This window comes from Nilaparvata lugens, chromosome 2, assembly GCF_014356525.2.
Source record: "Nilaparvata lugens isolate BPH chromosome 2, ASM1435652v1, whole genome shotgun sequence".
In the NCBI taxonomy this organism is placed as follows: Eukaryota; Metazoa; Arthropoda; class Insecta; order Hemiptera; family Delphacidae; genus Nilaparvata; species Nilaparvata lugens.
In genome coordinates, this window is record NC_052505.1 from 63,523,280 (window position 1) to 63,655,008 (window position 131,729).

The window sequence follows — 131,729 nt, forward strand, 5'->3', positions numbered from 1 at the left end:
TGAAGTTCCTGGCTCGTAGCTACTATAGTTGCTAGAATTTGTGACAATGATGATAATCTGTGCATTTCAATGAACGAATCCACTAAAAGCTCCCAATCAATCAAGGATTCAAATACCAGTAGATGGATTGATAGCAGTAAAATTTAGCAAATATCATAGAAGAAAAAAACAACCCCCCTCCATTCACAAACCAGTGAGAGATCAGATAATAACGGGTATCCTAGCTACAATTCAAACAGCTTAATAGAAAAGGATTCTATTGCTATTTATTTAATTATATAAAATAAGGAATTTTTGAGGTTAGGCTCTATAATACTTACTGGTCGGCAACCTAAATAATCAGTCAAGCCGTATAATTTGAAATTTAGCCAGACACCTGTGGCAAATTTTAGTTGTAAACAAATAGCATTTGACCAGAGGATTTGGTAACCACATGGCATGTAATTGTAAAAGGAAAAACAACTTAATAATCCTAAAAATATTTATTGTGTCAAATGAGCATGTACAAAATATGTAAAATAAATAAAAATATTAAGGAAGTATGTATATTCTGTCAGGCGCATGGATACATTCGTAATTTTTGGATGAGCCAATCAAAATGCAATAACTGACTGGTGGTAAAAGCGAGTCGATTCAAAAATAAACCTCATTATTCATATGAATGATAAGAATTTGTAAGTTATCACTACTCAGTTCATGTACCAGATGTAATCTGAGTGATTATAAAATATAACACATAATATTTATGTAATAGCCAAGCAGATTGACACAGACTATTTGATTATATAATGGTGTAGTAGTTGAATATTTAAATAATATGCAAATTTGGAATATGGAAGTATGATCGTAGAGAATAGGGGAGATCAGAGCCCACTTGCTTGCCAGATGTCACCAGGAACGGCTACCAATTTTATAGAGCACAAGTCCCCTTTTTGTTAATAATTGTACATTTGAAAGATTCAAGTTTAAATTCAATAATTTATTTTCATAAGACTTAGTGAGGCCGTATTAAGGCGTGAGTCATACAGATATTTATTTATTCCGTTGGAGAGGATGACTTCAGCCACCAGAAAACCCAAGACAACAGAAGAATTCGGATCGCCATCATCATCTTGTGAATTTTGGCACGTGAGTTATAGTGTTAAGTGTTAAGTTATAGTGTTTTATATTTATGAGTTATGGTTATATAACAAGGAATATATCTAGGGCGCCCTCAGTGCTTCGAGTGAAACAAGATCTATGGAGCTAGCTCGTCAAAAGGTTGTTCAAATATTGAAATTAATATCTAACTTTCGCAAGTCTTGAAACGTACAGAAGAGATTTTATTAATTAAGAACTATATATCAGATTTACATGTCTAAGTATATATATATATATATATATCGTATGGTTATGTCAGCATATCATCCAAACAAAGATATAGAGTACCGGTACTATTTACTCACGTCAATAAATACAAATGTAAAAAGGTGGATAAAATACCCAAGATAAAAGGGCTTTGTGCTTAGTAGCATGCATCTAATGGATTTGAATTATTACAGAGCTAGATCCAACCCTTTAAGCCATTCCACAGACTCATCACTGACATTATGTATACCCTCAACGCCATCGGGGGAAGATCGCAAGGGGCACTCTTCGGCAATGTGCCTCATGGTTTGTACTGCCGCCCCACAATCACATGTTTGGTCATCTGTCATGCTCCATTTTGACCGCCAATAATTACATCTACCCACTCCTGTGCGGAAACGATTGATGAGAGACCATTGTTTCCGAGGGAGAGACATACCATTCACCTGTGTTGTTGGGTCTCTTATAAGAGAGGAGTTCTGCCCAATGAAGTTATCCCAAGATGCATTCCACCCTTTATCCACTGTATAATCTTCAGCAATCAACATGTCTAAGTATGCACAGATGAAATATTGAAGTTTTGATATTGTAATTTATATGCTCACTCAATCATTCTTTTATTAGTAGGCTAAATCATAAAGAGATAAATGAAGCTCATGTTCACTGGATAAATTGATTCATCTAATTTCCACCAGAGGCCAAATCTTCAGCCCTGAGAAATATATATTAATATATTTAAGAATTATAATTTATTAATTGCTTATTTATCATAATTTGGAAAGAAGGTATATGAGATTTTATTCAACAAGCAACAGCAAGTCGATAACTGAGCTGCATAATCTAAATGCATATGATTGATGATTAAAGAAGCACATGATAATTTTTTGTGCTAAAAAAGCAAAACCTAATAAGTGAGCTAATGTGTGATATTTTTTTGATATAAATTTATTTGTTCTTATTTTATTTTTTATACTTGTTGCTCTATATATTTATTTTTTCGTTGATATTTTTTGTAATATATTTGTGTCAAATTTGATGGTGTATCCTTTATTTATTCCCCTATCTCCATGCATGACCAATCTCGTTATAATCTATTTAGTTACCAGTATTGAAAATTCATTAAGATTACCAGCCAACTATATTCTTCACCGAATAAGTTGGGGAAAACAGCGATATACAGTATTGATTATCAAATCTTTGGAAATAATACGTTCCAGAGATTTATATAAATTATCCAGTAATAGCAAATCTGTTTTAAAGAATCTCAAAGTCATAGTATTAAGTTGCAGCAGCGTAAATTCTCGCATCTGTATTTGCGGAATTCGACAAATCAGTCACAGAAATTGTGGACTGTTGGAGCAGCCAACATCAGTAACCAGCAAGAGCAGAGAACTGCGGGAGCTCCTGGGCGAGCCATTAAGATATTGGTATTATTATTCTAAGAACCCCAATAAGGATTATATATCTTGTTATTCATGCTCTACCGACTGCAGCCAAGCAGGGCAACTCGTTATTGAAAAAAAATAACGTGACAACATGTTCAATTTTCTCAACATTAAAATTAGATAATAAAACCATTATTTTAACAACGTTCTGAACTATGTTATGAACATGAGGCGCAATGTATTGAATCCTGAGGTCTCCATAAGAGTGACAAATAAGAAGAAAATGCAGAATTGTTTCTAAGTGTGATTCACAAGCGGGCCATATCCTCTGTGGTTCAACTTGATACCTGTTACCATTAATTTGAATAAATGTACTTTTTGCCGATAATCTCAATTGTGTTACGCATCTAATCATTCGAATTGGCAGCTGAAAAGTAAGCTGTTCTCTCAGTACCGAATCAGGATTGAACATTCTATACAAAGGAGACTCTTGAGAATTGTCAGACCTACATCTATCCTCCTCTATCATCCTCCCCGAATACGCTCCCAGTATTCTATTTCTGTTGTTAAGCAGATCCACTGCATCGAATCCATATTCCGTCCATAAATAATCCCGAAACTGAACAGTTTCCAACTCCCTCCTCATATAAGACGTCCAATTACCTTCGAAGTTTGTTTTCAATAGAAGTCGATAACACACATGAGGGTACCTAGACTCTGCCATGTTTACAACTTTGATCAACCATGACAGGCATCTTTCAAAGACATGAAGCTTGAGTTTCGGCCTACCAGTCTCCAATCTTACACTCCAACTCCGCGTCGACCGGATCAGCAGTAAAAGACGTTTCAACAAGAATAACTGTGCTTTCTCTATTGCTTCTTCATAACCCAAACCCCAAACCTCTGAACCATATAGGCAGGATGGAATGACAACGGTATCAAACAACTTCATCTTTTCTATCCATTTCTCTGATCTGACTCTAGACAAAACATTAATCGCCACTGTTGATTCCGCTTTAGCCCTACTTATTGATCGTCTTAACATCTCTATATATCTTCCTGAAGATTGAAATATAACTCCTAAATAGTTATACTGGCTACACATTCCTATTTTTTCCTCCCCAAGCTTGAAAATGGATTTATGACATTTGCTTAATCGACCTCTATGGAAAGTCAGTATTTTGGTTTTGTTAGCATTCACCTTGAGACCTACTACTGCACTGTATTGGTCCAAATATTTCAATTTATTTCGCACGTCTGAAATGCTATCAGCCAGAATGACTATGTCATCGGCGTATTGCAGCATTAACACATCATTGTCGCCGTCAAGATTCAAGCAATGCAATCCTCTCTCTCTAAAAAACGACTCTATACCTGATGTGTAGACGGCGAAGAGGAGGGGGCTGGCAAGGTCTCCCTGCAACACGCCTTTAGTCATTGCTATTGGCTCAGAATAAACCCCTTTGGACCTATTTTCAACTACTAAAGTCAAGTTACAATACAGGTTTTGAAAGATGTTAATAATTCTCCTACTTATGCCAAGTGCTCTCAATTTTTGCCAAAGGCGATCATAAGGGACGGAGTCGAACGCCGATTCATAATCAATGAAAATTGCGTATACTTTCCTTTTTTTAAATTGCATATAATATTTAACTATTGTGTCCAGTACAAAAATATTGTCAACGCATGAACGGCCTTTACGAAATCCCGACTGACTCTCCTCCATCATTCCGCACTCATCCGCCCACAGTGCCAACCTGTCTGTTATTATGCCGGTGAAAAGTTTGAGGATATAATTCGCAATAGTTTTTGGTATCCAGTTTGATAAGCTAGTATAAACGACTACGATCTAGGAAGAATCAATCTACATGTTATGACGTCATTAATTAGTTGTGGGGCCTGAAGTAATATTAGGTATTGGTTGTACACATGTCTATTAAATTCAACCGCGGTTAAATGACGTCATTTGATGAAACATATGACACCAACTAACTTTTCTGACGACAATGCATGACACATCATTCATCACCCTCCCACCACGTGTAAATTCAATCGATGTAGATGCTATCATGCATTTAGAGTTTGAATCAAAAAGCACTTCGATATTCAGACAACTTCACGTCAAGAAAAAGTTATTATTTATTCTATCCAATAATTTCATACAGACCCTCAGTAACACAGTCACAGTTATTCCAAGTTTCCTAAATTTCTATCTATAAATAGAATAATAAAATGTTGGTTATCAGCATTTGATCAATATTTTCAGTAGAATAGAGCTGAAACACCTGAGCTGATTGATGTGCAACAATCTTCCTATTGCGCAGTCTATCATTCCTAGCAGGACATCAATGAAATCAAGTTATGTGTTATCTGCACCAGAACATTACAGAAGTCGAGTTGTCAGAGCCAGAGACAAATATTATCCACTCATCACCGTCAGTGTAGTGTTTTCCACTTGATCGATTCTATTAGTGAGAAAGCCACTCACTGGAGTTTTCAAAAAATCAACAACCAGGTATGTAATCTACAACCATCATATTATCATCATCACCATCACGATGCCGCTCTTCAGTGTTGGTAGCCACCACAAAGTGGTCCACGGTCCACATTCAACCACAAATGTGGATTGTGGGCCACGATTTGAGGACTAGTCCCGGAAAATGAGATTACTGTTGGCTTAGCGTGGAAAGAGCGCTCATATGCTTAATTGAAAATCAATAGACTGGCTGGACATTGCCTTGCAGTCAACACTCATTCACGTTGGATAGCTTTTCGATTTTTTTCCAGTTACCATGACCTGCCAGTCTGTCTATACGATTCCTCGTCGAGCAAAAACTTCGTGCCTATTCAGATGAATAAAGCATAAATTTGCATAAGAATGGAATATTAATAATGATAGATACTCTAAAATATTGTCACAATCCTTAAAGAGAACTGAGTAAAATTTCCAAATGGAGCTCATGAATATGAAAGTTTTTCGCCACATTGAAAATATTTTACTGTCCCAATTACAAAATCCACAATTCTTTTTTCGAATCTCCTACTAGTTTAAGCCTAACCATTTTTCATGAGCTTCACTCTAAGCCTATAGGTTGTGTGCCTAGAACAATATTTAATCAACCTTCCTCCAAGTGAATTTAACATTATAGGAATAGCTGGCTCCATAATAGAATTTTCAATATTATGTAATAGGTAGCTACTATCATAAGCGAGTTGCCAAAACCGTTTCCTATCTCTATTTCAGTTGAACGGCCATGACAATTAGACCCAAGCAGTAGATACCGGGCTTGATATTTGAAAATTCCGCTGGCTCCTGGCCGTCAGCAAATGTAGATTATAGAATTATCTCGCCAAATTAACTTTCTTTGCGCGACATAGAGTGTGTGATGAACCTTAGAATTACTAAATATTGGGTTTCAACGAAATGAGGATAATGCATTCACACGCATGTCTCAATGTACAAACGCAATGGTCAGCCATATATGTTTTCCACATTTTTAATTGACCAATAGGAGACCAGAATCAGAAGATGTTAGTGGTGCGATCCCCCAACCGAGAGATCAGACTAGTTTGGGGGACACTTTGCTAGGAGCAGTAAGAGAGTAAAGTAGTTTCAATTTCTCAATCGCCTTCTTGCGAGTTAATTAGTTGTTAAAGAAGTATGTGAGTTTTCTTTTTCTATGTTTCGAATTGTTTGATTTTTGGTGTAATTGATGTTTGTAATTTGATTATTTGAAATTCTGTAGTGTTAGATTAGTGAAGACTCATTGAATCAGGCATGACCGAAATCAAAAGAAGTTTTATTGACTCTAGCCTGTCCACCTTCATGAATTAAGTATTGACTTAGGTATCTTCCGTTGTGTCGGTCAATTCCAAAATTCTAAATCTATTAGCTTATTTCTTTTAAAAGTCGGACACACTATGAAATTGGAACTCACTAACTGAACTATAACGACTGAAATTTTGTCAATGTGAATTCATATAGAGGATAATTATTGTCTCCAGTGATAATTATTGAACGGAAATTCAAATTGAATGCTTTTAACCACCCTGAAACTGAAAATATTGACCAGAGAGTGGAAAGATACAAGAAAATTCTACTGGTTAAAGATAGAAGAGCTACTATCCAATGATTATTCGCCAGCCCTCTGTTTCCAAAATGTATCCACTCAATTGTCAAAGCTCGTATTAGCAGCAGTCTGGGGGCTGGTTGACAGAATTCAATCTGGATTTTCGTTTATAAGTAATATTATTATACATACTACTGAAAGCTGGAAAAAAAAAATTTGGAAGTTCCAATTCAGTAGTTTCAATTCCATGGTTCCAATGAAGAGCTCACAAAAATGCACGAGAAATTTGGCCAACCCGTTATAATAAATTTGAGAAAGTTGTATTTTCGAATTGAGGTGGAATTTATTTCCTCCAACTCTCTTAGAATCATCTCCCTTCCTCGGTAGAGGAGGAATGTAATGGAGGGGTGAAGGGGTGAAGGAATTCTGTTGAAATTGAAAGAGCGTGGCTTACATCGAACATCGAAAATTTATTGCCAGGCATTCTCAATTATAAAATTGAGAATGTTAACAGACGTTCACTTGCCTCAGAGAATTTGAGTGAAACTCAAGCTCTGTCAGATGAATATTTCCATGTCTGTTTCGAGCAGTCCATTATTATTAGAGCATTATTTGCTCGTATTAGGCAAGACCTACATACCACGCTGGTAAGCGTAGGCTGCATAACGAATTCACATATCCAAGTATTGGAGTACATATCCAATATCATATCGCTTAATCGAAGCTGAATTCTTGTTATCACTGTGAAAATAATTCTCTCTTTTTATCAGTCATATCGTGATATTATATCAGTTGAATTCGTGGAGCAGTCAATCATATTACTTCCATTTTGAGGCACTCTTCATATCAAATTCTGTTATTTTGAAATGATAAGTCGTCTTTTTTATCAATTATAACAATAGGATTTCCACCGCACTTTATCATTGTTCGTCTAGATTTCTGGAAATTCTTGTTCAGATGCAAAATTATTAACTGAGAGACTTGTGAAAATGATAACATCTACTTCTATTGAGGCTGTTATCAGCTTTCAATTCAATTTATGTGTTTTGATACAAAGCAAAGGTTTGTTGCGCAATATGTGATTGCACATTATACTCGTACTGCTACTTTATTTCGAAAAAATGTCAGTTACGAATACAAATTTCTCTAGATTCGCTTCAATGAATTCCCAGCAAAGTGCTTTGCAATTTTGAAAATTTCCAGGTTTCTGATTGCTTGAAGTGGTAGCTGTAATTTGGGATATTGTAACATTCTAATCAAACTTTAGTTGTAGGTTCTAATTTATTTTAAATCGTGTCTTCTTTCGGCTCGGACAAAAAATGGTGGGTTCATGTGCATGCTAAACGAACATTAAGGGCTATTCGGTATTTTTTAGTTTGTAAACTTGTACAAAATCGTCTCAAGTTTCTAGGTAAATTTATTACCTTTCCATGAAGTCATTTGTTTTTAGTTAAACAATCATTATAGCTGGCTACTCATTCTTCCTGATGATAAATAACAAAACAAAACGTCAACATAAGTGGCGCTATATCAACGACACGGTTTTTAACAATAGGTTAGGCAATAGCGAAGGAGACGGTTAATGGAGGTTCATCAATCCGAACATGTTCGGTTATTGACAGTGTTGAATGCTCAAAAATGTTTGACGTAAAGTCGAACACCGCTCAATCGTACAGCATTTGTATTCTGACAGATGACCTGCATCTAGATTCAGAGTACTCATTTCAATTTATATCATTTGATAACAGAACATTATCAACAAATATAATATGGCATATATTGGCTGTATTCTAATCGATTCACATCTCATTACCGAGCCATAATGAATAACACAAATTACTGCAACGATAATAATTATCGTGATATTGGAAATGCTGCAATTCAGATTCACAATCCACCAATGGGTATGTGGTGGACTTACTGTTGTGTCGTGGTCTATCTAATTTTGGTAGGATACCAGTATGCACCACCTGAAACTGACTGGAAATTTGAATTGGCAAACTAATTCGTAATAGTTCATTTTAGATAGAGAACATCATAATATTAAATTATCAAATAAATAGATATACTCAAGAAAACTGATTTTCAATTATATAATTCTCTTACTCTTAATCATCATTCTCTTACTTCAATAATTATAACCATGATGATAATGGGGAGAAATCGCAATTTGAAGAATAAATCATAATAATACTCCTTGCTAATGTTCAGAAGATGATTTATGCAGTCATCAGAGTTTGCTAGAGGCGCGTGACATTGAATTAATTATATTTATTTTTATGAAGCCGCTGAGTTGATTTCTGTTGGGAAAGATTGATTATCCTCTAGTGAAAGTTCACCAGAAGTAATGAAAATCTTCCATGAACGACCATACCTTTATTAATAAATTCACTGTTTATTGATAAATATGTCATTATCATACTGTATTCTATGAGGTAGTCTGCAGCAACTGTATTTTTCGACTCTGAGCTCTTTCACGAAATTAAATAGGAATTGGAATCAATAAATTTATGTTTCAACCACCAATCGGTATGCTTAATAAAAACGAATTGAACTCAATTATCGAACAGCTTTATTGAAGCACATTATTATGAGTTTGCTGACCTCATAATCCAATCAGAATTCAGTAACCAAACAAAGGCCTCAGTTTGAAAACCAGACAAGCGCCATTTTTTTTTTTTGAGAGAATAGGGTTTTGTCTGATTCTTATACTACAGAAGCTGCCAAATCAATTGGTGTAAAAATCATACATGTAAAGTGCCTTGTTCTGCCGCTAGATCGCGTTTAGACTTGTCTATCATATCAAGATCTATAATCACAGGTCATGACACTCATTTTCCTTATGGAGCGGCCATTATGTGGGGTCTTTATGGCGGTACATTTGAAATTCCAATCTGCTCTTAACAAAATCATGCATCATGCATTTTAAAACAATATTTTGGTTCAGATAATATGTAAATTTAGGGTGAAAGAAAGGAGACGGAGCCGCCGAAAGCAATAGATGAACAGGTAGAAGTTCTAGTGACCCTTCAGTGGTCGCCTAATTTTAATGATTTTCGACATTTTCGTGGTCTATTGTTAAGGATTTCACTTCAAGGAATAAATTGGTGGCTCAGTCTGATGACTTGAAGGCATTTTCAGCTGTAAACCAGTGGTAGCCTACATTGATTGGGGAAACACACACATTACTCTCGATTATAAGTACAAATCTACTCAAACTAAGAACGTATATTATTCTTTATAAAGAGTTTTTAAGAAGACTTGTGCCACAAACACACGCCGTACGCTTCCTATAGCTGATGCTATAATTATCATACTATACATTATATTGAATTATTTGATAATTACTATATTCATACAAATAAATAATAAAATATACATATCTTCAGCTGATGAATAGCGCACGTGGTGTGTAACCACGAATTGTATGTAACTCAAGTTAGTCTGTATACAGCTTGTGAGCAAGTTGAGTTTCATCAGAATGAACCATTAGAAATAATTGAATAACAAGTACTTGAACACTGATCTAGATTCAATAATAAAGTAAGAATACGAGTAATAGGTAAGGTGGGGAGTAATAGACGAAAACTGCCTTATTAGTGGCCACTCCGGCTACTAATAAGGGTAATGAAGTGGATTCAGAGGACAACAGAGTGTGATAGTTGAGAGTTGCAGGATGAACCTTTTTGGAACAATAGCCCAGTGTACAGGTAGCGCAACCCTGTCTCCTTTCCTCAACCCTAAATACATGTTTTATATTTTTTTCTGAGAAATATTATTATTCTGTTCTGTCAGAGGAATTTATTTTGCAATTTATAGCCAAGCAATATTCCTTGAACAATAGAAGTAAATAACACATCATGTTGTTCAATCTATAATGATGTGTGTGTGTGTGTGGTGTGTGTGTGTGTGTGTGTGTGTGTGTGTGTGTGTGTGTGTGTGTGTGTGTGGTGTGTGTGTGTGTGTGTGTATGTTTTTGTTTGTAAGAGGGGTATTATGGGGTGAATTGTGCTCAAGCACCCGTTTTGCATCTAGAGTTCACATACTTACGCTCACAGAAAACTCCACCAAATCCGCGCCACATTCGTCATACACACATTCATCATACACTCTTTCCGGTTGGACCTACTAAACGGGACTCCGAAGTGAGTATGCTCAATGAGTAAGTAGCCTACGAAATGAGGTGATATGTATATGCTTTTTGAGTTTATATCCTACTAAATGGGGTACATAAATGGTATTTATCATCACATAGGCATCTATTATGTTTTGAAACTAGAAGTCTACAGGTTTCTCCTTTCAAATGGAGACACTTAAACTTGGCAACACTGTCTATAGTCAAGTATATGAGTACATTCAGTGATAACTTCTACTGCGAGTTCTATATGGATTGAATAGTTCTTTGGACTCTCCACACCACGTGAAAAATTGCTAATTATTATTCTTAAACGTAATTATTATTCAAAAACCTCGTACCTCTCCCTTGATGTCCACAGCAAAACTAAGGGAGGAAAGCTGAAATTATCTACAAATTGAAGCAAAATGACTATTCTACATTGTGCTTTGAATTTGAGAGAGAATTTTGGTATCGTTCACTGTACATTTCAATATAAGAGTTTTCAAATTATTAAAACACTGACACTATATTGTTGTATAAGCTGTAAGGAATGAGTATGGAAATTTCACAGTTTCAGATCAAATCAAATCAAATCAAATTGAGTTTATTCACAAATCATTACAATTAATATAGTACACATGTATAAATATACAAAACACTTGTGAATTTTCCCCACATAGACAAGTCTGTGTGTGGGGAAAGAGTTCTACTTAATAAAAAACAACTTGGTACTAGAAAGAAAATGATAAATATCTACATTATAACTTGAAAAATAAAAGTTGATTAAATTTAGTGGAGAAATTATATTATATTTTTGAATTGAAGTAGTACAATATAACTATTGCGGTATACAGCTTTAACATGGCACACAAATAAAGTTTAGAACTTGAACAATGATAAATTATGAGCAATATATTGATGATGAATACAAGGAAAATATATACATAGTACCTATCAAAATCGGTAAGAGGAGTAGATGAGCTGATCAGCGACATCCCTGCCGGTTTCAAATAACCACATATTTAAAAATCGTTTGTATATGTTAAGGCTAAGTTAAGGGGTTCTATTTGCTTTATGTAGGCGGGTATATTTCTATAAAGATGTTTCACTTGATTTTTATGAATTTTTATTACTGAGAGTATACAGTTAAAATGGATGATAATAATAATTATGTATAAGAGGAAAAACATAGGGAAGAGTTGACAAGAGAGGAGCCCTCAGTATCAATAGATCATAGTACTATGTGAAATTATGAATATAACATTCAACAGTAATTAAAATAATAAATATGAGGCTCTTCAATAATTCTCGAGGAACATGAAAACTTCACTCTCTATCATAACATATTGTTGAACTTAATGAAATAATCGTGTGATGTATTATGACTCTATAATGGAGTTGTCTATTGAAGTAAGATATCATTACTTGGGTATCTATTATTCAATCTCCCTTCTTATTCGGATTAGTTGTAGGCTATGTTCAAGTTGAGAAGTTTTTTGATATTCATAGAATTGACGAAATTTCTTCCATGATGAAATCTCAAGTGAACTCTTAATAATTATTATTCAGTAATCGATGAGGATTATTCAAAACTTCCTTGAATTCTAAAATTTCTGAAAGTGATTTCAATAATTTCCGATAGTTGATTGAAGCAGTTGAAGATTGATATGATGTATAAAACAATAATATTGAACTTGTGAGAGGTAGAATTGTGTACATTTCAAGTCGGATTAAAAGCTTTTAATTTGAAATAATTCTCTATTTAGATGGTATTATCTAAATGAAATGAAATTATTCGAGCTCAGGAGAGTTTTCTGAGATTAGGAGAATTCACCCTTCACAAAAGAAATTGAGAAATCTCTGAGAAATTGAATTTATCTATATTACATGCATTGATCAAAAAATCTGTACTTGAGAATATTTTGAAACTTTTGTTACATGGAAGGAATTATACGTGAACACTTAAAAAATATGTGAACTTCAACTGGGAGTAATTCTCATTTAAAAAAATACGGAATATGAAAGTCTCAAATCTCATTCAAATTGCGCTGGAGTTCTGCCCTCTTTTCGAATCATGATGAACGCTCTCTGACTAGCTATTGAAGAGTATTGAAAAGCTATTGGAGACATTACTTATTTATCGCGAGTTAGTTCCCTATTGACGGATCTGTATAAGTATGGATAATTACTCTTATGTTTCAGATGTTGATTATTTTTCAAAATAGCTCTGTATATTGATAATGGAAATCATATTGCATACTCACCATTATACAGTGATTGGGTCAAGTCGCTTATTTCTTGAGTTCAATGTACCTTCAAAATCGATCGAGAACAATATTAACGCAACATCAAGCTGAAGAGAATTCAATGATACGATGGTTATATACTAGGATTCTTGCAATTTCTTGTAGACGTATCATGGGATTATTATCAAGGAGAGATCATCTCAGAAAATTATCGTTTTTCACAGTTTACTTTTCATAAATACGTTGATTTTCCTTCATCATTTCACCATTATTATATTCATCTCACAGTTCCATTGGCCTCTCCAATGGATCAATAGATTTTTGTCGGAGAGTTGTGTGGAGATGCTATTTCAGAAAATTATCGTTTTCAGTATGACATTCTTCAAAGAATGTTGAACTCTTGGGGATACGATAAACTAGAAAGCTCTAGAGAATCATTCACCATCCTTCAGAGTGACTGTTTCATGATATTTGTCTTCAATAACTCTTTTTAATTGAAAACCCACTCGAAGCATTTAAACATGAGGAAATCTATCAACTCATCTATTGATTCAAGCAAACAAATATAACTAGAAGAGCTCAATGTATTCAATTATTGATATAATTCAAATGAGAAAAAATGATTTTGCTATCCCTTGAGAACATCTTCTATTCAAGTAAATCGAAAGGAGATCTGCTTATATTACTCAGGCTCATTACTATAACTCGATCATTCACATACTAAACCTCTACTCATTTCTCTCCACCACTTCTCGAAAACTCTCATCAAGCTCTCTAATCCATCACATTTCTTATTTGATCTATCTACAATCATTATATATACAATGAAAATATTTTCTGCTGAATAACTTCGTTAGAAATTTCTAAATGATACATGAATTTTACAATAAATTACTGGAAAATTAGAAGAGAGTAGAAAATTCTCCACTTTGAAGAACTTTTTTGTACCTCAAAAACGTTTTTCCCAACAGGTGACGTCTCCCTTATCGTTTATCGGAATGAGCTCGATTTGATGTTTCATTGTAGATAATTGATGAGTGGAAGTTTTTATATTAAATGAATCCATTTTTTTTCATCAGTGGATTTCATAGGAGAGCATTATTGTTGTCATTTCCCACCACCTTCTAAAATGAATAATAAATAACTTGTGATTCAAGTTATGCCGGTATAAGTATAGAGGAAAATATATCTCTTCTTTTGAGAATATTTTTAAACTTGTTTTACCGGTACATGAAAGAAATCAACATACGTGAACTTGATCTGGGAGTATTTTTCATTTAAAACATACGGAATGTGAAAGACTCAAATCTCATTCAAATTGCACTGGAGTTTTGCCCTCTTCTCGAATCATAATAAGCGTTCTCAATTATTGACCAGCTATTGAAGAGGATGAGAAAGCTATTGAAGAAATTACTCATTTATCCCAAGTTAGTTTCCTATTGACGAGTCTCCAAATATAGGTGATTATTCTTATGTTTCAATAGTAATTATTCTTCAAAATAGATCCGTATACTGATCATGGAAATCTATGAATTACATACTCACCATTGTACAATAATTGTGTCAAGTCGCTTATTTCTTGAATTTAATGTACCTTCAAAATCGATCAAGAACAATCAACGTAACATTAAGCTGAAGAAAATCCAATGATACAATGATGATATACTAGATTTTTATGCAATTTGCTGTAGATTTTTTGTGAGATTATTATCAAAGAGAGAACATCTCAGGAAATTATCGTTTCTAACCAGTGTACTTTTCATAAATACATCTATTTTCCTTGATAATTTTTCCATTATTATATTTCCCTCACATTTCCATTGGCGAGGGATCAATAGATTTTTATCGGAGAGTTGTGTGGAGATGCTATTTCAGAAAGTTATCATTTTGCAGCATGATATTCTTTAAACAATGTTGAAGTCTTATCTCTATGATAAAGTGAATCGAGAGTTTGGACCGCCATCTGAGCTAACAAGTTTCTGTAAAGAAAACAGTATTTGTCGAATTAGATATTCCATACTTCATTAACTATTTGCTTTCCTAATTCAATTCCGACGTGTTCTTTCGTTGCCGTATTATCATTCTTATTATTATGAGTGCATGTGGAAAATGTGGACAGTCAGTGAGCCGTGCGCCTACTACTCCAAAACTCCTCTGTGGAATCTGCAAGTCATATTATCACCCAGCATGTGTGAACGTTAAGGAAACGGATCTATCTTTCTCGAAGGATAAGCCGTGGAATTGCCAACCTTTCTTTGCTAATCAGCGATCATCGAGAATGTCGGACGACTCTACACCAGTCAAAAACAACAAACCTTCGAGCAACGACACTCTAACCCCAAATGAACTGATTGAACGACTTCAGAAGGGACTGAGATAGTAAACAGGAAAAGCTCGACAGCTGTTTGAAGGAAATGAAGAGTATGATGAGCTCCGGAAAACAAAAGCAGGTAGAGTTGAGCAATATTGTCTCAAAACAAAATGAAATCATCGACCGTCAACAACGCATCATCGACTCACTCAAGGCAGAACTTAAGCTCGCTCGGAGCCGTCTCCAGACAGCCGAGGAAAGAATGGACGAATTGGAGCAGTATTTGCGACGAATACTATCGAAATCCACGGAATACCTGAAATGCAGAACGAGGATATAATGGCAGCAGTAGCGGAGGTGGGGAAAGCGATTGGCTTCGATATATCTTCGGACATGATAGACGCCTGTCACCGTCTGAAGCCATTCAGGGATCGAACTGGAAATAAACCGACACCCTCCTCTATTGTGGTGAAATTCGTGAGGCGTCGTGACGCTCATAGCATGATGGAGCAGATTAAGAAACATGGTATGATAAGGAGACACATGATTCGAGGATTGGAGGGACAGGACCCTGTTTTTATCAACCGTAGTCTTACCGCGGAGAGAAGAAAGCTGATGGACTGGCCCGCCAACTGAAGAGGGACGGCAAGATAAAGGATGTGCTTAGGTGGATCATATGTGCCGGATTCGAATTCCCAAGGAGGGTGATGGAAGGACTTTCGTGATCAGGAATACTAAGGACTTAAAATTTCCATCACTCTAGGAGTTTGGCTGATTATCGTTTTTCTAGTGTTCTGTCTGTCTTGAGGAATTGTGTAAGTTTATACAATGATTTATTTTATCTACTTCACGAGTTAATCATTTAATGCTTTATTCTTTCTTGTAAAATTATGACAGTATTAATTATTATTATATTTTTTTATTTTTTAATCAAGTTTCTGGAGTCGAGATGACTAGTGTATTAATAGTTGATTTCCTTGTGAGTAAAGCACAAATTTTATTTCTGTTTGACTGAATGTCCATCTTATAGCGTTTCTTCTTTCTAAGGATTCTCATTCTTTTAATTTTATCTTTTTTACCGGCTTACAAGTTAGTTAATTAATTATTTTTTTATCCTTCTGTTAATATGATTGTTATTTTTACTATTATTTTCATTGTTGGCCAAGGCGGTCTAAATATCGCTTTCATTAATATAATTATTTATATTTTCTCTCTATTTTCTCTTCAATCAAAATAGAAATATCTATTTGATTTTCTCTTTTTTATTTTTTTTTAATTTAATGAACAATTTTCATAAATTTATTAATAATTTGTATTAGGTTTATACTTTTTTTCTCTATTTAACTTCAAATTTCTATTCTCTTTCTCTTGTTTAGGTTTTATATTCATTCTATTCTTATTAATTCTTATTCTTGTATCTTATGTCATTGAATTTTAATTTATCCATTTATTATCAGAATGTTAGAGGACTTCGTACTAAAACTTCAAGTCTGTACGCATCGTTATTATGCAGCAACTATGATTTGATAATTTTGACTGAAACATGGTTACATGATAAAAAGTGGCATAAAAAGTTCTGAAATATTTGATGAACGATATGCTGTTTATCGAAGTGATAGGGGTAGTGGTGATGGTCTTCGGAGGGGAGGAGGAGTACTTGTCGCCGTTCAGAGAGCGTTGCAATCTGAGCTCTGTGAGGAGCTCACAATAAGCGACATTAATAATATATATGATTCCGTCGGAATTAAAATAATATCCAATTCCACTCACTTCTTTATTAATGCTGTTTATTTATCGTCGAAAATTTCAACAAATGTCTTTCTCAATTATTGTGACTACCTTGAATCACTCAATGGCCTAATCAACGGTAATTTCTTGGTTATCAGTGACTTGAATCTGCCTGAAATCTGCTCCAATGACTATGATCTTTCTGTGGGGACAATTAAGGCAAGAATGCTTCACAATTTTATGTCATTCTATGATCTTATTTCTCTAAATCCAGTAAGAAACGAACTGGGTAGGACTTTGGACCTGGTCCTTTGTAACTTTCCTGCCAAAGTCTTTCAAAGCGATGATCCCTTGCTTCCTGAAGACGGCCATCACCCGGCATTGTGTGTTGATGCTTCGTATTCTGTTCCGGAGGCAAATGAATCTCCGGATGATCCAGTTGAATCCCGGTATAATTATTCTAAAGGGGATTACTTTCAACTTTATTGTAATCTGCGGGACTGTTGTTGGGACTCTGTGTTTGGCTGTACTGATGTCGACTCTGCAGTGGACGAGTTCTATAGTCTACTCTACAAATATCTGGATTCCAAGGATTGTATTGAAGAAAAGAAATAATTAATACCCACCTTGGTTTACTCCTGATATAATTTCTGATCTGAAGATCAAGAATAGATGTGCACGAAAAAGAAGAGTGTCCCCTTACCATGATAACCTTTTCAGAAGTTTACGAACATCCTTGAAGGCTATAATATCTGAGTCTCATGGAAACTATTCGACATCAATTCAGTCAGGCTTAAATGGAAGTATAAAAATTTTTGGAATTATGTAAATTCCAAAAGAAAAACGTCGTTTGTGGAGTCGACGATGTTGCTGAATGGGGTGTCCTATTGCGGTTCTGCGGTTTTAGATGGGTTCGCGAAATATTTAGAGTCAGTTTATGAGGTTGATACACACGCCGCCCTTGATATGCATGAGAATGAGCTGGAGATGTCTGGGAGCTTGGGATTAGGTGTTGGTATTGATTCTGTCTCCTCTGACGAGATCCTGTCTGCTATTAACAGCCTTAGATCTAGCTGTTCTGAGGGCCCTGACTTGATACCTACTCTTATTGTGAAGTCTTTTTGTGTAGTTGAGTTCATGCGTTCATGCCCTCGACCAATAGCAGTACTTGCCTACTAGTATAAATTCTGCTGCTCTTGTATTTAGTTTCAGTTTATCAGAGATTGACAATGGTGTAATAACCGAAACCGGTCTTATTATCAATAAATCAGTGTTTTTTTTTTACAATTTCTCAGTCTTTTCAATTCAATTTATTGTGAAGGGTTGTGCAGAGGTACTCCTTAGTCCATTACAATTAATTTTCAATTTATTGATTAGGACTGGCCAATTTCCTTCTAAATGGAAGGTTGCTAGGATTACTCCTATCTTCAAGTCAGGTAAAAGAACTGGTATAAGTAATTATAGGCCCATATCAATTTAAAATTTTTTTTCCAAAGTTTTTGAAAGAATTTTGCATGCGGTTATATACAGGCAGGTGAAGGGAGTCATCGCGGACGAGCAACATGGATTTCTGTCAGGCCGTTCTACGGTGACTAATCTAATGGAGTTCAGCAATGAGGTATCCAGAATTATTGACGGTGGGGGGCGGGTTGATGTTATTTATACGGATCTCTCAAAGGCATTCGATTCAATCAATCACAGAATATTAGTTAAAAAAGTAAAGTCGATTGGTTTCTGTACAAGCCTGGCAAATCTTGTTGAGAGCTATCTGCATTCAAGAGTGCAGTATGTTAAAGTACATAATTTCAAGTCTAGAACTTTCAACTGTACATCTGGGGTGCCTCAGGGTTCTAACCTTAGACCACTTCTCTTCCTTCTATTTATTAACGATCTCCCTGCTGTCTTTGATGGCTCATCCTGTCTGATGTATGCAAATGATGTGAAGTTGTACAAAGCTATTTTGAGCCCTGATGACTGCCTTAGCCTTCAAATGGATGTTGATAAACTAAGTGTATGGTGTATGAATAATGGCCTTAGAATAAATATAGCTAAATGCAAAACTTTATCATTTTCCCGGCAGGTAACTTCACACAGATGCATCTATAGTATTGATGGTGTACCGTTGGAGAAGGTAGAATCTTTTAAGGACCTGGGTGTGATTTAAAGCTCTGATTCTACATTAAATAAACATATAGACCTTTTGTGTAGTAGAGCCAATCAGCAGATGGTGTTTATCATGAGAACATGTTCACCTTTCAATAATGTCTCATCCATAATATTTCTGTATAAATCTCTTGTCAGAAGTATTTTTGAGTATGTGTCTGAAATTTGGAACCCTTATTGTAATGATCAAGTACTACTTTTGGAGCGTTTAGAAAATAAATTTTTAAGGTACATGTACTTCAGGAAATTTAATTTCAATTGTCCGTTTGACTTTCCCTCTGACACTCTGAGAAATATTTTCCAATTGCAATCATTAAAAACAAGACGAGATGTTAAGTCTTTAATTTTCCTTCATAGCTTATTTAATAATAAAATAGATTCCCCATATTTGCTTTCATATGTCAATATTTATATATCTACCATATCACGTCGCTCCACTCTCTCTTTTTTGTGCCCCGTTCCAGAACTGTGAGTCACTATAATTCTCCGGTCAACACAATTCAAAGATTTTTCAACTGTTTCTCTGGGCAACTGGACATCTTCTGGTTCTCTCGTGAAAAATGTTATAGAATATTGAACAGTCCATTGTGAGATGTCCTTGCTCAGTCGTGTTGTCGATTATTTGTTGCTGTTTATGGGTATGTATCTATTGCACTGTGTACTTCTTACTCATTTTGTTGCTTCATTGGCAGGTATCAGTCCTCTGACATTCATTTGTTAGTTTTATCCATTCTTTGTAACATTTTGATTTTAATTTTAGTATCTTTTCATTTCTATATTCCATTTTATGATAATTTTCTTGTATACATCTATTTTTTTCCTTTTCTTGTATTTCTATAGTTTTTTTTTCTTTTAACTTTATTGCAATTGTAAGTTACATTGCTCATTGTATAATAATATTGTATTGTTGTATTTGTGAAGGAGACACATTAGGGGTAACCTGTTGTCTCCATAAATAAATAAACTAATCAAAAACCAATTAAAACTCACGGAGATACGATAAACTAGAAAGCTATAGAAAATCATTCACTATCCTTCAGCTTGACTGTTCCATGTATTTGTCTACATAACTCTTTTCAATTTTAAAATCTCTCGAAACATTGAAACATGAGAAAATCTGTCAATTCATCTATTGATTCAAGCAGACAAATATAATTACAAGAGCTCAATGTATTCGATTATATCATCATTCGAATGAGAAAACAGATTTCTCTACCTGGTCGTCATCATCATCATCATCATCATTACGGCTACCAAACAATGTTAACCTTGAACTAGTCAAGTCACAATAAGGATATGTATAATGGGCTATTATGAATTGATTTGATTTCCCATTTTCAACGTCATAAGCATAAAAGAATTTCTCTATTATATTTCTAATCTAGTATAGTATTGATTGATAATACTTTTGGACTACTTCAGTTTCCCATTATTGTGGTGGTGCGGTATTGATTGAGAACTCGTTCTACAAGCCAGCGCGCTCATAGCTTGCAATCATATTATTATAAAACGTGCTGAGAATTTTGTATTGGAGCGTTTACCGGCTGCACTTGCAAAAGTCGCATACCAAAGGTCACGGTTGGAAGTAAATTTTTGCAGTCAAAGTGCTGCCGAGCGTAGTAATGCACGTGATAAGGCATAGAAATGAAGAGCGGATACGCGATTGAATGTGTCAAGATGAATAGCAATTGAACACGTTTTTGGGAGAGAGAAAAGTTCGGCGGTGTGGCTTCAGAAACGAGTTTAGGGACTAAGTTGAATTGACGGCGCAACTGAAAAACTGCGAACTGCAAACGTGACTGCGGCGGCCTTCCAACTTGCTAATCAATTGCTGGTTACTCTGGCTGGGGACCTTCTGCCACAAGCCACTCAATCAAAATAGGCCTCAACTTGCTGAAAAGTCGGCTCTTGCATCAATCAACAACAGCCTATCGACGCCAGTCACGGAATGCGTCACTGCGTTTCGCCAATTGCATGAGTGGAACACTAGTGAAGCACAAAAATTGAGACAAGAGTAAGCCTGTGGAGCTACTATTTATTAAGAAATTCATTCATCTCTGCATTACAAGTTCGCTTAGGGTAGGTACTGGAGTGTGATGAATTATTAAATGTTCTTGGGTTTCAATTTCAAGCTTTCAGTGACATAATTATTATGGAGAATGATTCTTAGAATTTCTACAAGGTTCATCCTCTTATCATTAAAATACTCAAATCAAATCAAGAGAATCGTATTCATTTCACGAATATGATATAGCGTCATACATTTCATTGATCCATGTTTCATTTTTATGAATTGGAATTTGAGTCGTGGAATCTCCACGTAATAAAGCGATAGCCTATTACAACGTATTATATACGTGTGTTTGACACGTTCATCAACTGAGTATCAAAGGCAATATTATGATTTCACTTCATGCATCATAATGAACGTATGAGTATATGAACGTATACTATATAATCATTCTATGAGTTGACTTTTGGTCTGCAAATCAGGGTTTTGTTTGGAATCAAATAACTACTTGAGTTTTCATCTCAAGTCACCTGTACCATTTTGTCGTTAACAATTAATTGTTCGAGGCAATACTTACCTGAAAGGATCTTTGTCTTGGGATTCAATTATAGTCTCAGTCTGGGGAGTTTAAACTCTACATAATTGTAAATTGGGAGTGAAATTATCCCTTATACAACGCAATATTCTCATTGAGAATCTGTTCCTATATTGAAATACTACTAATTATTTTCCCAAAACTGCAATGATGGATAGATCAATGATGTTCCCAACCAATGAAATAATGTAGAGAAAATGGAGAAAATTCCTACTAAATGAGATTCGGTGTCTGCATTGCAATTCAAATCAAATTGAGTAGCAACCACTCGAATGAGATTAGAATGAGGCAGCGAGTCGAAGAGTCCAAGTCCGGAAAACTTGTTAGCAGCCGGCGAACGAAAGATGGCTGGCAAAAGTTGAAGGGTTCAACCGACTCAAATCGCAATGCAACTCACAAACTGGAGTTTGGAGACCTTCGCACTGGATGGAAATTCAGTTTGTCGAGGATTTATAGAGAATTTAATCGGCTGAGGACAGAGAATAGCGACTGGCAGTGTAGTGAACAGAGAGCGTGACGATTTATTCAAATTTCTTGAGTAGCTTTCAACCTAATAGCACTGAGAACTTGATTGGTTTGCCGTCTTCAAGCTGAGAAAATATGTGTGTTGAGAGTCGCTGAATATTGTGTAGCAGAATTCTACTGTTCTTGAAGACAATCCGATGAAGCTCGTTGGTGTTCTTGCTTCAAGAATGAAAGCTGATCTTCATTGAAACCTTGCTTTGACTATATGAGATTACAAATTGACCAATCCGGTCCAATTTGTTGTATTCTGCAAAATGTACTGCATTATAAGTTGTAAAATACTTTATCAATGTACTGTTCGGTAAAGAAACCTTCCCATTGCCCTGAAAATTATGTAACCATGACCCACTTGAAAAAAACCCGACAAGCAGCTACAGAAACTTTTCAAAACTGAATCATCACCAATAAAGAAATTACCAACATAATTATAGTTTGAAAAGATACTGAAGTGAATGTGAAGACGGAATCTTTGCATTCGGAATTTTTACAGCTATGATTGATTCATAATTAAATGAATATTTATCTCATGAATTCATCAGAAAATACCATTCTTTCATCAAAAGCTTTCATACATTGTTCATGGAAACAGACCTGCAGTCATCTGACATTGACTAGTGACCATTGACACTGACTTTGGACAATGTTACAAAGTTTCAGTGACAATGTTTCAGTGACTATAGTCCAGTCAAATGGTCGTTTTTCAGGAAACAGCCCCGAAATAATTTTTCTCGACGGTTCTATATGTATTTTGGGGCGCTGAATTCGAATCCGAAAATTTTTGACACGCCAGAGGGCGGCTTCACCCCCAAAACCCCCAAAATTTCGGACTTTTTTCGAATTTCTCGTTCAATCTCGAAAACCTTGAGTTTCTCAAGAAAAATTATTCTAGACAAAATTGAAGAGAATTAAATTTATAATCATTTTAGTGGTCGCGCAGGACTTTACCGTTTTTGGTTCCGGAACTACAAGTTTTCAAAAATGGGTATTTTTTAAGGGTTTTTCAAAATTATTCAAACTCACCACTTTCACCCTATACAACTTGTATATTTTACTAGTAATAATAAAAAACCACACATCACGTGAAAGAGCAATTGATTCTGAATAGGATTACTTAAGAATTCCCAAATTTGATACAGGGGGAGGGGGGACACCCAGTAATAGAAAACAAATCATTCAGTAAAAATACAAATTTTTCATTATAATACCTTTTCAAGGCCTTCCTAACAAAAAAAACATATTTCGGCTGAAATCTTCAGAAGAGGGTTATTTTCTATGAGAATCACCCGTTAGATACACTTTATTCCATTATTTTTGGGTGGGGGGGGGGGTTCGGCACCCATAAGGATACGTCAAGGATCAAAACTTAAAAAAACTTATAACTTTTGACATAATGGTCAGATCTCCTTGTTCCACAGCTCATCCTTCTCAGCTCGTCAAGGCGGTTCGCAATCATGTATAATAACTTAAATTTGATGAAAAAATGAAAAATTGTCTTTCATCCCATATTTTTATAAACAGAAAAATGCCCAATTTCTATATTCAAAACTGTGTATCTCGGTAACCCGAAATGATAAAAAATCATTTTTTCAATCGGTTGTAACTTTTGAACGGTATTACAATCAGAAAAACGATTCATTGTAGCAAATAGAGGAATAATTCTCTACAAACTTGTGCTGAGCACTATATTTAATTCAGGCCTTTTTCCAAGTTATAATAGTGTCACGTTATTTTTTATAATTAAATAACGATTAGCCTCCTGCTTGGCATCGATCGGTAGAGCATGAAAATATTTTAATAATTATAAATAAATCAGGTCGTGGTTTTTAATAGGATACAGTCTCATAAAAATCTTTATAGGCTCAGATATGAGCTTCCACAATAATATTGATAATTTATTAAAAAATATATATATAAAACTTATCCTATAGTATTGAGGAATAAAAATAAATCGTACACCATAAACAATTTGATACATATATTAACAAATATCTCAAAAAATATCAGAGCAAAAATATATAGAGCGACAGAAATATATAATATAAGACAAAACAATAATCGAAATCAATAAAATATCACAGGCTGATACTATTCTTTAAATTTTATAGCACGAAACGCTACCATGTACTTTCATTTTTATGATCATATGCATTTATTTGCATGTAGCTGCGATATCAGCTGGCTAATACTTGTCGACTTGGACAATTCTATTTCGAATAAATTTTTAAGTCAGCATGATAAATTGACAAACTAGTAATCCAAATATATATATATATATATATATAATTCTATAGTTTCTAATAGATTTCTTTGTAATAAATATATTTTTTATCTCAGGGTGTGAGATTCGGCACCTGAAGGAATAAATAGAGCAATTCATCTAGTGAATCAGAGCTACATTAAATTAACGCAAATTATATTGTTGAAATTAATGATCATATAAATAATGTATTAACAGCCTGGATCTTAGTATTCTTTGATTGATGGATCATTTGATATATGGACTGATTCGTTACTATCTAATAAAATACCTTTTATACTATCTTTACTTGTGCAAGTTTTTTTACCAAATTCTTAATTTATAAGAAAACCTTTCGACGAGCTAGCTTTGATTCTTATTTAATTTCGATGCACTGAGGGCGCCCTATCACTATTTCAATATTTTTCACTCATGTGCCGGAATTTTCTATAAGCTGCTGATGTCGATCCAACTCCTGGTGGTCCTGGATTATTGTAGCTGGAGTCGTCTCTTCCAAGGGGTTATAAAGTTATTCAAAAATGACTTTTGCTTTATATTAGCATCACAAAGACTTATGAAAAAATTTAGTAATTCAATTTAACTTTAATTTATTGAAAGATACAGTAAGGTATTGCGCTCTATAATTTTTGGTGACCTCTCATGGTGGTATTTGGCAGGCGAGTGAGGTTCTCGTTTCTCATTTTTACAATTTTCATTTCCGATTTCTAAATTCACATAAAATTTGAATATTTTGTTCCTCTGCCATTCAAGGCTCGAATAGACCGTACCAAAATATTAAATTATTACTTGTGTTACATCTTTAATAATTTCTTTGCCTTCGGGCCGTATACAAAATATAAACTATACAACAATAATTTACAAATTCTTATCATTTGTAGAAATATATACAAATATATTTGAACGCGCTCACTATTGCCGCCTATCAATTGCCACTATTTGATTGGTGCATGCAAATTATTACAGTATTCATGCGCCTAGTAACCTCCTACTTCCTTAATACATTTAATTATTTTTGTTGGGGTTTTTAAATATGCTTTTCACACGCAAAGTAATTTTTTACAGATTATTAGTTGTTTCGTATATTACAATAATTAGCCACGTAAGACGTTTAGTTCCTCAAGTTGCATACTGTTTTACCACAATAAATTTCTGCCAAGGTGTTTGGTCAGATTCTACGTTGTGTGACTCGGTCGATCATTAGGTCGCTGATCAGTAAATGTTTTATGCCTAACCTCAAATTTTCAATATTTTATATAATATTATATAGTAGCAAAAATTATTTCCATTCCTCTTAGGCTGTTGTACAATTTAGCCAGGATGTCTGATATTATCTAATCTTTAACGTTATCATCTTTGGCGATATTAGCCTATTATTTCACTTGGACCTATAAATATTTCAACTAGGGATTTTTATTTATCAATCCAAATTTAAATATGTTACAATAGTAAATTTAATACACAATAGACCAGAGCCATTATTGTGAGTTAGCGAAATAAATTATTTTCTCTCTTTATTATGAACAGCCATGACTTCGAGTTTCCCAGGATAGATATTTAAAAATTGTGGCTCCGAGTCGTCGAGGAATGTAGATTATGGAATTATCTCTAAAACTTAGCCTTCCTGTCGCGACATACAGTGCGATAAGTTAGAAAACAGCAAGTATTACCATTATAACAAACTAATGATATTGCAGTTACTATTTTTTCCTTAGGCTCTAGAAGCCACGCGACGATTGGTCAAATTGGTACCCCACCATTCATATCGCCCCAATAGAAGAACAGATTTTAAATCGTTAGAGGAGTGAAGCCTCAAACCAGGCCTGGCATTGTTCGGAAAGCATCAGTTCGCGAGTTACAGTTTGAGAGGGAATATGTATTCGGAAAGTTTATTAAATATACTATCATTTAATTTCAATTAGTTAAATGTAGTCGCACAAAGGTCCTTCTTCGTCACCGTAATTAATGGATTAGATTGCTTAAATATTGCCAGGCCTTGATTTAATTGTACTTCACGATGTGTGGATAGATAGCATCGCCTAATAACTGCTAAGGTATGTAAAATGTTGAAATACAATTAGGAATCCGAGTTTTGTTAATTCTAACTGTTGTTATTCTAATGTGTAGTCCCAGTTGACTTTGAGACATTTTATAATTTTATATTTTGCAGACTCTGTTTTCTTATGGCATTAAGGCTTTCGAATGATTTAGTAAATTTTTATGATAGAAATCTTAATGGATGAAGAAGAAAGTTTCTTTTCCATGAAATTAATATATTAATGAGTGTTACCATACATGGATTAATTCCTGATATTGAGCCTGATAAAATTTAAATTATTTTCTATGTGTCTGCTAATTTTATTTAATTATAGGTAAAAACTATCTACAAGATGAATCTTATAGGGTAAACATTATTTCTACCTTAAATTGAAATTTTCAATATTTTTTCTTTTATTGTGTTATAAGTTTCTTGTTTTGTTTCGTGATAAATTCATTATTCTAGTTGATACACGTTTTTGGACTTGAATTTGTAGGTGAATCAAATCATAAACTCTGGACTGTTCATTTTAAATTAAGGCTCTCAGCAGTTTTGGGCGAATGCCCGTTGTTTACACTTGTATTCTGTCCTATAGTTCATGAATAAATAAAATAAATGTTGGCTAGCACACAAGTTTCCAACAGTACTAGTAGAGCCACTATATGAAAAATTATATTTGATTTCGCAAACCAAACGAGAAATATCATATAAGTTAGCATCATTTCAATCTGAATTATAGTCCTTTTCTAAGAGTATTATATTAATTTATATAAAAGTTAAAATCATAATAATTAATGAAGTATTCATTTTCTAAAAGCATTATATTAATTTATTACGGCTGTTTTCATAAATGTTGCATTGTATATTAATGACACTCTGGCCAGTAAATTCGTTTTAATTCAATCTGTTAAATTTTGAGAATAAAATCAGAACGTCAAGATAAAATCTAAATTAGACAGATAAAAATTGAGAATATTGAGAATAAACTCCTGTTTTATGAATGTTTTACGAGCTATGAATAGTAGGAGTTCGAAATTAATGCCGTAAAAACATTCAATTACAGCGGTTCATGTTTCACCCCTTCAAAATCCAGCTTTAAGACACAACTTCATAGCATCATGGACTCCACGAGCAAAGTAAGAGGTCCCGAGGATGATACCTGACCAGAATTGACGTAAGGCTGTTTCGTGAGACGGAGGTTCCGCATCGCAAGATGACTTCCCGACATCATCAACTCAACTCTTAGAAGAAAACGCCGAAATAAGAAAATAACATCGAAAGGAAACACGACGGAAACCATCAACAAAGTGCAGTTCAGAGAAACAAAGGGTCATACGGAACTGTCAATCAAAGAGCGGATTTGAAATTGGTGTATGGGGTTAAATTTGGATTCTTTGGGTTTTTCTGTTCTGAGTTTTGTTCTGGAATAATTATTAATATTAATTATTAATATTTGCAACTGATATTATTTGGTTTGGTGACGTATTAATATCTAACGTGAGGATAGTAATGCGCCACCAGATCAGAGGATAAAGGTAATGTAACGTGTTAAATTTAATATGATTCCTATTCTCTTTCGTGTCAGTATTGTTGATATTTTGTTTGTTTTAAAATATTGTAATGTTAAAATAGTGAACGGCGATTAAATCAGGCATGGCAAAAACTTATTGTACAGATGGAATTAAATAGAGAATGCATTTATTCAAATGCTAATTAATATATAATTATTATTAATAAGCATTTATTTGGGAATTTCGTTAAATAATAATTATATATTAATTAGCGTTTGAATAAATGCATTCTCCATTTAATTCCATCTGTAAACTGGTTGGCCGCTATGGCTTCGTATAAAATGAGCGCTGCTATCCAGAGATTGTCAGTTTGGTCAGTTTGATTGTTCAGTCGTCAGCCGAACGCGGTAGAGTAGACATCGCAGTGCCAGCGTAGTCTATATTGTAGAATTAGCTAACAGTATTCTAGCCGTCAGCAATAATAAAATTATTGTCTTCAAACTATAATAGTTGAAAGTATTCGAGTGTTATGAAGTGTATTTCCATAAAAAACTTCAATTATGGATAGTTCGGGATCTCAATTCCGTACACCGGTGAAATTGCCACCTCTTCTAGCTCCAGAGTTTGAGGAGGAAGATGAATATTCGGAGAGATACAGCTTCATCAACTTGGAGGATCAGAATGTGAGTAAAATCATGGACCAGACCAGAGTCTACTGGAAGACGTGGGAACTCTTCACGATCTTTACTCCGATCTCATTGAATGGGGCAGTGAGACATTTGAAAAAAAAGCTATCTCGAGCGGATTTCGATCGATACAGTGCTCTGTGCAACAAGCTGGCATTGATCATAACCAGAGTTGAAACGAGGAAAAAAACTCATGAGAAAGAAAAGAACGAAGTTCTATGCAGACTGGATAAATTGGAAAAAAACATAAACCAGCTCAAATCGGACTTCAAGAGAGGACAGCCACCCACTACTACTGCTACAAGATCATTTGCAGAAGTAGTGCAAGTACAAATTAAAATAAATAAACAGCAACAGCAACAGCAGTAACAAGTGACTGGAAAAAAATAGTGCGCAAGATCACCGAGAAGAAGAACATCGTGATAGTGAAGCCTGCAGTGGTAACAGGAAGTGATAGTGAAAGCAGTGCAAAAGTCAGAGAAACTTAAAAAAAAACAATTGCGAAAGAAAAATCACTGAAAATAAAAAAGCGGTAAACGTACGTGGAGGTGGAGTGTTATTGGTGATGGACCCATCCGAGGACAAGGTAAAAGTTCTTGGAAACGAACTAATTAATGATAAAGATTTAGAAATTAGTACACCTTCGTTGAAAAAACCTAGAGTAATTATATATAATGTATCTAAAGAATTGAGCCAGAGTGATTTAAGTATGATAGAGCGCTCTACCTGATCTCAGATTGTAGAGCACAAAAATACGCCTAGAGGGATTTTGAATTATACATCTAAATAGTAACAATAGGAAGATATTGTTGATCAGAATCTAAAATTCATCAAAAATTGATTTTCTTGACGGTTTTGGCAATTCTATGTAAGGGAAAAGTGATTCAAGATGTATTTTTGGCAACTGACCTCGTGGAGGATGAATTTATCTAAAATTTGGAATCAATCGTGAGTTTCTATGATGTATCAGACTCGTTTTAGAAACTCTTGATCAACAGTAAAATCACGAAAAAAATGTAAAAACTGGAATCGCCATTTTTAAAATCTTCTGTAACTTTCGAATTGTATTGAAATCGAAAGTATTATTCATTGGAGTGGGTAGAGGGGGACAATTTTCACATCCTCACTAAATTTGGAAAAATTTTATCAGAAGTATTTCACAAGACATGCAGCTTTGAATATAGAAATTGGCCATTTTTTGTATATTGGAATATGGGATTTAGTACACTCAACAATAAATTTTTCACTCTGCGAACGAATTTGACTTATGATGCATGATTTTTGACCGCCTTGACGAGCCGTGAAGAATGAAGTGTAGTATATGAAATCTGAGCATTGTGTCAGAAGTTATAAGTGTTTGAAATTTTGATCCTTGAGGTGTCCTTAAGCGTGCCTCTTCACTAGGGAATACTGAAATGAAGTGCATCTAACGGGTGATTCTCATAGAACATAATCTTATGAACTCATGTCATTGTGCGAAATATCAATGTGAAGACTATGTAGTTGTGATGGTTGAAGCTGAAAATTAGGTGTTTTTCACAATACAAGGAGCATTGTTGTCAGGTGTTCCTGGAAATCTATATGAGATAGAGCGCTCTACCTGATCTCAGATTGTAGAGCACAAAAATACGCCCAGAGGGATTTTGAATTATACATCTAACAGTCGTAACAATCGGAAGATATTGTTGATCAAAAACTAAAATTCATCAAAATTGATTGTTTTCTTCAAATTTCACTCATTTTTGAAAAATCATAACTCAGTACTGATTGGAGATAGAGAGTTCCGAATGATCTCAATTCATTCAGAATTTTATTATCTTAAAAAAAGGCGGAAGCAAATTTTTCTTTCCAATTACGATATGTGGCAAAATTAGCATGGAAACTGAAAAATGAGCCGAAAATATGAGGTTTTTGGTCCATCCTGTATCCAGCACAATGAAATTTCCCATGAAGAAATGTTCTGGACTTCTCTTATGTACCCGAATAATATATTAAAAATTACAACTACAATATAAATTGCAAGCACACCCCCTTTTTTATGTCTATATTGACTGGACTACCTGGATGCAATTATTTTGCTAGCGAGTATCTGATTAAATTTTAGATTAATTGTAGGTGTTGAGATTGTGAACCGCCTTGACGAGCTGAGGAGAATGAGCTGTGGAACAAGGAGTTCTGACCATTATGTCAAAAGTTATAAGTTTTGATCGTATTGTCAAGTTATAAGTCTTGACGTATCCTTATGGGTGCCCCCCCCCCCACCCGTAAATAATGGAATTAAGTGTATCTAACGGGTGATTCTCATAGAAAATAACCCTCTCCTGATGATTTCAGCCGAAAAATGTTTTTTTTTTTTTGTTAGGAAGGCCTTGAAAAGTTATTATAATGAAAAAATTGTATTTTTACTGAATGATTTGTTTTCTATTTCTGGGTGTCCCCAATCCCCCTCTACCAAATTTGAAAATTCCTAAGTAATCCTGTTCAGAATCAATTGCTCTTCCACGTGATGTGTGGTTTTTCATCATTACTAGTGAAATATCCAAGTTGTATAAGGAAAGTTTTATGAAAGTGGTGAGTTTGCACAATTTTGAAAAACCCTTAAAAAATACCCCTTTTTTTGAGAATTTGTAGCTCCGGAACCAAAAACGGTAGAGTCCTGCGCGACCACTAAATTCATCGGAAATTCTATTTTCTTTAATTTTGTCTAGAATGATTTTTCTTGAGAAACTCAAGGTTTTCGAGATTGAATGAGAAACTTGAAAAAAGTCCGAAATTTTGGGTCAAGCCGCCCTCTGGCTTGTCAGCAAATTTCGGATTCGAATTCAGCGCCCCAAAATACATATAGAACCGTCGAGAAAAATTCTTTCGGGGCTGTTTCCTGAAAAACGACCATTTGACTGGACTACTATGGAAGAAATCCAACAACGGACTTTCGAATTCAGAATTAGAACAAACAGTAGATAAGCTTGTGATGATAAATACCGGTTACTCCATCAGTACTCCATATGTACCTCATTTAGTAGGATATGAACTCACGAAGTATACACAAATCACCCCATTACGTAGGCTACAAACTCATGGAGCATACACCTTTTAGAGTCTTGTTTGGTCAGTCCAATCAGAAAAGAGTGAGAATACACTCCCTATTCAAAAGTGGCGTGGATCTGGTGAATTTCTTCCCAAGCTTAACTATGTGAACTGTACATTCGAAACGGGTTGAATTTTAAAAACGTTTGTATAGATTCACGTTTTGAGTGGATGCGAACTGGGTTACGAAACGGGCGTACCCCGTTTGGTAACAGCTCCCATTTTCGTGTTGTGCTTACGTACAATTCACCCAATATGTCACTATTTACAAACACACACATACTCACACATACAAACACATCAATACACACAAACTTAAGTTACAAATCAGGGAGCATTTCAGCCGAGTCCACCAACCCTGATCCACCTCTGATTAAGACAGAGAAAGTAAGTGAGTGAGCAGGGAGCAGCAAAAATCACATCATCTAATGGGTCTAATCATCCTCGTTGAACTGGAAGAGGTATATTATGCATGTGGGCCTACAACCAAAATTTCAGCATATTCAATAAAAGTTTGATGAAAAATCTGGTGTGGCGCACTCACACAACTTTCCTTGCCGTTATGAAAATTGATCACAAGACGCTAGTGTTCCCGCGCATCTAAAGTCTACTATTCAAAGATTTGAGCCAGCTGGTGACTGGGCAATAACTCTGGAGACACACGAGGTCTGCTATCTTTTCATAGTGAATCTATATAATTATATACTAGCCGTCAGGCTCGCTTCGCCCGCCATATCCGTCTAACCAGGGGGCTCCGCCCCCTGGACCCCTGACTGGATCGTCCAAGAATGAGATCTGCATTTTTCATTTGAGCATTTTTATCATATGTTAGGACAATTCAGTCGGGGGTCCAGACTAAACGTCTGGCTAAACGGATATGGCGTGCGAAGCGAGCCTGACGGCTAGTAATATGATAAATATTCCCAGGGTTGAAGTAGCAGTGCCCAATCAATTTTTCCGCGATAAATGCATTTTAATCTTCTACTTGGTGCCAACCTAACAAAGTCAACTCAACTTAATGTCAACCTGACAAAATTATTAATTTAGTTGCCAGTTAACAACTGTTTCGAAGATGTACTCTATCTAGATTATAGTTCTATAGTAACATATGATATGGCAATTTCAATTATAATTAGGAGATTGGGAGAAGAAGAATATACATGCTAAAAGACGAATTTAAGCCCTTAAGAACAACCCTTAGAGTTAAAATATTGCCAAAAAATTTCTTAGTGCGCCTCTAAAGGGCCAACTGAACATACCTACCAAATTTGAACGTTTTTGGTCCGGTTAATTTTTAGTTCTGCGAGTGAGTGAGTGAGTCAGTCAGCCAGTGAGTGAGTGAGTGAGTGCCATTTCGCTTTTATATATATATATATATATATATATAATATATATATATATATATATATATATTATATATATATATATATATATATATATATATACTCACCAATCTGAATGTCAATGGAAGTTTAGGTTAGAAGTTATATCCTACTCTGAAAATCGAATTATTTGAATAGTTTATTATAATATATATCTTATCTGTATTTTATTCATCCAAATAGAATCTATATATATAAAAGTGACTGACTCACTCACTCACTCACTCGCATAACTAAAAATCTACCGGACCAAAAACGTTCAAATTTGGTAGGTATGTTCAGTTGGCCCTTTAGAGGCGCACTAGGAAATCTTTTGGCAATATTTTAACTCTAATGGTGGTTTTTAAGGGTTTAAAGTTCGTTTTTAGCATGTATATATTCTTCTTATTCTCTTAATTATAGTTGAAAAATGTCCATACCATATGTCAATATAGAACTATAATCTAGAGAGAGTACCCCTTCGAAACAGTTGTTAACTGGTAACCAAATTAATAATTTTGTCAGGTTGGCATTAAGTTGAGTTGACTTTGTTAGGTTGGCACCAAGGTGAAGATTGAAATGCATTTATCGCGGAAAAATTGATTGGACACTGCTACTTCAATCCTGGGAATATTATAATTACTAGCCGTCAGGCTCGCTGCGCTTGCCATATCCGTTTAGCCAGACGTTTAGTCTGGACCCCCGACTGGATCGTCCTAACACATGATAAAAATGCTCAAATGAAAAATGCAGGCAAGCGAAGCGAGCCTGCTGATCTCATTCTTGGACGATCCAGTCGGGGGTCCAGGGTCCGCCCCCTGGCTAGACGGATATGGCGAGCGAAGCGAGCCTGACGGCTAGTCATAAGAATCAACAGTTGCCAACAGTATGCAATTGGATAATCAAATTTTATCGAATTTCGAGCTTATTTTTAACTAGTAGTTCTGTGAACAGTAGACCTCGCGCAGTTATAAACAGCAGCCTCATATTATACTGTCCATCAGAGTAAATCCTGTCTGTATGTCGTGTCGGCGAGATATCGGTGTGAAAACGGCTAATGGCTGTTGGGGTTGGTGTATCAGAAATTATAACATCGAAAGCTAATAGGCTATCCTTCAAGACATACTGTCAACAGGACAGCCTGAGTTCAAAGCAGAGAAAGTTCGAGAGACAATGCTATGTTATTTTAGTTATTAATTGCATGCGCTATTGCACGCAATCAATAGTTAATTAATTTATTTATTCACAATGGAGACAACGGGTTTCTCCAAATATGTCTCCTTAACAATGAAAATTGTACAGATACAGAAGAAAAAAGAAAAATACTACGAATATATGCAATAATAAATAATACAAACAACGAAAATACCACCTAATTCAAAAATGAAAAATACTAAGATTTCAAATACTTATGAAAAAAGTAAAAAAAAAACAAATTGAGAATTCAAAACTTATAAAAATTAAAGAATATAATAACAAACAATTAACAGAAATGTTATCGATAGAATAAGAAGCATTTCTAACTGAACGACGTCCCAATCCATATGCACATCCACACTGATACACCAACTATTTATTCGATTAGATCATGCTTACACAAGATTTAATTATTATCATAATAACGCTTTCCGGAATTTAGCGCGAGAAAACCAGAAAACATCTAGGCGCCCAGACAAGCTGTTATAAGTTCTTTGCATCCTATTTGATAGTGCATAAAAATTGTATTCAATGAGGCATGCAATATATTTATAGTCCACACAGCTGGGGATTTTTCATCAAGTTACATTGAGATATTGAATTGCATGCGTCATGGCATGCGATTTATAATCAACTCGACAGCTGATTTATACTGATGAAGAGCATATCAATGCAGTGCTTGAGAGAAGCACATTGACTATTGAAGACTGGTGTGCTTCCAATAATCTGAGTCTCAACTCGTTAAAAACCAGTGACCTCCAATTTAGTTTCAATACGAGGTTTACTTGCTTGGGTTCTCTGAAATTCTTTTTTTTTTTTTTTTTTTTTTTTAAGATTACGTCCTAAAGACTCCAGTCATGGAGTATAAGACAAGTCATGTTATTACATAATAATTCTAACACTAAGTAGTTCAACCTAGTTTAGGTTTGAAAGGAATTCTTGTACACTATAAAAAGCTCTATCAACTAAATATTTTTTAATTTGTTTTTTGAAAATCTTCAAATCATCATTACTTTTCAAGATTTGAGGTAGCTTGTTATAAAATTTCCTACCAATATAATCTGGTTTTTGTTCAAATAACCTACTATTGTGACCCATTATATGATAATCTGCTCTGTTTCGCGTATTATACTCATGAACATCTGAATTCTGGATCACACCACTCGTTTTCACATGCATTACAACTTCATATACATACAAAGATGGCACAGTTAATAGACCAAGCTTTTTAAATAAAGGCCTACAAGAGTCTAACCTATTCACTTTCTCTATACATCTGAGTGCCTTCTTTTGAATCTTAAACACCCTGTCCATATTTTGTTGAGATGAATTACCCCATACTAAAATAGCATACCTAATATGAGATAGTATAAGTCCATGGTAAGCAGTTAACAGTAGTTTTTTATCATTCAGCCTAGCAAGCTGCCGCAGGACAAATACCCCAGATGATATCTTATTACATATCCTCTCAATGTAAGGATGCCATGTTAATTTCCTGTCCAATAAAATTCCCAAGAATGCTACTTTCTCTTCTTGGTCTAATTCATTTTCCTCTACAAACACATTTATTTCTCTATCCTCTACTGAATTATATTTACTTTTGAATTGTAGGAATTGACATTTCTTACTATTTATTGTTAATTGCCTTTGCTTCAAGAATTGGACAATTGACTGTACTCCAGTAAAAGCATTTATTTCTAGACTATCTAATAAATAATTGTTAAAGATAAGCGATGTGTCATCAGCAAACAACAGAGCTCTGTGATCTTTTAACTCTTTTGGTAATTGGTTCACATACAACAGAAACAGTAAGGGACCCAGAATTGAGCCTTGAGGTACTCCAGCCTGGACCTCCAGTTTTTGAGATTTAATTTTTACTATTTCATTCCCATCCACCTTGGTAAGCTCAACACACTGGTTTCTACCTATGAGATATGATTCAAACCATTTTAGTTCTATACCATTCACACCTACAGTTTTTAGTATTTCCAATAATATTCTATGGTTCACACAATCAAAAGCTTTGGATAAATCAAGAAAAATTGCGGCTGCCTTCTCACCTGAATCTATTATATCTATTAGTCTTTCAACAAGGGATACTATTGCAGTCTTAGTAGATTTCCCTTTCTGGAACCCATGCTGTTCATCACATATGAAATTAATTTCTTCCAGGTGCATCAATAGCCTATTTAAAACTACTCTTTCAAAAATTTTACTTATTACATTTAGAATACTAATGGGTCTATAATTTTCAACTCTTTCAGAATCACCGCTCTTGAAAATTGGCAAAATTTTTCCTTGTTTCAGATCATCAGGGAAAATACCCTGCTCTAGTGAAGTATTAAGGAGATGCAATAAAGGGTCCAGTAATTCATTTTCACATTCTTTTAAAATTTTGCTTGAGACCCCATCCAATCCTACTGTTTTTTTGTTATTCAAATTTTTATTATTCTTGACAACTCATCTCTTGATAATGGATGAAATTTAAATACCTTTTCAATTGGCTCAGCATTTAATGTAGTTGTATTACAAGTATTAGTGTTCAGTGACTTTTGGAGATTATATGCAACCTGTTGATAATACTTATTGAAAAAGTTACAAATGTCTATACTATCATCCATATAATTTCCATGTTCATCGATTATCCTAGGGACATTAGTAACTGTATCTTTTTGAGCTGCTCTCCTATTTCTATTAATTACCTCCCAAACAGCAGAGTTAAAATTGGTACTAGTTGTTAATATTTCAGCTGTTTTCTTACACTTAGCTTTCCTCACTTCTTTTGCATAGTTTTTCTTTAGACATTTGTATTTGACTTCACTCGGAACATCCCTCACTAATTTAAATTCCTCATAGGCTTCCCTAACAATATTTCTTTGAGTAAGAATATCTTCAGTTATCCATTCATCTACTTTGTCCAATTTACTTTTTACTTTGACTTTTTTTATTGGACAGCATACACTAATGTGAAATCTTAGAGTATCAATGAATTGCTTATATTTGTAATTTAGGTTACAACTGTTATAAACACTACTCCAATTTTCTTGAAGCAGTTCCTGCTTCAAACAATTTATATTTCCTAGCTCATATTGCTGAATTTCTTTCACAAAAGTTTTTTTTCTGCTTGGATTCTGGCCCTGCAACTTAACATCTAAAATTTGATAGTTATGATCTGATAGATCTGAGCTACCTAACCTGACATTACAACCTTCTATATTTGTGAGGATATTATCAATAATTGTCTGTGAAGTTCGAGTTACTCTTGTATATTCGTGGACCTTAATTTCTAAATTATTCATATTAATAATATCTCTAATATCCTCTGTCATTTTATCCTGCCTGGCAAAATCGGTATTGAAATCTCCTACTACTATAACATTTGTGAAACGAGCGGTTGTAATTTCCAAAAGTGTGTGGAGCAGCTCACAAAATTTTTGCCAGTCTCCATTTGGTGACCTATAGATACCTAACACTGCTACCTCAAATCGATCATCAATTTTTAACCTTAGTCCCGTCACCTCTAAATCCATCTCAACAGAAAATCTCTTAACAAAATCTAGTTCATAAGTTTGGGTTTGTTTAGCATTGCTAGTGAATATACATACACCACCACTTCTATGAGCTATTCTACAAAATTCTGATCTCAGTGAATAGCCTGGAATCCTAACTTGATTTATTTCCTTTATTTTTAAGCCATGCTCTGTGAAAATAACAATGTCAGGATCCTCCTGTTTAAGAAATACTTCTAATCTGTCAATTTTGTTGCGAAGATACTGAATATTTTGATGATAAATACTAAAAACCTTACCATCTTGTGCTACTCTATCTCTAGCATTTGTAGCTATTTCCCTTTCCCTGTTTTGAGCCAATTTACTAAAAAATCGTTATTTGTTTTTTTGACTGTTTTTAAACCAGAGGATTGCAAACGGCTTTCAATCAGCTCTGCCAATCTATTACAAAATATTACTTTGCCAGATCGATTTAGATGCAACCCATGATTAGTGAAGTTATGTCTTTTCAGCCTTTCATTTAGAAAACAAATCCCCAGTTGTTTAGAATTCTTATTTTTTAGGCTGTTGATTGTATTATGGATTGATTTGTTTGTCGAATTGATTGCTTCATTTAACTCTGGCCTATCAAACCTATTAGGAATAGTACTTATTATTAAGTTTGTTTTTTTGCTGAGTGGCACAATTTCCTTGATTTTTTCTGTTACTTGAGGAAGATGATTCAAGTTAGGTTCATTTATATTATTTGAGCCACCCAGTACAATTAGATAGTCATTTTCATCAAAGTCTTTAGTTTGTTCCCTAGCTGACTCTACAACTGCATTAATTGATGCACTTGGCTTGAAAAAACATTGGACATCAAATTTTCTTTTCAATCTTTTATCAAGGAGATCACTGCAATCACGTCCATGACTGGACGTCAGTAGCAGAACTCTCCCTTTCCTATCTTTATTTCCCTCAGCTATATTTTTGGTTGCTGTCTTCAAAACCTCACTGTACGTTTTATTTCGACCATTTTCAGAGCATTTCCCATCATTTAGGTTAGATTCTATTTTTTTGCATTTGGACGGAGGTTCTATCATACATTTAGTATTATCAAATTTAGATTTTAGTTTCTTTATTTCCTCCGACATTAGACTACATTGATTTTTTAGATTTAGTATTTCTTTTTTATGGTCTTCATCTTGTAATTTTATAATCAGTTCCAAAGATTTAATTTCTTCTACCATCCCTAACCTTTCTTCCTCAGACGTTTTTAGAGTTACTTCTAATTGGTTTTTTAAATTAGTGTGGCTACTTTGTAGTTGAGCAACTTTTTCGGCTAAAGTAGTTTGAGGAACTGGGGTTTTTGGTTTTGGCGTTTTTGAATTTTGGTTTTGGGAACGCGTAAGTACTCCCGCAATGTTTACATTTCTATTAATAACCTTCGGTGTTCTATTTGAGCTCATCTTCCTATCTAAGAAATTATATTACTTGCAATAATAATAATTGATTTATAAATGATAGGATTTTAATTAGGTTATAATTTTAGTCAAGTAAACTATTTATGTTTATTTTTAAATCTCGAAAACCTAACCTCAAAATAACCTCTAAACGATGTTTGGCTTATAAAATAGAATTAAGAATTAAAATCTAAAACAAAATGATAAAACGTGATCAAGAAACAATTAATAATGAAATTAATACAAAATTTGTACTTATCCGTGACTATTTATAACACAAATGACAAGTCTGAATGACACGAAGTCACGAATGACAAGTCTGAACTACTGAACAGATTAACTTTGCAAATAGATTCTTCTCAGGTCTTATGCTGGACACAAACTTGAACTGGAAATGTCACATAGATTATACATCTGGTAAGCTCAGTAAAGGGATATTTCTTTTGCGTAGACTAAGCAATATTGTCGAGCATGATGTCTTAATGAGTGTCTATTATGCGCACATATATAGTCACTTAGCTTATGGTGTCCAGCTATGGGGAAATTGCTCTACGGCTGTTACACTTTTTAAATTACAAAAAAAGCTCTTAGAATTATTTGCCATGCACCACCGCTTGCAAGTTGTAAACCTCTCTTTCAAGGATTAGGTGTGTTGACTCTTCCATCACTATATGTGTATGTGTGTTTGATTTACATGAGGAAGAATGTGGGAAAATATGTTATAAATAGTGATATACATAATTATTCTACTAGACACAGGGAGGACGTGAGAGTAGATTCACACCGTTATACTGGCACTCAGAGAAACTGGCAATTTACTTCTATAAAACTGTTCAATAAACTTCCTCTAGAGACTAGGCATCTAGAAATCGAAGAATTTAAAAGATCTGTCAAAGCTATTCTTCTACAAAAATGCCTCGAAATGCATTTAAACATTTAAACATTTAAACATTTAAACATTTAAACATTTAAACATTCAAACATTTAAACATTTAAACATTTAAACATTTAAACATTAAACATTTAACATTTAAACATTTAAACATTTAACATTTAAACATTTAAACATTTAAACATTTAAACATTTAACATTTAAACATTAAACATTTAACATTTAAACATTTAAACATTTAAACATTTAAACATTTAAACATTTAAACATTTAAACATTTAAACATTTAAACATTTAAACATTTAAACATTTAAACATTTAAACATTTAAACATTTAAACATTAAACATTTAAACATTTAAACATTTAAACATTTAAACATTTAAACACACACACACACCACACCACACACACACCACACACACACACACACACACACACACACCACACACACACACACACACAACACACACACACACCACACACACACACACACACACACCACACCACACACACACACACACACACACAACACACACACACACCACACACCACACACACACACACACCACACACACACACACACACACACACACACACACACCACACACACACACACACACACCACACACACACACACACACACACACACGCAAGGAAAGTAAAAAAGTATATAACTACAGAAATACTGAAAAAAAGTTACGAGTCGGAATAACTTTCATGCATATGCTCTCATGCAGGCAGACTGAGATACATAATAAATTTAGAACCACATAATAATGTATTCACTTTTAAAAAATGGGAATATCAACTGCAGTATAAATCGAATGTTTAATGGAAGCGATATGAAGCTCACAACAAACTCTCTATGATTTAAAAATTCTGTAGCTTTTTAATGCAACCTACTTGAAAAGAAAGAGCTTCATGAATTAACGAAGCATCACAGCTTTTTCCAAGTGCTTTTAATCAATTAGCATCACTCGGATCTTTTTCATGCATTCTTTTACATATTTTAATCGATTAGACATAATAAAGGGGGTGTGCTTGCAATTTATATTGTAGTTCTGATTTTTTATTATATTATTTGGGTACATAAGAGAAGTCCAGAACCAATTTCTTCATGCAAAATTTCCTTGTGCTAGATACAGAGTGGCCCAAAAACCTCGTATTTTCGGCTCATTTTCCAGTTTTCAGTTATTTCTACCAAATCTCGTAATCGGACAGAAAAATTTGCTCTCGCGTTTTTTTCTAGAATATAAAATTTTGAATAAAATGAGATCATTCAAAACTCTCTATCTCCAATGAGTACTGAGTTATGATTTTTCAAAAATGAGTGAAATTTGAAGAGAAAATCTATTTTTGATGAATATTAGATTTTGATCAACAATATCTTCCGATTGATATCATTTAGATGTATAATTCAAAATCCCTCTGGGCGTAGTTTTGTGCTCTACAATCTGAGATCTGGTAGAGCGCTCTATCTCATACAAATTTCCAGGTACACCTGACAACAATGCTCCTTGTATTGTGAAAAACACCTAATTTTCAGCTTCAACCATCATCACCAACTACTGTACATAGTCTTCACATTGATATTTCTGCGCGTCGATGTATACACAAGGTTTTTTGCATTCTAAGGATAATATGAAAAGAGAAGGAATTTCTCCATACTCTGATTTCACTATATTATATATCTACTTTGAAGATAGGATTAATCAGACCATGGAATTATTCATAATCAATCAGCTGACAAGTGGATTATTCATTGCATGCATTACACAGATGTCTGGCCGTGTCTATTCCTATTAGGTAGGGTTTCAATATTTTTTATAATGAGAGCCCATCAGTATCAATAATCTCACATTTGAAAAAAAAATTTAATAGGTGAGTATTGCTCTTAGACCAGTTATAGAATAGACACGCTGGGAAGTCCAGCCTCTGAAGCCAACATCTACTGCCAAATCCACCCATCTTGACGTCACAACCAAGCTTACAACAATGCATTGAATAACAACAATGTAAGTTAAACACCACAAACACTTACACAACAAACTCAAAAAAGTTTTCTATAATTTCTTTACGATGCGTGACGTCACTGTTGTGACGTCAAGATGGGTGGATTTGGCAGTAGATGTTGGCTTCATCGACTTTCATTATGAATATACAATGAGCCGTGTCTATTCTATAACTGGTCTAAGGTATTGCTAAAGATTGCTTAGTTCCGACAATGGATCAACTGATCTTGATCTTGAAAAATCAGACGTGAGATGTTTTCAGAATCATCAGCACACTTCATTGACAATTTTTGGCTGATCTCCATCTATAAAATAAGAGATTTGATTTCCCCACTTGACATTCGTAGGATTCTCAAAGAATGTTTCAACTTCAAGACCATTGATCTTGAAAAATCAGAATTAATTGATTATGATTCCTCAGTAAAGAGTATTATAAAAATGGTATATCTTCGGCAAACCTCGATTTTCAAAATCAGACATCTAATTTTCGACTGAAGGATCAGTGGAATGTACCAATTTCAAGATTTTTGATGAGCACTCTCATAGCTGCGGACTGTGCTTTTCGGGCAGATTACAGCCGCAGAACTGCGGTGAATCGTCCGTCCGGGTCAAAATGGGAGCAGCACAGGTGACATCTTGCCTCTATTGACAGCTGCTGGCAACAATGGCACGTGAAATAGAGCAGATTAGTAGCTGTGTGGTGGATTTCGACGCAGTGCGACTCAACCAATCGTGAAATATGGCCAGCTGTCAGTGGCTGCTTTTCCACTCACTTTCCGGTGTTTGATTCCTCCCTAACCCCTCCCCCCTTCACATCAGACATATCCCCTAATCAGCCACAGTCAACGAGTCAGTCAGCGAACATGTGCGTGAGTCGGTCGCATACTTATCCACTCTATTATCAGCAGCAGCAGCAACTGTGAATGGAATAATCTGAGCCAGATTCCAATTGCATTGTTCCAGAGCGATGTGATCTCCAGTGCGCCAAAGGTCTCAATCAGGAATTGAACGTTTGGTCCTCAATACTCATACCTGTTGTCCACGTCTGTGTCAGACACTTGTCGTTCAAATCGATGAAAAAACTCGAACATTTCAGACTTGAGCACAGCCCCAAACTAGAAATAGAAGGATGATGTTGAAATGAGGACGTACCAGTCATTCAGAAAGCACCTACCGTCAACCGGGGTGATTTTGTCTACCACAAGGTGACTTTGTTCAACCTGCGGAAAAGATTCAAATCCGTTTATCTCCGTTCACTCTTATCCGAAATCGATGTTCAAAATCGATAGCCATAGCCCTAATCATCATCAAGGTTCTACAGTCGATATCTTGTCGACTCTCGATATATTTACTAGTTGAACTATCGACATAAAGCCCAATTTACCTGTTGAATCCTGTGATTTCGTTGGGGGATAAAATCACCCCAGCCCGTGAATAACATTGAATGTTATAAATTTTATAGTCTGTTATAGTCTTTTATAGTCTGTATATATTTTATTAAAAATATATATACATCTCTATTAAATTGAAGAGAAATTTTTAATTTTTCTGATGAATAATACTCTTCAAACATTGCTGAATACAATAAAAAATATTGCAGTTTCAACATGAGTATTGCCAGCTATTTGAAATTTCAACTCATCAATATTGGAATAATGTGGTATATGTCACCCCGGTTTACGGTATGATAACTAATCAATGAACTGTGATGCTGAATTCCCTTGATCATGGAGGGGATCAACCAACACTTATCTTGAACTAACACTAGTTGCAAGCTCTATTTTGTCAATTGATAAATCAAGGCAACACAGTTAGAATTATTCAAATTTCTATATAGATAAGTGAGAAGTATATAGTGATCGACACATCTATTTGAAAATCATTATGGAATGAATTACTTCCCTATCTTATGAGAATGTACATCTTTCTCTTGCCTTCAAGCTCTCAGCAAAAATACTTTTCGATCATTTTCATTCGAAAAGGTTTATGGGAAGGTCAAAATATAACTCAGCTTGGAAGTATTTTTCATCAATATTAAACCCATTTGAAGCATATAATTTTTATTGTTGGTTATCCATCTTGTTTTCACTATTATTATTACTATTGTATTTTAATATAACTTTAAAGTGAAAAAACACGAACATTCTTTAGTGTGTCACTTTAATATAATTTTTAAAGTGATTTGAATGAGTTCACATTACATATAACTTGATTATTATAATTATAGCAACTACAATTTATCCGTTAATTTGAAATTAAAATTTATCACAGGATCTTTTCAACACCTGAGTACATTTACTTCAGATGAACGTCATTTGAATATGAGTCCTTAGATGATTCATAATATCTCGAGAACGGAATCTTTTATGCACTACTAAAAATGCATGCATACCTATACACCTTATAGTAGTAGTTTTTCAAGTGTATATCCAGTGTCATCGCTCATGGTAAGGAGAGATGTTTGCTGCTTGTAGCTGACCCAGTGACAGAGGTTTTCCGCGTTGAAGTGTTTCTGCGCTCATGCATAATTCATGCACCTGTCATGTTCAACTCCCAACAGCCAACAGTGAGAGGTGGCTAGGTTGGCGACAGACACTGAGACAAGCAGAAGAGAGAGAAAAGAGAAGCATGATTCAAGTCGGTGAGTTATGAGTGAGCAGATTCAACTTCGGTGTGGTGGGGTAAATATGTTTTGCAATCTGGATTACAGTAAACTCCTGATTGAGCTACTCTTTAAGCTCCTGATTGAGCTATTTATTCAGGAATGGGTTGATATAAAACTAGTAGTTCTGCGAACAGTAGACCTCGCTCATGAATACACCTTTAAATGTAATCAGAGAGGCCAGTACAGTAAGTACAGTATAGTGTGAAGATTTAGCCATGTCAACTATTATTATTCCTCCATTGAAAGTGCTAGAGCCACTGTTTCCAGGAACACCGGACTTATCAAGGACGTATATCGTATAAGGTAATTTTATATCGTCTACATGTTTACAATATTAACATATATTTCAACTTTTCTTATAATTAATTATAAGAAATCAGTCAACTGACGGAAAAATAGAATATGCAATAGACAATTTAGACGATGAATCGTCTCACAGACGATGGTCAAGTCAAGTCAAAAATAAGTTTATTTCCAAATCTTTTTAAGATTATAAATGTTACATACAGAGCTTAAAATTAAACAATATACAAATCAAAAATGAAACAACACGTGTTTATTATACTATCATACCTAATGATTTACAATGTAACAGATATAATTATATTATAATTTCAGTTATTTCAATTTTATACAAGTGAAATAAATGCAAGTGAGGCGGAGCCAGATATTCAAATAAGCAGTGAGCCATCTTCCGATGTTACAGCTTTACAAACTGAAAATCTCAATGAGGCAGCGCAGCACGAGATGAGCTCTGAGACTAGTTCAATAGTAAGAGCACAGGCGATGGTTCACGCAGCAGCCAATCATACTACCGAGGAGAGACGAGGACAACATAGCAGAGGCCAGAATATGACATACAACATGAGGGCGAGGAGCGTCTCGGATTCCTGCTCCAGAATACTACGATCCAACAAAGCAGCAGTTGGAAATAATTCTCAATCGAAGGCGAAATCAACAAATACTCCAGCGAGAAAGCCATCTACAATGACAACTCGGCTGAATTGCGGTAAGACACCTTCGCGGGCAAAGGCTGCACAAGGCAGCCAACCACATTCGGAATAGCAGTTGGGGAGAGCTGGAGAGCGCGGCCGGTCTACATCGTTCGGAGTCTTGAGTGGGGAATCGGCTCAAATCAAGAATAGAGAAGAGGTTGGAAACACGCGAAACGAAGAGTCGGCACGGAGAACGAAGGAAGATAAGGAATCCAAACGATTGGAGATATTCGTGATGGGACCCTCACCTTCCCAGCAGCAGAGAGAGGTAGAATCATACACTTATCCATTCGACAATTCTAATAATTTAGTCGTTCAAAACAATATGAAATAGACTGAAAACTTGCAAAACCTCCCATTTAGAGTAGTATTTTGGAATTGTCATGGTCTTAATAATTCATATGCATTGAGTTTATCCCGGCAAGAAGATCTGATCGGCTACGACATGATAGGGTTATGTGAAACTTGGATCCCACACAAATTAGAACTTCTAGGAACCTTTTCTAATACATATAACATAGTTCAAAAAGAGGCAGAAAAAATAATAGTAAAGGTAGAGCGATTGGAGGATTAATAATGCTTATAAATAAAAGATTGAAGTTCCAAGTTGTAGAATTGAATAATGTATTCCTGATAGTTGAAATTTTTGTAAATAAGAATAAAATTTTGATAGGATTAGTTTATATCCGTTCAGGCTATGAACTGGAAGTTTTGAACAAGTTAGACTCCTTTTTAACGCGATGTTCAGCGCGCTTGGATAAGATTGCTATGATACTCGGGGGTGATTTTAATAGTAGAATAGGGGGTATGAATTCAATTTATGAAGAAGGCCTATTCCAACACACTGATCTGCAATCGAATGATAAGATATTGGATCGTAGAGGTAAAATATCAATAGAAATGATGGAGGACAAATCATTTGTAGTATTAAATGGTAGAAGTAGGGGGGATAGCACTGACCTCTTTACTTTTTTTAATGAGAATGGTTGTAGTACAATTGATTATGTTTGGATTGATATTGGATTCCTGGATATAGTGAACGATTTTCTTGTCGCAGATTTCTCTTAAGAAAAGAGAAATTCGAAGACTGTTTAGAGTGACGAAGCGTGGAATTTTCAATGAACAAGACTTATCACTATACCTATCCAAAAAGAAATGTTACAAACAATTGTTGAAATTGAAGAAATTAGAATATTTCGAAAGAATAAGAGCCAACCTTTCCAATATTAGGAGCAGTAAAGATTTTTGGAAAGCAGTTAACTTGTTTAAAAATAAAGAATACAGAACTGATAACATTTCTTTGGAGGCTTGGGAGGTATTTTTGAAAGATAAATACGGTTGCGCAGAAAATGACTGAATTCATATTGAGACTAGATTTGTAGATGCTCGTCACCCATACTTGGATCAAGAGTTCTGTTCAGATGAATATTGTCACATGTACTTCCACTTATGAAAAAGAAAAAGGCACCGGGTAGTGAAGGAATTGGAAATGACTTTTATAAAGCACTACCAGAAAGGTGGAAAGACTACTGGTTATTTCAATAAACTATTTTTGAAAGGAGAGTTTCCCGAGGCTTGGTTGAAAACAAAGATGTTTTCCACATTCAGAAAAGGTGATGGATTGGATCCAAAAAACTATCGCGGAATCACCCTGATCAATGATATTGTTTAAATTTTCACTTGACTACTCGAGATCATACTCTCAAACTGGGCAGATCGCTGCAACGTACTCCCCGAGTGCCGAAGTGGTTTTAGAAGAGGGCGCAGTTGTATCGATAACATTTTTGTACTACAAACTTTGATCTTCAATCAGATCTCAGTAAGAAAACGCAAATTATTTGCTCGTGGACTATGAATCCTCGTTCGACTCGATGCCGTATGAACTTCTATGGCATGAGCTAGGTATGTGCGGAGTAAGAAGCAGAAATCTGTGACAAGAAAATCGTTCACTATATCCAGGAATCCAATATTAATCCAAACATAATCAATTGTTTTGTGAGTGATAAGGACGATGAGAGCGCTGTATGGCTTTGCCACACTCATAGTCGACAAGGGTCGTCGGGATGGAATTTCACAGCCTATAAAGGTGTCATAAGGCGTTGATCCTTTCCTATAAGGAAATTCGTTGAGTCCTTTACTTTTTACATGCTATTTAAGGAAATAGAGCATCATTTTAGAGAGAGAGAAGTCTACATGGTATCCCTTCAAATAGAAATGTGGACGTCATGATGCTAATGCTCGCGGATGACATTGTTATTCTGGCAGACAATGACTCAGATCTAAGAAAAAAGTTGAAGTGCCTGGCCGAGTATTGTGGAAAATTGAAGTTGTCAGTAAACATGGATAAAACAAAGGTAGTTGCGTTTCATAAAAAAGGCCTCAGACGTAATGCAGCTTTCTATTACAGAGATAAGAAACTGGATATTGTAAATAGCTATTAGTACCTTGGGGTTGGATTCCGCTCATCGGGAAAATTCAATAAATTCGCAGAGTTTCAAGTTAGTAGATCTAAATACATTGGAGAAACAACCATAAATATTCTAAGAAAGGCGAAGTCGGATGTTTGGGCGAGCAAAATGAAGCTCTATGATTCAATTCCCATGCCCACAGTGCTATATGGATCGGAGATATGGGGTCTAAGCTGTATGAATATAGTGGAGAAGGCACAGGTTTATTTTCTAAAGCGTTTACTACTGTTGAATAGGAGCACTCCCAGCTGGTCATTGAGATTGGAGACTGGAAGACTACGGTTGAGTAGTTTTATATTCGTCAAGTCAATTGAATACATTTGTAGAGTTATGTCAATGGCTAACGGGATATACCCTAGAGAATGCATTGATAGATTATACGAGTTGGCGCAGCAAGATCAAGATATCCAAGGTAACTGGGTGTGTTCGTTGAAGAATCAGTTGCATTTGGCGGGTTGCAATCTGGTTGGAGATTGGCAGGACAGAGAAAAGTTTTCTAAAGTCTTACAAGTTGAAAAAGGAAAACTAGTACAAAACTATTTTGACAGACTCTACGGACAAGACATAGAAGCAGCTCTGAACTCGACAAGCAGCCTACATTATAATAGTATATTTCGCACCTAGGGCCGAAAATGAGACTTTTCTGGCTCGAAATCGGTTTTCAAGTCCGAGGCCGTAGGCCGAGGACTAGAAAAGATTGAGAGCCGGAAAAACACTTTTGCCCATGATGCATGATGAGAACGTTATTTTTCGCCACACAGAAAAATAAACAATATATATATGAAAATAATTTATTGTCTATTATAAGCACTTCCGAAAGCAAAAGTGGAAGGTCATAGCTCTAGCAAATCTGAGGTAATCTGAATATCAGGAAATTGTCCAAGTATTTTTATTTTTTATTCTGATTTGTCTAAATAACCTAAAAGATTATGTTCAATTATGTAAGAGGTTGAGTTTAAACTTTTTATTCTTCCAAATGACAATAAGATGATATTATTATACATGTTTTCATTATTGAATGATAAACACAAATAATGAAAAGTTTTTGATCAGCTGTTTTAGCACACTTGAAATTTGGCCAATCTGAATGTCAATGGAAGTTTAGGTTAGAAGTTATATCCTACTCTGAAAATCGAATTATTTGAATAGTTTATAATAATATATATCTTATCTGTATTTTTTTCATCCAAATAAAATCTATATATATATATAAACGTGAAATGGCACTCACTCACTGACTGACTGACTCACTCACTCACTCACTCACTCACTCACTCACTCACTCACTCACTCGCATAACTAAAAATCTACCGGACCAAAAACGTTCAAATTTGGTAGGTATGTTCAGTTGGCCCTTTAGAGGCGCACTAAGAAATCTTTTGGCGATATTTTAACTCTAAGGGTGGTTTTTAAGGGTTTAAAGTTCGTCTTTTAGCATGTATATTCTTCTTCTCCCAATCTCTTAATTATAATTGAAATTTCCATATCATATGTTACTATAGAACTATAATCTAGATAGAGTACCTCTTCGAAACAGTTGTTAACTGGCAACTAAATTAATAATTTTGTCAGGTTGGCATTAAGTTGAGTTGACTTTGTTAGGTTGGCACCAAGTTGAAGATTTAAATGCATTTATCGCGGAAAAATTGATTGGGCACTGCTACTTCAATCCTGGGAATATTATATTACTAGCCGTCAGGCTCGCTTCGCTCGCCATATCCGTTTAGCCAGACGTTTAGTCTGGACCCCCGACTAAATTGTCATAACATAATTATGATAAAAATGCCCAAATGAAAAATGCAGGCGAGCGAAGCGAGCCTGCTGATCTCATTCTTGGACGATCCAGTCGGGGGTCCAGGGGGCGGAGCCCCCTGGCTAGACAGATATGGCGAGCGAAGCGATCCTGACGGCTAGTGATAGTATATTATTGCAGAATACTTTATTGAATTCTAGAAGCATAAAATGATTCCGTTTATCCACTATGTTCCGTGATAAACGCAGTACTAGGAGGTTTGAGGTTAGATTCTATTATACTCTGAAAATTGAATTCGAATAGTTTATAATATCTCATTTGTATTTCATTCATCCAAATAAAATGATAGTATCTTATTGCAAAATACTTTATTCAATTCTAGAAGCATAAACTTATTCCGTTTCATAAACTATTTTGTAAACACGTTCAAATCAGAATCAACTGACTTCAAGGTTATTTTACAGCCCTAGGGCCGTAAAAATTTTACCGGCCTGGCCAGAAAACAATCACTTTCGGCCTCCATATGACGCACGTAAACCAGCTCATTACATCCAAGTGGGACGAAAAAGATTGAACCCTCTTTTCATGATTGGTGAACAGCTACTGTATAAAATGCCTGCGTCGCACAACTGCGCTCAGCCACTAGAGACTCTTTCTATTTATATAATAATAGAGACCTGGGAATATGGATTAACAGCTCATTAGAATGCCCTATTTGTAATATGAAAGAGAAGGAATATTTGGAGCATTTTCTGTTGAGATATGCATCGAGATACACCAATACATCGGGCACATGTATGGTGAAATAAGAAGACACTATTTAGAAAAATTCACTGTAAATGTAGTTACTGACGATGACAAACTAATGGTATTACTTTCGAACTTTACGGAGCAGAAAATCAACCGTTTGTATAAAATTAAAGCAATCGAAATCAGATCTATGATAATAAACACTTGAATAATGTCCGATAATTATAGTCAGGAAACAGAGGTTATCATTTGAAATAATAAAAGTATCCGATGCTCATTTTAGACGGTGTGGAATGCAGTGAGCTGAATAAAGTAAGTTTGATGAGGATAGATTGAGCTCTAAAAATAAGATAGTTGGAAGAGATTATTGTATGTGTGACGGATTATTATAAAAAAATGTATTATTGGATATATTTGTCTGGAGTTTATTACTGTTGAAGTTGATACTGTTATTACTCATTTCATTTATAAAATACGAATAGGTAGATATTTAAAACTAGAATGTTATTATTGTTGATTACTATAATGGTATTATTTATTTATTTATTTATTTATTTATTTATTTATTTATTTATTTATTTATTTATTTATTAATATATTTATTTATTTATTTTTATTTATTCATTCATTTATTTATTATTTATTTATTTATTTATTTATTTATTTATTTATTTATTTTTATTTATTTATTTATTTATTTATTCATTTATTTATTTATTCATTATTTATTTATTTATTTATTTATTATTTATTTATTTATTTATTTATTTATTTATTTATTTATTTATTTATTATTTATTTATTATTTATTTATTTATTTATTTATTTATTTATTTATTTATTTATTATTTATTTATTTATTCATTCATTCATTCATTTATTTATTCATTCATTCATTCATTCATTCATTTATTTATTCATTCATTTATTATTTATTCATTTATTTATTTATTTATTATTTATTTATTTATTTATTTATTATTTATTTATTTATTTATTTATTTATTTATTTATTTATTTATTTATTTATTTATTTATTTATTTATTTATTTATTTATTTATTTATTTATTTATTTATTATTTATTTATTTATTTATTTATTTATTTATTTATTTATTTCAATAAATTCGCAGAGTTTCAAGTTAGTAGATCTAAATACATTGGAGAAACAACCATAAATATTCTAAGAAAGGCGAAGTCGGATGTTTGGGCGAGCAAAATGAAGCTCTATGATTCAATTCCCATGCCCACAGTGCTATATGGATCGGAGATATGGGGTCTAAGCTGTATGAATATAGTGGAGAAGGCACAGGTTTATTTTCTAAAGCGTTTACTACTGTTGAATAGGAGCACTCCCAGCTGGTCATTGAGATTGGAGACTGGAAGACTACGGTTGAGTAGTTTTATATTCGTCAAGTCAATTGAATACATTTGTAGAGTTATGTCAATGGCTAACGGGATATACCCTAGAGAATGCATTGATAGATTATACGAGTTGGCGCAGCAAGATCAAGATATCCAAGGTAACTGGGTGTGTTCGTTGAAGAATCAGTTGCATTTGGCGGGTTGCAATCTGGTTGGAGATTGGCAGGACAGAGAAAAGTTTTCTAAAGTCTTACAAGTTGAAAAAGGAAACTAGTACAAAACTATTTTGACAGACTCTACGGACAAGACATAGAAGCAGCTCTGAACTCGACAAGCAGCCTACATTATAATAGTATATTTCGCACCTAGGGCCGAAAATGAGACTTTTCTGGCTCGAAATCGGTTTTCAAGTCCGAGGCCGTAGGCCGAGGACTAGAAAAGATTGAGAGCCGGAAAAACACTTTTGCCCATGATGCATGATGAGAACGTTATTTTTCGCCACACAGAAAAATAAACAATATATATATGAAAATAATTTATTGTCTATTATAAGCACTTCCGAAAGCAAAAGTGGAAGGTCATAGCTCTAGCAAATCTGAGGTAATCTGAATATCAGGAAATTGTCCAAGTATTTTTATTTTTTATTCTGATTTGTCTAAATAACCTAAAGATTATGTTCAATTATGTAAGAGGTTGAGTTTAAACTTTTTATTCTTCCAAATGACAATAAGATGATATTATTATACATGTTTTCATTATTGAATGATAAACACAAATAATGAAAAGTTTTGATCAGCTGTTTTAGCACACTTGAAATTTGGCCAATCTGAATGTCAATGGAAGTTTAGGTTAGAAGTTATATCCTACTCTGAAAATCGAATTATTTGAATAGTTTATAATAATATATATCTTATCTGTATTTTTTTCATCCAAATAAAATCTATATATATATAAACGTGAAATGGCACTCACTCACTGACTGACTGACTCACTCACTCACTCACTCACTCACTCACTCACTCATTCACTCACTCGCATAACTAAAAATCTACCGGACCAAAAACGTTCAAATTTGGTAGGTATGTTCAGTTGGCCCTTTAGAGGCGCACTAAGAAATCTTTTGGCGATATTTTAACTCTAAGGGTGGTTTTAAGGGTTTAAAGTTCGTCTTTTAGCATGTATATTCTTCTTCTCCCAATCTCTTAATTATAATTGAAATTTCCATATCATATGTTACTATAGAACTATAATCTAGATAGAGTACCTCTTCGAAACAGTTGTTAACTGGCAACTAAATTAATAATTTTGTCAGGTTGGCATTAAGTTGAGTTGACTTTGTTAGGTTGGCACCAAGTTGAAGATTTAAATGCATTTATCGCGGAAAAATTGATTGGCACTGCTACTTCAATCCTGGGAATATTATATTACTAGCCGTCAGGCTCGCTTCGCTCGCCATATCCGTTTAGCCAGACGTTTAGTCTGGACCCCGACTAAATTGTCATAACATAATTATGATAAAAATGCCCAAATGAAAAATGCAGGCGAGCGAAGCGAGCCTGCTGATCTCATTCTTGGACGATCCAGTCGGGGTCCAGGGGGCGGAGCCCCCTGGCTAGACAGATATGGCGAGCGAAGCGATCCTGACGGCTAGTGATAGTATATTATTGCAGAATACTTTATTGAATTCTAGAAGCATAAAATGATTCCGTTTATCCACTATGTTCCGTGATAAACGCAGTACTAGGAGGTTTGAGGTTAGATTCTATTATACTCTGAAAATTGAATTCGAATAGTTTATAATATCTCATTTGTATTTCATTCATCCAAATAAAATGATAGTATCTTATTGCAAAATACTTTATTCAATTCTAGAAGCATAAACTTATTCCGTTTCATAAACTATTTTGTAAACACGTTCAAATCAGAATCAACTGACTTCAAGGTTATTTTACAGCCCTAGGGCCGTAAAAATTTTACCGGCCTGGCCAGAAAACATCACTTTCGGCCTCCATATGACGCACGTAAACCAGCTCATTACATCCAAGTGGGACGAAAAAGATTGAACCCTCTTTTCATGATTGGTGAACAGCTACTGTATAAAATGCCTGCGTCGCACAACTGCGCTCAGCCACTATTTATTTATTATTTATTATTATTATTATTTATTATTTATTTATTATTATTATTATTATTATTTATTATTTATTTATTATTTATTATTTATTATTTATTATTATTTATTATTTATTTATTTATTATTTATTATTATTATTATTTATTATTTATTTTTATTTATTATTTATTATTATTTATTATTTATTATTTATTATTTATTATTATTATTATTATTATTTATTTATATTTATTATTATTATTTATTATTATTATTTATTATTTATTATTTATTATTTATTTTATTTAGTTATTTATTATTTATTATTTATTTATTATTTATTATTTATTATTTATTTTATTTATTATTTATTTATTATTATTTATTATTTATTATTTATATTTATTTATTATTATTATTTATTATTATTATTATTTATTATTTATTATTATTATTATTATTATTATTATTATTTATTATTATTATTTATTATTTATTCATTTATAATTTCAGTTGTAATTTCACATCGAAATGTGCCTACATAGGTGTAAAACCTGTGCGTAGACATGAGTTGCTGTTTCAAGCAAAATATAGAATTAATAAAGAGTGAATCATCCAAAATAATTCGGCTAACTTAATACACAAGATAATAATAATTAAAAAGAAACTAAATATGATAAAGAAAATGATACAGCGTGGAAAGATTATACAAATTAATCATGCAATGGAAAAAAATTTCAAAGGTAACATATAATGTACAATATTCAAACGGCTATGACTTCAGATCCACAGTATCGTGATAGACAGAGCAGCAGCACTACAGTGAGTACGGTATTATTAGTATTATTAGTAATAGTCAGTCAGTCCATAGTTAAATTTAGTCAGAAAAGTTGTTTATAGTATTTAGGTGTTTTCATCTATAATCAGATGTTATGATCGCCTCTGACATGTCTCTTTCGAGATATACCAACCACTCGGAAACCTTTCTCTTGAGTAGCTTTGTATGTTTTTCAAGTAAGGAGGAATATTTCTGTAGAGGAATTTGATATGTACGATGAATTTGTGACTTTAAAGGTTCTTACGAGTCTGTCTGTTAATATTCTTGATGTATTTCAACTGCAGGTATCATAATAAATCATGAATGTGATGCACAAAATTGTTTACTGAATCAAGAGAGTAGATCAATAATGTTTTCACATAGAGTTGTCTTAAGTTGAATACATTGAATTCATTGAAAAGCGCGTGTGTTGGATATCTACGACCCTTACCTAGAGCTGCTTTGATGATGGAATTCTGGATTACATTGAGTGGTTCCAAAACAGATCTATAACCTCCACCCCAAGCTATTATACCTCCCATAAGCAATGATTGGCAGTATGCAAAGTAACAGAGCCTCAATTCAGCAGGGAATAGAATGTCCTGGAGTTGCCTGAAAACAAATATGAATTTCCTTAATTTATGTTTTATGTAATCCACATGAGCAGCCCAGTTCATAGAGCTATTGAAAACGATTCTCAAGTATTTGTGTGAGCCGACTTTCGAAATACTCTCACATTGACAGTCATTTGCATTGAGACTCCCGCAAGCATGCAGGATTAATATGTCTAAGAATATCATCTTCGTCTACTCTACTAAGAAGAAATGTTGTATCTGCTGCATAATCTCGATCATCTTCTAATAATGATCCACTAGGGGCAATACTTCATGACGTTATATTTGACGTAGCATGTGCCCTGCTTGGTTGCAGTCGGTAGAGCAAGGATTTTCAAATAAATTTAATATTTTTGTGACTTCTGTAAGAAAAATACCACCAGTTTCTTACCAGCTCTTCTAGGAGCTCAAATAATTCTTTGCTTTCAAAGACTGCAAACGTCAGCTGCTTTAGCAATTTACAGTTCTCTTAACTGATCTGGTCGACTCTACAATTATAGATGCAGAAGTAGTAGATAGATATAAGGGCTCTGATTTTTGTGCTAGACAATATGGTATCATCACCAATGCCACTCGCCACCATCTGACAAAGGGGTCAGCAGTGTAAGATGATACCGAGTGGAATCAAAGGCGATAATCTATCAGAATACCTTATGAATTCTATTAATTTAAATTGCTGCTGCAACTTAATACTATGACCCTTTAGTTCTACCAAATCGGATGTGATGGTTCTGAATAATTTAAGTGAATCTTGAGAATGTGATATTTCTAAAGATTTGATAATCAATGCTGTATATCGCCGATTCATCCAACTTATTCAGTGAAGAATATAGTTGGTTGATAATTTGAATAATATGTCAATACTGGTAATAGAATAGACTATAACAAGATTGGTCATGCATGAAGATAGGATCATAAATAGAGGGTACACCATTGAACAAATAAAAATATATAATTACATGAAAATATCAACGAGCAATAATAAAAAAAATAGAGCAACAAATATAAAAATAATATGAGAAAATATATATAGTAGAAATTATCACAGATAGCTCACTAAAAGATTTTACTTCACTTATTAGCATCCATTAATGTGCTTCCTTAATCCATTGTGCTTCTTTAATCAGCATATATTCTTTCAACTTATGTGGCTCAGTTGTCGACTTGCTGTTGCTTGTCAAATAAAATTTATAAATCTTACTTCCAATCAATATGGAAAATAAAATATTAAAAATATCTCAGGGCTTGGGTTCGGCCTCTGGTGGAAATCAGATAAATCAATTCATCTCATGAACATGTGCTTCATAAAAATTCCAATAAATTACTGATAAAAAGATAAATGAGTGAGCATATATAATAAATCAAATATTAATAAATATTTCATCTGTGCATACTTAAATATTTAAATCTCATAAATTGTTCTTAATAATATTCCCTTTACATTTTGAATATTTGAGCAAATTTCAATATTAATTTTAATCTTTAAATAACACTTTGACTTGCTAGCTCTATTTAATTGTGATTATTTCATAGCACTGAGGATCCTCATAAGGTTGATACATTTAATACATTTAATTATATAAACTCACATGTAGATTTTTTATAATTCTTGATGGCGGTTTGGGTTCGTTTCGATGTCCTAAACCTGGTGGGCTGCTGTCGTCTTCTCCAATGGGAATATTTAAATTTAACAACTCATGTCATACTACAAGCTCACTGAGTATTATGAAATTTATTTTCAATTACTCGAACTTTAACTTTAATGCAAAATTATTTATAAAGGGATCTAGTCTTGTGCTCTCAAAATTGGTGGGTGTCCCTTGTGACCTCAGGCAAGCAAGTGGGCATGGATCTTCCCCTATTCTTTTACAACCATACTTCCATCTTTTCAATTTACATAAAATTTAAATATCCACTCTCATTGGTGGATTTAAATACTTTGCTATGATGTAATTTAGTACTGTCAAATAGTCCAGACAATAACATCATATTACTATCTATTGAGTGAATATTTTAGTCTCAAACTCTTATTTTACATTGGTTACATAAGTCTATACATTCTATAATGATTACAAATTCTTATGATTTTCATAAATAGCACGTGTAGGTTTTAAATTAAATCGTTTTGACCGCTGGTCAAATACTGCATTGTGATTGGTACATCCTGGAACTGTATCTTGTATTATTGTGCTGAATAAAGTTAAATCCCATTTCCTTTATCTTTTTGTTTTGTTTTTTATATTTTATTCATGCTCATTTGATATAATAACATATTTTTGTGCTTTCTCAATCGCTTTTTGTTTACATTCATTTGGCATGCTTGCTTACTAAACCCTCTGATCCTTGTCTAAGCGAATGCTATTTATATGCAACTAATTTGCCACAAGGTGTCTGGCTAATTCTCAAATATACGGCTCGACCGATTACTAAGGTCGCCGACTAGTTAATGTCAAAGAACCTAACCTCAAATATTATATATATTATATTATTAAATAAGTTGCAACAATACTTTTATTTTCATTTGGCTTTTCCTAATCATAGCCTTGAGAGCCGCTATAGTAGTATCATCGCAGTGCCAAGTCTCCACCAGCACAACTGTATCAAACTTTATATCCATCGCCTCTATGTTAATCAAGAAATCATCGAAATTTGTTGTGTAACTTGTAATATTTTGCTGTGAAATATTTATGTTATTCATTTGAGATGAAAAAACGTTAATCAGTTCAGTATTGTATGGAACTTCATTACAATAAACATATTGGAATCTGTCAATATTATCAGTAACCATTAAAGTAGAAAGCTATTATTATGAAAAAAGAGAAAAAAAAGAAGAGACTTAAAAAAGAAAGAACAAAACAATTTGAGGCTCCACGCCATGCCTCCCTTGAAAGTAAAAGTTGAAAATAAGTTTTTTTGCCATATTCTAATAAGAATAATAATTATTGTAAGAAATGTTTCAGGTGAATTATGTTTATTATTCTAGTACGCCAAATGTGCTGTATAGGCTACATATAAAAACAATCTTGTTATCAATAATCGCTCAACTCTATAGTAGGCCGAGCAATCAAACCCCTCATAATATTCTGTTATGAGAAAAACTTGATAAAGATTATCAGTTGGGAATTGCAATCACAGTAAAGGAAATACTTTATTGATAAGTTGCATTCATTCCGTAAGCGAATTTATCTAATCATACAACCGATTCACTGTTGGAATTGAAACTAAATTTAGAACAATCTGCTGGGAAAAAGAACAGATTCAACAAGCCGCTTGAATAGCAATTTATATTCACTAGAATGAATGATAATATCATAGAATCTTTGAATTTACGAGTGAATAATATTGAAACCAATTGAAAATATTCGTTCCACAATTAAATTCAACTGTCTCTAGAAAAAATTAATGAATAGATCAAAATTTGATAATAGACAAAAGTGAATCAGTCAATCTACCAACTAATCAATTGATTGATCTCTTCACTCAACATTATAAGGAATAATTAAATGAATTTAACCGCATAAAATAGAATAGAGGAGATTTCCAGATTAGTATAGCTAGTAGCCATAATAATTTATAATCCATAATCTTGGTTATAGTGGGCCAACCATTTTCAATATCCACTAGAGGTGAATGATATAATTGAGTATCAAAGAAAAATAGAGTAAGTCAAGTCATATACCTACATAGGAGTTTTTTAAAAGTTTAGTTACGCTAAAGTAGCAATGAATCAGAATCAATCACTGTGACTACCCTTATCAACTGGTTTCACCTTTATATTGCCCGCTTTGTCCACCCACACATACTTGAATCCGTGATCCTTTTGTAGCTTCTTTACCTGAGATAATATCTTCCTCCGTACCGCAGTCAGTGACAAGTTGATGAAAACGGAGTGTTCCTCACCCTGAACACCAACGGCACGCGAAGAAAGATTCCTCATTTGTTTTTTCTTGTCGAGGACCATGTGTGCGACATCGCGTCGGAAGATCTTGGCTATGATGCCCGGCGAGCGTTGATTTACTCCCTTGGAAGGCGGTGACAGCAGTCAATCGCCTCCGGACGCAGCTCGACTCCGACCGCTTTACAGGCAGCCAGCACCAAGTCTCTGGTATTCTCTTCACGCGCAGCAGGAATCCCGTGTATTTCAAGGGTGTTTCTTCGCCCATATTGTTCAAGAGCATCCACCCTTTCATTTAGCATATCCACATTTTTTTTCTGTTGAGTACTTTCGAATTGCAAGTTCGATATTGTAGCCTGTCGGGTTTTGATTATTTCCTCAAGCCTGACCAAAGTTTCAGAAATGGAGCCAAGCTTCACCAGACAAGATTGAAGGGATATTTCTAGCCTTGACTGTCCCTCACTGAGATCACACTTTAAATCCGCTATAGTTGTCTTGAAAAGGTCCATGGAAATCGGAACCTGCGCGCCGTAGATGGATGAGGACTTTCACAGGTGTCGAGTCTATATTTTCATTACGTTGGTTCTTCAACTTAGCCACGCAATGTTTACAAGACCAGGAATTGGCCAATAAAATATCCAATTCGGCTTCACTTATTTTTTCACACATTGTCCGTGAAACAACGATTTACAGCCGGAACACACTAACTTGTCTTTAGCTTGGCGATTAACTGAGAGTTTACATTCAGCACATACACTCATTTTACTTGATTTAATGGAAACTTGAAAATTAAATGATAGTTCGAAACCAAACAGAAATCAAAAGAAGCACGGGGAGGAACAGGTGAAGACTATCGCATTGGAAGATAAGATAGAGAGCAACAAACTGAACGTCCGCTCACGGCAAGATCCAATCGACAACTGATTTGACATGCTATTTTAAAATATAATAGCATTTGTTATGGATTGTTCACATACTGGCAGATTGCGAAACAATGTGGCATTCTATGCCTGCGCATCTGAACAATTGATTGAAAAGTAGGGCTTGAAAAGTTTCAAATTAATGGCATGTTTGCGTTATTTTGGTTCCCACGTTGGAGGGGTGTCTCAAGAACAGCTCTGCTGGAAAATACCAATTTCAAGGTTCAAGCTAAAAAATCAAAGCATCACAATATATAGAGATATATATAACTCTTATTATCGAAATCGGCATTTAAGTGGTCTAATCTTCATTCAATTCAGAATAATCAAATAATCTTTATTTTGATTCTCGCTTCCAAAGCTAAAATGAGTGAATTCTGAATTATTGTCAAATAGTAGTTGAGCTGAATATTATATGACTACTATCCAGCAGGCTCGCTTCGTTCGCCTTATCCGTCTATTCGGCTCTGCCCCCTGGATCACCCGGCTGGATCATCCAGATATACAGGATCAGCAGGCATTTTCCATATGAGCTCACTTCCTTCCGTGAGAAGTCAAAAGAGAATTTCAGGCTTGATTCAATCACCAATTTCTTTGAATTATGTTGCGCAGGGTCGCATAAATCTTTATATTTTTATCAGAATCAATAACTATGGTATTCATCTATTTCTATAAAAAAAATAAACTTTATTAGCAGAATAAAGAATTAACTTTATTAAAAGAATTAAGAATAAATAATTTCTTTTAAGAATAACTTTTATTCATATTAAAACTTTTCAATAAATATTCAGTTATTTATCAGACACTTGATGACGATATTATAAGAATTATGGTACCTATTTTAGTCTAAAATAGTTCTTTGAAACTTGAAACAGGAATGTTATCAAGAACTAAACAACCACCTATATCTAACCCTCTCGAGTATAAATTGGCTTGCGAAAGGTATAAGAATGCATTGAAAAATAAATGGAAAACTTGAGAAAAAAAACCTTTAAAAAACGCTGGGAAACGCTTGAAAAACGCAGTAATAGCGCCTATATTGGGCATATCTTTTTTAAAGTCATCTCAAGAAGAAATTGATTTCTAGACCAAGTTTGAAAATTTTCTCTCATTTTATCCCTTAAAAATCTGAGAAAACGCACAATGAACGCTAGGGAACGCAAGGAAAAAGCAGCAAAACTGCCCATCTTCGATGAAATTCAGAAGTCCTCTCAAGACAATAGTTCTAAACCCTTGCTGAACTAAATTTAAACATGATCTGTCAACTAGTTCTTGAGAAGGCGTACAAAACGCTCATAAAACCACGGAACTTGGACGTTATTCCAAGACCCTCCCAATACTGTACAACATTTTTATACCTCAGCTGAACATGTGAACTAAATTTTAACATTTTTTGTGTAGTTGAGAAGTTGATATTGTGGTAATTATTCATATTGAATGAAAAATACTAAGAAATTGTCAAAAAACCACAGATTTATTGATACTTAGAAGGACCGGTTTCGGTTAGTCTTAGTCTTTTCCATTCAATAAATTTAAACTTATTTCTCTCAATTTCCTCTCAATATGAGAGAACGATGGGGGAACGCAATAAAACCGCCTATCTTAAGCGAATTTTTGGCGTAATTATAACTCTTAAGAATGAATTTCTTGACCCTTGCTTAACTTCTGTACAACATTTGAACATGATCTGTCAATTAGTTCCTGAGAAGGCCTAGAAAACGCAGGAGAAACGCTCAGAAACCGCTGATCTTGGGCGGAACTTAGGCGTCTCAACTTTAGGCGGAACTTGACTTCCAATTAAAAATTTTCATACCTCAGCTGAGACTAGGCATATGTATCAAGTTTGAAAATGTTTTGCCAATTAGTTTTCGAAAAGCTAAGGAAACGCAGAAAAACGCAGATTTTTGGCGTGTCTTTGAATTTTTTCAAATTTTCTTAGTGCGCCTCCAGATGGACAATTGAACAAACCTGCCAAATTTTAACGTATTTGGTCTAGTAGATTTTTAGTTCTGATGATTAGGAATGAATGAGTGAGTGAGTGAGTGAATGAATGAATCAATGTCATTCCGCTTTTATATAAATATATAGATTTTGTATTCATTCAAGGTTCTATTATACCTGATAAAAATTTCAATTGAATTCTGATGAAAGAGAAAAAAATCATTTTGCGCTTGGTTTGTGTTTTCCTGTTCGGGTTAAGGAATAAATAATTGATAATAATTTTTATTATACAGTATTGAATACATAACATATTAAGACAGTCAATAAATATTCAATTAGGCTACATTACAGATAAGTTGGATGTGAAGAGTGAAATTATTCTTAACTTCAAGTTGATATCTCTTGATTTTTTCAAAATTACCAGTCTTGATTATATGGAAAGTGAGTCTCATTATTCCATCCATACAATTTTTATTTTCTGAGATGTTAAGAATAGAATAGAAAAATCTTTACATAAGTTAAGTAATTCTCAACAAATAATAAACTTTTTTAATTTCACACATTCTATACATCCTAAACATTCTGAAATATTATACATTGTAGTCAATATACATTATTTACTAATTACATGGAATCTTAAACAATTCATTATCAAAAATAATAGTCTAGACAATTTATCTTAAACTTTAAAAATGTAATCATCGTCACTCGTGGAGTCCACTTTAATAAATCTTTGTTATAGGATTCATTGAATGTGTGCCAAGAACTATTTTTAATTCAGGCCTTTTCCCAAGTTATAATAGTAAATTTAATACGCAATAGACTAGAGCTATTATTGTAATTGAGTTAGCGAAATAAATTATTTTCTCTCTCTATTATGAACGGCCATGACTTCGAGTTTCCCAAGATAGATATTTAGAAATTGTGGCTCCGAGTCATCGAGGAATGTAGATTATATGGAATCATATCTAAAACTTAGCCTTCCTGTCGCAACATAGAGGGCGATAAGTTGGAAAAAAGCAGGGATTACAATTATTATAACAAACTACCGATTTTGCAGTTCCTATTTGGTCCTAAGGCTCTAGAAGCCACGCGACGATTGGTCAAATTGATTCCCTCGCCCAATAGGAGACCTGTTTCTAAATACAGTAGTGGGGCGATTCCCCAGCCGAGAGACCAGATTACGTTTCGGAGGACACTTTGCTAGGAGCACTACTAGAGTAAAGATGTGGTCATTATGTTTTGCCCTTTTTGGGCAAGTTTACAAGTTTATATTAATAGTTAATGTAGGAGTTGGTTTTATTTTTATTAAAGTTTAAATTTTCTAGTAGTGCCCTGTCCTGAAAAGTTTGATTGTGTTTCTTCATCATGTAGGAATGATTGTTTCTTCAAATAACCGCTAAGGTATGTAAAATAAGGTTAAAATATAATTTAGGAAACTTAATTAATTGAAACTTCCATCAGAGTATTGTATCAACAAAGCCTGTTATTGTTCAAGTTAATAATATTGATTGAGAATAGTACTTTTGATTTCATATTAGTGATGGAAGATAATTATAATTTTCTCTAAAGAAGTACAGAAAGTAGAGAAGAAAGTTTTCAGTTATGTTACATTTGAGTTATTGTTTCTGTAGATATATTATTGTAGAGAATTGCTGAAAGTCAGGAAGATAGTCTTTTAATAGGAATGTATTTTTGAATATTATGTTGAGTTTAAGACTTGCTAGAGTTTTATATTTTTCTGACTGTGTTTTCTCATGTCGTTAAGGCTTTTAACTGGACGCTAAATTATTAAATTATACCAGAACTTTTGAATAATCTGTGAAGGGAGATCCATTAATTCTGATACAAAGAATCAGTAGTTTAAAGATAAAAATCTATATAAAATGAGGATTTAAATAGAATGAGAGGATTTAAATAATTTGTAATCAATAGATAACTCCTGTTTTAGCTTTGAATGACTTGTAGGAAGAGTTAGAAATTAATGCTGTAATACATTTATTCACAGCGGTTCATGTGTGACCCCAAACTAACTTCATGTACCACCCCTTTGGTTCCGCAACTTTATGTAACACCGCTTCAAGACACCCGTTCAGATGACAGGTGTAGGGACGTAAGATGACGTCGCCGTCAAGCCAAATTCAACCGGTAAAAGTTCACCGCCAAAAACGGTGACCTCGACGTACTGTAACCTCGACGATAAAGCAACGTACAGACCAACGAAAGTACAGTGTAGTGAAACAAAGGTTCATTCAAGAATGTCAATCAAAAGTGGGGATTAATTCATGAAATGGGTTATATGGGTTATTATCGACGAAATTTGGGTTCAACAGGCTTTTATTTCTTGAGTAATTTCATGTTGAAATTGATTTGTTATTTTATGACTGATATTGTTTGGTTTTGTGACGTATTGCTATCTGAACGAGGGATAGTAATGCGCCCCCAAATCAGATGAAGAATGTCAACAAAGTAACATGAAATTGCTGTTGTTTCCTTTGTATGATTTTCGTTGCCAATGTTTATTGTAGTTGTTTGTATTTTTCAAAGATTTCAAAGTGTAGTGTTAGTTTATAGTATAAACCTATTAAATCAGGCATGGCAAGATTAATTGAAGTTTTCTTGACTCTAGCCCGTTCACCTGCATGGATTAAGTATAAATTGAAGTAGGCTATATTTTCTAGATGTGTCGGCCTATTTCCGAATTCTAAATTTTATTCCAAATTATCTTTTTTATTATCTTTAGAAAGGTCAGGCACAAATGCATAATGATGAAATTTCATTCAATAGAGAATCTATCGTCAAACCACGGCCAGACTATGTTCTCAATCCATTCTACAAAGTTGGATACGTCAGTGTACATTGTAACGTCCTGGCTGCATACTTCGCCATGCGTCATCAGTCCAACAACTTTATACGTACAATTCGACTCCATAGGAGTAACAATGGGTATCCCAGATTCGGCCTGGAAATAATGAAATTTATTTAAATCGAATTAATTCTCCACTGATAGAGTAGTGAATGACTGCTTTCTAAGATTGTTTATGTTAGGTCTTGCAGAGCAAGTTTGTTAATTGAACAATAATAATTAACTGCAGTTGTTCGAAAGTGAAAAGGTATTCTTCCAAATATTCTTCAAGTATCATTAATAAATACGAAAGTATTTTTCTTCTGTAATGTTATAGAACAGATCACAAATTGAAGAAGTACATTAACATAATTCACCCTCAAATGAATTGGAAATGTAGGCTACAATACATTAACTTGAAAAGAAGAAAAATTGTGCCTCATATACTCGAGTAAGAGAAATATGCCAAGTCCTTTCATCTGCTGTAAATGTGTTGGGTCACTGACTGCCATGATTTACTCACATTTTTCAGTATAGTTTTACGTGTTTTGAATTTTACTTGTCACCGTCCTATTTACCATTCATGGTTTTTTAAATGGGATTATCATTAATCCGGAAAAAGCTTGATGAACTGTCTATCTACACTTCTGAACCTCTTATTAAAACACTGTTCACTAAAAAAATTCGCTCTGTATAATTCTTGTAGTTCAATGTAATGCTTTATTTGATTCAGGAGAGGTGATGAAGATAAAATTGATGGTCTGCATGAATGCCAGGCATTACTACAAAGGAGAGAGGAAAAATTGTAATAATGGAATAATATCAATGATTATTGATGACTGATGGAATAATCCCGTTTGAGAAATTTCCTTGTACGAATCATCCTTCAGGGATTGAAAATCTGTGGAGACATAAGCAATTATCTTTCTCATTCGTAGGCAATCGCAGTCAGTAGCCTCCGGAAACAAATCATTTCTATAGATATCCATATTATATATTTGCTTTACTCTGATGAGTAGCCCACAACAAAATTCAGAAAAGCAGAATTCTTAGGGATTCAGTGGACTGTCAAAAAAATCACAGTTAAACGTGAATCTGTGGAGTGTGAAATGAACTCTTCAGAGCTGTGAGCTGGACACTACCTATCCCCCAGAGGATAATGGATGTTCCATAGAGAATGGATGTTATATGGTAAAACCAGTTATGTTGAAAATGTGGTATTTCCATGAACTCATATTCATCATTTATATTGTTATACATACAATCCACATATTCATTCCCAACAAAGAATCATGATAATGTATATCAGGTAAAGTTACAAAAAAACAGTACTGAGTAAGTAAGTTATAGAGATTGCTGGATTGAGGAAGTGAGTGAGTGTGACTCACCTGACAAGAATCATTTGTTCCCCGCCAAGTAAGAAGTCTGCGAGGATTTCGTGCTGCCACACCCATTGATCCATCGCCACTCAGTTGTTTCGAAATAGTTTTTCCCTCTAGGAAGATGTTCATCAATGTTTTCAAGCTCAGTTTGCTCATCGACATTCCTTCACCTGTTGAAACAGCAATATTAGTTGCTTCGATAATCAACATGCTAATTGTGAAAATTCTATTAAGAATTATTTCGAATCGCAACTTTTTCTGACATTGACAGATGAAGATATCCATAGTCTTTGATAAGCATTATATTTCTTCCTGTTTTATAATGCTTTATAACGCATGTAGCCTATACATAGTGTAGAAAATACTCTTGCTTGGAACAAAATTCTTAACCATGATCAGAAACCACTCTCAAAACTGAAAAATCTCCAATTTATAAAAAATTAACATTTTTCGGGAATGCCAACACATCATATTTTCAGAGTTCAATTCTTATTGCTCAATTTGTTTTGGAATCCATAGGGAAATACACACTCGAGCATGCAATTTTATTATTGAATTCCTCTATCCATTATGAACTGCTATATGTTCCATCAAGTTTTGACTCTAAAATTACAATTTTTTAGACTATATTGGATGTGAAAAATATAAATACAAGCTGGCCGGCGAACTTCATACCACCAAAAAGTCAATGTCATGACACACTTGACTTCATTCGGTGAATCATGAAATTTATGTGACAACCAATATTTTCATTTACATCTCAATACGGGCGACTTCCTATGTGCTCAGTCATGCAGCATTTATTATTCCGAAAACATTTTTTTCTCAATCAATTGGTAGTAATATCTATCAGTAAATAGACTTTGTTGAATTGAAAAAAATAGATAGGTCAAATCAGTGTTTCAAAGAAGAATTTCATGTGTTCATAGTTGTTAATTGTCAATAGATGGTCCAAGAAATATGCGATATACGATGAATCACACAGAATTCCATATTCTCACCATCTTCCATTTCAGGATGAATAACAGCTAAATTTAAAAAAAATGTAAATAATTCTAAGATTATGAATGCAATATGAACAACTCTCTTTCATTAGGTGTATAATTATTTATTACCAACATTTTTCAGTTTCTCAAAAAGTTTAGGTCTTCTAAAGAGACATTATCTACAGCTGGTAGTGCTGGTACCAATCAACTACACTTCATTTCCAAACTACCGTAAGCACGGGTGACCTGTTTATTACAGCTGGTAACTTTAGATGCTGAATCATGCTTATCGCAACATGATCATCTTTCCGTTTTTTGGTAGCCGCTCGGCCAGCAAGTACGAAAACATAGGTCTGTTAAAATGGATTTTTAAACAATTATTATTAGCTCCCCCGGGATTGTTCGGGATTGAGGATATTAAGGAAATAAGAAGAGTAGTAGAATAAGACTGTATTAAAATGGTGGACCAGAAAAAGGGGTGAGGATACCACAAAACGAGGTGTGAGGAGAAATAGTAATGAAATTGATAAATTAATCTAAATACCTTGATATTGCTCCTTTTTACCATATTTAATTGAAGCGTTGACTCGCTGGTGTGGCCACACGTCGCGTCGATGATGAATGTCTTGTAGCACTTTTAGGTATTTCACCATTTTGAGGTAAAGGGTTGGAAATGAGGTGGAACAATAATCGCGGTAAGGAGTTGAGGTTTGAATTACGGCTTTCACGGCCGGTACAATTTTTTTTCTTCTATTGGTCAATACTATAGCCATCTAGTCTGAAGACTAATGAGCTAATTTTTTCTATCCTAAATTACTACTTGAAAAATTTAACAGTGAATTTCTCATTAGGAACTCTAACTGTTATTGTTTGATTAATATGTACACTTATTGACTGCACTATAGAAGCTAGATTCACTCAATCACTGCTCTGCTCTTTCACTGGACACTACTTGAACAAGCACTACACTAGTTCAAACGGTTTCTCCCTTTTGAGCCTCCGCACCAACCCTCCATTGTCTAGCAGCTGGATCGCCTCGACGTTGTCATGTTGGTGCAGTCGCCCCTCGTGCCTCTCCGCATGCCTCTGGATCTCGGTGGACACCAGGTCGACGTGCAGGTCTCTATGAAGATCGCTGTTCCTGACATACCAAGGAGCATTCACAATGTTCCTTAGCACTTTGTTTTGAAAACGTTGTATAATATTGATGTTGCTGTCTTTGGTACACCCCCAAAGTTGTATACCATACGTCCATACTGGCTTTAATATCTGTTTGTACAGAAGTACTTTGTTTCGGATTGAAAGGATGGAGTTTCTTCCGATCAGCCAATACAGCTTCTTATATTTGATTCCAAGCTCTTCTCTCTTCTTCTTGACATGGGTCTTCCAGCAAAGCTTTGCGTCTAAGGTCATACCTAGATACTTGGCATCATTAGCATATGGTACAACTTGGTTGTTGATAGTTATTGGTATGGGCAGGTCCTTCTTATTGGTGAAATTGATGTGAATCGATTTTGTTTCATTCAATTTCATTCTCCACTTTCTAGTCCAATCTTGAATTTTGTTGATGGATCTCTGTAGTTTCTCTGTTGCAATATGAATATTACTGTCTACTGATAATATGGCTGTGTCGTCTGCAAATGTTGCTGTAGTATTCTCATCAAGGCTGGGAATATCGCTGGTATGGAGTAAGTAAAGAACTGGTCCCAGAACACTGCCTTGAGGAACTCCTGCTTTAATTTCCTTCAAATCAGAATATGAACTTTCATGCCTGACCCTAAAGTATCTGTCAGTGAGATAGGATTGTAATATATCTGTATATTGCTTTGGTAGCACTTTTTTGAGCTTGAAAATGAGACCTTAATGCCATACTTTATCAAAAGCTTGCCCTATATCAAGGAAAGCTGCTGAACAAACTTTTTTCTCTTCTAAGCACTTCTCTATTACATTTATAATCCAATGCACTTGATCTATTGTTGAGTGTTTCACTCTGAAGCCAAATTGGTGATTTGGAATTATGTGCTGTCTCTCAATTATTGGTTTTAGCCTACTAAGTAAAATCCTTTCAAACAACTTGGATAGGACCGGTAACAATGATATTGGCCTATCTACCATATTGGCCATATATACTTCATGTGGCTCTTTACCTGGCTTCAGTAGCATTATAACCTCTGCTACTTAATTATGTATCATAAGAAAAATGAGAATTAAATGAGGTGTTCCACAAAACTGGTTATAATAAGAAAAGAATATTGTGGGGTGGTTTCAACAAGAGCGGTTCATACGACAGAGGAGTAGAAACTCCTCGTAGCGATCACTTCATACAAATGGGAGCTGGGGTGACACTTCCACTGAACGTGTCAGATGATATTTGTCTCACAAGCGATGCCTTCAGGTTTGAAGATGAATAATATTATCTTCAGACTCAGGGTACAGCCATGGGCACCAGGATGGCACCATCCTATGCAAACCTGTTCATGGGCCTCCTTGAACAGGATTTCCTTTCTAAACAAACCAATCCCCCTGATATGGCTCCGTTTCATTGACGACATATTCCTCATATGGCCTCATGGACCTGATACCCTCCCACTTCCTCAATCAACTCAACTCCAAACTACTCTGTCTCCTTCACCTGGAATATCTCTGAGTCCTCCATCAACTCCCTAGAAGTCAACGTAATCCTTCTCAACTCCAATGCCTTATCCACCAATACTTTCACCAAATCCACCCACACTCAACAGTTCCTACACCTTGAGAGTTGCCATCCCTACCACATCAAAAGATCCCTCTCACGTTCCCTCTCAATCCGAGGCCAAACAATTTGCAGTGATCCCAACCACCTTGACCAGTACCTCAAAAAACTCCACTAATCCCTCCTGAAATGTAACTATCCTGAAAGGTTGTTACAGAAACAAATCTGCTCCAAAACAGACACTATTCCAACCACAAAAAAATCCCAAATCCCACAAACTCCAAAGCTCTGTACCACTCACTTCCCTGAAATCGAAAACCTCAAACCTGTCCTTAAAGATCTGGTCCATGTTGTCTCCTCCAATCCCTCTACCAAAGACCTTTTCCAGCAACCACCCACCCTCATTTACAAGCAGCCTCCCAACCTCAAAAGAATTTTTAATAAAAACCAATCACTCACCTCTGATGAAATCCCAACTCCACCTGGTACCCTACCCTGCAAATGCCCCAGCTGTGAAACCTGCCCTATCACTGATCCTTCCATTTCATTTACCAGTCCCATCACCAACTACACCCATCAAATCCATCACTCCAGTTAATTGCATCTCCAAAAATTGCATCTACCTCCTTTCCTGCAATTTCTGTCCTGCTTTCTACATAGGTGAAACCACCACTGCCCTAAACCTCCAGATCAACAATCACAGGGCTTCCTTAAAAATAATACTTCCCTACCCATCCCCACCCATGGCTCTGAGCACAACAAGAACTTTGACCAATGCTTCAAAGTCAAAGTCCTTGCCACCCTCCCTCCCACAGCCCCCTCCATAGATGTCAAGATGAAAGAATTGGCTTTTATTTGGGTGCTTGGAGCTGCTACCAGTCCTGGTCTCAACAGACAGCAATAGTACCATACCTATCAACTGTACACCAACTGTTCAATTAAATTGGAATAAATTTCATCACATATAAAAAATTCCACAGCTATCAAATATATAATAAATTTTCAATAAAAATTAAAATAAATTTCATTCCAATTCAATTCTATGATTCCATTTTCTAATTTTATTCTACTCCATTTCGGATTTCTAATTTTAAATCTCCTCTTTTCTATCAATTCATAATCTACACCTTTCCTTATCCATAACCCACTCAAATTTGAAATCTCCCGCTTGTAACCCATAATGGCCCACCAAATAATCCCATTATGCTCCTTCAATCAGTGCGCCTCCGTTCGTCTGTGCTCTATGGTCTACACAACATCTCTACCGCGTCTCTGTGACCGTTGGAATGTTCAAATCTGCACCACTTCACTTCCTGTTTGATTGACAAAGGGGTCCCAGCTCCCAAAAATTTTCGTTTAAATGTAAGTTTTTAAGTGATTTTTATCTATCCGTGTCGTGTGTATCCTGTTTCAATTTATATATATAGGTATTGTGATGAATTTTTCGAATAGACCTCATGAGAAGAGAGAAAAATTGTGATTAACCTTCTAAAAAGGAAAGAATTTGCTAAAGGAGTAGTTAGCGACCGAGCGATAAAACTTACTTATCAGTAACTGTATATTAGATAAGAGTACCGTTCTGTACTGAATATTTTCTAGAAAATTATTTAATAAAATTATAATTATTCTGCAAATAAAGCACGAATTATTTATGAATTGCTCATTGAATTTTGAGGTTACACTTTGTTTACTACCGATCAGATGTTTAAAGCAGCTCGAACACAGCTGACTGATTCAAAGTATTGTCAAATGTCATGCCGGTTTCATGCAAGGTATAATATCATTTCTAAAAATTAAAAAACTATCAATAAAGGACCAAGAATTTCGAATAAAAAATAAAATGTTATATTATTGTTGAAATTATTTATTACTTAAGAAATTATATTATAATGTCAGGTCTTATTGTAACTAACTAGGTCATAGCATGAACTTATATTATTGATAAAAGAAATTAATTATAATAGTCTCAAACATAATAAGAATTGTATAAGAATATTAATTATTAATTATTATTTCAACTGAACCACATGGTGATCGAATCTCTTTGGCAAGCCTAAGCCAATCACAGTGCATAGAAATAGCACCAAAAAGGTGATCGTTTGAAAACAACATATGTTAATCTACTATCAGACAACAAACCTGCCTTATCATATACGCTAGCACATGTACATTGTATAAGAGGAACTATGTCTAGAAGATTAAGCAGTTTTAAGAATTATATAAACTGAGTTATTATTGTAATTAAAGGAATTATATTCTACTGCCTGCCACTGACGTCACATCTACGTCATAATCGTTCTACCAATGGCAAATTTTTATGCAAATTTATTACACCGAGATTCTCAGAAGAAAGGTTCTAGCCAAGAAGCCTAGAGAAAAGACAGCACTTCCCTTTTGAAATCCTCACCGTTCAGATCTCTTTATAGTTACCAAGACCTATTCGTAAAAAATTCTCGTTCGATTTTATATGTTTTATTTGTGAGCCAATATTTTAGGCTATTCTATTTGTTATTCGTAAATCTATGTTCATCAATCGATAAATTAAAAGTTTAAAGTTAAATTATCCCTTAATTAATTTGGTGAAGGAGATATTTCAATTAAAATTCCCCACGTGCTGAGACCGAAGCCTGGATTGCTGCCGACTAAACGATTTTGATAAAGAAGAAAACCACGACCGTCAAGGAATTTCACGTGAGTTATAAGTTTAAAGGGGCCCCAATCTACGCTTCGAAAAATATTACAGTGCAGAAAACATAAATTTTTTCTTCGTTAAATTATTGGCCATGCCGACAAGCGCTTATTAGTTATTAAGAGCCTAGAATTTATTCATATAGAATTTCTAAGAATTTGTAGTTGATTAACTATCCTCCGCTGCCAGAACCACGACCCCGAGCAAACTTTTTAAAATATTTTATAATTTATTTTCACCATTTTTTCACAAACTGTTAAATTTTATCAATTGTAAAATTCTGTCGAATCATGCATGGTGTCATGCAAGCACAAGAAAATTTTTAACTCTTTTGTTAATGCTAAATTATTATCGACCTGTAAATCAAATTCTGAATCTGCACTGTATGATCATATATTTTATTATAATATATTTCAATTTTGTTAATTCGTTTTCTGAGTTCGATTATTTCTTAAGCCTGTCAATTATTGTGTCTGATACGTTCTATCTTATCCAGAACCGATCGAATACGGTCATTGAAATAATTGAATTAAGCTGGATATTGGAACAGGTCTAAGTGGATGTAGTGAGTGGGGTCAGATCGAGATATTTGTTCTTTGTCCTTACCTGCTCATATATCAGCTTTTATCTGTTACCAACCTCGACTTAGGAGCGAATACATCAACAGTACAGCAGATGCAGCCAGAGATCATATAATCTCCTACAATAGACAAGACTCTGTTCTCGAAATATATTCTGAACGATATTTGGTCCAAGTACCGTATTTTAATCCTTCAGAACTTATTAGAGACGCAGTCCCGTAAACCCGACAAGACTCTGTTCTCGAAATATATTCTGAACGATATTTGGTCCAAGTACCGTATTTTAATCCTTCAGAACTTATTAGAGACGCAGTCCCGTAAATTATCTACATCGGGATTTTTGCTCGACCTGTATGATTTTATATGCTCATTCTTCACAGGTAATAATTTTAAGGTATCCGTATTCAGTGTTTAGCGTCCGCTACACTACTTATAAAAAATTTCATCACCATACAATCTGTCATAAGAAGAATCAAGGGTGAGCGAGCGTTTAGGCCACCTGCGATTCCGACAATTGTATTGAATCTTGTAGTGAGTCAATCAGTCTGGTGTACACTCAGCGTCCACGCACGCAGTTACAAAATTTATAACCTCAACACCGTTGAATTAGTACAAGATTCACTCTACAGGTGTGAAGTCGTTCAAAAAACGCTTCACAGTATATATAAATTTATCAACTGACTGGAGCATGCTTTCGAACCACATCACATCTGATTGATTGTCAAAAGTCGTGATTTTTTAGTCAATTCTATTCATATAAATTTACTAGCTCACCCACCTTATCCATCTAGATAGCCTATACATAGGCCTGACCCTAGACTCCTAGCTGGATCATTCAGGAATGAGACCAGCAGTCTCACTTCGCATGTCTGCAGTTTTCATTTGGGCTTGCATTTTTCGAAAAAGCTGTGAAAACACAGAAAAACGTAGATTTTGGGCGTGTCTAGGGTTATATTTTTAAAGCCTTTTCAATAGAAAAATGATACACCTCAGATGAAACCATTCAACAAATTTGAACATTATTCACTGTCAATTACTTCTTGGAAAATCTGACGATTCCCAGATGCTGGAAAACATGGAAAACCACTGATTTTGGCGTTTCTCTGGCGTTATTCCATAGCCCTTCTGATACAAAATTTTCACTTGTAAACTGAAAACTTCTGTATTGAATTTGAACATTTTCAATTCATTTTTTCTCGAACAAGCTTGGAGAACGCAGGAAATGCACAAGAAACGCCGAAAAAGCCCTACTAGTAAAAAATGTTCACTTCTAAAGGTGCAATTCCTTATAAGTAACTTTTGACTTTGAATGGATATGCGCAGCAGAGAAGGCATACAGCGGCAGGGATACAACGGCGGCTATGTTGCCGTTCTGAACCGACCAGCATTCTCTAATTGACTACTAACTTGACTACTAACTTTTTTGCTTTTACGATTCAAATCCAATAAATCATTGAATCTAATGGATTTGTAGGTCATGTTTTCTAACCGTGATTGCTATAACGACACGTCTTGAGCTGCCTGCTTATAGCTGCGCGCGTCTCGACACGTCTTCTTATAGCCACGCGTCTCAAGCAGCGCGTTTCGACAAGCTTCTAAGGAATTGAACCTCTAGCTGAACTTACGTTAAATATGAACTATAAAATATAAAACTAAAAAATAAAAAAAAAACTATAAAATATGGAATATTGAATATCAACTTGTATTTATTTTAACTATGTATCAAATTTGAATATTTTATCACAATTTAGTTTCTGAAAAGACTTAGGAAACGTGAAAGGCTTATTGAAAACGCTAAAAAACCGCCGATTTTAGGTGTATCTTTAGCGTCACTTCAAAACTCATTAACTTACTCTTTTACACCTTAGATGAGCCTGTGTACGAAATTAAAACTTTTTGTCTATTAGTTCTTGAAAGAGCTGAGAAAACTCAGTAAAAGACAGATTTTGGGCGTATCTTTGAATTTTCCCAGGCCAACTGAACCTACCTGCTGATTTTAAACTTATTTGTTCCATTAAATCTTTAGTTGTGTTCATGGTGAATGAATGGATGAGTGAGAGAGTATTAGTGTCATTCCGCTTCTATAGTATAATATAGATAATATATATAGATGAGATTGGAAGCAAAACTTACCAGTATTGACATTGATACCCCATCCAGAAATGCTCGACCCATTAACTTCTTTCTTTGTACTAACGCAGGCAGGTCTAATTCGTTCATCGAATTCAATTTCATCTTCCAGTTCAACTAGACTTATATCATTTGCTACAGGATTCGAGGTGTAATTGGGATGAATGTAGATTTTCTCGACTAAATATGCTTTTGTTCCAGAAGTATTTGTTACGGATTTGATGTCGTTATCTCCAACTACAGCCCACATCTTAGTAACTTCAGCACCAACGGTAGTCGCCCTGGAAAGTGAGTTTCTAGTTGGTCTCATTTTTTTTATTGAATCTTGTGTATCTGTAGTCTACAAACTACAAAAAGTTATTCATTATAGATTAGATAGATATACTATTTGAACACATGCTTCAAAATACAGAAAAAAGCACTTCGGGTTCTTGAGGGAGTGAGTCCTTCTTCTTCTTCTTGTAAACCTATACTCAGGAGACTCCAGCTTCTTTCTGTTCCAGCTATATATTTCTTGGAAGTGGTTTATTTTGTGTTCAAAAATTCAGAAATTTTCAATGTCGACCGAATTAATCATGCATACAGAACTCGAGGTAGAAATGCATGTTTGTTCCAGCTCCCAATTCATAGACTCTCTCTGCTTGAAAAAGGACCGTATTATTCAGGATTGAAGTTTTATAATTGCATTCCAGAGGATATTAGGTTGTGTGGTGGTTATAAAGTGTTTTTATCAAAGATGACCAGGACAATGGTAGAGAGGGGCATGTCCCTATACAATAGAGGAGTGCTGCAACGCATTCTCAGGATCCCGATCCTGAACTTGACATGTTGCATGCCACTTGAGCCTTGCTCAAAAATGTGTGGCTTTACGCAACTAAATTGTAATAATAATAATAGTAAAAATTACAGATCCGCCAATATATGTGATGATTATTACATCTTGTGAGATGTAGCTGCTATGTAAGGATACCATGAGAAGTCGAATGTGAAGTCGATCATAAATTTGTAGTAAAATCTAGTATCGTATTATAATCAGTATCGAATCAATTATTTACTTGGATAATTTCTGAAAATGTAATAATAAATCATGCTTTGCGATCAATATTTCATGAAAAATTTACAAAAGTCAACTTTACTCGAAAATTGGCTAGGTACAGCCTTTGAATCATTAATTGATAACTGAAATATTCTTTTAAAAAGAAATTCACCACTTTAAACATTTACAAAAATAGTAAAATAATAATCATAATAATATTTTTCTAACAAAGCATAACCTCCACACTATTCAATGATTGAAGCCACTCTTTCACTTTTCTCTGCAATATGTATAATGAGTGGGATAAAAGACAATAAGGTGGTAACAAATTGAACAGTTTTGGTGCCAAATATGGAAAAGATCTACGGAAGGACTCCTTGTAAGGTCTTGGTACTTTAAATCGGTTCGTTGTTCTCAGGGATTGGCTATAGATATTCGCTTCCACACCAATATTACCACTTCTCATATAAAATATTCGGAGAACTCTAAAAACATATAAATGTCCTAATGGCATAATTTTCAAAGTCAAGAATAGTGTTCGAGATGGAAATCTTCTCCCTTTATGCATTATCACTCTTAAAAGCTTTTTCTGTGATATTATAAACGGTTTCACTGTAGTTATATAGGTACCTCCCCAGCATACCAGCCCGTATTGAAGTCTGGACTCCACCAGAGAAAAATACAGCATTCTTAAGACGTAAAATGGGCACATATAGCATAGAAAATAGAATTTTCTCAGGGTAGATATTAGTTCACCTTTTATTTTTTTAATATGTCCTTTCCAATTCAAATTTTTATCAATAACAACGCCAAGTTACTTAATAGAATCACACTGTTCAATTTGCATGCACCTGTTACATGACTGCTGAATGGGTTAGGCTACACATTCATTACACTTATATAATATATCAAGAATTGCCTGATCTCCTCCTCTCGAATTGAACGATATGAATTTTGTTTTGTTGCTGATAGTCATGTCATTTAATTCAAACCAATACTTCAATTTTATCAGATCATCGCAAATGCACTGACTAATGTCAATCTCTCTGGGCAAGTTATATGTGAGGGCAGTATCGTCCGCAAATGCTGTTAGTTTTCCAATGAATTTTCCATTACAGAGGTCGTTCACATATACCAAAAAAAGAATAGAACCCAGAACAGAGCCTTGTGGGACTCCACAAGATAAAACCAAAGGCTCACTTATTTTATCAGCTATTCTAACCCTCTGACTCCTGTTTGATAAGTAACTCTGGAACTATTTATGTGTGACACCTCTCACTCCTGATAACCACAACTTATTCAGAATTTATCTCGTGAGAAACACAGTCAAATGCCTTACAAATATCTATAAATAATCCAGCAACACCATTGCTAGTGTTAGTTCCCTCATGTAATGCATTGCAAACCGCCAAAAGCGCGTCTTCAGTGCTCTTACCTTCCAAAAAGCCATATTGGTTAGAACTAAAATAAGAAGTGAACTTATAATACAAAATCAGTCTGCTTTTGTAAATTTTTTCAATGAGTTTAGCAAAAATAGGCAATAAAGATATTGGCCTAAAATTACCCATTTGTTTGCTATCTCCCCTGTTAAATATCGGGACGACCACTGCCTGTTTTAATTGTTCAGGGACAACACCCAACTCAAAACTAAGATTTATTATATATGCTAAAACGGGAGCTATTAATAAGCTGACCAATTTTATTGCTTTCACCGAAATTCCATCAATTCCAGACGACTTACAATCATCAAAACTTTTCAGAACTCTAACTATTTTATCTGTACAAACAGGGTTTAAAAATAAAGAATTTAAATAATTTCCTTCTGGAAACCAATTTTTATATTCATTCCGTTCTGTTATACAGTTTGCGGAATTATTTTTCAATTTATCTACTATATTATTCACAAAATAATTATTAAATTTATCAGCAACTATACAAGGATATTGGATGGTCATGTCCATTAGCTGGATGCACACCTGATGAGGCGCGATGCGACATTTTGCATCCAGGTGCTTCTTGCTTATTGGTTTGAATGGAAGAACTCACACACACTGAATCGGGCATAGCGTGGAACGGTGTGATAAGGCAATCTCCATAAGAACAACGCTTTGTGTAATAGTACCCCAGTCAATGAAGACAAGAGAACAGGGTTTTGTACAACAAATTAGGGGAAAGCTGAATTTTTGCAAGATGTTAGAATACATAGTAAGTAGCCTCCCCATAGTAAAGCGACTGCACCCTGTGGGTTGTGGGAGCTTTGAGTCGATCATCGTACTCAAAAATGTGTTGAAAACAAAAATTCATCCGCAGTATCCATGCTTGTCGTAGAAGGTGACTTAAATGGACCTCAAGGCAACTCCAGAAGTTACCTTGCCTTCAAACCCACGGGATCTGCCCCATCAGGGCAGTTTTCCCATCAGGGAAAAAGGGAAACCCAAGAGACCAGAGATGGGCGAATCTCCAGGCACAAATGTGGGTCAAGAGGTTAAGTCAAGGGTGGCCGGGCGCCGGGCGCCCTAGAGCAAGTTTGGCGTCCCCTCTCTCAGCGGAAGGACCTACAAAAAGGCCAGGATTGGAACTCACGTAGGTTACGAGTTTGTGGGTGGAGAGGCCAAAACTCACCACTGCTCAAAGAAAGACGTCCATTCAGGCAAAACTTCTTGGGAGAGGTGAAGCTTCTGACCCTGCAAAGTTTCGGTGGGGCGAAAAGGAAACACTCAAGAGACCAGTGATGGGTGAAACTCCAGGCACAAATATGGGTTAAGAAGGCTGAGTCAAGAGTAGCCGGGCGCCCTAGATAGAACTTGGCCGCCCCTTCCTCGACGGAAGGACCTACAAAGAAGGCCAGGAGTGGAACTCACGTAGGTCACGAGGACTAATCAATCTGAAAGAGACTGCCAAGCATATCACACTGAATTGCGACAAGGATAGCAACCAGGTGATGATTAGTATAGGTACGGAAAAACTCCTGGTTCTTGTAAAGGACATAGGTATTGGTTTGCATAACTAACATACTACTTGGGGACACAATAAGCTTCAGTTGACGTGTGGTGTTCTTTGAACCTTTAGATCCTTGAATCCATCCCTTCAGAAACAATAAACAATCTTTCTTCTATATAAATAAAACTCGAGCCTCAGATTTTGACATTCAATAACTTTTTTATGTGTGCACCGAATTTGATGATTTTTCTTTAGTTGTGTTCGTTATGTTCAGGACCAGGTTTATGAACTAATTCATCTAATTCATGATCCGACTTCAGGTCTCTTTCCTACGGTCCTTCAGAGTTTACATGTAATCCTCACGGGAGTAGATTTGTGAGCTGGCCACACACAGTAATAAAAATCAGATGTTATAATAATTGAGTCATCCAACAGCCGTCGGTAGACTCTGTTTTTCAATATTCTTTCTACTGATTCACAAAATTTCAATTCCAATGCCGCGGTACAAACGACGTCCAAACTTGGCTCGTAGAACTCGAGATGATGTAAATTTAGAATATGCATGGGAAAATCAGCAGCAAGGAGATACCTTCCAATTCCCAGCAAGCTGCATTCAACAACTAAAAAAAAAAACTCTTACACAGTTAGTTGTGCACACCTATGTACTTGTGGAAGTCCATATTGAGATATAAATGTGAATACTGATTATTGGATAATTTTCATAAAAATATAGTGCATTAGATTAAGCTAAGGCTGAGCACACCTGAGGAGGCGCAGCTTGGTTATATTATGGATATTAACCTTCTAGTCGTGACCCTATTTTTTCTGACCTTAATCGTGACCCTGAGTCCCAGGGACCCGCTTCTTTCATATTGAATATCTCAAAATATTTCAAGATATAATGCTATTCTATGATTCTAATATGTCCAAGGGTTAATGATGAATGCAACGAGAACTAATGTAAAGCAGAAATCGATCTTTATTATAATTTTAAAAATGAATTTATAAAACCTTGCATTTTTAAGGTAGTGGAAAGGAACGTTTGGTTATTATTCAATATAAAGTGAACAAAGAATGATAGTGATGAATACAATCAAGGATCTGACATGCAACACTACAAGAAAGATGGGAAAGAGTTGGAAGGTCATAGTCTTCTCTTAGGGTAGTTATTACCCTAATGTGCCAAGTTCATGTTGCATAATCTTTGAAAAACTTCTGAAATTATAGTGATGAATAGTATTACTAGTAGTTCTGTGAACAATAGACCTCACGCAGTATTCTCATCCACAAGTACCTGATTGAAACTTTATAGACCTTATGGAAATACTGCAATAGACTGGCTTCTCCACACATCTGTGTAATCAGTAGGTATAAACAGCTGATTTATGATGAATAACTCTATAGTATGATTTTTACTCCTAATATTGGCGTATGAAGGAGGCTCCTTTTTCCTTTTACATTATCCTTGAAATGCAAAATTTCCAAAAACCTTTTACATAGGTCGACGCGCAATTAAAAAAGGAAAATACCTGTCAAATTTCATGAAAATCTATTACCGCGTTTCGCCGTGAATTCACAACATTTGAACATTCAAACATTCAAACATTTAAACATTAAAACATTTAAACATTTAACATTTAAACATTTAAACATTTAAACATTTAACATTTAAACATTTAAACATTTAAACATTTAAACATTTAAACATTTAAACATTTAAACATTTAAAATTTAAACATTTAAAATTTAAACATTTAAACTTTAAACATTTAAACATTTAACATTTAAACATTTAAACATTTAAACATTTAAACATTTAACATTTAAACATTAAACATTTAACATTTAAACATTTAAACATTTAAACTTTAAACATTTAAACATTTAAACATTTAAACATTTAACATTAAACATTTAAACATTTAAACATTTAAACATTTAAACATTTAAACATTTAAACATTTAAACATTAAACATTTAAACATTTAAACATTTAAACATTTAAACATTTAAACATTTAAACATTTAAACATCCAATCACTATTGCATAAAAATTGTGAAAATGAAAAAAGTTACGTTAGTCGTGACCCTTGGGTCCCAGGGACCCAAAAGCGTCATTTCACGAAAACAAGTCACAGAGAGCACTAACACTCTACATCAAGTTTAAGTGTCTACTGACATGAATTTACATGGATCACAATAGACAGTAAAGTGAGCGGAAGCAAAATTATAACTAAAACAAAAATTGCCCTGGGACCCAGGGTCACGACTAGTGTGATCTTATGGGTGATATTAAGTAGTTCTTATGGAGATTACCTTATCACACCGTTCCCGCCATGCCCGATTCAGTGTGTGTGAGTTCTTCCATTCAAACCAATAAGCAAGAAGCACCTGGATGCAAAATGTCGCATCGCGCCTCCTCAGGTGTACATCCAGCTAAAGTTTGTCATGAGATGTTAACTATTTGGCGGTACGAAGATCGCCGGACCAGCTAGTGAACAATAAATATCCTGGAGCCGAAGAATCCCCATCGTTACACCGCTTGCTTTCCCCACAGGATCCCTCCCCCTCCCCCAAAGTTTAAAACTTCAATGGTCTCTTCAACAAGTATATTTAGACTCAAAATAAAATATTATTATGCTATAGTAATATAGCATAACTCTTTTTTGATAGTTATATTATTATATTATGCTATAATAATATAGCAAGCGGTGTAACGATGTGGACTCTTCGGTCTTTATTGACTGGTCTATAGGTGCCACTTTCTATTATTATTCTATTCTTTAACGCACGCATATGGTTCAAAAATACTACTTGTGTCACAATGAAATTTGGTTAGATTTGGTTATCAACTTTGAGGATTTTTCTCCTGTCATTATTTCTTAGAAAAACTAATATGAATGAAGTTTCTACTCACAAGAGACGTTTCGTACAGTGCGCAACAGAGAGAACAAAAGTCTCACTTAATAAAGCCCCACGGCAAGTGAACTTGAATCCATTATTGCCAACCGTTACCTGAAACCAAAATGTATTACTTCCATCATATACAATACGGCAATATCTGTGTAATTCATGTTTTCGAGGGTCCATTTTTCATATTACGTGTTAAATGTTACCTACGTGTTACTTTTATTCTTGGCACATAGTATTACAATATTAGGCTACACGTTATATTTAAATTACATGTTTCATGGATGTGATATGCTATTGAATGATAACTTTAGAGCTTTTTGTGATTTCATTTACTTTTTCAAAGAATGAGTCACTGTATAGAGTGCTCTTTTCAGAAAACTCTAAAATATTAACAAAAAAAATATTCAAGTAAGTGAGTTAAGTAACCTACTGTGATGTAAGTAAAACTCTTCTAAGTCAAAATTCATTATGTTTCTGTGTTCGAATTTATGCTTTTGTCAATGAATGATGTTTTGATATTTATGAAAAATTGAATATCAAACTTTTGAAGTTGACTATTAAAGCTTACCAAATGAGGGAATTGGCGATGCGTAGCCGTGTATTCTCCTTGTTCATCGCGATGCAATGATTTGAAAAAGCTGTTATGGCACTCATCCTTATCATTCTTCCCAAATTTAGAATACTCTTCACACTCTGTGAAATGATTAGAGAAATTCTCAGAAGAGAGCAATAAACGGATAATTTATTATTATAGTAGATACAGTATAGGGTATTCCATTATAATAATATTTATGTTCAATATCATCCATACAATCGAATAAAGAATGCTTACAAATAACAGATAGGCACATACTCAATTTTGAAATAGTTTTCATCGCCGCGTATTCAAAAATATACATGACATAATACAATATCATATTATTATTATGAATAAAATGATCGAAAAATGATGATACAGGCCCTTCCAGAAAATCTTAAAGCTGAACTCAGGAAGGGAGTTCAAATAGTAGTACAAATATAATTAAGACGTATCTGACTATCTGTATGACAAGAGAACGGGTCTCAAAGAAAACAGAACACCAGTTGATACAAGTATGTAAAGAGATCAAAACAATAATAATTGTAGCTCAAAATCCACTGATGAGAATAATGACGGATCTAATAAACAATTTGTAACAATAAGCTGTTAAATTCAGGATTGGAAAATATATTGAGTAATAATCTCAACAGTGTAAATTGCTACAATTCAGCACTTAGCATTAATTTAATTACAATGTAGTGTTATGGATGAAGCCATTAGATGAATGGCAGGAGACGAGGGGTCTCTAGTAGACAACACAGATGAGACAGGGGGGCTTCTGGATCATTCTAGTTCATTCTCGTGAGTTGATCTTGTTGCAGGGAGACGTCGACCAATGACAAACACGTTCCAGAACCTTCGAATCGCTGTGATTGGTCGGGACTGTTCGACACCTCCAGATCCTTCCCCAAAGTTATGTTGCCTATATTAATGGCGCGTGTTGCAGTCAGCGAGTTAAGTTAAGAAACTAGAGTGGAGTGTTCGCTTCTTCTCTTCGTGACAGACTAGTGTGATAATAATCGTGTAGAAACCCGTAACATTGGTGTAAGAAGTGGTATACTATTCTTCAGCTGATCTTATAAACTGTTATCTTCGTGTGTGAACTTCTATTTTCAAGTATTATAATATCTGAGTAAACTTTTATTTTCGAGTGAGTGTGAACTTTCATCTCTGATTGATTAGACTTTTATCTTTATGTGTGAATTTCAATCTTTAAGTGAGTGAATCTTTGAGTAAGTCTTTTATCTTGAAGTTATTAGAATCACTATTGATCTGTGAATATTAGTGAACTTTGTAATATTTTCTCTTGAACTTAATCTAAAATGGTTGGGAAAGGTGTGCCACTTACAAGTTTGAAAGTGAGACAATTGAAAGCAGAACTTGATGAGCGTGATTTGGATGCATATGGCTCAAAATCTGTTCTACAAAATCGTCTTCATGAAGCATTACTGACTCAAGGTGAGGACCCACTACCCAGATACATTCCTATTCGAAATAGATTCCGGAGCCCTGATGGTGAGTGAATTTGAATCATTGGAGAGTAAATTGGAGGAGAATGAATTGTCATTGGAAAGTAAATTGGAGAGTAAATTAGAAGAAAATGAATCAACATTTGCATCATTAGAAAGTAATTTTGAAGAAAATAGATTATCTTTGGGAGGTAAATTTGGATCTCTGGAAAGTAAATTTGATGAGAAATTACAAAAAAGCAATACAATTTTGGAAGATAAATTTGAAGGTAAACTTAAGGAAAACAAAGAGATCTTGGAAACTGAACTCAAAAATAAGTGATAATAATCGTGATAGACTATTGGTAAAGTTATAATAATCGTGATAGATATTAAAATGAAAATATAATTTTTCAGTTGTTCTAACAGTTATTATTCTTGGTGACAGTTATTCTTATACAGTTCTTATAGTGGTAATGTAAGTTCTTATACTGTTTGTCACTGCTTGTGATAAATTCTGTGTAATTTATTAGGACGGTAGTGATCAGTTCATATAGCTGTTTCTAGTTTACCTCCATGTGTTATAGTGTTGTAAGTAATTGTAATCACTATAAATCGCCTCAAGTGTTTTATCAGTGTAGAAACCCATAACAGTATTCAATCTACTTTCATGATAGGCCTACTATATCCTGGATAAATCATTTAACAGTCTGATAATATGAAACAGTTATCAAACCCAACCATTCTGAATGTGAATTCATCTCTCTAATAAATAGAAGTTTGTCTGTTATTGAATTTTAAGAAAAAATGGATGGGGGTTAAAGAAAGGAGACGGGGCCGCGCTACCTGTACACTGGGCTATTGTTCCAAAAAGGTTCATCCTCCAACTCTCGACTATCACACTCTATATTGTCTTCTGAATCCGCTTCATTACCCTCATTAGTGGCCGGAGTGGCCCCGTCTGCTTTCTTGAAGGCAGTTTTAGCTGGTAGGGACTCATCTATTACTTTCAATCTTACCTGTTACTTGTATTCTCACTTTATTATTGCATCTAGATCAGTGTTCAAGTACTTGTTATTCAATTATTCCTAATGGTTCATTTTGATGAAACTCAACTTGCTCACAAGCTGTATACATAATAACTTGAGTTACATACAATTCATGGTTACACACCACGTGCGCTATTCATCAGCTGATGATATGCGTATTATATTAAATTTGTATGAATATAATTATCATCAAATAATCCAATAGCCTATATGTATAGTATGATAATTACAGCATCAGCTTATGGAAAGCTTACGGTGTGTGTTTGTGGCACAAGTCTGTACACAGCTTGATAAATATTATAACACATTGCAAAATTTAAAAAAAATTAATAAACAAAAACTGTAAATTATATTTCATTATGTACCAAAAATTTATTAATTACTTAATTTTATTTTATTTATTTTATTTTCTCCTTATTTGGACATAACTTTGAATATCCATTTATTAAAATTTCTAGTTAATAATTTTGATCTGTTGGATTGGTACAACTGGACGAAGCTTTGTCGGTTGGCCAGCCAGGGATTTCTTTTTTCTTGTTCTAAAAGGCCTAGCTGTGGCATCTCAAAATGTAGGATGTAATTTGAATAATGAAATATCTAAATTTTACTACAAAATTTTTCTTTTAAATTATGCTAAAGTAGCATAAATGTAAATCTACAATGCCTGATTGAATTTTATATTTGAATAACCCCAGTTGGGTTTTTTTATTTTACCATTAATTTTGAATGACCGGACAAATATAATACCAGGATAAATACAGGATGAAGGAGACTAAACATTTTCCATAAACTCAAGCAAATTCAACCAAATTTTGGAATTCAAGTACAGTATGAAAGTTAAATTTCCATTTACAATTCGAAGTGGGGTAAGCAGAACACTTGTTTTACAATTCAGCTTCTAATTCAACCAAGTCCATCGAATTTTATGAGTTTCAAACTTCGATAATCGTCGCTTATCTACGATTCCACATTACACTGAAGCTTCAGTTGTAGGCCTACCGGGTTACTAACATAGATTTAATAATCAAAACTTGTAAACTTGTTATTTTGTAACTTCAGAAATGAAATTGATTTTAATTTTGAAAATATAAGATTCAATCGGACTTGGCTTAAATTTTATTTCAACCAGGATTGCCAAAATATTCACTGGCCCTCATGACCAGCATTGCTTCCTACTTGTTAGGCAGTCTTATTTGAGATTACTCAAATAGGGTTGGTTACAATTGGTAGCAGAGCGTGGTCAATTTATATGGAAATCTTGGTTGAAATTGAAGTATAATTTATTTAGTATGGTTACTGAGAGAGAGCTTAGTACTGAGCAATTATTTTCATGATTTGTATTTTGTACCGTATTGAATTGTTTCACTTGCTATAACCATCGATTTTGTAATCATGGAAAAACTAAATCAGACTATTTCTGATGAAATTGATCTGAGTAAATTTTTAACTCAGAGAATTATTCCTGATTATCTTGTGAAACCTAACCTTGTTTTTGAACTCATGACCTTGGGAGAAGACTTTTCAAGTCTTGAGTCATGCAATGCGAGTAATCTTAGATCTAGCTATCGTTCATTAGCAGGTAATAGTACCAATCAAATTATTCATAATTTGTCAAGTTATAATGAGTCAGTCAATTGTCTTAGAGAAAAACTTCCAAAAGTAATGGAACTTATTGACACTGTACAAAATGGTGTGCAAACTGGATATTACAGAACTGTAATCAGAGCTAAATGTAGTAAAAATTGAGTCAATATTTATGCATTATTTAAATAGGATGAAACAAATTATTGTATTCTTACAAACTGAGAGTGAAGAAACTCTTGTCTTGACTGAAAATTTGGATGAGCTTTCGAATTTTGCAAAACATTTTATTGATTGTTATAATAGAATTATTGAACTACAAAGCTTGATTGCTCCATCTAGACCACCATCACCGAATCCAGCTGCTTTACTGGAACCTTTTCCTAGTCAATCTAAAGTTGTAATTAATGAAAATTTAGGAACTAGTTCAAAGGATACTTGTGCTGTTACATTAACAAGGTGTGAACCTGGTACAAGTGGTGAGTCTACAACTGAATTTGAAAATATTGGTCCATCAAAACTCAATCATGGTTATCAAGTTAATAATTTGATCCCTAGACCAACTTTGGAAATTGATTCAAGTTTCTACAATAAATTGAGAAATCCTGTAGAAAGCTTCTTGAAAAATCTTCAGCCTTGTGATGGATTAAATATTGATAGCTTATTGAAATTCTTGGAAGCTGCTATAAAAATTCATGATTTATCAGTTATGTCTGACACAAGCCTATTGCAAATTCTTGTTCCTTATACAACTGGACCTCTAGGTGATAAAATATTGTACCCTTTGAATTCTAATGCTAGCTTCAAACAATTTCACCTTGACTTGTTGAAATATTTTATCCCTCAGCGTCTTCTCTCAACAATTAAGAGAGATAAATTTGATAGATTGCAAGGACCTTGTGAAGCCCTATCATCATACGTGACAACCCAAGCAGCAAGGAAATGATTTGAAAGTGCTTGAAACTAATTGCCAGTGATTTAAAATTTGTCACCTCTTTTTAGGGCAAGTTAAATCATTTTAAAGTACTTTCAAATTACTTTTAATTCTCCATGAAATGTCATTGAAGACCAATGATTGAAAATGATTTATAAATTACCTCAAATGATTTAGTAAAGTACTTTAAAGTACTTTTCAATCATTTGAAGACCAATGATTGGAAATGATTTATAAATTACTTAGAATGATTTGAATGAAGTACTTTGAAGTACTTTTCAATTACTTGAAGACCAATGATTGAAAATGATTTATAAATTACCTTAAATGATTTAGTAAAGTACTTTAAAGTACTTTTCAATCATTTGAAGACCAATGATTGAACATGATTTATAAATTACTTAGAATGATTTGAATGAAGTACTTTTCAATTACTTGAAGACCAATGATTGGAACTGATTTACGAATAATTTAGAATGATTGGAGTCAACTGATTTGAAGTACTTTGAAGTGATTTGAAAGAGACAATTATAATTACATTAAAATCATTTACAATAATTTCAAGTCATTGAATTTTTTCTTCTCATTTCTGATTGAAATCCATTGACAATCATTCGGAATCATCTGAATGGAATGATTTGGAATTACTTGAAAATAATTTCCAATGATTTCTAATGAGTAATCCATATTGATAGTGAAAATTGAAAAACTTCGAATAAACTTTCGAGTATCCTCAACAGATCATGAAGTGTGAAGTATATCTCCATAATAATGTAGAAGGATCTTGTGGACCAATGTTTGGAAATGATTTATTGAACATTGAAAATTATTAAAGTCAAGTGATTGGAAATACTCTCCAATCGTTTGGAAATTGATGACTGCATGAGAATGATTTACAAATTGTTCAGAATTATTTGATTGAAGTAAATTACTTGAAAGTACTTTCCAATCATTCCATAATCGATGATTGAAACTGATTTATGAATGATTGGAGTAAAGTACTTGAAAGTACTTTCCAATCATTCTATAATCGATTATTGAAACTGATTTATGAATCATTTAGAATGATTAAGTAAAGTACTTGAAAGTACTTTCCAATCATTGTATAATCGATGATTGAAAATGATTTATGAATCATTTAGAATGATTGAAGTGAAGTACTTGAAAGTACTTTCCAATCATTTTATAATCGGTGATTGAAACTGATTTATGAATCATTTAGAATGATTAAAGTAAAGTACTTGAAAGTACTTTCCAATCATTGTATAATCGATGATTGAAAATGATTTATGAATCATTTAGAATGATTGAAGTGAAGTACTTGAAAGTACTTTCCAATCATTTTATAATCGGTGATTGAAACTGATTTATGAATCATTTAGAATGATTAAAGTAAAGTACTTTAAAGTACTTTCCAGTCATTGTATAATCGATGATTGAAAATGATTTATGAATCATTAGAATGATTGAAGTGAAGTACTTGAAAGTACTTTCCAATCATTTTATAATCGGTGATTGAAACTGATTATGAATCATTTAGAATGATTGAAGTAAAGTACTTGGAAGTACTTTCCAATCATTTTATAATCGGTGATTGAAACTGATTTATGAATCATTTAGAATGATTGAAGTGAAGTACTTGAAAGTACTTTCCAATCATTTGAAAATCAAAATTGTTCCCAATTGAAATTGTTTGACAATAATTTGGATGAAATAATTTGGAATTGCTTAATAGTTGTTATCAAAGGATTCAAGGCTCTGCAGGATAGCCGGGTAAATTCAGGATTCATTACCCGTTCTTGTAAGAACTAGGCTCGGATTAAAAGAAAAAGAAGTAGAAAATCTCTGAAGAAGGTATGTGTGTGAGTGTGAGAGCGCCAGAGGGAGAAGAGAGAAAGAGGGAAATAGTCAGTCTTTCATAGAAGAACTCCCCCCCCCCACAATGAAAAATCTATTCACAGTTGATCTGTTCACTAATTGATTGTTGTAGGTTTAGGAACTGGCCTAAAAATGTTCCTAGCCATGCTGAAAAGTCTTGTTAGACACTTTTATACTGTGAACAGATTCACTTTCTACTGTCAGCATTCCTTATAAATAACATCAATGTTGCCCATTCAGTCGATGCTGACCGAGTCAGGTACTTATAGTGTGGCTCACTTTCAAAAATCAGTATTCCTCATGAATAGCATCAATGTTTCACCTTTAACTAATGCTGACAGTATCTCACTGTAAAGCTGCTTGGTTGTGTGTCAGTGTACCTTATAAATAACATCGAAGCTCGTCTTGTTCAACTAATGCTGACATTTTATAGTGAATCTCACTATAGAGGAGCTTGGTTGAGTGTCAGCATACCTCGTGAATGATATCAATGCTGTTTCCGTTTAATCAATGCTGTCAGTTTAAGATGAATGACATCATAGAGTAGCTCGGATGTGTCAGCATACTTCTGAACAGCATCAATGATGTTCCCTTCCAGCTAATGCTGACAGTTTTAAGTGAATCTCACTACAAAGCAGTAGCAATAGATTGGTAGCAAGACAATTTGGACGAATGTTGTTTCTACACTTCTACAGCCGCCTGTTTGTATGTCTCAGTATGTTACAATATATACTGGCTTATGCACTAATTTACTATAAATGACAGTATTGCTGTTTATTCAACGAATTTTACTAAGTATGAGAATGGAGATTGAATGCAATTTGAAAAACAATAGTATAATATTGCGATGTAACTACATGGATTGGCGGTGTTTCAACAAATAAAATTATTGTCAACTCTCTGAATATAACATAACATCCTTCCCATTAGAACACGATCGGGAGAGAGATATATAGAGAGAGAGATACATTTTTTAACAAAGTAAATCTGCTTCAAACTTAAAAGGAACTTTTTTCGGGACCAAGTTTCGCATATTTCGTCACATATCTTAAACATTACTGTAGCTACAGGTCTGGAAACGGTTTTATTGAATTTTTCAGTTCATTTTACATAAAGTACGCTAAATTGTACATCTTAATTAACAGCCAACAAATACCCGTAGGGCTTCGTTTCAGCAGAGGCACAGAAATTCAGACGAAATCTTCCACCCTCTATCACTTGGTAACTAAGCATTTTCGGACCTATGTTAATTAAAACTTTTTTCTTTTTTTGATGTGAGGAATCACGCCCTGATTTATGGGCACCTTTTTTCAGAACATTCTGTATACTGATTATATTTTGTCCACTCTCAGGTCAAGATCCCTTTACTCATGAACTCTTTCTGCGAATAACTTTCAAAAGGGAGTGAATAATGTAAGAACTATTGTTTACAGGAAAACTGAGCCCAAAACCGGTCGCCTTCAGTCAACTGAAGGCGGTCACGCACCGCTTGTGCGTGCGTGTGAGGGTCTGTCACCTCCATTTTTCAGTGGCTTGCAAACGATAAATTCCTTCGCTAGATTCCATTTAAAAACCGTACGGATGTGAAGATTTTTATGAAAACATTGATTTCAACAGAATCATCAAAACTAATTCATGTTGCAAGATAAATTTCCAAAATATTCATCAAAAACGCCAGGAAAAAATCATAAAAGTTTCCCACTTAATAGAGCAATATAAATGTTTTCTCAAGAAATATCAATTTTTTCACCTCGCAACTTGAATAGAGAATTAACAAACCTTCAAAATGAGATATTGACTGGAACGTTCGGATGAAAATCAACCGAGTTATATGGAATCCCAATTAACATTACGATTATGGAGATAGCAATTCGACATGGTTCCCCTCCTGCAGAGTCTTGAAAATATGTATCAGTAGTTAACGTTATTCTTGACGAGGCAATGAATAGAGTGGCAAATGTGACCCCAAAATGTAATGATTTATGATATACGATAATAATTGAAATAATGGGAAAACATAACTTGGAAGTACTGTGATTGAACCAGGGATAAATATTAAATAAGCCAGTTACACAAACACATCGATTTTTTGCCGTTCTTATAATTCTACCAAATTGAATGGACAACATCATCAGGGGTGCCCAGCCCCCCCAAGGGCAATGGCGCAAGCCCCCCCCAATTCAAGTGTAATGCCCTCCCCCAAAGTACCCCAATTCCCAACCCTTTTGTTTCCAACATTAGTCAGTGTATGACAATAAAATTCACATCTTACATTCTAATCTTCTAAATGACATTATTTACCTTTGGTCTTGTGAGGAGTTCTTTCTGTTTTCATAATATTGTAAAAATATATACCATCGTTCTTTATCTCTTTTAAAATAGAAATAAATAAGTATCTTTTTGATATCATTTTTGAGACTAGCAGTGCACCCGTTCTTGTTCGGGATGACTAGAAAGTACTAAATTACATCAGGAAAAACTACATGACAAATATTTTAATAGGATATTGAAAGATAAGTAAGGCTGGCTTTGCTGAAGGAAACTCGCTGAAGGACATTGAAAGAATTTATCAATTTCAATCCTGATTAATTCCAGTAGAACCAATCAGATAAGCTATCTTCTTGAGATGGTCTTCTGTGATTTGTTTCGTGGAATTAATCAGGGTTAATTTAACATGCTTTTGTGAGAGAAATTTTTGCATTCCTCTGGGAATCAATCTCAATCCACTGTGATAAGATAGAATCTTTCTGTATGAACTATGAATATTTATTATAATTTCTTCTTTCGTAATAATTTTTATATGCTTTTGTAGGTACTCCAGAGCGGAGCTCGGTGCCCCGATATTTATCATAAATTGGAACAGGTTGTCACTGATGTTGTGTTGTTGGTAGTATTTACTTTTTAACATCACAGGTGTAAATAACACAAGTCGAAATCTTTAAATGGTTTGGTTTTTGGAATAAAGATATCATCTGAACAAGTACATTTTGTAAATTCTATTTATTAATACCAAATATCGGGGCACCGAGCTTTACTCGTTATTTATTCATTGATAAACAGAACTCAATTCTTTAAATGATTGGGGAAGGACTAACAGGCACAGCCCAAAACTGTTTCTTCCCCGAATTTTGATTTATACACTATAAAATTTATAGTTGGAATATTTAATATTCCAAAAAGTAGGATACACTTGAATTCAAGTGAAATTTTTAGTCCAAATATTTGAAAACATAAAACTTCTAATTTGGATTGTTTACATACCAAATAGAATAACAAAAATAACACTCACTAATCACTTAGAACTGTAAAATAATGATTAACTTTGAATATTAAGATATATACCATCTCATGTCAACAAATCAGATTACTGTATTTTGATCGAGTCAATTAAAATTTCTAGATTTCTCGCGAGATACGATAAGCTAATTGATTACACAGCTGATCTCCCACACAGGCACACGCATCTTCTATTATCGACAGACGACGAAATCATCATCTATTTTTCCAAGGATGAATTATCCTTTTCATGTCCTTCAGGGAGTTATCTCAGGGATGAGACCTAGTGCAATCAAATTTTGATATCATAAACCTACTATATTCTGAATTTAGTGAAAATCGTTAGAGCCGTTACTAGAAAAAGATCCTAGTTGTATAGGGTAGAAGTGGTAGGTTTGCATAATTTTGGAAACCCCTTAAAAAATACCCCTTTTTTGAAAACTCTTAGCTCTGGAATCAAAAATCGTGGAGTCCTGCGCGACCACTCAATTTATTGAAAATTTTATTATGTTTTATATTTTAAATATAAATTCAATTATATTTAATGTTATATAGAGAATGCTTTTTCTCGAAAAATTCAAGGTTCTCGAGATTAAATGGAAAACTTAAAAAAGTCCAAAATTTTGGGGGTGAAGCCGCCCTCTGGCGTGTCAGCAAATTTCAGATTAGAATTCAGGGCCCCAAAATACATATAGAACCGTCGCGAAAAATTCTTTCGGGCTGTTTCCTGAAAAACAACTATTTGACTGGACTATTATACAAAACAGAAAAAAGTAATAAAGCATTACACTAATTACTTGATTACTGTGTGGTAAATAGGGTATAAATTTGAAAGATTGAAATTTGCTCATTTGATATTTTTGACAAGAGAAGCTTTTTCTCCTGTCAAATTCACTAGAGTTTGCGATGTTGTTCATAATTGCATTCCCATTTCAGAGACATTAATATCATCATGAAACGCCTTCGAGATTAAATAATTATTAGATTGAGATGTACATTACAATTTAACTTATCATTGTGCTTTTAAGAAAATTAAGTTGCAACAGCAAGGAAACTCAAAGGACCATTGAAAATTAATTAAGCAAAGGAAATCAGAATAATAGTGGATGTTGAAGTTATAATTTATTTTTGTCAAAGATTTACCTTCAAACTCATAGGCTTAGAATTACTAAAATTCCTGCATACAAAATATTATCAATTGTATTTTTTATGCTGTATATTGAGTTACACTTAGTAAAATATAACATTGTAAAGGTGGGAAAAAGTATTAAAATTAAACTACATTAGGATAATATTTCTATTTAATACCTTGATTTTTTAGCCATGATTCAAAATGTTTACATAAAATATAAAAAAATCATGCCCCCCCCAAAAATGTTGATGGCGCAAATTGCGCCATGCCCCCCCCTTGTGGGCACCCCTGAACATCATGCCTTTATCAAGTTAGGTTTAATCTAAAAGAATTTATGGGGACGGCAAAAAATTGGACGAGTAGAAATCGATGTGTGTGTAATAATCTTCGAACACTGTAAGTCTGTAACTGGAAATAGTAAAATTCAGGACCTGAATGGATGCAGTCTTATGAACGAAATATGTGAGTAATTGTTAATGGAAGTCTTGTAAATAAATGTAATCATCAGTAAAACTAGTAGCTTGCGAAATTTTAAAACTTATAACCTTCTCTAAACTGAGACCCTATCATAATAAACTCTTAAATCAAAATCGAATATAGATATAATACAACCACCTATTAAATACCGAGAGAAACAAAAATGTTTTTCCATAAGGAACCATAAAAATAACTGAAAACCATTACCAGGTAGCGCGCCAAATTCAAAATCCGAGAGATCTGATCAGCTTCCTGTTTAAGTGAATTAACTGATAAACCCTCGTTTATATAAAAAAAAATACTCATCCACATATTTTATCACACTTCAGGAAATTAATCAATTGACATAAATTTATCTTAAAATTCTTACAATACCCAGATAGCAACGAAAACCTTTTTAAATCATTACCATAGACTTTAAATAAAAACTTCTCACATAAACTTGTGAAAACCTTGTGAAGGGTAAACTGAAGAGGTTTTCGTTATGGGGGATGGGAAATTCACGAATGACGCATCAACACGTCTGAACTTCTAGACTGAAATTTTGCATAAATATTCCTTATTTATCAAGGATGGTTATAGGCACATTTTAAATTCTTCAGGATTTCATTAGGTCAATTTTTAGTTTGACATGTTTCTAATTAGACCCTTGCGGAGCACGGGTTACCTGCTAGTTGTTAATATATTCAAGCAAAGTGAGATAAATTAGATAGATAGATCACAGTTCTTTATCCATGTTACAATATATACTTGCTTATACACTAATTAACATTGAATGGCAGTATTGCTAATCAATAAATTTAATGAATTCTACGAAGTATAAAAAATCAATTGATGAAAATAAGATAGAATGCAATTTGAATAACAATAATATAATATTGTAATATATCTACATAAATCGGCGGTGTTTCAACAAATAATTGTCGACTCTGAAAAGTGTATAAAAAATAATATCCTTCCCACACGACCAGGATAATTATTGTGAGAGAGAGACAAAATAAGATTGAGGGGACGAAAGAGAGAGGGAAAATGATAGTGAGAAAGTGAGGTAGGACTTTCTGTCCTATTGTTAGTTGCTCATCCAACTACCCCCGGTAGTGTAACTATAGCTACCAATACATACATGTATTTACAAAGCAAGAACATCGTTCTCAACATTTTCTGAAAGAAGAAAGTTGAAAAGTAGACAATGTTTCTAGTTTATCAATAGCTCAGAACTCAAAAGAATGAGTCAACGGCACTAGCTGGCTCTTTGATGATGACACTCTTGTCTTTGCTTTGCTGGGCAGGCACGGAATTCTATACTACACGTTAACGTAACGTATGGAGTTCCTTGTAGGCTACATCGTAGTAGGACCTGATATAATATAGTATAGAGTTCTTAATAACTGTGTAATGGGAGTTGTGAGTAAACTGTGCACTTATTACTGACTAGCAGGTAACCCTCTAATTGAAAACTTGACAGACTGGAAACTTGACCTACTGAAATCTTGAAGAATTTTAAATAGGCCTTTAACCATCCTCGATTAATTAAGAGTCCAGATGCAAAATTTCAAGTCAATCAGTCCAGTAGTTCAGACATGATGATGTGTCATTCATGAATTTCTCATCCCGCACGTCATAAGCCAATCCTTTCCTTTAAAATCCAATATTAGATCAGTTAATACTAGCAGTAGGATGAGTAAAACTATAATATTCATAAAAATAATAAATGCTAAGTAGTAGGCCTATGAACTTGAATTAATATGATTAATAACTAATAAGTAGGCCTGTAAATATGAATTAACGTTTGAAGTCTTATGAAAGTATAATCTGTCAAAGTATTTAAAAAAACTTGTTGCAAATATAATGTGAAAGCAACAAAATTTTATAGAACACACTAGACTACAGTTTTGTTGCAGGAATGATAGGTAGTTTTTGAAATATCTGTTGATGAAAGGCTATAAGTTATTCATTACTCTCTTCCTATCCTAATAATATATAGTATATAAATTATGATTATAGTAAGTTTACAGCAAAATTATAAAAATAAAAGTTTGAGATCTTCATTCTCTTTGGTAGCCTATCATGCAAATCATGATAATTTATCTCTTTTAATGTCTTTAATTATGGAGAGACTTTTTCAGATAAGCTACAATAATGCGGACTAGATACTTGAACGATTGTCATTACTATACCCATCCTCAATGAGCCCAATATGAGATCATTATTAATACATCAATTGATTAATTGATTTGCTAGAAGCTAACATGACTTGAAGGTTTAAAAAATATCTGAAAACGGTCCTTAAACTCTCTTGAAGTTAAAGTAATTATTATCTTCACCAGACTTCACAGAGAGCACCTAGGACCTAAGAAAGCTGTGATGTTTTTCGTTTGTAATGTGATTATAGGAATAAAAAATCCTTCTTAGTTTTATCGCAATCAATAGGGTAGTTTTTCATAAATTGTGATTAGTGAGTCGGTTCAGAATTCCTCAATAATGAACTTGAGCTATAGATTTATCACATATGGTACTGAACCGATCGCATACAATTAACCCAGTAGATCTATATCGTACCCGTACTGGCAAAACTCACCAAGTCAAAAACTACAGTTTTGAGTTATAAGCACATAACACTTGGTGAGTTTTGCCTGACTACCAAACAGCAAATATTGCTCACCATTTCCTAAATAATGTTATCACTATCCATTGATAATTAGTTTGTGGGAAGCAAAACTCACGAAATATGTTTAGTGAATTATTATGCTTGATGAAGCTCTGTATTCATGAGGATGAAAACTCATTAAAGATGGTTAGTGAAAATTGCTAGGCGTTTCCTTGAAAACTAAAGCACTTTGGTGAATTTTGCCAGACAAGAAAAATGTGTCTAGCAACTTAGTGAGATCTGAAAAAGTGGAAAAATAGAAATAGTAATAAAATATATGACCTGGTGAGTTCTGCCTACTCAAAGAACTACATTTTTTAAGCCTATCAAAATACATTACAGAAAATGAGCATTTTTGTAGGTAGTGAGTTTTGCCAGAACGGGGACGATATATTAATGAATCTAGTTTAAATTAATTTTCACTTGGATTGAAAATTGGCAACTTTTGCAGGTTATATAAATATTATTATCAAAGAACACTGAAATACCAATGGTAACATCAGATCAAGCTTAATTCGATAACCGGTAACCAAGATATATAGACTATCAAAGAAGATTAATAACTTTTACTACATTCATGATAAAATTGAGACTACGGTATTTCGAATAAGAATTTATGAAATTCCTCCAATATTTTAGATAAAATTTATCTCAAAATTGGAAAATGTCTCCATTTTAATTCACAATATTAATAGACTTAGCGCCAATCCCAACCAAAGCCCTGCGTAAAGAAATATTCAGACAGCCCTTTATTACCTCTACCGAATTGAAACTATAATAATCATCCATTAATCAAATACATTCTTTCAACAAAAGTTACCTTGACTTGACCAGTGATTGGTGAGTTGCATACCCTAATGCTACACTTCGGATTTGTTAAAAGTTCTTTGGAAGATTTGAACTACAAACTTCCAGAATATCAATTTACAAAGGTTCAGATTGAGAATATTATTCAAAATTGGTTTCCATGATCGGGGATTGGCATGGATTCGAGGAATCAAATTGAATTGTATGGAATAAACTGAGGAATCAATTCGAAGAAAGTTGCGTGAACAATAAGAACAGCAAATGATAACAAAAGCCATACTCCCAGTAAATTCAATCATTGCAATTACATATTTGAGAATCGTAATTCTAGACTAATCTGTGGTTCTTAAAGGCTGGGAATGAGCTTGTACAATTATTATTGAAATCCCACACAAGACAATATGGTTTGTTCATTAAGCAACATGGAGGAGGAAGTAGATATGGTCACTTCATTTCAGGTGCTTAATTCTTAGCAAATACAGGCGAAATTGTTTTGACAAGATATGTCTTTTGCGGCCGGAGTTAAAAATCCTTTCAAATTGGGATGAATGACATTAGGCCTATACTCGTACCAGAGAAAACTCCTATAATTGTATTCTGTGCTCGTACGTAGTACGAGTTGATGTTGGTGTTACATGGAAATAACAAAATTCACCTTTTAAATACAAGAATTGCCTTCGGTCTTCTCTCTTTTCGAAGTTGATCGATATTATTTATTTATTTTGAGATCTCACAACATCAATTTTGAGATCTTTAGGTTATATTTCCCAAGTCTTTTTTAGTATCAGTATTCTGTACTTTCTTTGATATCGTAGCAAGAGACATAAGTATTATACTTTCCATTACAACTAATATACATGTGGGAAACTGATCATAATATTCGAGAATACTTTGCATCATGTAGGCTTCTCTTTTTATTCTCAGATTGTAGACATCGAAGGCTCGATATTCTTAAGAATACAGAATGATTTTCAATATTAAAGCATGGAACAACGTTTTTTCTCAGGAATACTTCATTCATAATCGGTCCGATTATTCAATTATGCATAAAATATAATTTGTTTGATTTGAATTTCCAACTTTGTCTTGAAGTTGAATGAGCTTAGAGTTGATAGTTCAAGTAATCTCTGGTTTTCTACTTCATCAGTAAATGCACAAAACGCTACTTTTTTGGCTTATCTTTGTAATCAATCTTGATTACCAGCTTAAAATTTAAAAATATTTTTATATTTAATATTGTGCTCATTATGATCGATTTTTTGTCTTGTGATTTAGATACTGTAGCCGATTGAGCTATAGACAAACTGTAAAGCTCATCTTATTAGTGAATAAAGGATATATGTAATAGTGCAATATATTATAATAGAACATGAAAAGGATCTTGACTCTTGAACTTTGAAATAATTAACACAGATCACCAGACTACATTGCCCTCGCTTTTTTCTTTTTGGTCGTCAGGGTTTATCACCCTGCACAGCTCTCACCCCCTTTCCATACCTTCCAACACCTCTACATCAACCATTCTTTCCTTATGATTTCGACTGCATGCTTTGCCCACAATATCAGTACCGTTCGGTTCTCTCCTTTTTTAATGGCAGGCCATTGTCCACTGTCCACTCCCTGTTCAACAACCACTCCTTCTCTGTCTAACATCACTCACTCTCTCACATTCTTCCTCCCTTCTTTTCACTACACGTTGTCGAAATCGAAGCGTTTTGCCGCGTTTTTGGATTTTGGTCTTCTCATCTACTCTAGTCTCTGTAAGTGTTTCAGTCGAAAAGGATGCAACAACATGCACCACATTTCGCATGTAAGTGAAAAGTTCCAGTTCTCTTTACAGTGCTTCAGTCGTTTATTAGTTTTAAAATAACGTGAATATTTGATCTTCTATCAAAAAATGTAAGTACATAATATTACTCTAGAACTCTAGGTACAGTTTCGAATACGATAATATATTCATGCTTATGCTACTATATACTGACAGTTCTGAATATGGATGTGCAAGAGGATGTGTTCCAATTATGTATTAATATCTTATAAATAAATTTCAGCTCAATGACATGATTTTACAATTATGAATATTACAGCAAATTCAATTTAATTATTACCTTACGGTATGTAGTTTCGACTATGGAAAAAAGAAATAATTTAGCTATTTCAGAAATATTCAACCTCAAATTTTATTGAAATGAAAAAGTTTATATTTATTTATTCACATTTAACAATTATCAATATATTAACTCAATTCATTTCAAATTATACTTAGCATCTGTTATATTGTTCACTTATTAAGGTTCTACTTCATTATTATGTTTTTGGGCCTATTGGACCTAAGATATGCAATATATTGATAGGCTCAATATTATAAATCGAATAAGTTGTTAACATCCATGATGACAACAAAAAATATTCCTGACCATATGAAAGTGGAAAATTCAAACTGATTTTATAACGTGTAATTTGTGATTAATATGATTTATGCTACCACTGTACATGTTTTCCATATCTATTTCTGAATCATGATATCCTGTTATCCTCATAAAGGACGAAGGAAAGAGTCAATTTTATTGACAACCGAATAACTTTGATCTGTAGAATGGTCTCAAAGATATGCTGATTTCAAATTTTGAAGTAATTTAGTCAAAGAGTTCGGTACAGTAGCTGTTATCACGAGTAACATATCGTGCCAACGCTAAAATCCTAGAGTCCAAATTAAGAACTCGCTACACTTGTTCAATGAATAAGGTAGAAAATAATCGAGATAAAACCTTTCTAACAACAATCCAGCATACATATTTATATATCGTACCTCTTCTCACATGTGAAAAGCTACAAAACGTTGAGGTACCGACGCTTCTTATTCAACTGTTTATTATCATTGACTGAATTCAATATGCATAAGTAGAGGATGGAGTAGATGTAACAACAATAAGCCTACAAAAAGTAGATGAATAATATTTCTACCTGCAATATTGATACCTGTAAATTTGTTCTATTGTTGTCAAATTTTCATTTGCAGGGAAATGTTTGCGATTGGCAATGTATGGAGAATGATTATAATGATGCTACAGAGTAATACGGTATCGAAAAAAGAGATGAGCAAAAAAGTGGAAGCATACATTAATTATTCATAATGCATATCTCAGCAACAACAAAAATTTAATTGCTAGAAGAAAACTCAGGACACATTGGATCAAATGTGAATAAAACTTTCAAAGGTAAGATACACCTTATAATTAGGTAAGATAATTGTAATTACCTACCATCTCATCATTTTGCGCAAATACTTTTAAATTAAATTTCACACTCCTCAACTCACTCACTCAGTGGCAAGTAATGCTGTTGTAGAAACACCATCTACTTGGCGTTATACATTATATTATTTCAGTATCATCACAATAATAACTTTAATCCACAATGACAACCGAATTCCTTTTACGGAAGTTCTGTTATCAAGTCAGTATCAATACGGCATTAGATTTTCTTAAAATAGTTTAATCATTAGAACTCATAAACTAGAAGTTCAAGTAGTAAATCATAGTGAATTATTAATTATATTATTATACAGTACTAAAGTGATGAATTCTTTTCAACTTATACAGTATTTTTTACTGTCGGTACTCTTATCTGTACCGGTATTACATTTTTCCAAAGAAAGAGCTTCAATACATATTTTTCTTGAAAAAATTACATTAAGGAAATTAATTTATCAGTGTTCATTTCATTTTTTTCTTCTCTGACTCCTTTTTTGACTCGCGCTTGGCGCTCGGTAACCTCCTGTGTGGTGTGATGTACGTGTAGCTCGCTCCAGTTGGAGGGGCTGCCAGAACAGTTTATGAAGGGAGGCTGCATACTTTCTAATTTCTCTGTATCCTCCGCTCATACATAAATTATTTTCCTCCATTATTTTTACATTTTCTCTATTTAAATTTCTATTGAATCTTCATTCCAATTTTTCTTTTCCAATTTCAATTTTTCTGCATACCCCACTTCCACACTGGTAAAGAATTCTTTATAATTATTTTTATTCCAGTTTTACTCTTTTCCTTCCATCTCTAATGAAAAGTCCTGTTATTACATTCAGTTTGAATTCAGCTTCCATAAAAGTAGCCCAATTAACACTTACTGTAACTATATTTTCATAAATTAATACTTGACATTATTTCATTTTATTAAAACGTTGTAATCCATTATAAATATACCCTTGAACATTTCTTAGCTTCAACTTATTTAATAACAATTCTTTTGTAATAAGATATCAATAATTAGTTCATGAAAGATGTGCTATTTTCCATATTGCTTGTCTGGGGTTTTTCTCACTCATTCCATTAATATTTGTATATATATCTGTAAGTATCTGTATTATGATTCTTTCCAATCCTAAAATCTAATCTCATCCTTCCAGGTGTCTGCCAAAGAAATTTCTAAAAGATGGTCAATGAGTCTGTCATTGGAGAAGAAGTCAACGATTGGCTCCTGCAACCGAAATTTAGAAGAGCGCGCAGGTGAAAAAAGTCTTAATATGGTTAATTATGATTTAATTGTATCTTAAATGAGAATGGAATATAGTTTACCAAGCAATAGTCAAGTGAATTGCCTCTAAATTCGGGGTTGCGTTCTGTAATGACTCATGGATGTTTTACATCCGTTAATTGCACATACCATTATGTAATTTATCACATTACATATAGGCTATAGCCTACTTAATATGCCCTGTAATATATTATATTACCGATACTCAATATATTTTTCAACGAATAAACTAATACTTGTCGTGTTAATAAAGAGAAACAAATAAATAGATAGTCAATAATAGTTAATATCAGGTCGAATTCACCGAGATAACTTTTATTCAAGCTTTAAAGCCTCTACTATTATATACTATATACCTCGGGAGTTGCCTACCTTATTTGCAAAATATACTTGTTTTGATGTGTAAAATAATCATTCAAGTATTCGTATTTTACTATTTTGGATACGGTATATTTTTCCTTTTTCTATTTGTTTATTCAAATTTATATTGCATCTTTGTATCTTGTGAAGCAATAAAAATGTATTATTACTATTAAAGAGGGCAATGAAGAACAATTTTGTGTAATAAATAAAATGAAAGTTCATATATTGCATAGTTATTGATATACTTCAATCGACACATAAGGCTATAACAATTAACAGTAGGCTATACTAAAATCATAATTTCTCAAGATTGGACTTAGTCAACGGAATATTATTTGGTCATAATTTTATAGAACAAATGCCAATTTTTACATGAAAAATGCCCATTCAAATTGACGAATCGGATATTTCTAATGATTTGATATTCTATTCTTTTGTTCTATTGATTTGAAATACAGAGTCGTCATTAAAACATTCTAGTTGTATTTATCTAGAGGTCAAAAATTACATTTTTAGGAGAGGAACTGAAATAATTCAATACGACGAGCTCTTATGACAATAACTTTGTATTTCTAACAGATAAGTAAAGTAAACATATTATTTCCAAATTTAGACGACATTCTTAATAATAATTATTATTGATTGATTGATTGATTGATAATGCACATAACTAAGTTTCTTAAGCTTCCAATTTTGTTATCTGTTGAACTTGATCTGATGTAGGCCTACATGCAAATGCTTCCGTTTTTTACTAATTTTTGTACCTGAAGTTATACAGTGAAGATGAAATTAAAATTAAGTTGATTTAATTTTTGTTCACAGACATGGAGAAAAGGAGAAACATCTCGCTGTATGCTGAAGTCGATGAAGACGAGACAGTAGAGGATTTTGGAGCTCCAGCCATGAAGTGCAAGCACAGTGTCTAAACACTTTTTGAGCCTGATTATAATATTATATTGAGAAAATTTAATTCCAATCCAGTAATATACTATATAAGATGTGAATGCGTTCAAGTAAAGGATTTATTAATTAATTTTGAAGTCATGTAATTTTTCACATCCAGCTGAATATCCTTTTTATTCTAGAAAGTAGATTATAATTTTTGTCACATAAAATTGAAGATATATTTTCCATCACATAATATTTAAAGTGGATTATCATAGCTTTTGATGACTTGGGTGATCATGAAATTGGTTTATCCTGCAGTTATGCAGATTGATCTTAATCAGACTGATATGGTAGTTATTTTATAATGCTTGGAAACGACTTTCAAATAATATGGTACCGGTACTGATATATGGAATGAACAATACGGTACTGACTCTAAAGGACTTATTCCAACAATTGACTGTGCTTTTCAAATGGTTTTCAACTGGTTTACACATGAAATGTTGCCCACTTAAAGCATTGTAATTCATTAGAAATGAATTCGAATGTGATTTTATTATACCATGAAATGCTATTTAGAGTGATTTTAGTGTAGCCTACATTTTGAAAGATTCTTGAGAACGTTTTCAATAATATAAGTGATACAAAATTATTTTCAAGTAGTTGAAAAATCCAAATTTTGCCCATTCACAGAACTTTTGATCATTGTAAAGTAATTCAAACAGGATTTGGATGTATGTGTATTCTACTTTGAAATGCTTTGAAGAGATTTGAAAAGTACATAAGTCAATGATTTTGAATGATTCTTAAGAACTTATTCAATCATTTGAAAGTGATTTCAAATGATTTTCAAGTCATTTAAAAGTGATTTGAATCTACTTTGAAATGCTTTAAAGTGATTTAAAAAGTACATGGATCGATGATTCCAAATGATTCTAAAGAACTTATCCAATCATTTGAAAGTAATTATAAATCACAATTTTGCCCACTTAAAGCATTGTAAATCATTGTACAATCATTTAAAAGTAATTTAAAAGTGATTTAAATCTACTTTGAAATGCTTTAAGTGATTTAAAAAGTACATGGATCGATGATTCCAAATGATTCTAAAGAACTTATCCAATCATTTGAAAGTAGTTTATAAATCACAATTTTGCCCACTTAAAGCATTGTAAATCATTGTACAATCATTTAAAAGTAATTTAAAAGTGATTTAAATCTACTTTGAAATGCTTTGAAGTGATTTGAAAAGTACATAAATCAATGATTCTAAATGATTCTAAAGAACTTATCCAATCATTTGAAAGTAATTTATAAATCACAATTTTGCCCACTTAAAGCATTGTAAATCATTGTACAATCATTTAAAAGTAATTTAAATCTACTTTGAAATGCTTTAAAGTGATTTAAAAAGTACATGGATCGATGATTCCAAATGATTCTAAAGAACTTATTCAATCATTTGAAAGTAGTTTATAAATCACAATTTTGCCCACTTAAAGCATTGTAAATCATTGTACAATCATTTAAAAGTAATTTAAAAGTGATTCAAATCTACTTTGAAATGCTTTGAAGTGATTTGAAAAGTACATGAATCGATGATTCTAAATGATTCTGAAGAACTTATTCAATCATTTGAAAGTGATTTCAAATGATTTTCAAGTAGTTTATAAATCACAATTTTGCCCACTTAAAGCATTGTAAATCATTGTACAATCATTTAAAAGTGCTTGAAAGTGATTTAAAATTACATTTCAAAGTACTTTAAACTGATTATTTTGCTGCTTGGGAAGTATCAAAGAAGCAGCGAAATTATTATTATTGGATGAGAGTGAAGCTGAAATTGTAAGTACAATCATATCTGGTCTTAATCCTCAAGAGAGAAGTAGGTTAGTATTCATGAAAAAACCTGAATCATTCAATGACCTAAATATGCTTGCAGTTCATTCTCAAAATATTGCCTTCATTGATAATGAAAGAATGCATTTGTACAATAATACTTCTGTTCAAAATCATGCTTTTGGCAATTCTAATAATAAAAATCCCAATAAAAATAATTTCAACCGTAGGAATGATAGTGTATGCTACACATGCAATCAGAAAGGTCACATCTCTCGTAATTGTTATTCAAAAAACGAGCGGCGCGGTTTTCCAAAAGACCACACCTGATTTCTAATGCAAGTCTAAAAATAAAAAAGAATTATACTCACAAAAACCAATTAGGAAAGATTAAAAAAGGACTTTGTGGCGTTATCAATTCTAATAATAATCTGCCTTTTATTCCTGTTAGCTTTGGAAATAGCAAAATAACTCAGTCTGCTTTGATTGATACTGGTTCCTCTTACTCCTTTCTTTCATACAACTTATTTCATGAGTTGACTAAAAGTAATGAGGTGGATTTCAATGTATTCAATAAAAACCTGATTTGTTCTGCTGCTAATTCTTCTGATATGACTATAAAAAAGGCTTGTATTATGAAAATCAGATTGCAACATATGACTTGGAAGTTTGAATTCCTTTTGAGTAGTGATTTGCCAGTCAAGATAATACTTGGTGCTAATTTTATAAAAATGTCAGATATGATTATTGATTTACCTAATAATCGATACTTCTTTTGCTTCAACCCTAGTACTACATTTCCTTTAATTCGTGATGCAAACAACAATGCTAATAAAAGAAATTTCTCAGTTAGTAATGTTATTCAAAAAATTATTCCTGGAGATGTTTCTCATCTTTCTGATTTTGAATTGAAAAGGGTGAACAAAATCATTGCTGACTTTCCTGATGTATTGACCAGTAGAGTAGGGAGTACTGATTTAGTACAGTATGATATCAAACTGACTTCAAATAAAATTGTTAGATGTCAACCTTTCCATCTTACTCCTTTCAAAACTCAGGTTATGAGAAGTAAAATTCAGAAATTATTGGATGATGGAGTTATTGAAAACTCTGACTCTCAGTATAGCAGCCCTTGTTTTCTTGTACCAAAAACTGAAAATCCCACTGAAGAGAAAGATTTCAGACTGGTAGTAGATTATAGGCGTCTAAATCAAAATATTGAATTAATTTCTGCACCAATTGGAAATCTAAATACATCCTTTCATCATTTTTCGAAAGCCAAGTACTTCTCTACTCTTGATTTGAATAATGCTTATGGACAGATTGCTCTTACCGAACGTTCTAAAAAGTTAACTGCTTTCATTACTCCTTTTGCACTTTACCAATATAAAAGAATTCCAAATGGAATTTCTTCTGGAGCTCAAGTACTTTCCAGCCTAATGGAGAAAATATTTGGTGACCTTAGATTTAAAAACGTTCATTTCTATCTTGATGATTTAATTGTATACACTGAAACTCTTGAATCCCACTTAGAAGTACTGAGAGAGGTATTCAACCGTCTTCGTAGTGCAGGTCTAACTGTTAATCCTACCAAAGTCTCTTTTTGTGTTCCAAAAATATCTTTTCTTGGACACATTGTCTCTCACAACTCTATTAGCATCGACCCTGATAGAACTAAGGCCATTGTAAACAGTCCTGTACCGAAAAGGGTGAAAGACATTCAGAGATTCATTGGCTTGTTAAATTTTTACCATAAATTCATTCCCGACCTGGCAACCATTGCAGCCCCATTAAATGCACTTCGAAAGAAAGATGTAAAATTCATTTGGAGTACTGAATGCCAGCAAGCATTTGACAAATTGAAAATGATAATTACCCAGCCACCTGTTTTAAAAATTGCCGATTTTAATCGTAGATTTGTTCTGGAAACAGATGCATCTAGTGTAGGTATTGGCTGTGTCTTGAGTCAGGATTATGACGGTACTCTTGCCCCAATAGCATTTGCATCCAGAACATTATCCACTTTAGAAAGGAAATATTCGGCGTATGAAAAAGAGGCACTTGCTGTGTTATTTGGTATTGAAAAGTTCAGATATTTCTTAGAGCATACGAAATTTACTTTACATACTGACAATAGTGCTCTGCAATGGGTACTTAAGAATCCCAAGACATTAGGAAGGATAGGCCGGTGGATTCTTAGAATAAGTTCTTTCCAGTTCGATGTCAAACATATCAAGGGTACTGATAATGTGATTGCTGATTATCTAAGTAGGATGTTTGATGAAAATCCTGATAAGGAATCTACTGATAATGTTTCTCCTAATGAATTTGAAAGTCTTGATTCTCCTGCTTTGTGTAACGTTGCTCTATCTGACTTTCCACTATGTTTTACTGAGATTTCTGATTATCAAAAAAAGGATCTGTTCATAATAGAGATAATGAATAAGAAGGAATCTGGAGAAGATATTTTTCCATATTCTATTTCTAAAGGGGTACTTCTTTATAATAGCAGAAATAATCAGGAACCCAAGATTGTTCTTCCTAGTATTTTAAAGCCCATGATTTTCAAATATTATCATGGAACTACTTATGGCGGTCACTCTGGTTTTCTAAAAACACTAAACAAAATAAAACAAAAATTCATTTGGAAGGGTATTTCTAAAGATCTAGTTGCTTTCATCAAGTCCTGCAAGTTATGTTCATTGAGTAAGCCAGCACAAAAAACTAATTATGGTTATCTTTGTTCATCTATTGCTTCACAACCAATGGAAAAAATGTTCTTGGACTTTGTAGGGCCATTACCAAGGACAACAAGTGGTAACACCATGATATTCTCCTGTATGGATGCTTTCACTAAGTATTCATGGCTACTTCCATCACGAAAAGCAACCTCTGAGTCTTTATGTAAGGAGCTTCAGAAAATATTTGTAAACTTTGGTGTCCCTAAATATGTAGTTTCTGATAACGGTCCTCAATTTAAATCAAATTTCTTTAAAAACTTTTGTTTCCAAAAGGGAATTTTGCATATAACTCAAACAGAATATAATCCTAAACCTAACCAAGTAGAAAGAATACATCGTAATTTAAAATCTTGTCTTATTAGCTTTAATCATGACAAACAGAATAAATGGGATTTAACTCTACAGTGGCTTCCCTTAGCATTCAATAGTGCTTTCCATGAGAGTAGCAAGTTTTCTCCTCATGAACTGATGTTTCGTCATAAGGTTAATAATTCTATAAACAATATTTGGAAAATTGATGATATACTACCAATGAAGTTTGTTAAAGATACTAACAAAATATGGAAAGATGCTTATCATAACTTATTGAAGTCTCATAATTCCAGTAAAAAGAGGTATGATATGTATAGAAATCCAATTCCATATAAGATAGGTGATATTGTTTTCCTATAATCAAATCCTGTTAGTAAAGCATGTAATCAGATTACTGCCAAATTACTTCCCAGGTATTCTGGACCTTATTTGATAAAAGAATGGATTAGTCCAGTCAGTGTGAAATTATTTTCAACCGATGGACAAACATTTGTGCGACGAGCACATGTGAGTCAACTTAAAATGGGAAATAATCCTTAAGTAGACTTTTCTCATAATGAGATTTTTATTGTAATACACATATGTGGTGGACGCACCCATATGTTTGTGGTAGTTACTCTTGTAAATATATAATTTGTGTAAAATTTTGTTGTGTTCTTTGGAAACTTGTGATTCTGCACAATTATTGTGTCACTTGATTTCTTGTAACATGGTATGATGAAGAATGTACTGTATATTTAAGAATTGTAATTATTATTGCTTCGTAACTAAGTAAGTTACAGTGTATCAATTTAGTTGTATATGTTATTTTGATAATGTGTTATTTGCTCACTAAACTCATTGCTCAGTTTTCTCTCGGTAACTCATGCTAACTCTTGCTTTTCTCTTTGGTAATTTGGATTTTTGAAGTTTTGTCCAATGCTTGTAGATTTTATTTTCTTCTTTGAGCCTTGTCGACCTGATCAATTGACAATGATCTCTCTTCTTTCTCTTTCTCTTCCCTCTACTTTCCATTTTCTTTGGGCGGCCGACCAATTACTCTCCTTTTCTATTTATTTAACTTCTATCTTGAATAAATTTCTGGTACAATTTGGTTCCTAAATTAAATACCCCCAGTTGTGGAGGTTTGTACCAAGAATTTATTAATTACTTAATTTTATTTTATTTATTTTATTTTCTCCTTATTTGGACATAACTTTGAATATCCATTTATTAAAATTTCTAGTTAATAATTTTGATTTGTTGGATTGGTACAACTGGACGAAGCTTTGTCGGTTGGCCAGCCAGGGATTTCTTTTTTCTTGTTCTAAAAGGCCTAGCTGTGGCATCTCAAAATGTAGGATGTAATTTGAATAATGAAATATCTAAATTTTACTACAAAATTTTTCTTTTAAATTATGCTAAAGTAGCATAAATGTAAATCTACAATGCCTGATTGAATTTTATATTTGAATAACCCCAGTTGGGTTTTTTTTATTTTACCATTAATTTTGAATGACCGGACAAATATAATACCAGGATAAATACAGGATGAAGGAGACTAAACATTTTCCATAAACTCAAGCAAATTCAACCAAATTTTGGAATTCAAGTACAGTATGAAAGTTAAATTTCCATTTACAATTCGAAGTGGGGTAAGCAGAACACTTGTTTTACAATTCGGCTTCTAATTCAACCAAGTCCATCGAATTTTATGAGTTTCAAACTTCGATAATCGTCGCTTATCTACGATTCCACATTACACTGAAGCTTCAGTTGTAGGCCTACCGGGGTTACCAACATAGATTTAATAATCAAAACTTGTAAACTTGTTATTTTGTAACTTCAGAAATGAAATTGATTTTAATTTTGAAAATATAAGATTCAATCGGACTTGGCTTAAATTTTATTTCAATCAGGATTGCCAAAATATTCACTGGCCCTCATGACCAGCATTGCTTCCTACTTGTTAGGCAGTCTTATTTGAGATTACTCAAATAGGGTTGGTTACAATTATTATAAGGTTCCTCCTATAACGTACACTACACTCACTATACTCTCTTGTTCTTGACTTCCTCTATCCATTCAATCAACTAAGAACTATTCATGATCTATGTTGCCCTAGAAATTTGAAATTGGACCGAGTGTCCAAAGATACATTTCTTGATGATGGATTTTCCCAATCAACTTTCTCACCCTCAACTTCCCCCTTCTCCGGGGATGTCATTTCAGTACATTTCAGTAACAATCACGTGCAGTTTGCAGCTCGTCCAAGGAAGTTGACAGATCTTGTAACTACTGTCTCGATCAATGTCTTACAGTTTACCCATCCTACATGGAGTATACTCGAAGTCTCACTAAGTTTTGAGAACAAATATCAAAGACTGGTATGAAACTTTTTTCAATCCCACTACCATCAATTTGTACTGTGATATGTGTGTTTGTGTACTGTAATGTCCATGTAATGTATTTAGTCTCATCATGTACACTGAATATGATAGGACTTAAGGATAAGTGTGGAAGGACGTAAAATAAAAAATAATACGATCTTAGTTTGACTAAATTTTTACTTATAATCGATAGTAATGTGTGTGTGTTTATCCAATCAATGTAGGCTACCACTGGTTTACAGCTGAAAATGACTTTAAGTAATCAGACTGGGCCACCAATCTATTCCTCAGAGTGGAATCCTTAACAATAGACCACGAAAATGTCAAAACTCATTAACAATAGGCGACCACTGAAGGGTCACTGAAACTTCTACCTGTTCATCCATAGCTTCCAGCCGCCCCGTCTCCTTTCTTTTACTCAATGGATGGTGATAACCTTATATAGATATCAACCTGACAACCGTTCACATATAAAGTTTTAAGTATCCTAATTTTCTGTAGTTGTCAACCGGTTATGAATATTCACAATTATTACATTTTGAAAATACTGATAAATTAGGTGAATTAGAAAAATTGTAGATCTAGCCAAACAAATCATCTTTCGTTCATGCGTGTCAGGTTAAAGGTTATTAAATGCCTAAATTTAAATAAAAATCCACTATTTTAACAGCTTTGTCATTGAATACAAAGAGGTCATGCTGGTGCAAGTCAGCATTTTAGGAGGTGATCAGCTGACTGGATATTGCCACAGTCACAGTATGGGTCCTCAATCTGTCTCCAAGTTCTGCAATTTTCCCTAGTGCAGGCACTCTCTGCTCTAAGGCGGTTCAGAGTTTTCCATTTGCCATATGACATCTCTGCTCCTGTTGAAAGTTGCTCCCTCAACACCAAGTCAGTGGTGTCTGCACTCTCATGCCATAATCTCACTCTTTCCTGTGGTTCGGAGGAGCCTAGCTCCTGTGTCTCTGTCAGAAAGCTGCGTCGAGACTTCAGCCGGTGATTTGCAGGAGTGTGGCCAGACATTGGGTGTCTACTGTCATTAACCTGTCGAATTTGCTCAGCCCTACCAGCTATCTCTCTTCAGATTGATGGAGGGGCTATCTCACTGAGTTTATACAGGTAGTGAGTTTTTGTTGGTTTCAGACAACCTGACACAATTCTGCAGCTTTCATTGAGGGCCACATCTACCTTCTTAGCGTGGGTTGATCGGCAAAAACAGGTCAGGCATATTCTGCAGTGAAGGAACACAGGGCTAAGGCTGTTGTGCACATGAAGTATAAGCATCAGCACCCTAGGCAGAGCCAGTCAGTTTACATAGAAGTGCATTTCTGGAGTTCTCCTTCTTTTCTGTTTTTCCACAGTGTCCTTTGAATATCAAGCTTCTGTCCAATTGCACACCAAGGTAAGTTGGGTTCGCTACATTTGACAATTGCTGGCCAGACCAAAAGATTTCAAGCTCATCCCTATTGGCTTCTTTATTTTTGAGGTGGAAAGCACTGACTACAATCTTTGTAGTGTTCACCTTCAAGATGTTTGCTCTGTAGTAGGCATCTTACTCTGGGATAAAACAGTTCAGCTTGTCCTTAACTTCTTCAAAGGTGTTTCCTCTGGCTGCTACTGCCAGGTCATCAGCATAAATGAAATGCTTTGTGCTGTCTACAATTGGTTGATCATTCACGAGAACATTGAAAAGGGCAGGAGCTTAGACACTTCCTTGTAGTGGACCATACTTGTGCTTGTATCACTTGCTACAGCTGTTTCTTATGTGTACTTGGAAGCACCTATCAGTAAGCATCAGAAGCACCTTTATAAAGCCGTGATCATATGTTATATTACAGTTTTTGAAGGAGTTGTCTATGGTTAATTGTATCATAATCATATGCTGCTGACAAATCGACCAGAATCATCCCACTGACCTTTCTCTCCTGGAACTTATCCTAAATGTAATTAGTCAGGTTCTATACTTTGCCTGTAAATAGATGGATTTTGGGGAGTCTGGCACAGGTTCAAAGTCCAAGATCAGAGGTCAAAGGTCGAAGGTCAAGGTAAAATTGAAATTGGATTCTAAAAAAAAATATTTTTTTAATTATTAATTTTTTTTCAATTATAAAAAAATATTAAAAATTATTATTCCTTATTCTAAGGACTTAGAAAATAAATCTAGAGTTGATGGAATGTGGTGAGGAGCGTCTGATGTATACAAGGGAGCTGCTTATCCAGGAGTGATCATTCGAATGCAAACAGTATAGTTGTGCACATTACTTGAAAAGTCAGTTAAATACTAGCCATCTGTTGATATTTGGAGTTCATCACAGTGAAAAGCAGAGTAAGTATAAGTGTTTGAGGGGTTGCAGAGAACCGCCTACCCTTAAAACCACCACAACCAAAAAAAATCTGGTGTGGCGCACTCACACAACTTTCCTTGCCGTTATGAAAATTGATCACCTGACGCTAGTGTAAACGCGCCTCTCAAGTCAAAGATCTGAGCCAGCTGGTGACAGGTCAATAACGCTGGATACACACGAGATCTGCTATCTCTTCATAGTGAATGATTAAACAGAATCAACAGTTTTCAATTGAATAATATCAAATTTTCTCAAATTTCAAGCTTATTTTCAATTTTAGATGAAAATGTTACTGGACATTAATTGAAGAAATGTCCATGTTTAATCGTTTCCACTAGAATTTTCTTGTTGAAATTATATCTGAGACCTGATAATTGAAAATCTAAAATAAAACTTTGCATAGATAGGGCGGAGCTCCTGAAATTTTTACAGATATGGGACTTGTGGCAGTTGATATAGCTTATCAATGACTATTTTAGGTATAAATTTTGATCAAAATCGTTGGAGCCATTTCCGATAAAATCGCGAAAACCCCTGTTTTTTATAACATTTTCGCCATTTTAGCCGCCATCTTGAATCGCATTTGATCAAAATTGCTCGTGTCGGATCATTATAGTGTAGGGACCTTAAGTTCCAAATTCCAATTCATTCCGTAAATTGGGAGATGAGATATCGTGTACACAGACGCACATGCACTCATACACACACACACACACACACACACACACACACACAACACACACACACACACACACACACACACACACACACACACACACACACACACACACACACACACACACACACACACAAACACAGACCAAAACCCAAAAACCACTTTTTTGGACTCCAGGAACCTTAAAACGTATAGAAATTCAGAAATTGCGGAACCTAATTTTTTTCGGAAAGCAATACTTTCCTTACCTACGGTAATAGGGCAAGGAAAGTAAAAATGGGACAAATTGGACTATTTCGTCAAACTGGGACGACGACAAACTAGGTATCTTTTTCGATCCTGCTTGTCGCTTCACGCACACTATAAGCTTAGTTTGCTCGTGGAAATCCAGCACCCCCGGCCGTAAAATTATATTGACCAAACGTAGGTAGCGTTTCCCAACTCGTCGAAATTGGCATCTTTCTATAGAGCTGTAGATGATTAAATTTGTCAATGAGTTCAGATTCATATTATTGGTTGAATATTATCATAGAAAAACGATAGCATAGATATCCCATGGTATAGGGCGTTTATGTTGCAACTTTTACTGTTATCCCAAGCTGATAGTTCACATAGTTCTTTCCTATGCAGCTGTGTGACGCTGGTAGTCTCTCAAATTGTGCCGTCCATATACTATCACCCCAACAAAACAGTAAAAATTGACAATAATCGACAGTAATCGGCTTGAGATAACAGTAAAAGTTGCAACATAAATTCCCTATACCATGGGATATCCACTTACACTATTGTTCCTCTATGATATGATGAGGATTATGCTGAGAAGTCATGACAACTTATTGTCGAATTATTATTCCAGTATATTATGGAATAATTATGCCGTTTCCGAACTTGCTGAACAAATGAAATAGTAAATGAATTTGAAGTAGAGTAGGTAATATAGGTGGTTCACTCACTTTTTTCTGTTTCTTCGCCTACTGGGTATCTGGGCAAATACTTTCCTCGATTAGGTCCAGCTGGAAAATTTAATAGAACAGAGAATATAATAGTAATGATATTATCAAATACAATGGAAAATTATTTAGATAATGGGATAAAGGATAAAGAATGGAATATAATTGAATTCAATCACTGTGAAGGTCATACCTTATACCGGTACACGAAGAAATTAGAGTTTATCAAAAACTTCAATAAATAAACGCACAACTCATCAATACATATCCTGAATATTTCATGAATTTGACAAAATGGAAATATTTTATTCAAGTCTGTGCTTCGAAGCCGGTTAGCAGATTATGGAAGAAATATAAATTCGACTAGCCTATATTTTTCTCCTATAATCATTATTACCTGTCATTCAAATTCAAAATTCGTTCTCTATTAATCCATCCATTTTCCAGTCACCAGGTACTTTTTGCTGGAAAAAACTCCGAACACTTCAATTTTTTCTTGCAATTGTGGTGAATTATTGACATCCTGAATACAAAAATTTGACCTTTTAGCACTGAAGCTTTTTACAGAATGCCCCAAAAACCAGGGATTTTCGAGTCCTATCAAATCAAATGACTACCGTACATTCCGATTTCAACTATTAAAATCAATGATTCAAAATACCTCTGGCCGTGAGTTTTTCCTCTACACCCTGATCAGGCAGACCGTTCTAGCTCAGATAAATTTCCAGGTACACCTAATATAGCAATGCTCCTTGTATTTCGAAAAACACCCGATTATTAGCTTCAAACTTCATCAATTGTCCTCAAATTGACATTTTGAGACTCACCCATTGGAAGAACTTATTTTTTGTATTTTCTAGTGGAGAGGCACCCATAAGGACACTTCAATAAGGACATCATCTGATCTTCTGGTACAACAGTTCATTCTTCTTGGCATTTCCAGGCAGTTCGAAATCACGTATCATAAGTCAAATTTGGTCGAAAATGGGAAATTTATCCTTGATTTCGGTTAGACTGATATTTTCATAACAAAAAAATTGCTAATTAACTTTTTCATTCAAAGCTTTCATTTCAAATACCAATGATGATGGAGAATTATACTTGGTCTTGTATTTTTATTGTAGAACAGAATCCTCTTTCATTTAAAGTGAATAATTTATGAGAAAATGTATCTGGAAAGTTAGATTCGCTCGTTTCAAAAAGTCAAGAAAATGACAATGTTTTCTGATTTTCACGTTTTCGGTAGTTTTTCGATGGAGAAAAATGGTTCAATATGGATTTGAAACAAATAAGTTGTTTCAAAATTTAGAACATTCTAGAACAAAATTTAGAACATTAAATTTCCTACAATTTGAGACCGATCGCGAGTTCTCATCATGAGTCTCAATTTGGAAGCTGTTGGTTATTAGTAGAGTCGTAAAAACGGGAAAATGAAATTCACCATCTTTCTATTTTGATTTAGCTTCAACTTTTAATTTGTAGCCTGATCGTATGAATACAATCGTTTATTGGAATGGTGAGGGAAGGAAATTCTCCACAACCTCGACTAGATTTTAAATTTTCCATATCGAGTATTCCACGAGGAAGAATGAACTACAAAATTTATTTATTTATTTATCCATTGAGACAACAGGTTACCCCTAATGTGTCTCCTTCACAAATACGACAATAAGAGATTATTATACAATGGAAATAGAATGAGCAATGCAACTTACAATTGCAATATTAAAAAAAAACTATAGAAAGAGAAGGAAAAAATAAAAATATATACAAAAAATTATCATAAAACAGAATATAGAAATGATAAGATTCTAAAATTAAAATAAAAATGTAACAAAGAATGGATAAAACTAACAAATGAATGTCAGATGACTGATACCTGCCAATGAAGCAACAAAATGAGTAAGAAGTATGAGTACACAGTGCAATAGATACATAACTATATACAGCAATAAATAATCGATAACACGACTGAGCAAGGATATCTCACTATATAGACTGTCTAATATTATATAAAATTTTCCACCAGAGAACCAGAAGATGTCCAGTTGCCCAGAGAAACAGTTGAAAAGTCTTTGAAGTCTATTGACCGGAGAATTATAGTGACTCACACTTCTAGAACAGGGCACAAAAAAAGAGAAAGTGGAGCGACGTGGTAATCGAAAAACCGTAATTTATTGTCCAATATTTCCCTAATATTAGCCCGTTTAATGACGACAAAAAACAGGATTTTGCACAACTAATAGAGGGGAAAGACGAATTTTCTAAGTATTCAAAGTAGCCCGGAATCACAAAATACTCATCGATAACCCCTCATCACTGGAAGCAATAATGCTTTCCTCCCCCCTCATCCTTGGACACCCTCGAAGTTCTTAACTGCAATGGTTTCTTATAGCAAATATATCTTGGCACTAAATCAAGAAATAGAGCTCATTCATCGTTTTAAGGACAATCATATCTACAATTGATCACATATAATATTCTATCTTATATTTTTTCAGGAATTTATTCCCATGAAATGCCAGAAAAACAGGTAATTTTCACCTCATAATTTTATAGTTTGTCATAAAAGTTTACGCTTCCATTTTTCGGAAAAAATGTTTCTGATAAAAGTTATAGATCGTTATAAGTTATAGATATAGACCTTTTCAGAATGATGTATCATAAGTAATACTTTTTTAAAGTCCTATAATCCTAATTCTCCAGTTAATCAGCACAATTCACGTTTTTCCGCGCAAATTGCCCATTCAATTATAGTCCAGTCACTATATACATTGGTGCATGCAATTTATATTGTAGTTCTGATTTTTTAATATATTATTTGGGTACATAAGAGAAGTCCAGAACCATTTCTCCATGCAAAATTTCCTTGTGCTAGATACAGAGTGGCCCAAAAACCTCGTATTTTCGGCTCATTTTCCAGTTTTAAGCTATTTCTGCCAAATCTCGTAATCGGGCCAAAACATTTGCTTTCGCCTTGTTTTTAGATTATAAAATTCTGAATAGAATGAGATCATTCGGAACTCTCTATCTCCAATGAGTACTGAGTTATGATTTTTCAAAAATGAGTGAAATTTGAAGGAAAAATCAATTTTGAAGAATTTTAGATTTTGATCAACAATATCTTCCGATTGATATCATTTAGATGTATAATTCAAAATCCCTCTGGGTGTAGTTTTGTGCTCTACAATCTGAGATCTGGTGGAGCGCTCCATCTCATATAGATTTCCAGGTACACCTGACAACAATGCTCCTTGTATTGTGAAAAACACCTAATTTTCAGCTTCAACCATCATCACCAACTGCATTGTCCTCACATTGATATTTCGCACAATGACATAAGTTCATGAGATTATTTTTTATGAGAATCACCCGTCAGATGCACTTCATTACAGTATTTCCTAGTGGAGAGGCGCGCTTAAGGACACCTCAAAAGGATCAAAATTTCAAACACTTATAACTTTTGACTCAATGCTCAGATTTCATCGTACTACACTTCATTCTTCTCGGCTAGGGGAAAGTGATTCAAGATGGATTTTAGGCAACTGAGCTCGTAGAGAATGAATTTATCTACAATTTGGAATCAATCGTTAGTGATGATGATTAGATATGATCGTTAGATATGATGATGATCGTTAGATATGATGTATTAGACTCGTTTAAGAAACTCTTGATAAACAGTAAAATCACGAAAAAATTCAAAAACTGAAATCGCCATTTTTAAAAACTTCTATATCTTTCAGAACTACAATACATATTGCCAGCACGCCCCCTTTTTTATGTCTATATTGACTGGTTTATTAATATACTGTGTTAAGTAACTACCAACAGGTTGTTACATATGAAAACCAACTGGCTAAATGCAAGGCAATTTGTTACCTGGAAATCTATTTGAGATAGAACGGTCTACCTGGTCTTAGCAGCTTAAAAAATTACTCCCAGAGGCATTTTGAACCATTAATTTGAATTCTGGAAATCGGAAGAATAGTATAGTTCTTCAAAAACTGAATTCCCTCCAAATTTGTTTTTCCGAAAATTTGACTCATTTTTGAAAAAAATTAACTCAGCACTCAATGTAGATAGAGAGCTTTAAATTATTTCATTTTTACGAAATTCTATTATCTAAAAAAAGTACAAGAGTGATTTTTTCTGTCCGATGGCTCGATTTGGCAAAAATCTCAATAAACTGAAAAATGAATAAAAAATCCGAGTTTTTAGGGGGCTCTCTGTAGTCTGTAAAATAGCTCCTGCTAGAAGGTTAACTCTTTGTATTCAAGCTGTACAATACTACAGAACCGTTGCTAAAAAATTTAGCGTGTTCAGAATCAATTCCCAAACGAACCTTTTACACTACCTCGTGACTGAACTATTAAGTAAATCAAAATAGTTAGTCAAATATATGGATAGTGGCTATACTCACCTGACACTGAAGTTGAAAACAATGAGACTACTAGGAAAACAAAACACAAGTTCAGAGGTGTCATATCTGTAGAGAGAAGCTCAAGTGCAAATCTGATCACGGTCAACACACAATTGATACAGGAAAGAATATAGGCTATTGTATGGTGTAGATACGAATTATTGTTATGTAGAAGAAACTCGAAACCGGTCCAGTAACTCGTTCTAAGACGTGAATACATTATATGATAACCTTCTTTATCAATAGTTCATTCACATACTAATTTTCCTGTTATAGCCTATTGATACAGTCATGCGTCCACGAAACTTCGTCAATGAGCCCAACATCAGAATAAGCTGCTTTCGATTATTTTCCTTATATTGAGTGTCTCGTTAGAATTTCTTGAGAAACTTACTCTGAATTCTGCTTATATTATATGAAATCATACGACGTTCATCATTGAGTTCCTTCATAGCCACCTCTAATTCTAATTCATGTATAAGAGGTGGCTATGGTTCCTTTTGCATTCCTACCACTAAGTAGCCTACCTACTGGTACCTGAATGTTTCCAGTGACGCGCGCAGTATCATTATAGGCCTATGATACGCAATGTAACATAGAACGAGCAGATCCAAGTAATAAGCAGAATCAAGTAAGAGTAAAGTGTTTGCAAGAGAGGGGAGATATTGAGATAAAGTGTACCATTTTGTTATGAGAGCAACATATTTTTTATTCAGTGCGCAGGGTATTCAAGATATAGTAACCATAACCATAATCAATGCCATTTTCACCAAAAGTGCGTTCAGTCAACCTCAGATAATCAACGATATCATCAAAATCCCCTAAAAGAATATTGAAACAATGGAAACGTATTTTGTCATTGTTCAATGATGAATAAAAAATAAAATTAAAATATTTAGGCATAGAATCTCAATCATTGATCTTTATCTAAGACGGTACACTTATATCAATAACAATTGCATAGAACTGATATTTCTTACCCAACAATTATTGCACAACTGAATAGTTTTGAATATAACAAAACTAATAACTTATTCATACGCACAATCAGTATAACAATATGGTATCTGGGATTGGAGGGGAGGGCTTGCTTTGAAGACGTACTTCACCAAGCTTCTAAATTATACAAAAACCTTTAGAATTATAAAGTGAGGTCCACGTTATAATGGCAGTGGAGAAAGAAGGGAGAGAGACGTTGCCGATCCTCTGTCTTGTCAATGCCTTATTGTATGGACGGTAGATGATACAGGTTTATTGAGGTGATATTAACGGTTTCATTCTCGTTTGGAATACGGTAATCAATTATATATATTCTATTAAGCAATAAATTATATTTTTCAATAATTTTTTAATGAATTTTTGTAATTAGGATGAAATATTTTGTTAATCAATTATTAACTCTACATTGTTAAAGGACGATCTGGGAACAGAGCAAAGTGAGAATGAGATAACGCCAGTGAGAATAAGGGCCCATGTGCAGAGGTCATTGACCCCTGCTATTACATGCAATAACTCTGTAACCTTTGAGAAAAGAAAATTTTTATTGTTGTTACTAAATAGTACGAAATAGGTACTAAATATTGGCATAATTTGATTGATGAAATTCAGACATAGCCGGGCTGAGAGGTCATTGACCCTAACTATTTTCATGCAATAACTCTGTAACCTTTGAGATGAAAAATTGTTTATTGTAGGTACTAAATAGTACTAAATGGGAACTAAATATTGGCATAATTAGTTTGATAAAATTCAGACATAGCCGGGCTGAGAGGTCACAGACATTTGCCACATTCATGCTGTATTTCCTCTGTTACCTTTGAGGTGAAATTTTTTTTATTGAAGGTACCAAATAGTATGAAATAGGTACTATTTAATGGCATAATTGGATTTATGAAATTCAGACATAGCCGGGCTGAGAGGTCATTGACCCTAACTATTTTCATGCAATAACTCTGCAACCTTTGAGATAAAAAATTTTTTATTGTAGGTACTAAATAGTACCAAATTGGAACTAAATATTGGCATAGTTAGATTGGTGAAATTCAGACATAGCCGGGCTGAGAGGTCATTGACCCTAACTATTTCCATGCTGTATTTCCGCCACCTTTAAGGTACAAATTTTCTCATTGGAGGTACTAAATAGTACTAAATAGGTACTAAATATTGGTGCACAGCTTGAGTTCAAATTTGAAGATAGCCGGGCAACCATGTCTCTGGCCCGGCACTTTAGAAAAATCAATAACTCAGTTAGGGGTGAGGTACAAATTTTTTCATTGGAGGTACTAAATAGTACGAAATAGGTACTAAATATTGACATGGTTAGTATGTTGAAATTCGATCATAGCCGGGCCAGCGACATGCACGCGCTATCCGCTTTGTTGAATGATAGACAAGGATAGCAATACCATTGCTAATCAAATACTACTATTACTAGTAGTTCTGTGAACAGTAGACCTCGCGCAGTTATAACGACGTCCCAAACAATAAGCATATCCACACTGATACACTAACTATTTATTTGATCAGATCATGCTTACACAAAAAGATTTAATTATCATATAACGCTTTCCGGAATTTAGCGCGAGAAAACCAGAAGACATCTAGGCGCCCAGACGAGCTGTTATAAGTTCTTTGCATCCTATTTAATAGTGCATAAAAATTGCATTCAATGAGGCATGCAATTTATAGTCTACACAGCTGCTAATTTTTCAACAAGTTACATTGAGATATTGAATTGTTGCCTCATGGCATGCGATTTATAGTCAACTCGACAGCGTATGAAGGAGGCTCCTTTTTCCTTTTATATTATCCTTGAAATGCAAAATTTCCAAAAACCTTGTATATACGTCGACGCGCAATTCAAAAAGGAACATACCTGTCAAATTTCATGAAAATCTATTACCGCGTTTCGCCGTAAATGCGCAACATATAAACATTCAAACATTAAGAGAAATGCCAAACCGTCGACTTGAATCTTAGACCTCACTTCGCTCGGTCAATAACGTGGACCTTCACTATAGGCATTCTTGGTATACCTCGACTGTATCCAACAAAATATTTATTCAATAAGTTTGAGAGTTAAATAAAACAGTCTACCAATTAAATGTTAGAAACTCCATTTTTTCATGAAAATAGTAGCTCATCTTATTTTGTTAAAGCAAAATTTAAGTTATTATCGCGTAGTCTGACTAATTTTCAGCTGATTTTACGACTCCCACTGGTGCACAAGCGGTACAAGGCATCTTCCTTTTGCTGGCGTTTTTGGCTCACCTCATACTGTTCTCAAAGGAGCATGATGATAGTAAATAGACCATAGGCCTATAGTTACTGTTAGTAGGATAATTAAATGTTCACCGTATGTCATTATAATTATAACTCTAATTTTATAAATAATGATATTATTCACTAATGATATAATGTTGAATGGCATCATCCTCATTAAATAAATTAGCAGTTCCTGTTTTCTCATGTATGTGCATTAGTTTGGTGCAGTAGCATATATATTTATTTTTTGTAAAGCTTTTTGGATTTTGTTTTTTGGCGAATAAATAAATTCATTCATTCATTCATTGAAGATTGCCCTTAAATTTACGAGCCTCCAAAATATATTTGAAGGTACTATATAATCACTATATTGTATACTGCACATTAAAAAGTAGTATAAATTGACCAATTACATTCTATAATTGAAAATACTAACCTGAAAGAAATCTAAAAAAGAAGTATGGAATGGATAGTGTCTAGTGGAATTGAGAAAAGCTCTCCAAAAGACTAATCTCCTTTTTTTAGCATGCTTGTCATCTCTTTCTACTCTTCCGTATTCATTCTTTCTCTCTTGAATGATAATGGAAATAATATTCTTCTACAGTGGAACCACGATAATTCAAACCTCTATAACTTGTAGTGGAAGCTCGTCCCTTAACTAGAATCTAAATTTCTCGAAAATTCAATTTTCCATTTCAATTTTAAAATCATTTTTATTCTAGTATGATTGCTGAGATTAGGAGGATTGTTAAAATTCGGGTAGCCTGAAATTTACATTTTATTTTTTTTTAATTTTTCAAATTTTTCTTCTACATTGTAACTGAGCAAAATAGGTACCTATCACATTTGTTATACTATTCAATAAGAAGCTAAGTTTCAGTTTATAGATCTTGACACACCGTTGGCTTCTAAAAGTTGAATTTAATTACGTCATTTGTGAATTATTTACATTAACTGAAACTGAAAAAGTTCAGCAGTAGCAGTAGGCCTACAGTAGTCTATATGCTAGACCTACAATAATAATTATAATCATCACAAGGAGAATAGGATGAGCAATAACAAATCACAACAGAACATTAGAATGGATTATGATAGTTCACATTACCGTTTTTGGTCAATTTGTGAAAATTTCAACATTTTTCAAATTCAAATTACTCAAAATACCGTAGGTACTACAATAATACTCACTCAAAAGTTTCATATTACCACAATATTAATTATCCTCACTGATATATTTCCTGTTGCTACAAAAAAAATCTTTATTGGAATGCATAATATATTCACTTGTTTCACTGCTTAGAATGTCATTTTTGAGATACAATTCTTCTTTATAGAGTTGATGATTCAGATCACAATAGCAGTCAGCTATAACACACAACATATAATAAATTAATCCGAATTGAATTGAGTTTATTTCGTCAAAATTAGCCTATACATGATTGTAACATTTTAAACAGGGGACAATAATGCTTGCAGCACAAACATAACAACAGTGTAAATAAAACTCAAGACATCATGACATTTGGAGTAATATAATATTAGGTATAAACAGTACCTAATAAAACTTATCATGTTTATAAGAAATAATAAAGATTGGTATTTATAAACTAATATTGATAACTATGGAATACTTGTTTTAGACTATATAATTAACATCTGAATACAACTGCATTGCTTAGCAAAAATACTGTACCAATTAATAAAATACCTAATAATTGTCCACATAGACCTACTAGGCCTATAATGTTTAGCAGGACGGTGACCAGGGAAGTCCGAATCCGCTAAGGAGTGTGTAACAACTCACCTGCCGAAGCAACTAGCCCTAAAACATTGCTTGCAGTACAAACATAACAGCAGTGTGAAATAAATATTAAACTGTAAATATTCAACAACTGTAAGAGGGTGTAGAGTAGCCAATCTTTATCATGTCCAATATAGCGCACTGATATTGTCAACTTTCACATTATTCATGTACACAAAAATACATCTTAACTTGGTTCATTGGAGGCATTTCAGGAGGCATTGTTAGGGTGCCATACTGTACTATTGTACCATTTCCAGTGTGAGTGGATAGCATATACCGGTATTAGTCCATATTTAGTTGACGGGGATTCTAAAATTATGGTCGGAATCAGAAAATTCATGTTCAAAGTTCATAAGTTCATGATATTTTTCATAACCCTAGTTCTCTTTTTGAATAAATGATTGACGAATTTATTGTCTGTGAAATTCTATGGAATGGAGCTATCCAGCCAACACTCTCGAAGCCTACAAAATGTTTGTAAATAATTTGGAAAACCATTTTTCATCAATCCAAGCTTTCTCAAGTCTGTGAGCTATCAGGTTCAGCTGTGTCCGAAAAGTTTCAGGGTGAATCACTTTGAAGAAAATTCGACCCTTTAATCTGTTTTAAACGAGATGGAAGTTTTCGTGAAAAGAGTTTGGCCTGTCTGGTAGAGGCTATTATTGGCGGACAAGCTTTATGTTGCTTAACGAGTGAAACACTAAAGTTTCAGTCTCAAATCAATTATTAACTTGTTCGCTGAAAAGGTTTCTTCAAGCACTATTATAATATGATGCATATAAAAAGGGGCTGCTATTTTTTTGAATGAAGATGCGTTCAAATTTCTGACGTTCATCGATTAATTTTTCAAGCTTCAAATAAGTTGGCACAATGTTTCAAGCATGCATCGTCACCTCATATGTAGAATCTGTATAGATTCTAGATTGTATATATGCTGTATTATATTGTTGTACAGTACTTGAACGACATTCAAAGTAGTAAAGGTGACTTCTCCCTGTTCATATGTTTTCATACCAGTAGTATTGAATGATAATGATAATAATGTGTGTATTCCGTCAAATAAAATTTCATCTCAGTCTCCTTTGTTCTACGATCGAATGGACATTGATATGTCCAAAGCTCCGCCAATTTATGTAGATGCATAACAATATAATTATTATCTATAGTTATTATATTATAAATTGCTTTTTCATATTATATACAGTTCAATAATTATTTTCTTAGTCTATATTATGTAAATTCATTTATAATTTTGCTGTATTGTAAGCTATTGTATATAAGTGTATAAGCCAGTATATATTGTAATCTAAATAAATAAAGTACTCAATCAATCAATCGCACTGATTTTACCTCAAGCAGAATGATTGAAACTGAGCTTCATTACCAAGTAAAGAGAAGTTATTAGGACAGTACAATCTCATCTAGTCTAGTTTCACTTGAAACTAAAATTCCACCCCGTATTGAACGAAAACGATTCAGTGCTGAGAAGTATATTTTATTTGACTCAGATTTCAAAAATCAGCTATAATAACAATCAGGATCGTATTAGTGGGATCTAAAACTTGATAACATATATGGGTCTATCTACAATAAGAAAATTGGTTGTATTAATTTTATTGACGAATTTTCAAATCAAATTTATTTTTATTTTTGATCCAATGAATCTGATATCCTGAATTAAATGGGTACAAGGCTGGTGAAACCAAACCTTTTTTCTAATAATGATGTGCGGCAGCATTCTATTTTGCACCTTTATTGCTCACAATTAATACTATTATCACACTGATCAATTGAAATTATTATAAGAATAAATATCGTGCCTCATATCAAAACAAACATATATTTCATTCATGACAAACAAATTTTTCTCTATCATCGTACCTGGGTTATTGTTTTGTAACTCTCACACAGTATTATATGATTATATTTGAACAATATAAACTTATTGTGACTATCAAATTTATAGTATAATTAACTACAATAAAGATAAAGAAGCAATAGCCCAACTCTTTCCATCCACAAAAACATAGACTACTATTATTATGGGAATTTTACGTGTCTAATGCACATTAAAAGTTGTTATTGAGGTCAAGTCCAAGAGAGATGATAATACTGTACTACTCTCCATCAGGAATAGTACGTAGCCTACCTATTGAACTTTTTTGTAGTTAAATTTTCCCTTATAGTACCTACGGACCAATATTCTGTCAAGTAGAGTAGGATATAGGCTACCCATTCTCATAATGAATATGGGCATTTTTATTTTTTTATTTATTTATAATTTCTACTAAGTAGCACTTATTATTGTTACTCTATTATTGATATATTTTTCATATTATTCTCAGATTTATACCCAGCATATATTATAATATATCCAGTAAGCTCATATTAAATTATTGGAGTTGAAATTATATGATTATGAAATGATTAAAGTAACTTAAATATTATTTAATTGTTTAAAAATCAAGTAGAGGTGTTTGAGATATAAACGTTATCATAACTTACCATAACTCTGTACTCCATGTTCATATAGTACAGTATAGAATGATGATCTATTTACTTTCCTTGCCCTACGACCTACTACCATATAAGAATGATGATGATAATAATGCGATTCGCTCTATTTACTTTCCTTGTTCTACGACCTACTAGGTACCATAATATTATATACCTAGGTAAGGAAAATATTGCTTTCCAAAAAAATTTGAGGCACCCCAATTTCAGGTTTTTTATACGTCCCCTGAGTCCAAAAACATGATTTTTCAGTAGGCTTATTCATATTTCAATACTGTTATTTCTATAAACCCCCCTTCACAGCAGTATTTTATTTTTTGCTCACTTTACCTATCTACGTACCACTTGTGTGAATCTAAGTGAATCTTGTGTGATTCTAAGTGAATCTTGTGTGCAGTATGGTTATGTGATTTCGCGATAATAGAATGAATTACTTATTAATTTTTTGACGTGTGAAGATAACTTTTTGTTTGTATTACTATTGTTTACTCGCGCTTCGCGCTCGGCAGGGGGCTTCACCCCCTGCACCCCCTGTGGGGTGGGTAAGCAGCCTCCGCGCTTCGCGCTCCAGCTGGTAGGCGGGCTTTACTATTGTTTATTTTGTGTGGTTTGTAGGCTGCTACTATATTTCACATTGTTTTTTAAACTTATTATATTTTTCAATACGTTTATATTTATATGTTAATCCTATAATTTTCATTTTTATACACTCTCCCTAGTATTTTATTCTTTTTTGAAGAGAATAGAATAGAATTTAATTTGATTTTTGCTTGGAAACAAACAAAAATTTTGTAGAATATGTAGGCTGCACGGTAGAATAAGAATATTATTTGGAGTAGATAGCCAAACTTTTGAAACTGCATAGACGATAAAAGATGCTGAAAAATAAAAGGTTGCAATCGAATAAAAGAGGTATTGGAAGATTATTAGACATGAGAAATAATAAGGCGGCGACTAAGCGAGTGACGTCACTTCCTCATATTATTCACGTACTTGATATCTATTACAAAACTGCTTATGACTATCATGAAAAATTGCGACATTGCATCTATTTTGAGCCGATTGAAGTTGTATTATTTGTGTGGTCTTTATTAGGCCGGTTACCTATCAGGCGAGATTCAACAGGTGAGGTGCATTTCTATAATAGATCATTTCTTTTGATTGCTCTCATTCGCTCCACTATTTCAAACAAAAAAATTAAAATTTAGATATTTGAATCTTTTAAAATATAATTACAGAATTATACTCGCTCAGCAGAATTCCTAATAGTTTCATATCTCTAATTAATCAAATCAAAGATGATTTTCTTTTTCCAGGTTGTCCTAGTTGAATAACTAGAATATTCATGAACATTTCGTAAATAAACATTTTGAAATTACTATTTTTTATTAATTAAGATTCTTATTCATAATTCTTCTCTCATGATTAATCGAAAATACTTCTATAATAAAGTGTATCACTTTTTACAAAAAAAAAAAAAAAAAATAATAGAAAAAAATGTGTCATGATTATGTGAATGTTCCATAATAATTATATTGCAAAATTTTCACAACTTATCTCTTTTTAAAGATATTTTATTTATTTTGAAAGTCATGTCATCCATGATATCATAACCCATCTAATTTTTCTTGGATGTAATTTGAAATATTATTTTGAGAGTAAGAAATTCAGTTGCGGGTATAATTATTGAATGTAACTAAATTGATAAAGCGATTAGATCTCCAATGTGAAAGATAGAACGTGTGCTTTATCACATTTTCAATTCCATGCTACACATAAATAGATTTTGTATTTTCTATTCGAGGCCCATACTCTTCCAATCGTTTTGTGAGCTACAGGTGCTTGTATTAAAACACTGCTTACCTGAGGGGATCTTGTAAGAATTCAATTATAGGCTGTCTCAGTTCGGGCAGTTTAAACCTATATAATTGTATTCAGGGGATTGGGATCTTGTAGGGAAAGGTAGCGTAGGGGAAAATTGGTAGAAGTTTTCTATAGGCCTATATATATACAGAGTGGGTGAAAAGTCCGAGAATGGATGGCTTAATATCTCATACACAAAGGTTATTTGACGGTGGGTGTTATTGGGGATCCTACTCAAATTGAAAAAAAACTACTTTACTATGACTTTAAAAAACTTGTCCGCCATCTTGGGTCCGCCATATATTGAATGCAACATTATTTTTTCAAATAGGAAAGTGGTCATTCGATACATGATTTCGATACGGAATTTCAAGTAAAAATGAATGGCTGAAACCGCATATCGATAACTCAATGCGTTTCGAATATATTCGCATTATTAAGCAATACTATTCAAAGCAGAAAGGAGAAAAAAAAGTCCGAGAATGGCTTAGTATCACCTAAAAAATTGTGATTCCAAGTTGAGTGTGATTGGGAATCCTACTCAAATTGAAAATACTATTTTACTATGATTTTAGAAATCCGGTCCACCATCTTGGATATCCGCCATTTTTAATGCAACTTTATAGGAAGGTGGTCATGCGATACATGATTTCGATATGGAATTTTAGGAAAAAATGATTGGTGGAAACCTCACATCGATATCTCAAACCGTTTAGGAGATATTCATATTATTAATCAATACCACTTATGTATTTCATTTCTGATTTGCATGGTATTTATTAATAATGTGAATATCTTCTAAATGGTTTGAGATATCGAAGTACGGTTTTTGCCATTCATTTTGTCTTGAAATTCTGTATTGAAATCATGTATTGTATGACCACCTTCCTATTCAAAAAAATAAAGTTGCATTCAATATGGCGGATCCAAGATGGCGGACCAGATTTTCAAAGTAATAGTAAAGTGGTATTTTCAATTGAGTAGGATCCCCAATCACATCCACCATCAAATTATCCTTGTGTTTGAGATATTAAGCCGTTCTCGGACTTTTTTCTCTCCTTTCTGCTTAGAATAGTAGGTTGATTAATAATGTGAATATCTTCGAAACGGTTTGAGATATCGATGTGCGGTTTTCGCCATTCATTTTTCTTGAAATTCCGTATCGAAATCATGTATCGCATGACCACCTTCCTATTGAAAGTAATAAAGTTGCATTCAATAAGACGGATCCAAGATGGCGGACAAGATTTTTAAAGTCTTAGTAAAGTATTATTTTCAATTGAGTAGGATCCCCAATCACACCCACCTTCAAATAACCTTTGTGTATGAGATATTAAGCCGTTCTCGGACTTTTCACCCACTCTGTATATATATTTTTTTAATTAACGAGAATGATCCTTATCCGGACCTTGAGATGCAGGTCAAAGGACAATAAGGTAAAGTTTTAGATAATAGCTTTCTTGTAGTTTTTCAGTTGTTCCGTCCCAAAAGTTTAATAATACCTATATGTTTTCCTAAACCTTAGCAACCACAGCATTGCAAACGAGTAGCCCTAATTATTGCTTGTTTATATATTCTTATTAATGTAATTGATATTTTAAAACTCTTAATTTTTGTATGTTTATAATAAATAATCATAATTGTTTAACGTAACGCAATCAGATTTTAATAAATTGTTTAGTATCACTGTGCATTTTGTTTATCAATTACACCCACCTTTGATCAATAGCTCCTCTTTTTCTTTTTATATTACAGTCATTACATTAGATTATAATTCCATTGAAATTGTATTTTCTATTGCTGTGTTTCATGTTATTTTGATTCCACCCATCAATTTGATTGCTCAAATTTCACATTTTATTCTTCATTTACAGGAGATTACATCGTACCAATCGTCCTCCGGTCTATTTTCTCTCTATTTAAAGCTCTTGTTTCCCCAAAAAGTAATACAAATATTCCTTCGCCAGTTTTCCTCACAACTCGTATAAGTTATCTATAATTTTCACTATGGTTATTGATCTAATTTCAAGTAATTATTCAATGAGCTTGGCTCTCATCAT

General features: G+C 33.8%; 1 protein-coding gene across 2 annotated transcripts; it reads right to left on the reverse strand.

Moving 5' to 3' along the window:
- Positions 1-55,549: 55,549 nt before the first annotated feature.
- On the reverse strand, positions 55,550-120,528 carry LOC111054864 (venom serine protease). Of its 2 annotated transcripts, none has more exons than XM_039422433.1 (7): positions 120,225-120,528; positions 115,808-115,867; positions 83,548-83,672; positions 82,984-83,081; positions 76,094-76,371; positions 67,019-67,182; positions 55,550-56,027 (listed from the first exon to the last, which is right to left on the reverse strand). In XM_039422433.1, the coding sequence occupies exons 1-7, from the start codon at positions 120,442-120,444 to the stop codon at positions 55,998-56,000; spliced, it is 975 nt and encodes a 324-aa protein (XP_039278367.1). In that variant the 5' UTR covers positions 120,445-120,528; the 3' UTR covers positions 55,550-55,997. The 2 variants fall into 2 exon arrangements, with proteins under 2 accessions (XP_039278367.1, XP_039278366.1); XM_039422432.1 differs by lacking the exon at positions 55,550-56,027 and adding an exon at positions 63,052-65,747 and having other exon boundaries at positions 120,225-120,467.
- Positions 120,529-131,729: the final 11,201 nt, after the last annotated feature.

Coding starts and splice junctions, on each gene's coding strand:
- LOC111054864 (XM_039422432.1), bottom strand. CDS start 120,444: ATGTATTCACGTCTTAGAACGAGTTACTGGACCGGTTTCGAGTTTCTT. Junction 115,868..120,224: donor GTTTTCAACTTCAGTGTCAG/GTGAGTATAGCC, acceptor TAAATTTTCCAG/CTGGACCTAATCGAGGAAAG. Junction 67,183..76,093: donor GGGTATCAATGTCAATACTG/GTAAGTTTTGCT, acceptor CTGTTTCAACAG/GTGAAGGAATGTCGATGAGC.